Here is a 144,179-nt window from a genome sequence, read left to right on the forward strand (position 1 = left end):
AAAGGTGACCTCAATTAGACCAGCAAGGGAATAAAATTTCCCAACCCAAAGTCACACAACTCAGTCTCTGACACCTCCTCAGTCTATCTCAACCTTCTTTTTTAAAAAATATATTTTATTGATTTTTCACAGAGAGGAAGGGAGAGAGATAGAGAGTTAGAAACATCAATGAGAGAGAAACATTGATCAGCTGCCTGCTGCACATCTCCTACTGGGGATATGCCCGCAACCCAGGTACATGCCCTTGACCAGAATTGAACCTGGGACCTTTCAGTCCTCAGGCCGACGCTCTATCCACTGAGCAAAACCGGTTTCAGCTATCTCAACCTTCTTAAGAGATCTTCATGAAAGTGTACACCATGGGCCCAGGCAGCTGGCTCCTTTGTACTGTGTAGCTCCACAGGGTTGGGGACAAGGATTCAGGATGATGGGCTAGTACATCTCCCAGGCTGACGCCAGAAGGAAGGGAGGACTTGACCCAAGGGTGATGGTATCTGTGGGCATTGTGGGAGAGCGACTCAGCACAGGGAGGGCACCCAGAGGCCATAAAGCTCTCTCCCAGAGCCACATAAAGCAGTCTCTCCTCACGTGACTCCCAGTCTGCTCTGAACCACCCTTTCTTCATAGGCCCAGGGTGAGTGGTGGGAATGATACTCATGTGCTGACCCTTTAAAAGGACTCCTGGGATTCTAGGAGACTCCCACCTCTACCTGAAGGACAATCGGATGTCATGTATGCTACTCTTCTCAGCTCTTGTTCTCAGGGCTTGGACCCCAGAGTGGGGTTGAGACCACATGCTCCTCAGGGGACCATTGCACTGAGACATGCCTCTGCATTCTCAACCACCACAAGTGGATGTGGGGGCCTACCTTTAGAATCTCTGTCCTTCCTGCCAGTGTAGCTCAGGCTTCTTCTGTAGATCCTTGGTTATAAGACGAATGTTCACCTAGTGTTCATGTTGGTAGTTATGTAATTTACTTGTCATTCGAATTTGGCCCAGTGAGGAGGTGACTTAACTTTTGCCTCTTTGCCTCCATCTTGGAGCACCCCTAAAAAATTCTGAAATGCACTGCAAGGACTCAATATTCAGGATATGGTGAGGTGAAATATTTTAAGTGAGGAAGGAAGCTTTGTAATGTTAAAACTCAGCTGGTAATTTATTTTTGATAGATTTAACATCTAATGAATTATTTAACTCCAACAGCATCAAAATTAGGTTCATATTTTTATTTGTATTTAGGCCAAGGCAAGTTATTTTTTTACTTCTTAGTTTCAATCCTGTGATTTGGGAGTAGCTAATCATAGATTAAGAATCCTAACAGTTAAATTTTAATTATATTCTAACTTATCTTTGTCCATACTTGATTACTCAAGGATAAAGTTATTTCAAAAACATGTATCCTGACAGCAAAGACATCTGAAAATCAAAGCAAGCAAATTCACCTTCCACCTTTGCATCTAGAAAAAATGTCTCAGGAATCAGAAATGAATAGGGCATGTGACAAAGAAGATACATCTGTATATTCAGGACACCCTTCTGTGCAAAAGGAGGAGGAAATAGGCATCAAACAAGGCACGTTAGAGCAGAGGAAGAACTTACAACTTTCCAAAGATGAGTCAAAGCAGAAGTCACCTGAATTTTCTGTAAAATTCAAAATGACGGAGTGCCCTGAGGAAGAGCCACTACGTGATAACTCTAAAGAAGGAGCAAGCTTAAGACAAATGCCTTCTAATTTGACAGGTAAAATGCTTGATTGTGAGGGGAAAGATGCATTTGGAAAGTTTGTCTCTGCAGCATTACAAACATTTCCTGAAGGAGAAGAAACCTCTCTCAAAATTGTTTCTCCATCTCAAGCAGACCCTGGGTCCCCAGCAGACTCTCCCTCATCATCATCATCTGAGCTTCGTTTAAGAGAAAAGGAATTACACTCTGAAAATGATCACAAATCTGACGTTGAACACGTTTTAAACAAAAATGAGATTTTTTATAATGATACAGAAAATAAAAAAGAAAGACATGCAGTAGTTACATCTGAAGTGAGAGAAGACCAAGAGTTTGCTATGCAGATGACAAAAAATATGAACCCAAATACCACGGATTGGAAATTAGGCATCGGACCTACACCTCAGTCTAGTGATCCGAAAAGCCACCTTGAATTGCAGTATCCCTGCTGCAATGAAATCAGACTCATCATTGAAAGAAAAAGCCACGATATGTCTGCTGATACAAATACTTATAAGGAAATAAAGCCAGATCAAGACTTGTTCCAGAAGCCATTATGTGCAGATCATTGCCGTGCTAATTATTGTAAAAGCATGGACTCTAAATTAAAAGATGAGAGTTCCTCTGCACTGCACAATGACAGAACACCTGGAGTATATGTAAATGAAGAATTACAAAAGGTTAAAAATAAAGTAGACATCTTAAAAGCAGAACACCTGGCGTGGAAAAGAGAGAAAATTCAACTTCAAAAAGAGGTAGAACTTCATTTTCTGCTACTCTGTTTTTTCTCTTTATCAATTCTCTTATCCATTCTGAAAAAAGTTTGTGTGTAAAATTAGGTTGTCTAAATATATAATTGTAAATATAAATAGATTCAGTCAACTAAGTAATAGGATTTTAAGAAAACGTTCTCAGGTTTGTTCTTAGATCTTTCTGTCAGTCTTCCCTATGAATTGGGAAACTAATTTAGCTATGTATTATGTCATCTTCTGAACCAGTGAAAGTATAAAGGAAATTGTTTAAAAAATGTAATAAGCACTAGGGTTGTTTTATTTCTTAAGTTCATTGGCTTAAATATAATTTACATCCCGTATCCTGGCCAGTGTGGCTCAGTATTTGAGCATTGATCCATGAACCAAGAGGCTCCTGATTGAATTCAGGGTCAGGGCACATGCCTGTGTTGTGGCTGGATCTGCAGTAGAGTGTGTGCAGGAGACAGCCGATCTATGTTTCTATGTCATCGATGTTTCTCTCTCTCTCTCTCTCTCCCTCTCTCTCTAAAATTAATTTTTAAAATACCCATAAATAGCGTCCCAGAAACAATAAAAGTGAAGGAAACTATGACTGACAGAAGGGATATAAACAAATATCCCCAACCAAACTCATCTATTTTTGTGCTATAGTGTGTGCAGTCTTCTATGGCTTACTGAAAGAAAACCTTAGAATTTAGAATTCTAATATGATCACATCAAGATATTTTTATTTTATTTTACTTTTCAGTTACAGTTTACATTCAATATTATTTTGTATTAGTTTCATATGTATAGGATTGTGGTTAGATAATCATATACTGTATAACATAGTCACCCCAATATTTCAAGTACCCACCTGCATTGTATATCATCATTGGAATATTATTTAGATATTTTAATAACAAACATATGTACTTTCATATATATATTTTTATCATCACTCTCAAATGTGTTTGTTGAGTCAAACCTTCACATTATATTGTTTAATAAAGTATGATGGTGCCATAAAAAAAACAAAAACTTACCATTTGTGACAGCATGGATGGACCTAGAGGGCATTATGCTAAGTGAAATAAATCAAACAGAGAAAGATAAGTCCCAACTGATTGCACTTATATGTGGAATGTAAAGAGCAAAAAGCAAAATAAATGAACTAAGAAATTTAAAAGATATTCATAGATAACAGACAGATTTGACTGACGGACGCCAGAGGGAATGGGTTGGTAGGTTGAGTCAAAAGTAGGGTCAACAAGTACAAACTGGTAGTTATAGAAAAGTCACAGGGATGTCAAGTACAGCATAGAGAATATAGTCAACCATCTATATATATAAAAGGCTAAGTGACTGACCATACATCCATCTGAAAGTTCCACTGACCCACCTGCTGGTACATATGACACACACTGGCAACTTAAAAATAAACATTGACTCGTGCATGGGTGATACATATAAAGCTCTCTCTGGCACCAATGAAACTTCAATTTCTAGACTCGATATAAAGAGTGAAGTTGCTAAAACCATTAAAAAGGCTCATTATTGATGAATGCACCATGGCATCCAGTCATGCTAGAAACACCATAGATAGATTACTAAGAGAAATTATTAATTTGAATGTTGCATTTGGTGGAAAAGTTCTCCTTGGAGGGGATTTTCGACAATATCTCAGTGTTTTGCTGCATGCTATGCCATCGGCTATAGTACAAATGAGCTTAAAGTACTGTACTGTTTGGAGATGTTTCAGACAGTTGTCCCTTAAAACAAATATGAGATCAGAGGATTCTGCTTATAGTAAATTGTTAGTAAAACTTGGAGATGGCAAACTAGATAGCAGTTTTCATTTAGGAATGGATATTATTGAAATACCACGTGAAATGATTTGTAACGGATCTATTATTGAAGCTAGCTTTGAAAATAGTATATCTATAGGTAATACTAAAAATATAGCTAAATGTGTGATTCTTTGTCCTAAAAGTAAGCATGTTCATAAATTAAATGAAGAAATTTTGGATAGACTCAATGGAGATTTTCACACTTACTTGAGTGATGAATCTACTGATTCAATGGATGATGCCGGGAAGGCATATTTTCCCATTGCATTTCTTAATAGTACTACTCCTTTGGGAATGTCATGTCATAAATTAAAATTGAAATTAGGTGCAATTATCATGCTATTGAGGAATCTTAATAGTAAATGGGGTCTTTGTAATGGTACTAGATTTATTATCACAAGATTGCGACCTAACATAATTAAAGCTGAAGTATTAACAGATGCTGTGAAAGGAGAGGTTGCTCTGATTCTAAGAATTGATTGTCCCTGTCTGACACTGGCCTCCTATTTAAATTAATTTGAAGAGAGTTTCCCGTGATGCCAGCATTTGTGATGACTATTGATAAATCACAAGGACAAACTCTAGACAGAGTAGGAATATTCCTACCTGAACCCGTTTTCGGACATGGTCAGTTACATGTTGCTGTCTCTCGAGGTAAAAGAGCATGTGACATTAAAGTTGTAAATATTTTATCACAAGGGAAATTAGTCAAGAACTCTGAAAATGTTTTTACCTTTAATGTAGTATTCAGGGAGATATAGAATAAGTTTAATCAATTTATCAGTCATTGTTTTTATCAATGTTTTTATATCATGTCTTTGTTGTTATACCATGTTGTTATTGTTTATTTAGTAATCAATTCAAATGTTATTTTCATATGCATCTAATTTCCTTTCATCTCTGACACTTCTATAGAGAGAAAGGGTGACCAGCAATATTAAAATATTTCTTTTAGTTAATTTCCTTTCCATGTGCACAAATCCATGCATCAGCCCACTAGTATTGTAAAAAGTGTGAATGGTGTCAGATGGATATTGAAATACCAGGGGGATCACTTTGTAAAGTATCTGATTGTCTAACCACTATGCGGCACAACGGAGAGTAATACAAATAATGTTGAATGTGAACTGCAATGTAAAGATTAAAAAAATATAAAAAGAGATAGAACACCTTCCAAAACTAAAATCATGGCAATTATCATTTTGACATATATATATATATATATATATATATATATATATATATATGTATGTCACATCAATTATTTGCAATAAAATCAATATTTTTCTCTATTGAAGATTAAGTTTTGAGGTTCATTGACTTTTAAAATGGAAAAAGCTTGAGATATGATGCTCTTTTATAAGAAAATGTGGATGAGCCCTCTCATTACACTAAGGCATTAAATTACTTTTCAAAAGTCATACTTAATTTACCTGATTAATTTGACAAAATTTTCTGTTTACTTATCTGATTGAGCACTATACAATTATATCTTTTCTTTTGGTGCCATAAAATGCTAGGAATTGCATCCTTACCAAGTTTGGACAGTTCATTTAATCTTGGTTTTATTTCCATTATTAGTAACTATGGGGCTAAAGTAAGTAGATGACTACTTGTATATCCTCTAGCTATAAGATTTTATAGTGATCGTATTGCTCATTTTCCAGAATTGAACTTTAACCACCAATCCATTGGTTTCACTCTGCTCCAGTGCTGTGGTAAACTGTGGTTCATATATTTTATGAATACCACCACTTGTTTGAAGCCCTCAAAGATCTTAAAGGAAAAAGAATTGTAAAAGACAATGGGGAAAGGAATAGCTTAGTGCAGACCCAGGAAAGCTTCCTATTTGTTACTGAAGCACGATTTCACATCCTCTAAATCTGGTGGGTAATGCAAGATCCAGGTTTGAAAGACAGAAGAGGACACATTTTGCATCTTTGTCCTTTTATTTCTCTGTCTCTGCTAGATAAATGGGGTGGGGGTGGGTAAGGAGAATGTTAGGTAACAAAGTGTGGGTGTGATGTGAATAGGAGCACAAAATTAAGAAAGCCCTATTAGAAATCTTGAAAAAGTCATCTTCTTTACTGACACAAATGAAGTAGAATTGACAACAATTTCAATGACCTTTAATAATAAACTTCAACACACAAAATATTTTTATTGGTTCAAGTCATAGCAATTTCATTAATTTCATAAAATTACAGGAAACACAGCCTTTTTAATGAATAACATAATCACAATATCCTTAATATTAAACTTTCAACAAAGGTTAAAGAAAAGAAGTGGCAAAAAAGCAGCAAAAGGGAAGTGTCAAGAAACATGGATGATCGTGCTGATAAGGACAGTGGCGGTATTGGACTGAGTCAGCAGAGCAACAATGAACACACTGATAACCAGCAGCCAAGTGATAAAATTAATGAAAACACAGTCATTTTCATGAATAAGGTAATAACAAAGCCAAATAATAAAAGCCAAATGATAGAATTAATGAAAACACAGTCTTTTTAATGAGCGAGATGATAACAATATCCCTAATATCAATCTTTCATCAAAGGTTGAAGAAAAAAAGGATCAGAAAAGCAGTAAAAGGGAAGTGTCGGGAAACATGGATGAGGGTGCTGATGACACTGGCAGTGGTGGATTGAGTCAGCAGAACAACAGTGAACAAACTGATAAGCAGCAGGTTTCTACTATGGAGAATGAAGAGTCTGACAGGTAAGCCTACAGCAGTACTTAACAGTAGGTAATTATTCTTTTCGTATAAAAAAATTCCAACTTGAGCTAATATTACTGATTGATTTTATATTTTTACTAGAGAGAGTGAACCTTGATTGGTAATTAGAAAAATGCAAATCAACAAACAATGAGATACCATTTTTAGAACTCATAATGATAACTATTTTATTAAAGAAAATAAAAACCAGAATTGGCATGTGGGAGGAAAAGGCATTCTTGTGCACTATTGGGAGGTGAAATCGGTGCATCTTCTTTTGAAGGGTAATTGAGTTTCAAAATTTCAAGTATGTCATTCTTTTATCCCAATAGCTTCACTTTCAGAACTAGATCCTACAAGAAAACATGACTTGTATGAACACACATGTATACATTCTAAGGACATAAATTATATATTATTATGTATATCAAGCATATAGTTGGTCATTATATGTATTATTTATATATATATAAAAGCCTAAGCAACCAAATGACTGAATGGCCAGATGACTGATCGACAGGAGCTCTTCCTGGTGGTCAGTGAGCTCCCACAGCGGGAGCACTGTTCAGCTGTCTGACCTGTCCCAGCAGCCACCAGCTGATGGACCTGCACTGTTGGCACAATCCTGACAGTGACACTGGCCTCCTGGAAGTCGGCCTCGAGCACCACGGCCACTTCCCCTCCATGCAAGCTTGGCAAGGAAAAAAGATATACTAGTGAAAGCAGCTGTCAGGTGGCTCCCAACAACTGGTGCGAATGTCAGCAGGATGGATACGGATCCCAGGCCAGCAAGGGCACCTCACTGTCCACCCAGAGGGCTGATCACTGATGGCATCCCAGCCCCCCCTCCCCCCGCAGCAATCCCCTTGGAAGGGGCGCCAGGTGCAGGGCTCATGGCTGGCCACCACCGCTGCAGCTGTGCGAGCCTCTCCTGATTGGGACTGACTGGGCAGGTGCAGCTGGGCCTGGATGAGCAGGAGCAGCAGGCAGGAGGCAGGCAGCATTGGACTGCCAGTTTCGGCCCGATCCCAAGGCCACGCCAAGGGACCCCACCGGTGCACGATTCTGTGCACTGGGCCTCTAGTATATATATAAAATGTGACATAGATGTTAAAGATATATCATATACACATATGCATTAAGGATATTTATATAAATGTTACAAATATACATATGTATGTTAAGGATATTTATTACAACATTGCATACCAAAAAGTTGAAGATAGTATAAATAGCTCTCTATAAGGAAATACTTTGTTATACCCATAAAATAATGTAGTATGCAGCCACTGGAAAAAAAAATGAGGGTAGTTCTGGTCTACAGTGTACTGATTGTTAGACAATTGAAGTGTATTTATTTTTTTATTTTTTTTACATTTTTTCCTCTTTATTAATTAAGATATTATAAATGTGTCCTTATCCCCCCAATGTCCCCTCATCCCCCAATCCTGTCCTCACCCTCACCCTTGTTGTCCACATCCATCACTCATGCTCATATGCATGCATACAAGTCCTTTGGTTGATCTTTCACCCTCACCCCCACCCTCCCCTACCTTCCCTCTGAGTTTTGAGCATCTGATCGATGCTTCTCTGTCTCTACATCTGTGTTTGTTCATCGGTTTATGTTTTTCATTATAATCCACAAATGAGTGAGAGCATGTGATATTTATCTTTCTCTGACTGACTTATTGCACTTAGCATAATGCTCTCCAGCTCCATCCATGCTATTGCAAATGGTAAGATTTCCTTCCTCTTTACAGCAGCATAGTATTCCATTGTGTAGATGTGCCAAAGGTTTTTAATCCATTCATCTGCTGATGGGCACTTAGGCTGATTCCAAATCTTAGCTATGGTAAATTGTGCTGCTATGAACATAGAGATGCATATATCCTTTCTGATTGGTGTTTCTGGTTTCTTGGGATATATTCCTAGAAGTCGGGTCACTGGGTCAAATGGAAGTTCCATTTTTAGATTTTTGAGGAAACTCCATACTGTTCTCCACAGTGGCATCCCCACCAGCAGTGAACAAGGGTTCCTCTTTCTTCGAATCCTCGCAGCATTTGTCATTTGTTGATTTGTTGGTGATAGCCATTCTGACAGGTGTGAGGTGGTACCTCACTGTCGTTTTTATTTGCATCTCTCACATGATTAGTGACTTTAAGCATGTTTTCATATGTCTCTCAGCCTTATGTCTGTCCTCTTTCAAAAAGTATCTATTTAGGTCTGTTGCCCATTATTTTATTGGGTTGTTTATCTTCCTTTAGTTAAGTTGTATGAGTTCCCTGTAAATGTTCGAGATTAAACCTTTATCAGAGATATCATTGGCGAATATGTTCTCCCATGCAGTGGGTTTTCTTGTTGTTTTGCTGATGGTTTCTTTTGCTGTGCAGAACCTTTTTATTTTGATATATATAGTCCCATTTGTTCATTTTCTCTTTAGTTTCCATTGCCCTAGGAGCTGTGTCAGTGAAGAAATTCCTTCGGCATATATCTGAGATTTTGCTACCTGTGGATTCCTCTAATATTTTTATGGTTTCCCATCTTACATTTAAGTCCTTTATCCATTTTGAGTTTATTTTTGTGTATGGTGTAAGTTGGTGGTCTAGTTTCATTTTTTTGCATGTGTCTGACCAAATTTCCCAACACTATTTATTGAAGAGGCTGTCTTGACTCCATTGTATGTTCTTGCCTCCTTTGTCAAATAATAATTGAGCATAGTGGTTTGGGTCGATTTCTGGGATCTCTGTTCTATTTCATTGGTCTATATGTATATTCTTGTGCCAGTGCCAGGCAGTGTTGAGAACAGTGGATTTGTAATACAGCTTGATATCTGGTATTGAAATCCCTCTTACTTTGTTTTTCTTTCTCAGGATCACAGCAGCTATTCGTTTCTTTTTTCTTTTTTTATTCCAGATGAATTTTTGGAGAGTTCTGTCTAGATCTGTTAAATATGCTCTCGGTATTTTAATGGGGAGTGCATTTAATCTATAGATTGCTTTGGGTAGTATGGACATTTTGATGATGTTGATTCTAGCAATCTATGAACACGGTATGTTCTTCCATCTGTCTATGTCTTCCTCTATCTCTTTTTTCAAAGTCCTGTAGTTTTCTGAGTAGAGATCTTTTACCTCCTTAGTTAAGTTTATTCGTAGGTATCTTAATTTTTTGGTGCAATGGTAAATGAGTTTTTTTAAAATTACTTTTTCTGTAAGTTCACTATTGGCATAATAAAAATGCCATCGATTTCTTAGCATTGATTTTGTATACTGAAACATAGCCAAATTCATTTATTCATTCTAATATTTTTTTGATGGAGTCCTTAGGGTTTTCTAAGTACAGTATCATGTCATCTGGGAATTATGACAATGTTCTTCTTCTTTTCCAATTAGGATGCCTTTTATTTCTTCTCCTTGTCTGATCTCTTTGGCTAGCACTTCTAGTACTATGTAGAACAGGAGTGGTAAAAGTGGGCATCCTGTCTTGTTACTGTTCTTAAGGGAAACGGTTTTAGTTTTTGCCCATTGAGTATAATGTTAGCTGTAGGTTTGGCATATAAGGCTTTTATAATTTTGAGGTGTGATCCCTCTATTCCCACTTTGCTGAGCATTTTTAAAAATATATTTTATTGATTTTTTACAGAGAAGAAGGGAGAGGGATAGAGAGTTAGAAACATCGATGATGAGAGAGAAACATCCATCAGCTGCCTCCTGCACACCCCCTGCTGGGGATGTGCCCGCAACCAAGGTTCATGCCCTTGACTGGAATCAAACCTAGGACCTTTCAGTCTGCAGGCCGACACTCTATCCACTGAGCCAATCCGGTTAGGGCTTTGCTGAGTGTTTTTATCAGAAAAGGCTGTTGGACTTTGTCAAATACCTTTTCTGCATCCATCGATATGATTATGTGATTTTTGCTTCTCAATTTGTTTATGTGATGTATCACGTTTATTGATTTACGGATATTTACCAGCCTTGCATTCCTGGAATAAATCCCACTTGGTCATGGTGTATGATCTTTCTAATGTAATGCTGGATCCAGTTTATTAGAATTTTGTTGAGTATATGAGCATCTATGTTCATCAGGGATATTGGCCTATAATTTGCTTTCTTTGTGGTGTCCCTTTCTGGTTTTGGGATTAGGGTAATGCTGGCTTCATAGAAAGAGCTTGGAAGTGTGCCTTCCTCTTGAACTTTTTGGAATAGTCTGAGAAGGATTGGCTTTGGTTCTTCTTTGAATGTTTGGTAAAACTCCCCTGTGAAGCCATCTGGTTCAGGGCTTTTGTTTGCTGGAAGCTTTTTGATTAGTTTCAATTTCATCAGTAGTTATTGGCCTATTCAGGTTTTTTGATTCTTCCTGGTTGAGTTTTGGAAGCTTGTATTTTTCTAGGAATGTGTCCATTTCGTCGAGGTTGTCCAGTTTGTTGGAGTAGAGTTGTTCATTGTATTTTTTGACAATACTTTGTATATCAGTAGGGTCAGTTGTTACTTCACCTCTTTCATTTCTGATTTTATTTGGGTCCTCTCTCTTTGCTTCTTGGTGAGCCTGGTTAGAGGTTCATCAATCTTGTTAATCCTTTCAAAGAACCAGCTTTTGGTTTCATTGATCTTTTGTATTGTGGGTTTTTTTTTTGTTTGTTTGTTTGTTTGTTTGTTGTTGTGGTTGTTTTTTTTTTTTGTCTCTATGTTTTTTTCTTTCTCCTCTGCTCTTTATTATTTCCTTCCTTCTGGATACTGTGGGCTTTTCTTGTTGCTCTCTTTCTAACTCCTTGAGTTGTAGAATGAGATAATTTATTATCAGTTTTTCTTTGTTGTTTTTTTTTTTTTGGGGGGGGGGGTCGGCCTGTAGAGCTATGAACTTCCGTATGAGGACTGCTTTAAATGTGTCCCATAGATTTTGGATTGTTGTGTTTTCATTGTCATTTGTTTCCAGGATGCTTTTTATTTCTTCTTTGATCTCTCTGGTGACCCAGTCATTGTTTAATAGCATGCTATTTAGCCTCCAAGTGTTAGATTTCTTTTTCAATGTTTTTATTGTGGTTGATTTCTAATTTTATGTCCCCTCCACCCTGTTCCCACCTCACCCTCTGCCCTTACCCTCCCCCCACTGTCCTCATCCATAGGTGTATGATTTCTGTCCAGTCTCTTCCCACACCCCCCACACCCCTTTCCACCCGAGAATAGTCAGTCCACTCCCTTTCTATGCCCCTGATTCTGTTATATTCGCCAGTTTATTCTGTTCATCAGATTATTTATTTATGAGAAGATGCTTGTTATAATTTCTATTCTCTTGAATTTGAAGAGACTTTTCCTGTTTCCTAATATATAGTCTATCTTTGAAAATGCCCCATGTGCACTGTAGAAGAATGTAGCTTTGGGGTGAAATATTCTGAATATGTCAATTAAGTCCATCTGATCTAGTGAGTCATTTAGGATTGATTTTTCTTTGCTGATTTTTTGTTTAGAGGACTATCCAGTGGTGTCAGTGGGGTATTAAAGTCCCCTACTATGACTGTATTGCTATCGATCTCTCCCTTGATATCTTCCAGGAGTTGTTTTATGTTTTTGGGTGCTCCTATATTGGGTGCATATATGTTTACCAGAGTTATATCTTTTTGTTGAATTGCTCCCTTTAGCATTATGTAGTGGCCTTCCTTATATCTTGTTATGGCCTTTATTTTGAGGTCTGTATTGTCAGATATAAGTATCGCAACCCAGCTTTTTTCTTATTTCCATTTGCCTGAAAATTTTTTTTCCATCCCTTCACTCTCACTCTGTGTGAATCCTTTGTTCTGAGGTGGGTCTCTTGCAGACAGCAAATATATGGGTCATGTTTTCTAATCCATTCAGCTACCCTGTGTCTTTTTATTGGAGCATTTAATTCATTTACATTTAATGTTATTATTGAAAAGTACTTGTTTGTGGTCATTTTTATCCTTCTTTTTAAAAAAATTAAATCTTTATTGTTCAGATTATTACAGTTGTTCCTCTTTTTTCTCCCCATAGCTCCCCTCCACCCTGTTCCCACCTCACCCTCTGCCCTTACCCTCCCCCCACTGTCCTCATCCATAGGTGTATGATTTCTGTCCAGTCTCTTCCCACACCCCCCACACCCCTTTCCACCCGAGAATAGTCAGTCCACTCCCTTTCTATGCCCCTGATTCTGTTATATTCGCCAGTTTATTCTGTTCATCAGATTATTTATTTACTTGATTTTAAGATTCACTTGTTGATAGATGTATATTTGTTATTAATAATTTGTATCTTTACATTTTTCTTCTTCTTCCTCTTCTTAAAGGATACCTTTCAGCATTTCATATAATACTGGTTTGGTGGTGATGAACTCCTTTAGCTTTTTCTTATCTGTGAAGCTCTTTATCTGACCTTCAATTCTGAATGATAGCTTTGCTGGGTAAAGTAGTCTAGGTTGTAGGTTCTTTTTAAAAATACATATATTTTATTGATTTTTTACAGAGAGGAAGGGAGAGAGATAGAGAGTTAGAAACATCAATGAGAGAGAAACATCGATCAGCTGCCTCCTGCACATCTCCTAATGGGGATGTGCCCACAACCAAGGTACATGCCCTTGACCAGAATCGAACCTGGGACCTTTCAGTTTGCAGGCCGACACTCTATCCACTGAGCCAAACCAGTTTCAGCTAGGTTGTAGGTTCTTGCTATTCACCACTTTGAATATTTCTTGCCACTCCCTTCTGGACTGCATAGTTTCTGTTGAGAAATCAGCTGACAGTCATATGGTAACTCCCTTGTACGTAACTGAGTTTTTTCTCTTGGTGCTTTTAAGATTCTTTGTCTTTTGCTCTTGGCATTTTAATTATGATGTGTCTTGGTGTGGTCCTCGTTGGATTCCTCTTGTTTGGGGTTCTCTGCGCTTCCTGGACTTGTAAGTCTATTTCTTTCACCAGGTAGGGGAAATTTTCTGTCATGATTTTTTCTAATAGGTTTTCACTATCTTGCTCTCTCTCTTCTTCTGGTACCCCCATAATTCTGATGTTGGTACGCTTGAAGTTGTCCCAGAGGCTCCTTACACTATCTTCATATTTTTGGATTCTTTTTTCTTTTTGTTTTTCCAGTTGGGTGTTTTTGCTTCTTCGTATTTCTAAACTTTTACTTAATTCTTGCGATCCTCTAGTCTGCTGTTGGAACTCTGTATAATATTCTTTAATTCAGTCAAGTATGCTTAATTTCCAGTTGGTCCTTGTTCATATCCTCGAGAGTCTCACTAGATTTCTTGAGGGTCTCACTAAATTTATCAGCGGTTTCTAGAAAATTCTTGAAAAACCTTATAAATGTGGTTTTGAACTCTATATCCAGTAGTTTGCTTTCCTCTATTTCTGTCATTTGTGACCTGTTTCTTTGTCTCCACATTTTTTATACTTCCCTGTGTTGATAGAGTGGCTTTCTGTGCTAGGTGTCCTATGGGGCCCAGTGGCTCAGCCTCCCCAATTACCTGAGGTGGACACTCTTGGTGCACTCCTTTGTGGGCTTTGTGCACAGTCTTGTTGTAGTTAAGCCTTGATTGTTGTAGGTATCACTGGGAGGAATTGACCTCCAGGCCAATTGGCTTTGAGAATCAGCCGTGTCTGCAGTGGGAGAACTTCTGTGCTGGAGACTCCCTTCTGGGGAAGGACTTGCTTCAGTGGGGCTTTGGTGCTCACTGAGTCTGCCCCTGGAGTGTGTCCCTTATGGATCTGAGGAGTTGTAATCTGGATGGTCCCACTCTGACCACTGGGTGCAGTGGCTCTTGGATCTCTAAGGAGGTGCTAATTTAGCTTTTGCCTGAGGCTACCCAGCAGGAGCTATGGAGATAGCTGAAGATTCCTCTTCTGTGTTTGGGATTTGGAGGTGCCCAGATGAGGCCCAGCTGTGAAGCAATGCAAGCTGCTGTGGGGCCTTGGGCCTTCTTTTGGAAGTTCTGGGACTCTCTGACCCAGCTGCAGTTTGTTAGGTAATTTTCAGATTGCAAAGGGCCAGGCCTTTCATATGCAAAAGCCTCTGCTAACAGCTTGGGTGGGCCGGGGTCTCAGGGAAGCAACAAGGCAGAGCAAACAGCTATGGCTGAAACTCAGTCCTACCCAAGAGGCCCTGTGTCTCAGTGTCCCAGTAAGGTAATCGCTGCAAGCACCTCTGAGAGAAAGCTGCCCTCGAGTTCCCCCCGCTGCCAAACAGTCCAGTTTCTCCCCGTATGAGTCTGGGTCCCCAGAGACTCGCCCGGAACTGGAGTTCAGAGCAGTAGGAAGCTTGAGACTCCTTCCGGATTGAAAAAGACAACTGTGTCCTCAGTTGCCAACCCTTTCCATGTGCGCCTCTGTACCTCTGCACTTTATTTCCGCACCTCCTCTGAGTCTCAGTGTGCTTTTCTCTTTCCTTCTAGTTGTAGAGTTTCCACTCAGCCAGCCTTCTTGTGATTCTGGATGATGTCCTTTTTGTCTTTTAGTTGTATTTTTTATTTTGTTGTGGGAGGCATCAATTTCCCGTGTTTACCTATGCCGCCATCTTGGTTTCTCGTTATTTTTATTCTTAATGTTTGTGCTTCTTCTTGTCTTTTTTTCTTCTTTTTACAGCAGTCCCTTTAGGATTGGTAGTAATAAACTCTCTTAGCCTTTTTTTTTTTTTTGTCTGTGAAGCTCCTGATTCCACCTTCAATTTTGAATGATAGCCTGGCTGGGTATAGTGTTCTTGGATTCATTCCCTTGCTCTGCATCACTTTGTATATTTCATTCCATTCCCTTCTTGCCTGGTGTGTTTCTGTTGAGAAGTCAGCTGATATTCTAATAGGAGATCCCTTGTAGGTAACTTTCTGTCTTTCTCTGGCAGCCTTTAAGGTTCTTACTTTGTCGTTGGTGTTTGCGAATTTAATTGTGATGGGTCTTGATGTTGGTCTTTTGGGGTTCATCTTGTTTAGCACTCTATGTTCTTCTTGGACTTGTGTAGCTTTTTTCTTGCCAGTATCAGGGAAGTTTTCTGTCATTATTTCTTCAGACAGGTTTTCTATTCCTTGCTTCTCCTCCTCTCCTTCTGGTACCCCTACTAAGCAAATGTTGTTTCATTTTGCATTGTCCCAAAGCTCCCTTAGGCTCTCCTCTTGCTTTTTAAGTTTTTTTCCAGTTGCTCCTGTGTTTGTGTGTTTTTTCCTACCTTGTCTTCTAATTCACTGATGTGGTCCTCAGCCTCTTCTAGTCTGCTTTTTAAGCCTTCCATTGTGTTCTTTATTGCAGCTATGTCGTTCTTCATTTCCTCTTGGTTCCTTTTCATGTTGGTGACATTCTCATTCAGCTCCTTATGATTCTCATTGAGTTGTGTGTATTTGTCATCCAGCCATTTGAGCATCCTTATAACCATTATTCAGAATTCTTTCTCTCATAAGTTAGTAGCCTCAATTTCATTTAACTCATTTTCTAGTGATTCTTATTTTTCTTTCCTTTGTGGGTTGCTTTTTTGTCTTCCCATGTTTTGCTGTAATGTTTTAATTGTAGCTCAGATTGCTTTGCTACCCAGCTTCTTTTGGGTATGGTGCTACTGGTGTGACCTCTCAGGCCTCCTGGGCTTGGTAGTCTAGTGTAGCTCCCTACTTGAGCTATTTGGGTTCTCTTGATGGAGGCCTGTGAGCTGGAAATGCACAACTGAGGTGTCTAGAAGTCAGCAGCTGTGGAGGGAGTGTTCCAGTTTTTGCTGTCTTATGCCCTTGGTTGAAATCACGTGTGCCCAGCAGGGACTCACAGTGGCACCCAGGAACCACCTATTGGGGTGTTGGGGCTCAGGAGGCCTCTGTTCTGGCAAGGCATGACTATGGTGTCCAAAGTTCTGTAGTTGTGGGGTGGGCAGACTCGGCTTTTGCTGCTGCCTTCATGGTTGGGTACATGTGATCCCAGCGGCACTTCACAGAGGCACCTGTGGTGTGTTTGCCAGCAGGGTGTATTGACACACTCTGAAGGGCCCCGGCACTGAAGCCACTGGATTGCAGTGTCTGTGGGCAGGTATCCCAGAAGAGGGGATTCAGTGTTTCTACAGCCCAGCAGTGCACCCCTGTTTGTTTAAATGTGTGTCCAGCAGGGCTCACAGCGGGGCCCCAGGGCTGCCTGTGGAGCAGTGGTCTTGGGAGAACTGCACGCTGGAAAAGCATGCAACTGTAGTGTCCAGAGATCTGCATCTGTGGGGTGGGGAAACTCAATTTTTGCTGATGCTCCTGTGGTGGATAGGTGCGTGTTCCCAGTGGTGGCACACAGGAGCACCCGCCCTGAGTTTGCTAAGACAGGCACACTGAAGCACTCTGAAGGGCCCTAGCATGCTTAATCGAGGCATCTTTGGGCAGGTATCCAGGATGGTTGAATTCAGATTTCTACTGCCCCGGGGAGTGAGTCCCTATTTGTCCAAAATCGGACCCAGCGGAGGCTCACTGAGGCTTCCCAAAGTGCCCTGTGGATAGGTGGGCTCAGGGGGAATGAGCAACTGTGGCAGTGCATCTGCCAGAGGTGCTGACCTCTGATGCACTCTGAGGGGCCCTGGCACTGAGGGGCCCTGGTACTGAGAGGCCCTGGCGCTAAAGTTGGGCAGCTGGGTGTGTGGGCAGTTATTCAGGCAGAGGGAATTCAGAATTTCTATTGGGGGGCAGTGTGCCTGTGTCTGTACAAAATCACATCCAGCTGGGGCTCACAACGACTCCTAAGAGAAGTTTGTGGAGTGGTGTGCCTTGGAGACCTGCTCACTGGAGATGCATGAATGCGATGTTGGAGGTCTGCCACTGGGGAGGGGGAAGCTGCACTTACTGCTGCAGGCGCAGTGCTCCTTTAGAGGTGGAGATCCCAGGGTCTGTGAGTCTGCGGGTATGGCAGCAGGATTTTGGCTGGAGTGGCTGCAGGTCACAGGCAGTGTCCAAGGCCTATCTGGGTGGTGGTGCTGATGAGTTCCTAGAAGAGGCCACTCTCCCTTTCAAGATGGTCTCGGCTCCCAGTCCAAGTCCTGCAGTCTGGGGAGTGCCCGCAGCGGTGGTAGTCTCTCCCTGTCCCAGAGAGCCTGGTCTGCCAGCCTCGGCTTCTCCTGCCAGATTTAACTGTCCCTCCCTCACTCACACACATACCACACACATCCACACACTCTCCTTTCATACCCTCACTCACTCACTTCCTATCCCTCACCTCCATCCTGCCAGCCACCATCTTTTTCTTCACTCCTGTTATTCCTGTTTTTCTGAAGTGTACTTAAAGTATTGGGTTTAATGTCATGTCTTAGACAAATTTTGTGAGGATACTTTTAATACCTGCTCAGTTATGATAGGAAATTATATGCTACACTGTCACTCTACTTTGTTTCCATCTAAATTACTAGCTACTAGCTTTTTGTGCTTGTCCCTAATTCCTGAGTGTTCAAATATTGGACCCTCAAATTAATCTGAAAGCCCAGGGATTTCACAAGGCAATTTGTCCCATATCTTATATACAAATTTCAGAAGATTGAGTAAAAGCTATTAAGCACATCAAGGGATTAATCTGCTAGATCAGGAGTTGACAAACCTTTTTGGTAAAGGGCCAGACACTCAGTATTGTGGGCTTCATGAACCATCGGGTCTCTGAAATCTGTCATAGACACTAGATAAACCAAGGTGCTCCTAATGTCGTGAATCTTTTTGAAAGGTACCATGAGTGCATACCTTTATCCTTCTTTTTTAAAGAGAATACATTTCAGTATGTACCTCACCCAATTTTTCAACAGGGACTGCATATTACAAAATTTACAAAAATTCAGTTTATAAAGTAAGAATATTACATGCATGTTTCCCCCTTTATTTCTATTACACAATTTTAATATGATTGATTACAGTGTACTTTGTACATTTGAGTAGTATATTCTAGAGTTGGATGATTTTCATCTAGAAAGGAATCCTTCTGTCATCTTTGTAAGCATGAGAAACATGATAATAAGGTTAGTGAATATTATATATCTAGAAAAAATCATGGCATCTTTTAGGTGTATAATTTTGTGAATTTATTATCTAACACTAGACTGGCATGTTTTACACCATATAGTGCCACAGGTGCGTAATTAAAAAACTTTCAAGTATTACATATTACAAAAATACTTCATAGTCACTGTGGAAGGATTGAAAGCTACAGCTAAACATGAAGCAGATGAGATCATCCAGGGCTGTGCCATTTAGCTACAAAGTCCTGAAAAGAATGATCTATTCTCATTGATTCTAATTTCCCTTCCATGCACTCTTGAGCCCACTCTAGTAATTTTCAGTCCCACCTCATCTCCAAAATTGTTTTCTGCAAGGTTAGTACTTTTTTCCCTCTAATAAATCTAGACATAATGTTTTAGACCAGGTTTTACATAACCTATCAGCAATATTTGACCCAATGGAAAACTGTCTCTTTTTTCATTTGTCTCTTAGAACTTTGAGTTTTCAGTGGGGAGGGGGAACATAATCACCTGGATTCCTCCTTGCCTTTCCTAGTCTGTCCTTAGTCTGGTTTCTCCTCATTTCCCTCCTTTTACACATGCAAGTGTCCCAGGATTCAGGCTTTGATCTTTTTTCTCATGACTTTTACTACCTTGTATATACTAATGATCTTCAAATTTATATCTCCAGACCAAACCTCTCTCCTCAATGCCAGACCTATATACCAAATTCCCTACTTGGTATCTTTTTTTTTTTTAATAGCCATTGGGTGTTCCAGACATAAGATCTCCAAAATTGAACTATTGATCTTCTTTCTCACACTCGCCCTTCATGTGGTCTTTCTTGTTTGAGTTAATGACAGCTCTTCCAATTGCTCTGCCAAAAACTTGGGTTCAAACTCAACTCCTATCTTTCTCTTTATCTTAAACCTCACATCAAATCTGTCAGCAACTCTTGTCAGGTTATCTTCAAATTAAAGAGAGACCCCAATATCCAATGTAAGGGACTAATTCAGGCAAGGAGGTGTCCCAAAGCCAAAAGTCTGTTATATATAATAAAGTAGGTTTTCTGAATGTGTATGTGAAAAAACTGACAAATTAGTTTACCTGCTTTTACTTTTGTAGACAACGTTTGTTTAAAATTAAGTGTGTATGAAAAGTTTAGTTTCACAGAAAAATTTTCTATAGATATTATTGCTTATGTACTTACCATAGTTTAGAGACTGTGATAAGTAAGCAATCTAAATTAAAATAAACATTTTTCCAAAAATACACTTTAGTTATATTTAACTAAAAAATAAACAATATTCTTAAAAACAAAACAAAATTTAAATTTTATAAGAACAGAAGAAAGTTTTCCTATATAATCATCTTTGGATGATGATATATCCAGCCACTCCCATTGTGGTGTGACGTTAATGTTCGATGTTGAGGCCCTTGCTTTAGGTAATCCTGCCTTGAAAAACCTGTCAAGTTTAGTTTGAACTTTTGAAGTCTGCTGTTTTTTATAATTAACTCCCTAATATTTCAAAAATGGGTGTAATAGAGCTGCATTCCATTATCTGATGAATTGCCAATAAGTGTTATTAGATCGTGGAGATGAGATCCAAGCACTGATAACTTTATGTTTGGGGCATGCTGTTTCTTCTTCCTCCTTATCTTCACTCCCACCCTCATCTTCCCAGGTCATCACCTCATCTGCTATTTCACTTTCAGCCAGTGTGGTACCCAGGGTCACCTTCATCTTCTTCTAACCACTGTAATCATCTTCCTCAGCTACTTGTCCGCCAATATTCTGTGTTGTCCCACAGTAATGAGTAACCTCTACACCTTCTAAATGCAAGTCTCTCTTCATTGTCAAGCCAATTCTTCCAACCAGTTTCCAATGTTTGCACTTTCACTTCTTTTCATGCTGCATCAACATTTAAAAATTGCTGATTTTAAATGGTAACTCTTTAAAACGGTAAGTTTTGTAAGATACGCTGTCCAGTTGTATGTTCATCATTACCTTCTGTCTGCAATACAACCACTACTTCCTCTAAAAAATTTTGCGGTATATTCATTTAGTTGCCAGAATTATCCCCCAGGTCCATGGGCTGGATACGTGATGTATTTTTTTGGCAAAAACATACATCTAAATTTGCCATCCTCTGAACAGAAAGTATTTTTAGATGGATGAGCAAGAGCATTGTCTAAATGCAATGAACATTTTGCATCCTCTGGTGGTATTCCAAGCTCTTCGCCTTGAAACTTCCTGACTGCAGGTGAAAATGCTTTCAAAATCCACTCTTGCAAAATGTCTGAGTTGAGCCATGCCTTTTTAGAGTTGCCATACAAAGCAGGCAGATGACGCATTCTGTTTTTTAAAACTCCAGGTTTATGAGTTCTGCCAGTGATTGCAGGTGTCAGTTTACTAGGACATGACCTATCTGTGTGGGCACACAGCAGTGCCAAGATCCTGTCCTTGCTGGCTTTTCTTCCCGTGTCGGTTTCCGCTATTTGCAGGCTGGTGTGTTTTTAGGCACAGAAGCCGGAACAAACCACTTTTGTCAGCATTGTAAACCTGAGGCTGTAGTGACATTGAGTTATTTATATGTTCTGTTAATTTTTGCCTAAATGGTTCAGACTCTTCTGTTGGAGCACTTAAATTTTCACCGTAAATTCATTTTCTCATAATTTCGTGCCTTTTGTGAGAGCACCCAAGCCACCCATCACTTGCTTTGAATGGTGTGTTCATATGATTTGCAAACTAAACTGCTGCAGATTTCAGTTCAGCTGCCTGCACCGGGCCCACAGGAACGCTGTTGTGCGCACACTTCAACAATGCTTCCTCAACTGAAGTGTCACCAGCCCATTCATTTGCTTTCTGGTGCCAATTTCATCAGTTTCCCATGTTTTCTGTGATTGGTGTTTACCCTGTACCACATATTAACATATTTTTTATTGTGTCTTTGTTTTGTTGTTAACCCTCACTCAAGGATATTTTTTCCATTGATTTTTTAGAGAGAGTGGAAGTTAGGGAGGGAGAGACAGAAACCTCCATGTGAGAGAAGCACCTCTAGTGGACCAGGGCTGGGGATGGAACCTGCAACCCAGTTATGTGCCCTTGATCAGGAATTGAATCTGTGGTCCTTTTGGTGTGCAGGCAAATGCTCTCACCACTTAGCCACAATGTCCAGGGTCATCTTTGTTACTTTTTAATGTCAAATACAGTTTGCTTTTTTTATGCCATGTTGCTGACACGGATGAACACACCTACTCCTGACTCTTCTAATTTGCAATTTAGCGTTAAATTAAGTCCTTTCCTTTTGTTTATATTTTAAGGTGAGGGTTGGAATGATGTGTTTAATACATAATTTTAAATTTATAGTGAATAGGTCTAATAATGCATGCATTCACCAGTCACCAAGAATAAGCAAATGCACACGGCTGGGGCACAGCTCAGTGCACATGGGAATGGCGGCTGGCACATGTTAAAACTGCTGCAGACAGTCACTCTACTCACCAACAGAACCAATTACCCATGCACCACGTGGTGTGATTTTGTCCTAATCATTTGCTGAACATTGTTTAGGAACGATGATTCTTGGATTTAAATATGTAGACTATAGTTGCCGATAAGTAATACGTATTTATGTTGGTGAAATTACTACAGTGGTTTTACAACATATGGCTTTTTGAAAACATTTGTTAAAAGTAACTGTGAATTAATAAAAAAAAAAAAACACCTGTTGAGTATAAGCAAATTTTGGTTAAAAGCATTTTCAAATTAATGGGTTGTTAATTTTCACATATGACATACAGACCAGAAGTATTATCCATTAAACCTAAAGTCTGTTAATTCAAGGTCCACAAACTTAAGAGGTGACTGTATATCAAAATTCAATCATATCTTCCAGGCCCAGGTCAGCATCATCTGCTATCTCGATTAGCTTAATAGCCAATTAATTGATTTTGTTCTTTCTTTTTTCCTTCTTTCCTTCCTGTCTTCCTTCCTGCCTTCCTCCTTCCTGCCACCTTCCTTCTTCTTGCTCTCCCCCTACTCCTCTCTCCTTGCCTTTCCCCCTAATTTTCTTTTTTCCCATCAATTCTAGTCTTTTGTTCAATTCTAAATATAGTGGGCCTATTAAAATATAAGTCAGATAGTGTTGTTCCTCTGGTCAATACCTTCAAATTGCCTGATTCACTCAGAGTACATGAGTCCCACAGATGCCCCAGCCTGGGATTGAACCTGAAACCTGGGTAGGTGTCCTGATTTGAAATCAAACTTGAATTCAGGTGTATGGAACAATGCTCCAAACAACTGAGCCAACTGGCCAGGGCTAACCAAATGTGTTCTGTTTAAAAGTTGCCTTTCATCAGCTATGTTCAAAATGAAAACTGTTTCATATTCAATATTTAGAGACTTATCTTTGAAGTTTGGGTCAAGAGGCATTGTTTAATAATTGGTCTCAGGAAGCTCCTCCCCCCTTTTCTAATATGTTTTTATTAATTTTAGGAAGAGAGAAAGGGAGACGGAGAGAGGGATAGAAACATCAATGATGAGAGAGAATCACTGATCAGCTGCCTCATTCAGGCACGCCCCCTACTAAAGACTGAGCCAGCAACTTGGGCATGTGCCCTGACTTGGAGTTGATCTGGTGACCTCTTGGTTCATGGGTTGATGCTGAATCACTGACACACACTGGCCAAGGCAATTCCCGTTTTGTGTGTGTGTGTGTGTGTGTGTGTGTGTGTGTGTGTGTGTGTTTTAGATGTTTAGTGTTAACCAGGAGAGTTATTTGTATAACTTTTTCCAATTAGCTGATGTGCTTTCCAAGTACATTGAGAGTTGGGCAGGGACAGGACAAGCTGTCAAATCAGTAGTGGAGTTGGGTAGTTGGTAACACACCTATGTTATGCGTGGATTACTGAGACTCCCTTTAGATTGTTTTCCAGGAGCAGGGAAATAGAGAGCTCCTGTTCTTGGCCATTTGAGCCTGTGCTTGTTTCAGGAGTCTGTGCCTCATAGGCTGGCGATTTAAATGTTGGAGACTGGCATGGAGCCAGCAGAGGGTGATCTGGGAGTGGGATGGCTAACAAGATAATACTTTGCTCTTTGACATTTGGACATTTAACTTTCCACCATTTCAGGGAACTTTTTATATGGTTTTAGGGTAAAAGGAAGGAATGGATTCTCCTTAATAAGTGGTTTCTATGCTAAAGAAGCAAGACTACCATTTTTTTTAATATAATTTATTGATTTTTCACAGAGAGGAAGGGAGAGAGACAGAGAGAGTTAGAAACATCGATGAGAGAGAAACATCGATCAGCCGCCTCTTGCACATCCCCCACCGGGGATGTGCCCGCAACCCAGGTACATGCCCTTGACCGGAATCGAACCTGGGACCCCCTAGTCCGCAGGCTGACGCTCTATCCACTGAGCCAAACCAGTTTCGGCAAGACTACCATTTTTGACTGAAACCCAGTAGTCTTTAAACCAGGGTCAGACAAGGGGGAAGGGACAGTGTATCTTCCTATTTTGATTTAGGTCATCAGATGTGTGCCAGTTCAGGAAACAAAAGATATGCCAGCCATTAATAGGTAAAAACAAATTAGTCTCAGGCAGAGTGTGTCTTCAATTAAATAGTTTATAGATTGGGAGAGGTGGCAGCAGAAATAGATAACTAAAGCCTTTTTTTAAACAGAGCACCAGCATTAATTATATCAAGAATCTTTATTTGTGCCCTAAATGGTATGGCTCAGTGGATAGAGCATCGGCCTGCGGACTGAAGGGTCCCAGGTTCAATTCTGGTCAAGGGTGTGTACCTTGGTTGCGGGCACATCCCCAGTGAGGAATGTGCAGGAGGCAACTGAATCGATGTTTCTCTCTCATCGACGTTTCTAACTCTCTCCCTTCCTCTCTGTAAAAAATCAATAAAATATATTTTAAAAAATCTTTATTTGTTATACAGATAACAGATCTTTCACTTAAATTTTTTGTTGCTTGTTTGAAAGAAATGAACTCACTCATTTTTATTATATATTTTACTGTAAAGACTTTGCAGCAAGCCTGGCATTGGTGATTCAAGACCTACATCACACAATGAAGACTTGAAGGTAACGTGCTCCCTTGTGAAATTAATTTTCCTGCTGTCAATTTAATTTTGTGTGGAACTTACTCTTAAAATTTTATAGCGGCTTACCTGTCATTGATTTATGATTGTAATGCAAAATTAGTCTTTTTATTGTTAAATTTTCAACTGAGATATGCCTTTTTAAGAACTGATTATAGAGAGAGAGGGAGGGTTAGGGGGGAGAGAGAGATAGATAGATGATAGATAGATAGATAGATAGATAGATAGATAGATAGATAGATGATAGATAGAGAATAATTGACATGAGAGAGAAGCATGGATTGGTTTCCTTCCCCATGAGCCCCAACTGGGATTGAACTGACAGCCTGTGTATGTGCCCTGACTGAGAATTGAACCTGTGACCTTTTGGTGCTTGGGGTGACGCGCCAACCAACTCAGCCACATAGGCCAGGCCAGAACATATGTTTATTTTATTGTGTGATTCCTTTTATATGTAATTTCCACAATAAATGAGTCCATAGAGACAGAAATCAGACAAGTGCTTGCCAGAGACTGCAGTAGGGGAGATGGGGAGTCTCAATTTTGTGGGAATGAAGTTCCCTTCTGGAGTGATGAAACGTTTTGGAACTAGATAGAGGGCATCATTGCACAATATTGTAAATGTACCAAATGTTACTGAATTTTTTAGTTTAAAATGGATTATTAGATCGTGGAGATGAGATCCAAGCACTGATAACTTTATGTTTGGGGCATGTTGTTTCTTCTTCCTTCCTATCTTCACTCCCACCCTCATCTTCCCAGGTCATCAGCTCATCTGCTATTTCACTGTGGTACCCAGGGTTTATTTTATGTTTGGTGGACTATACTCACTACAAAAAGAATACTCTCATAATAATAATTATCAACAGATCTAATTAAGATCATATTACACCTTTCAAAACAATCCAATAGGCTCATTTAAAGCAGGTCTTCTGGTGAAAGGTTACATTGTTAATTTGAGATTCTTCTTGTTTCTTGAGGTAGGCCTGCATTGCTGTGAATTTTCCTCTTAGGACTGCTTTCACTGTTCCATAGATTTCGGGTTGTCATGTTCTCATTTCCTTTGTTTCAAGGTATCTTTTGATTTCTTCCTTGATCTCATTATTAACCCATTCACTGTTTAGTAACAGGTTATTTAGCCTCCATGTGTTTGTGGGTTTTCAGGTGTGGTTTGTTTTTTTGTGTGTGTGTTTGTGTGTAATTGATTTGTAGTTTGATAACACTACAAATGTGGATGGAGAAGATGTGTGAAATGATTTTAATCTTTTTAAATTCTCTAAGGCTTTTTTTATGGTCTAACATCTGGCCTATCCTGGAAAATGTTCCATGTGTACTTGAAGAAAATGTATACCCTTCTGTGTTACAGTGTAATTCTCTGAAAATATAAATGGAATTTGTCTCGTAAAATGTGTCTTTTCAGGGTGCTCTTATCTTTTTTATTTCTTTTGGAAGATCTATCCATTGATGTCAATGTGGTATTAAACTCCCAACTATGATTATATCAATATTTGCTGTATATAATTAGGTGCTCTTATGTTTACAAAGGTTATTTCTTGTTTTCGGGTTGATTCCATTATCATTATATAACTGCCTTCTTTGTCTCTTGTTATAGCCTTAGTTTTAAATTCCATTTATTTGATGTAATTATTGCTATCCTGGCTTTTTTTGGTTGTTAAAAATGAAAAAAAAAATTATTTAATTTTTTTACTTTCTGACTTAAGAGAGAGAGAGAGAAACATTGATTTGTTGTTCCTCTTAATTATGCATTCATTGGTTGCTTCTTGTATATGCCTTGACACAATCTTTCTGATCACCTCAGTTAGGTGCTCCTGGAATGTCACTGTGAGTGTTCTGTGAACCCTCCTTTTGTAAAGTCTTGATTGCTTTTGGCCTGTTTGTGGATGGGGTTGATCTTCAGGCTGGCTGACTACACACAGTGTACAAGCTGCTGTGCAAAGACTGACCCCATGTTGAGTAATTCAGGCCAGCTCGGTTTGCTGTCTGTCCAGACCTTGGGTGTTCTACTTGTGGATCTAACTGGGTCATGCTCTGAAGTCCCCCCACTCAACCCTGGGTGTGTTGGTTCTGGGGCCTGTGGAAGTGTCTCTGCTGAAAGGCAATGTCCAGTCTCTGCCTGTGATCTCCCTTGTGCTGCCTATGTGGAGCTATAAAGAGATCCAGTATGTGTGACTGCCTCTGCTGGGCCAGGGGGTGCCTGGGAGGTGCCTCTTTCCACCAGCATCAAGCCCATGGGACAGCTGAGCAAAAAGCCCAAGTCACTTGGACACTTGGGCTACTTCTACCTACCAGCTTTCTGTTGGGGTCAGTCAATGGGAACTCAAGAAGTTCCCATTGGTATGTGAGTTGCATGAGGTAAGTGAGTCATCAGGTAGGTGCAAGTGGTGTTTGCCATGTTGATACAGATTCAAATTCGGTTTCATTTCTGGGTGTGAGGCCACTCAGCACAAGTCCCAGGGAACACAAATGCCACTTATCACCCACCAGGTACCTGTGGACTGTTGTGGTTGGGTGGGGCCTCAGGGAGACATTAGAGGAAGGCCATCAAAATTCATCAGGGCTCAAAGACCAAGATTTGGCTGCATGGAGGGAGGACTCAGCAATGAAATGGTGGCTTTAGTAAGACCAGCAAGGGAATAAAGACCCACAACCCAAAGTCACACAACTCAGTCTCTGACACCCCCTGAGTCCATCCCGACCTCCTTAAGAGATCACAAAACACCACGGGCCCACACTCCTTTGCAATAAGTAGCTCCACAGGGTTTTGAACAAGGATTCAGGACGATGGGCTAGTACATTCCCCAGGCTGAGGCCGTAACGAAGGGAGGGCTTGACCCAGGGTAGATGGCATCTGTGGGCATCGTGGGAGAGGGACTCAGCACAGGGAGGGCACCCAGAGGCCATCCCCTCAGCTCTCTCCCAGAGCCACACAAAACAGTCTCCTCACAGGACTCCCAGGCCACTCTGAGCCACCCTTTCTTCATAGGCCCAGGGTAGGTGGTAGGAAGGATACTTGTGTGCTGGCCCTTTACGAGGGCTCCTGTTTTTCTAGCAGACTCCCAACTCTTCCTGGAGGACAGAATCCCTTCTGATTTTCACAACCAGCTGTCCTGTGGGCTCCTCTTCCAGGCTCTGGTTCTCAGGGCTGGGAGCCCAGCGCGGGGTTGAGACCACATGCTCCTCAGGGGACCATTGCACTGAGACATGCCTCTGCATTCTCAGCCACCACAAGTGGATGCGAGGACAGCCCTTTTTGGGTCTCTGTCCTTCCTGCCAGTGTAGCTGAGGCTTCGTCTGTAGATCCTTGGTTATAAGAATGATATTCAGATAATGTTCAGTTGGTTATTCAGGTTAGTAGTTACATAATTGAGTTGTAATCCCAATCTGGTCCACAGAGGAAGTGAGTGTAACTTTCACCTCTTTTGCCTCCACTTTGGATCACCCTAAAATTTCTGAAATGCACTACAGCGGCTCACTATTTAGGATATGGTGAGGTGAAATATTTTAAGTGAGGAAGACTTTGTAATGTTAACATTTAGCTACTAATTTATTTCTGATAGATTTAACATCTAATGAATTCTTTGATTTCAGTAGTGTTACAGTTAGGTTTGAGGGCACATGTTTTTATTTTAATTTAGACCAAGGCAAGTTTTTCTTTTCTTCTTTTTTTTTTACTTTTCAGTTACAATTCATTGATTTGGGGGAATAGGTAGTCATAGACTAGGAATTCTAACCGTTAATTTTAAATTACATTCTAATTTTTCTTTGTCCATACTTGATTACTTAAGGATAAAGTTATTTCAGAAACACATACCCCGACAGCAAAGACATCTAAAAATCAAAGCAAGCATATTTGTCTTCCACCTTTGCATCTGGAAAAAATGACTCAAGAATCACAAATAAATAGGGCATGTGACAAAGAGGATACATCGGCATATTCAGGACACCCTTCTGTGCAAAAGGAGGAGGAAATAGGCATCAAACAAGGCACATTAGAGCAGAGGAAGAACTTACAACTTTCCAAAGATGAGTCAAAGCAGAGGTCACATGAATTTTCTGTAAAATTCAAAATGACGGAGTGCCCTGAGGAAGAGCCACTACGTGATAACTCTAAAGAAGGAGCAAGCTTAAGACAAATGCCTTCTAATTTGACAGGTAAAATGCTTGATTGTGAGGGGAAAGATGCATTTGGAAAGTCTGTCTCTGCAGCATTACAAACATTTCCTGAAGGAGAAGAAACCTCTCTCAAAATTGTTTCTCCATCTCATGCAGACCCTGGGTCCCCGGAAGACTCTCCCTCATCATCATCCTCTGAGCTTTGTTTAAGAGAAAGGAAATTACACTCTGGAAATGATCACAAACCTGACGCTGAACATGTTTTGAACAAAAATGAGGAGAGTTTTTATAATGATACAGAAAATAAAAAAGAAAGACACCCAGTAGTTACGTCTGAAGTGAGAGAAGACCAAGACTTTGCTATGCAGATGACAAAAAATATGAACCCAAATACCACGGATTGGAAATTAGGCATCAGACCTACACATCAGTCCCGTGATCCGAAAAGCCACCTTGAATTGCAGTATCCCTGCTGCAATGAAATCAGACTCATCATTGAAATAAAAAGCCACGATATGTCTGCTGATACAAATGCTTATAAGGAAATAAAGCCAGATCAAGACTTGTTCCAGAAGCCATTATGTGCAGATCATTGCCGTGCTAATTATTGTAAAAGCATGGACTCTAAATTAAAAGATGAGAGTTCCTCTGCACTGCACAATGACAGAACACCTGGAGTATATGTAAATGAAAAATTACAAAGGATTATGAATGAAGTAGACATGTACAAAGCAGAGCACCTGGCGTGGAAAAGAGAGAAAATTCAACTTCAAAAAGAGGTAGAACTTCAGTTGCTGCTACTATTTGTTTTTTTCTCTTTATCAATTCTCTGATCCATTCTGATTTTCCACTTCTGAAAAATATATTGTACGTAAAATGAGGTTGTTTAAATATGTAATTGTGTGTATAATTAGAATCTGTCAACTAAGTAATAGTTTAGGAAAATATTCTTCTCTTCTTTAATTGACTTAAGTCTCTCTGTCAGCCTTCCCTCTGAATTGGGCAACTAATTTAGCTATGTACCATGTGACCTATGTACTATGAACCAGTGAAAAGTATGAAGGAAATTGTTTAAAATATGTAATAAGTACTATGCTGTTGCTTTTTAAGTCCATTGGCTTAAATTTACATCACATCCCATAGCTCAGGGAGTATGGCTCATGGTGGAGCATTGACCCATGGAGCAAGATGTCTTTGATTGGATTCAGGGTCAGGGCACAGTGTGGTGACTGGATCTATAGTAGGGAATGTGCAGGACGAATCCAATCCATGTTTCTCATCGATGTTTTTAACTCTCTATCCCAGTCCCATGCTCTCTTCCTAAAATCAAATTTAAAAAAATTGAATTTATGTTGCATCCCAGAAACAATAAAATGGAAGGAAGCTATGACTGAGAGAAGGGATATGAACAAATATCCCCAGCTAAACTCTCTATTTTGTGCTGTAGTGTGCAGTCTTCTACAGTTTACTCAAAACCTTGACACTTAGAATTCTAATATGATCGCTTCAAGATATTTTTATTTCATTTTTGTTAACAGTTTACATTCAATATTATATTCTATTAGTTTCACATGTACAGCATAATGGCTAGATAATCATATACTTTTAAAATTGGTCTCCCCAATATTTCAAGTACCCACCTGCACCGTATATCATCATTGCAATTTTATTGAGATATTTTAATAACAAACATATATACTTCCACATATATTTTTTATCACCACGCTCAGATGTGTTTGTTGAGTCAAAGCTTTACATTATGTTGTTTACTAAAGTGTGGCACTGCCATAAAAATAAATGAACCCTTGCCATTTGTGACAGCATAGATGCTAAGTGAAATATGTCAGACAGAAAAACAGAAGTCCCATATGATTTCACGAATATGTGGAATGTAAAGAGCAAAATAGGTTAACTAAGAAATTTATGAGAGACTCATAGATGACAGAAATCTGACTGATGGATGTAAGAGAAAAAGGGGTCAGTAGACTGGGCAAAAAATATAGGGATTAAGAAGCACAGAATGGTAGTTAATGAATAGTCACAAGGATGTCAAGTACAACCTGTGGGTAACGAATAATGAAAATACATCCTGCATATCAGATATTTACATTACAATTCATAACAGTAGCAAAATTACAGTAATGAAGTAGCAACGAAGATAATTTTATGGTTCGGGGTCACCACAACATGAGGAACTGTATTAAAGGGTCGCAGCATTAGGAAGGTTGAGAAAAACTGGCATAGAGAATGTAGTCAATCATCTCTCTCTCTCTCTCTCTCTCTCTCTCTCTCTATATATATATATATATATATATATATATATATGCCTAAGCGACCATCATAATAGAACAGATGACCGAACAGTCTGCGTGGGACGACCAGGCCTACAGGGGGTGCAGTAAGGGCAACAGGGCCAGCAGGAGGGTTAGTGAGGGGCAACCAAACAACCGAGCAGCAGGCTGTGTGGGGCAACCAAGCCCACAGCAGGAGCAGCTGAGGGAAACCAGGCTGGCAAGAGGGGGCAGTGAGGGGCAACCAGACTGGAAGAGGGGGATGGTGAGGGGTGACCAGGCCGGTGGGGGTCAGTAAGGGGTGACCAGGCCAGAGGGGGCAGTAAGGGGGCGACCAGGCTTGCAGGGGGGTGCAGTTGGGTGCAGCTAGGGCAGCAGGGGGGGGGCAGTTGGGAGACCAGGCCTACAGGGCAGGGAAGTTGGGGGCCATTGGGCTGGCAGGGGAGCAGTTAGGTGTCAATCAGGATGGCAGGCAGAAGTGGTTAGGGGCAATCAGACGGGCAGGCTGGCGAGCAGTTGGGAGCCAGCGGTCCCGGATTGTGAAAGGGATGTTCGACTGCCAGTTTAGGACATCCCCTGAGGGGTCCCAGATTGGAGAGGGTGCAGGCTGGGCTGAGGTTACCCACCCCCCTGTGCATGAATTTCATGCACTGGGCCTCTAGTATTGTAATAAGTATGTATGCTGCCAGGTGGGCACTTGGAATATCAGGAGGATCACTTTGTGAAGTATCTGATTGTCTAACCACTATGCGGCACAACTGAAACTAATACAAAAATGTTGAATGTGAAATGTAATTGAAAGATTAAAAATATAGAAATGTAGAATACCTTCCAAAAATAAAAGCATGGCAATTATCATTTTGACATGTATGTATCATATAGGTCACATAAGTTATTTGCCATAAACTCAATATTTGTCTCTAAAAGAGAACCTGAGCTTTGAGATGGAAAAAAAATTGAGACATTATGCTCCTTTATAAGAAAAAGTGGATGAGCCTTCTCATTACATTAAGGCATTAAATTACTTTTCAAAAGTCATACTTATTTTACCTGGTTAATTTAATAAAATTTTTTGTTTATTTATCTGATTCAGCATTATAGAATTATGAGAGGCCCCAGTGCACAAATCCGTGCACTAGTGGGTCCCTCAGCCTGGCCTGCGGGATTGGGCTGAAACCGGCTCTCCATTATACTCTGAGGGGTCCCAGATTGCGAGAGGGTGCAGGCCAGGCCGAGGGACCCCACTGGGTCATGACTGAGGCCGGGAAGGGACACAGGAGGTTGGCCAGGTAGGGAGGAACTGTGGGAGGGCTCCAGGGTATGCCCGGCCCATCTCGCTCAGTCCCAATGGCCGGACCCCAGCAGCAACCTAACCTACCGGTCAGAACATCTGCCTACTGTGGTCAGTGCATGTCATAGAGACTGGTCAACTGGTCAACTGTCTGCCCCCTGGTGGTCAATGAACGTCATAGACAGCGGTTGCATGGCCTTAGCATATCATTAGCATATTTCACTTTGATTGGTTGAATATCCAACCAGATGACCAGACACTTAGCATTAGGTTTTTATTATACAAGATATCTCTTCTTTTGGTGCCATAAAATGGTAGGTAATGCATCTTTAGAAACTTTGGACAGATCATTAAACCTTGATTTCCGTTATCAGTAAATATGGGCTAAAGTAAGTAGATAACGACTTGTATGTCCTCTAGCTATAAGATTTTATAGTGATTGTATGTAACGTTAGGGGAGCATTACTCATTTTCCAGAATTATACATTAACCAACAATCCATTGGTTTCACTCTACTCCAGTGCTGTGGTAAACTGTGGTTCATATATTTTATGAATACCACCACTTTTTTTGATGCCCTCAAAGATCTTAAAGAAAAAATAATTGTAAAAGGCAAGAGGGGAAGGAATAGCTTCCTGCAGAATGAGGATAGCTTCCTATTTGTTACTGACGCACAATGTCACATTCGTTAAGTCTGGTGGGTAATGCAAGACCCAGGTGGGAAAGACAGAGGAGGACACATTTTGCATTTTTTGTCCTTTTACTTCTCTGTCTCTCCTAGATAAATGGGGTGGGGTAGGTAAGGTAACAAAGTGTGGGTGTGATGTGAATCGGTGCACAAAATTAAGACAGCTCTTTTAAAACTTTTGGAAAATTCTGCTTCTTTACTGAAACAGAAATGAAGCAGAATTTTCAACAATTTCAATGACCTCTAATGATAAAAATAAACACACAAAATATTTTTATTGATTATTTTTATTCTTAAAATATTTTTATTATTAAAGTCATGGCAATTAAACTAAAAGCCAAACGATAAAATTAAAGAAAACACAGTATTTTTAATGAATAAGGTAGTAACAATATCCTTAATATCAAACTTTCATCAAAGGCTGAAGAAGAAAAAAAGAAGCAGAAAAGCAGTGAAAGGAAAGTGTCAGGAAACATGTATAATGCTGCTGCTGATGACAGTGATGGAAGGAGTCAGAAAAACAAAGTTGAACAAACTGATAAGCAGCAGCTTCCTGTTATGGGGAGCAAAGATTCTGATAGGTAAGCCTACAGCAGTATTTAATAATAGGTAATTACTCTTTTCCTATAAAACAAATTCCAATTTGTGCAAATATTCATGATTAACAAATTTTATATTTTTACTAGGGAGATTGATCCTTGCCTGGTAATCAGAAAAAATGTAAATCAACAAACAATAAGATACCATTTTTTAAATTTAAAATGATAAATATTTTATTTAAAAAATAACAACCAGAACTGGCACATGAGAGGAAAAGGCGCTCCCGTGCACTACTGGTACCTGACATTGGCACACCTTTTTCTAGGATAATTGAGTGAATTTTGGAATTTCAAGTATGTCATTCCTTTATCCCAATAGCTTCACTTCCAGAACTAGATCCTACAAGAAGACATGACTTGGATATACACACATGTACAAATTCTAAGGACATCAATTATATATTATTATGTATATAAAACATAAAGTAGGTCATTATAGGTAATATAGATGTATATATAATGGCAAATGTTAAGGATATATAATATACGTTTATGCATTAAGGATACTAATACAAATGTTACATATATACATATGTATAAGAATATTTATTATAGCATTGCTTACAAAAAATTGTAGGTAGTGTAAATACCTATCTATAAGGTAATACATTATTATACACATAAAATAATGTGGTATGCAGCCACTGGAAAAATGGGGGTAGTTCTGGTCTACAGTATACTAATTGTTTCACAATGTACTTGTACTTAAAGCATTGGGTTTAATGTCATGTTCTAAGCAAATTTTGTGAGAATATTTTTAATATCCATTCAGTTATAAAAGGAAGTTATATGCTACACTGTCACTCTACTTTGTTTCCACCTAAGTTGCTGGTTACTAGATATTTGTGTTTTATTCCTAATATTGGGCACTCAAATTAATCTGAAAGCTGAGGGATTTCACAAGGCAATTTATTCCATATCTTACATAAAAACTTCAGCATATTGTGAAAAACCTATTAAAACACATCAGGGGATTAATCTGCTAAGTGAGGGGCTGACAGAGCTTTTCTCTAAAGTGCCAGATAGTTAAGTTAGTGTTGTGGGCTTCGTGAACTATGGGGTCTCTGAAGTTAATCATAGACACTAGGTAAAGGAGTGGGTGTGGCTGTGTTCCAACAAATCTTTATTGACAAAAACAGGCTCTGGGCTGGATTTGGCCTGCAGGCGTTCATTTGTTGACCTTTGCAATGTAAACCAAGGTGCTCCTAATGTAGTGAATCTTCTGTTTGAAAAGTACCCTGCACACGTGCCTTTATCCTTCATTTTTAAGGAGACTACATTTCAGTATGCACCACACACAATTTTTCAACACAATTGACAAAAATTCAGTTTATAAAGTAAGAATATTACCTGCATGTTTCCCCCTTTATTTCTATTACACAATTTTAATATGACTAATTACAGTGTGCTTTGTACATTTAAGTAGTGTCACATATTCTAGGATTGGATGATTTTCATCTAGCAAGAAATCCTTCTGTCATCTTTGTAAGCATGAGAAACATCACCATCAGATTATGTAATCTTATAGAACTAGAAAAATTTCATGGGGTTTCTTAGTTGTATAATTTGTGAATTTGTTATGTAACACCTAGTCTGGCATGTTTTAAACCATGTAATATTATAGGTATGTAATGAAAAAACTCTTAAGTATTACAAAAATACTTTATGATCATTATGAAAGGATTGAAAGCTACAGGTAAACATGAAGATGAGATCATCCAAGGTCATGCCATTTAGTATAAAGTCCTTAAAAGCACTATCTATACTCACTGATTCTAATTTCCCTTCCATGCACTGTTGAGGCCACTCTAGTAATTTTTAGTCCTAACTCATCTCCAAAATGGTTTTTCTCAAGATTAGTACTTGTTTTCCCTCTAATAAATCTAGACATCATGTTTTAGACCTGGCTTTACATAACCTATCAGCAATATTTGACCCCATGGAAAACTTTGTTTTCATTTAGCTTTTAGGACTTTGAGTTTTCAGAGGGTGAGAACACACTCACCTAGTTTCCCCCTTGCCTGCCTAGCCTGTCCATCTTAGTCTGTTTGGTTTCTCCTCGTATCCCACCTTTTACACAATCAGGTGTCCCGGGATTCAGTCCTTGGTCTTTTTTTCCTACCAAAATTGACTTTTACTACCTTGTATATACGAATGATCTTCAAATGTATATTCCCAGCCAAGATCTCTCTCCTTAATGCCAGACCTATATATCAAACTGCCTGCTTAATAACTCTTTTTAAAATATATATATATATATATATATATATATATATATATATATATATTTCAGAGAGGAAAGGAGAGGTTGAGAGAGAGAGAGAGAAATATCAATGATGAGAGAGAATCACTGATAGGCTGCCTCCTGCACATACCCTATTGGGGATTGAGCTCAGAACCTGGGCATGTGCCCTTGACTGGAATTGAACTTGGGACCCTTCAGTCCGCAGGCCAACTCTCTATCCATGGAGCCAAACCAGCTAGAACTTGATCTCTCTCTCTCTCTCTCTCTCTCTCTCTCTCTCTCTCTCTCTCTCTCTCTCATATCGCTATTGGGTGTTGCAGACTTAAGATCTCCAAATTTGATCTACTGATAGTCTTTCTCACATCTACCCTTCACGTGGTCTTTCCTATTTGAGTAAATAACAGCTCTTCCAATTGCTCTGACAAAAACTTGGTGTCAGCCTGTCTTTCTCTTTGTCTTAAACCTCACATCTATTGTGTCAGCAAATCTTGTCAGATTACTTTCAAAATACAGTGGAACCTGGATATAAGGGACTCATTCAGGCAAGGGGTGTGCTTTAAAGATGAAAATCAGTTATATATAATAAAGTAGGTTTTCTGAGTGTGTATGTGAAAAAATTGACAAATTAGTTTACCTGTTTTTACATATATAGACACATTTGTATAATTAAAATTAAGTAGATATGAAAAGTTTCATTTCAAAGAAGAGTTTTCCAAACACATTATTGCTTATATATTCACCATAGTTTTGAGACTGTGTAATAAGTATGGAATCTAAATGGAAATAACCATTTCACAGAAAATACATTTTAATTATATTTAACTAAACAAATGAGCAATGTTCTAAAAACAAAACAAAATTTAAATTTTATAAGAACAGGAAAAAAGTTTTCCTATTTAATCATCTTTGGATAATGATATATACAGACACTCCTGTTGAGGTGTCACTTTAATATTTGATTCTGAGGGGCTTGCTTTAGGTAATCCTGCTTTGAAAAAAACGATCTAGCTTGAACGTTTGAAGTCTGCTATTTTTATTATTAACTCCCTAATATTTTGAAAATGGGTAAATGAAGTTGAATTTTATTATCCGATGAATTGTCAATAAATGTTATTAGATCGTGGAGATGAGATCCAAGCACTGATAACTTTATGTTTGGGGCATGTTCTTTCTTCTTCCTCCTTATCTTCACTTCTACCCTCATCTTCCCAGGTCATCAGCTCATCTGCTATTTCACTTTCAGCCAGTGTGGTACCCAGGGTCACCTTCATCTTCTTCTAACCACTGTAAAACATCTTCCTCAGCTACTTGCCCACCAATATTCTGTGTTGTCCCACAGTAATCGGTACCCTCTACACCTTCTAAATGCAAGTCTCCCTTCATTGTCAAGTAAATTCTTCCAACCAGTTTCTAATGTTTGCACTTCTTTTCATGCTGCAGCAAAATTGCTGATTTTAAACAGTAACTCTTTAAAATGGTAAGTTTTGTAAGATATACTGTCTTCTTATATGTTCATCATTACCTTCATTCTGCAATACAAGCACTACTTCCTCTAAAAATTTTTTGCAATATATTCATTTGGTTGCCAGAATTATCTTTAAAGGTTAAGGTTGGAGTGATGTGTTTTAAGGTACATACATAATTTTAACTTTATACTGAATGGATCTAGTAATGTGTGCATCCTCCAGTCACCGAGAGTAAACAAATGCACACAACTGGGGCGCGGCTCAGTGCACATGGGAATTGGCCGGCATATGTTAACACTTCTAAAGAAAGTCACTCCACTTGCCAACAGAACCAATTCCTAGGTGCCATGTGGTGTAATCATGTCCTAATCATTTGCCAAACATTGTTTAGGAACGGTGATTCTTGGATTTAAATATGCAGAGTATAGTTGTAGATAAGTGGTGAAATTACTACAGTGGTTTTACAACATATGGCCTATTTGATAAAATTTGTCAAAAATAACTGTGAGTTAATCACCAAAAAAATAAATCTGTTAATTTAACTATAAGCAAATCTTGGTTAAAAGCATTTTAATTTAATGAGGTGTTAATTTTCACATATGACATACAGACCAGAAGTTTTATCTGTTAAATCTGAAGTCTGTTAATTCAAGGTCCACAAAAATCCAGAGTTTACTGTATATCCAGAATGCAATCACATCTTCCAGGTCAGGTCACTACCGTCTGCTATCTAGATTAGCTTAGTAGTCAATTAATTGATTTCCTTCCTTCCTTCCTTCCTTTTTCCCTCCCTCCGTCCCTGCCTCTCTCCCTCCCTTTTATTTTTATTTATTTTCTTTCCATCAATTCTAGTCTTTTGTTCAATCTAAACACAGTTGGACCTATTAAAAGGTAAGTCAGATTGTATTGTTTCTCTGGCCAATACCTTCTAATTGCCTGTTTCACTCAAAGGACATGAGTCCCACAGGCCTCCCAACTGGAGATTGAACCCAAAACCTGGGTAGGTGCTCTTCCATCAGCTATGTTCAATATTTCATATTCAATAATTAGAGACTTATTTTTGAAGTTTGGGTCAAGAGGAATTGTTTAATAATTGCTCTCAAGAAGATCCTCTTAAATGTGTTTTTATTAATTTTAGAAAGAGAGGAAGGGAAAGGGAGAGAGAGATAGAAACATCGGTTATGAGAGAGAATCATCAATCAGCGGCCTCATGCATGCTCATTACCAAGGATCAAGCCAGTAACCCTGCGTGTGCCCTGACTTTGAATTGATCTGGTGACCTCTTGGTTCATGGGTTGATGCTCAACATTGATGTTTAGTGTTTAAATATTTAGTTTTAACCAGGAGAGTGATTTGTATAGCTATATATAGATTATAATTTTATTTTAATCCTCACCCAAGGATATATTCTTAATGATTTCAGATAGAGATAGAAAGAGAGAGAGAGAGAGAGAGAGAGAGAGAGAGAGAGAGAGAGAGAGAGATGAGGGAGAAACATCAATTGGTTGCCTCCTGGTATGCTTCCCATCCAGGAATTAAACCTGAAACCCAGGTATGTGCCTTGATAGGGAATCAAACTGGCAACTTTTGGTGTATAAGATGATGCTCCAATCAACTGAGCCACCCAGCCAGGCATTTTTGTACTTTGTGGATGTATATAATCATGATATTCTTATGCATGAATTGATTCCATAAAAAAGTAATTATACTTTCCTGTTGGTAAATTTAGCTTTTCATTTAAGATTAGATGAAAAAGTTACCAAATAATTTCATTTTCAAAGAAAATCATAACTAATTGGGTTATTACCATTTTCTAACTATATATATAATGACATGCAGATATTTTATTTTTTTCTAATTTTTCCCCTGTTTTATTGAGCTATAATTCACACGTAAACCTGTATATTTTGAAGGGATACAGTGTGTTTATTCCATGCACTTTTATGTTCTTAAATGATTACCTTAAGATTCTTTGTTCGCATTTCCATTACATCACATAGTTACCAATTCTTTCTTTGTGGTGAGAACATTTAGATCTACTCCCTTAGCAACTTTCAAATATATAATACAGTATTGTTCACTATAATCACCATGCTGTACATCAGACAGGGTTGAATCCTATATGAACATACATGACATTTACTTAAATAATGCTGGCAATATGAAAGAGCAGCAGGTTATCCAAGAAAATCTATTTTGCACCCCCACACCATACGCCAGCTGCTTATATGGGGTAGAAAGACAAAGATTACATGGGGAAGTAGGCAGAAGAAATAAGAATGGGTATGATCCAAATGCAACAGAAATGGGTATTACAGGCATGGGGAAATAGGCAAAAGGAATAAAAATGGGTATAATGGTAAAGATTACACCAATGAAGGCTGGGACTCCATTGTTTCATCAATAAGGTTGTTAATCTTTCCATGATACAGGTAGTTAAGGAGGATGGCCCACATTTCCAGGTTAACTTCCAAGTGCAAAGGGACTGGGGGGAACTCCCAGCCAGATGAGGGTATGATTTCTTTAATCAGAACAAAACAATCATGGTTAACAGAGCATGATTAATATTTGTTATAACTATAGCTAGTCTCTACTATTCTATTTTTTCCCCTACCAGTAAGATTTCCTTCGTTCTCTTTTCCCTGGCAAAATTCCTGTGTGTGTGTGTGTACATATATATGTGTGTCTGTACACACATCATATATAATAAAGTAGTAATATGCAAATTAAACCTCATACCCTCACAAGATGGCTGTCTACGGCCAGGCTGGCAGGGGGGTTAGTGAGGAATGACCAAATGACTGAACAGCAGGCTGTGTGGGGTAACCAGGCTGGTGGAGGGGCCATAAGGGGTGACCAGGCTGGCAAGGGGGCCAGTTAGGAGTGACCAGGCCAGCAGTGGGGGCAGTTGGGGGTGACAAGGCCAGCAGGAGTTTGCAGTTGGGGGCAATCAGGCCGGCAGGCGGGTCAGTGAGGGGCAACTATGCCAGTGACGGGGGGCAGTTGGGGGTGACCAGGCTGGCAGGAAGGTGGTAAGTCGGGGGGTGACATGGTCAGCAGCAGGGGCAGTTAGCGGTGACCAGGCCAGCAGGAGGGAAAGTTAGGGGTGATCAGGCAAGCACACAGAGGCAGTGAGGGGCAATCAGTCCAGTGCGGGGGCAGCAGTTAGGTGCAACCAGGCAAGCAGTCAGGCAAGTGGTTAGAAGCCAGAGGTCCAGGATTGTGAGAGGGATGTCCAACTGCTGGTTTAGGCCCAATCTCAGGGAGGGATTTTTCCCCAAGGGGTCCCGGATTGGAGAGGGTGCAGGCTGGGCTGAGGGGAATCCCACCTACCCCCATGCATGAATTTTGTGCACCAGGCCTCTAGTTTACTATATAAACATACACATACAAGTGCAGTCACATACTTAATACACACACATATACATACAAACAGACATACATACATACCACATCCTCTTATCCGTTCATTTATTGGTGAACACTTAGTTTATATATCTTGGCTATTGTGAATAATGCTGCAGTGAACATGGGAATGCAGCTATCTCTTACAAGCGGTGATAAAAAGATGTATGACTGTTCTCTAAATATTTGTTATATCCATTGGTCTAATGTTTGGTTCAAGTTTAACATTTCCATCTCTTCACACTGAGCTTTTAAGTGTCTTAAGAATGAATTGAGCCCTGGCCTGTGTGGCTCAGTTGATTGGAGCACCATCCCTTATACTAAAAGTTTATTAGTTTGATTCCCAGTCAAGGCATATACCTAGGTTGTGGGTTTGATCTCTGGTTTGGGTATGAATGGAAGGCAACCAATCGATGTTCTCTCTCACATTGATGTTTCCCTGTCTGTCTGCCTGTTTGTCTGTCTCTCTTTCCATTCCCCTCTTTCTAAGACCAATGAGCATATCCTCAGGTGAGGGTTTAAAAAATTAAGAAAATGCATGAATTGCGTCTCCTGTAGCCACCATATAGTTAGGTCTTATTATAATCCATCAAGACATTCTCTACTTTTTTTTTCATTTTATTGAATTTATTGAGGTGCCTCTGGTTAACAAAATTATACAGGTTTCAGGTGCAAATTCTACAAACACATCATCTATACACTGCATTGTGTGTTCACTGCCCCAAGTCATCCTATGCCTTTGATTGGAGAATTCAATCCATTTACAAAGTAACTTTTGGCAAGTAAGGACTTACTAATGCTATTTAGTTGTTTTCTGGCTGTTTTGTAGTTGCATTGTTCCATTCTTCCTCTCTTGCTGCCTTCCTTTGTGAACTGAAGATTTTCCATAGTGTGCTTTGATTCCTGCTCTTTATCTTTTGTGAATCTGCTGGAGGTTTTTGCTTTGTGATTACCATGAGGTTTACATAAGACATCTTACAATATAACGGTTTGTCTTATGTTGATTACATCTTTGCTTATATTTAACTGCAGATCTACCTTAAGAGAAGAAAAAGAGAAGAGACGAAAAGCTGATCTGTTATGTGAAAAAAATAGGGTGCAGTTAAGAAAGAAAGAAGAGCACTCTATTAAAGAAGTTGAAAAGAACCCACAACTTGAAACCAACATTAGAACACAAGCCATCACACTGGAGATTATAGGAGAGAATGAGGTAAATTTATCTTTGGGAAAAATCTCTTATTTCTAACAGTACTTCATCAATATTTATATCCCTGTCATTCCATGTATATTATTACATTTATAACAAACCAAAAGATGTTCTCATTCTAAATGGGAACTGTGACATTTATGAGTTAAATTATTCTTAATTTATTACTATCTTTGGCATCTAAGAGATGCTTGTGAATGTTTTCTAAATGAAGAAATGGAAAATAAATTGAGCCTACCCATTAAAATAAGTGTTATTTCTGGCTCTTGAAAAATGTTAACATATGGGCTAAATTGCCTTTATACTGTGATGGAACGAGTCAAATATTCATAAATAAATTTTATTTCAGAATACTGTATTTTTGCTCTATGACAAATGTAGCAATCACTTACAATTTTAGTTTTTCACGGAAAGGAACGATCCTTGTGCTTAAACAGGCTACTTCCTTTTCACAGCTTGTTTAAGGTACTGCTCTTAAGCTTTGGACTTTTTTTTTTTTTAATGGAATGAGACCAAAAACTAAATGAAATGTGTCTCTAGGTTGTCGAAGAGCAAAATTACACTCAGAGGCAACCTTCTCCAGAACAGAATGCCAGAATATTACAAGATGGAATTCTGACTGAACACTTTTGCAAACCAAAAGTGATAGAAATAGCTCATAAGAAAATGAATTCTGAGGTAGTTTATTTAGTCATTTTCAAATATACCAGTATGTGAGTATGTGTGAGTTTGTATATATTTTAAAAAAACAACAATACTCTACATATAGAAACTATAGAGGATTTAAACAGCGAGAGAGAGAGAGAGAGAGAGAGAGAGAGAGAGAGAGAGAGAGAGAGAGAGAGAGCTTTTGGGGTCCATTGGATAAAATTATATTGTTAATTCAAAACCATTTGTCTCAAGTAGTGACATTCACAATGGCTTCATCCAAAGAAAAGGCTTTTAATATTTTCCATAAGAATTGATGTGTTTTCCATTATCCCAAAGATATTGCTACTAACAACAGATGTTCCAGATTTTGGCAGTAATTTCATTTCCTTGACATATTAATATAGAGGTTAGTTTTCACTCCCAGTGATGTTATGGAGGAAAGTATAGCAGGTTCAGAGATCACATTTTAGATGTCATTCTTCTGCTTTTGAGAAAAGTAACAATTTGTGCTAAACTCAGAGCCCCATTTTAATACAAGGGACTTTTGAAGAGAATGCAAGCTATAATATACTATATTTAGTGGTAATTTATTGATTAAGTATTTTAGTGTATTCCCCCCCCCATTTCATATTTAATACTACTTCAAACATCATGAACAAGAAATAAAAGTTATTGAAGTGACAAATGTTCTCGTGTTTTTCTAAAAAGAGCTCTGTAAATTTTACTTAGTCACCATTTGTTTTTTGAAACATAGGCTTCATTTGTGTTTCTGTATCCACACTGGAGAGGAACTATGGACTGGTGCAAGAGCATGAATTGTGGAGTCTGAAAACCTGGGGAAAATCCTGAACTTCCTTATCTTTTTAACCCCTCCATTCCAGATTGTGATAACTGAATGATGGACGTAGAAGTGCTTAGGAAAATGCTTGATTATCAGTTATTAGTATAGGTAGTTTTTATAAATGACTATGAAAGTATTAGAAAAGTAGAATATCTATGGGATAATATTGGGGGAAAAGGAATTTTAGGAAATTTAGTTTGTCCTATTATATGCGTGGTTTATACTTTTACTATGGTGTAGCTATATGTTCAGGCTATAATATCAACTTGTAAGTGTACAGTTATTAGTATTTTATTTAAATGCATTCTGGGCTTGTGATGATTTAGAAAAACCCTTTCTAATTCTGAGACTCTGAAAATCTATTGTGATTTTTTTTCACTTAAAAAATTCATCATATTATATTGCATTTTTTAACTTTGGAGAATTTATGTTTGTAAAAGTTAGAGGTTTGGATCCAACTCTATTTATTTTTTTTCAGTGGGATATCCACATATCGCAACTTTTTATTATAAACATAGGTTATTCTTTAATTTCAGAGCCTATCATGACATGTCATTTCAATGTTTTAGCTAAAAGTCTTCTTTGTGTTACATAGGTTTCTGAGAGTTCTGACGAAGAAAAAAGTCGATTGCATGAAAATCGCATGTTGTGGGATGCAATTGCCAAGCTAAGACGGGAAATGAACACAGTAAAAAATCAGGTCCAGGAAATGGGAAAAAACTGTTTTGAGGAAATTGCAATTGTCCAAGAAAAGATTGACCGTCTTGAAAAGGCATTAAGAAAAACAGTATTTCAACACAATGTGGAGCTTGAAGTTCTGAGAGTTGAGAATACTGTGCTAAACAGTAAACTGCAGGATGAACAACAAAACAGAGGAAGACTGGAAGCAGAAGTTGAATCAAACCGGTCTAGACTGGCTACTGCTGTACAGGATCATGAGCATTGTCAGACAGCAAAAGGAGACCTACAATTTACTTTCCAGAGAGCAAGATATGAATGGTTTTGTTTATGTGACAAAATGAATTCTGATATGTCTAACCTAAAACATAACAATGAGATTCTTTCTCAACAACTTTCTAAAATGGAAACTAAAATTAATAGCTTAGAAATTGAGCTTCATCACACAAGAGATGCTCTCAATGAAAGGACATTGGTTTTAGAAAGAGACCTCATTAAAAAGCAGTGTCAAAAGGAGGAAACTGAACATGTGTATCAAAAGGAACAAGGTAAAGTCGATAAAGACATTGGAAAGCAGGAATCCTTACAGGAGAGGCTATTTCACCTACAGAGTGAAAATATGTTGCTTCGACAGCAACTGGATCAGGCTCACAACAAAGTTGACAGAGAAGAAAAGACAGTAATTAACATCCAAGATCAGATTCTAGATATCATAAAAATATTTGATGATGAAACTGAAAATTATTATCTTATGCTGAATAAAATAATTAAGAAGTTAATCAATGAATGGCATCATTTTAAAGAAAGAATACATCAGTGTGAAAATGATCATGTAGAAAGAGATGTAAGTATCCAGACAGATAAGTATTTTTCAAACTTCCTAAGAGAAAATTCAGAGTAATATTTGATGATGGATAAGTGTTGAATCTAGTTGAATATTAAAAATGTAGAGATCATGGCCCTAGCTGGTTTGGCTCAGTGGATAGAGAGCATTGGTCTGAGGACTGCATGGTCCCAGGTTCAATTCTGGTCTAGGGCACATGCCCGGTTGCAGCCTCAGTCCCCAGTAGAAGTGTGCAGGAGACAGTCAACCAATAGTTCTTTCTCATCATTGATGCTTCTATCTCTCTCTCCCTCTCCCTTCTTCTCTGAAATCAATCTTATGTGTGTATATATATAATATTCCATCTATAAATGTGTTTGCTCTGTCAGCTTTAAAGCAGACGCTGTACCAGAGAGATGAACATTAAACCTAAAAAGTGCTTTGTTTTGAGTAAAGACGTTGTGCTGCCCATGAAATTTTAAGAGGTTACGTTATAGATTATTAGTAGATATAGGTTTATATCAATAATTTAGTCTTATATTAATAGAATAATAATTTTAATCTTTCTGTCACCCAATTTAAAACCATTAGGAAGCAAGTAAATGGAAATGCTCTACCAAAAATGAGTATTTTGAAATTAAGATTCAATTAAGTGGATTAATTTCACCGCTAAGTTCAGATTTCCCAGATGAACTGAAATGTAGATGCTGTATCATATACTACCTTCCCTTCAATAGCTTCTTATACATTTTAGTTGGTGTAATGTTATTTTTATTTATGCTAAATTGAATTAAATTTGGAAATATTTCAGTCTCGAGTAATATATTCATATGACCTCTCAACTCTTTTAAAGGCATCTACTTTTCATTAAATCATAATTTGGGACTAATGTGATGACTTTTAGCAAACCCACACTTGATTTAATCTTTCCACTACTATTTAAAAATTTCTTTGAATACTTTTACAAATAAAGTGCTCATGTTTCTCATTTTGAGGCCTAGTTACTATCATTTGGAAATAAGTTTGTCCACGAAAAAGAGAATTGTAGCTCTCTGTGATTTAGTAACTTGGCATTGGATCTCCATTTCAGATTAGTGAGGTGTGGCAAGGTTTATGTGTAGCAGGGAGGGAAGGCAAAGGCCTCGTTAGCTAGGGCCTTGAAAGCCATTGGAATGACTTCACTTTTCTTCTAAGTCAGGAACCTATTGGGAGGACTTGAACAGGGAATTGAATGTGTGAGGAACTCTGAAGTTAATTTAAGCCTCTGATTAAAAAAATAAATAAAAAGAGAAAATTTTCCATAATATTGAATTTACTACCACTTGATCCACCTACGTGCCCATTTCTCTTTGAGATGTCAGTAGATTGCATAGCTTTGAGACTTATAGGAGAGGGGGATGAGAGTGGGGCTGAATCAGCTGTCTGATTTGGCAGAAGTGTTACATTTTCTGTGACTTTAACCTGATTAAGCAAACAGAAACATGTCCATATGAGGAAAAGAAGGTGAATTGATGTAACTGGTGATATTTTTCCAGTCATAGATTATCATAATAAAATTATGATAATAATATATGACTCTAACAAGGTACATCCAGGGTTGGGCCAAAGTAGGTTTATACTTTTTATAGTTGTTTGTGTGGAGAATAATACAAGAATTAGTCAATAACTGTACAAGAGTAAACTCTGTGTTTCATGTACTCACAACTGTAAATCTTTTGCCCCATCCTTTATGTGAAGTTATGTGTTATTAACATAATTTCATAATAATGTGATTTATAAAATGAGTAACAGAAATATCTTACTAGGCCATTGTGAAACAACTTCAACAAGTACTGGCTGGTACCAAAACAAAACTATCTACAATAAAGTTTTTTCTGGAGATTGAATCACGTCATCATATGCATTTAGAAGATAAGAAACAAGATTTCAAGAACAAACTGGATCAAAGCAGAAGTCAAGTATGTATGAAATTTAACCTGTAATCAGTTAAACTATAGCTGGTTAAATAATATAATGTGTTTTAGGATACTACTTTTCATGGCAGCTTTCTTATGTATTTCATTGTGATTAATTGTATTATCTTCATAGTGCACTTATATCTTAAACCCTGGCTTTTATTCTGCCATTTGTATATTTTTTTAAGTATTTACCCTTAGGAACGTTGAGAATTATGCATCATTCTTCATAGAAGTCAAGAGGATTGTTTTCTATTAACTAACATTGCAGTTCATGCCATTCGAAAAGCAACCTCAGAAATTGTTTTCATATAAACACCTCACAAATTGTTCTTCACTTTGGGCTCCCTGGAGGTGTTGTAGGACAGTGCCTTTAAAACTCATACATTCTGAAAATCCTTTGAGGCACCACATAAATGTTTCTGAGGTCTTAAGGGTTTTATAAGTCTTGGCTTCATCCTTAAACCATGTCTTCCTGGACACCCTGGATTTGATGTTAGCCCAGAGCCCTTTCTTTATTTTAGCACTAGGGGCCTGGTGCATGAAATAGTGCATGGATGCAGTTCCTAGGCCTGACCAGCAATCGAAGAGCAAGTGTCTGGTGTGGAAGGGCAGGTCCCAGCTGACCTCTGAGCCCTGGGCAGCACCTGGGCTCCCAGGCCCCTATGCGCGCCCCCCTCTGCCTAATTCACAGTGCCTGAGTGCCCACACGTAGATTTAGTGAGTACAGCCAGATGCCACAGGCCCGGGCTCAGTGTGGGCCTCTGGGCTGCCCAGCAGCACCACACAGAAACCGGGAGGCAGTGTGAGCTCTTCTGGCTGGCTCACAGACCGGCTGCTGTGCAAACCCATGGGGAGCCTGACCGGCCCCTGTGGTCACAGTGGCTGCGGCCCAGTGGCTGTGTCTCGGATCACCCAGAACATACCACGTGTGTGAGTCCTGGTGTCCTGGGAGAGGGTAGCAGGAGGAGTGAGAGCGAGCTTGGCAGAACCCACATTCTCGCTGCACCTCTGTCCCCATCACCCCCACCCTCAGGTAGTCAGTGAGAGGTCACAGACCCATGTCATAGTGAGCAGTCAAACTCCTGGTCTCCCCAGTCGAACTCTTGGTCAAATGACCACCCAAGGGGACAATTTGCATATTACCCTTTTATTATATAGGAATAGAGGCTCAGTGGACAAAATTTGTGCAGGCGGTGGCGGGGGGGGGGGGGGGGGGATCCCTCAGCCTGGCCTGTACCCTCTCACATTCTAGAACCTCTAGAGGAATGTCGCCTGCTGGCTTAGGAAACATCATTTTCATAATCCGGGATCCCTTGCTCCTTACCTCCCACCTGTTCGCTCCTTACTGCTTGGCTTGTTGTTCCTTAGTACTGCCACAGAGGCAGGAGAGACCCCCGCCACTTCCTTTGTGCTTGCCAGCCATGAGCCCGCTTCTGGCTGAGTGGCACTCCCCCTGTGGGAGCACACTGACCACCAGAGGGCAGCTCCTGCATTGAGCGTCTGCCCCCTGGTGGTCAGTGTACATCATAGCGACCGGTCATTCTGATCATTCTGCCATAAGGGTCACTTAGACTTTTATTATATTGACTAGAGGCCTGGTGCACAAAAATTTGTGCACTCGTGGGGCGGGGGGGGGGGGTCCCCTCAGCCCGGCCTGTGCCCTCTCGCAGTCTGGGACCCCTCGGGAGATAACGACCTGCTGCCTTAGGCCCGCTCCCGGGTGGCAGAGGGCAGGCCCAATCCCTAGGCGCAGCCCCTGGTCTGGCTCAGAGCAGGGCCGATTGAGGAGTTGGGGCGCCGCCCCCTGTCATGCACAGAGCAGGGCGGATCGGGAGGTTGTGATGCCACCCTCAGTTACGCTCAGGGTAGGGCTGATTGGGGGGTTGGGGCACCGCCGCCTGTCACACTCAAGGCAGGGTCGATGGGGAGGTTGTAGTGCCACCCCTTGTCACGCACAGAGCAGGGCCAATCAGGGGGTTGGGGCGCCACCCTCTATCACCCACAGAGCAGGACCGATCAGGGGGTTGGGGCGCTGCCACTGTCACACACAGGGAGGGCCGAAGGGAAGGTTATGGCTCTACCACCGCCGTGGGCAAACTACGGCCCATTTGAAATGAATAAAACTAAAAAAAAAAAAAAAGACCGTACCCTTTTATGTAATGATGTTTACTTTGAATTTATATTAGTTCACGCAAACACTCCATCCATGCTTTTGTTCCGGCCATCCGGTCCAGTTGAAGAACCCATTGTGGCCCTCGAGTCAAAAAGTTTGCCCACCCTGCTCTACCCCAATACACACAGAGCAGGGTCCGTGGAGGGGGGGTTGGGGCGCTGCCCTCTATCACCCACAGAGCAGGGCCGATCAGGGGGTTGGAGCACCGCCACTCTCACCCTCAGGGCAGGGACGATGGGGAGGTTATGGCTCTACCCCGTCACACACAGAGCAGGGCCGATCAGGGGGTTGGGTTGCCACACCCTGTCACACACAGAGCCACAGGGCGATCAGGGGGTTTGGGACCTCCCCCCTATCAGTCACAGAGCAGGGCTGATCAGGGGGTTGGGCGCCTTCCCCTGTCATGAACAGAGCAGGGTGGATAGGGAGGTTGTGGCCCCGCCCCCTGTCACACACAGAACTGCAGGGCGATCAGGGGATTGGGGCGCTGCCCCCTGTCATGCTGATCCCGGTGCCAGGAGGCCTCTCAGCTCCGCAGATCCCGGTCCTGGGAGGCATATTACCCTTTTACTATATAGGATAGAGGCCTGGTGCATGGGTCGGTGCCGGCTGGTTTGCCCTGAAGGGTGTCCTGGATCAGGGTGGGGGTCTCCACTGGGGTGCCTGCCAGCCTGGGTGAGGGGCTGATGGCTGTTTACAGCTGGTCACACACCCTTCAGGGTGGGGGTCCCCACTGGAGTGCCTGGCCAGCCTGGGTGAGGGGATGATGGCTGTTTGCAGCTGGTCACACACCCTTCAGGGTGGGGCCCCCACTGGGGTGCCTGGCCAGTCTGGGTGAGGGGCTGAGGGCTGTTTTCAGGCTGGTGGGTGACTAAAGCTCCCAACTGCTCCTTTTTTTCTTTCCTTTTTTATTCTGGGCCAGCTTTAGCTCTGGCTCCAGCTCTGAGGCCTCTGCTGCTGAAAGCAGGTATCTGGTTTGTTTGGGTTCTATAATCGAAACACTGTATCAACTCCAGCTCTGAGATCCCGGCGGGCTGAAAGCAGGTTTCTGGGGTTTTGTTTAGCTTCTATATTTGTAACAATGTTTCAAACTGCAAGCTCAGAGGCCAGCAAGGCAGGCGGGGAACATTGGTTTCCTCCATCACTGAAACAAGCAAGCCTCATGTTAGCTTCAAGTTGCCTGGCTGCTGGCCACCATCTTGGCTGGAAGTTAATTTGCATATCTCGCTGATTAGCCAATGGGAAGGGTAGCGGACGTACGCTAATCACCATGTTTCTCTTTTATTAGATAGGATTATATAACAATTGGACCTGTGGGAGAAGCAATAATTGGGAAATGGATAATTAAAATCCTTAAGTCCTGTTTCTTGTATATTTAACTAGAGGCCCTGTGCACACAAATTCATGCACTTGGGGCAGGAGGAGGGTCCTTTAGCCCAGCCTGTACCACAGTCTGGGATCCCTCAGGAGCCTAAGCTGCATTCTGGCCCCTCTCTGTGGAAGGTGACCGGCAGGATGATCAGGGAACAGCACCCACAGGCGAGCAGCCAGCCCTGTCCCCAAATTACCCCTCCTCTGCCGCTGAATGCCACTTATGCCCCCCCCGCCCCCCCCCATCTCCATCCCCTCCCTCTGCCTGCTGGCACCCACCTTGGCTGACCTGCTTGCTGGCCCCACCCCTCACTGACCATTCTGCAGTTCGGTCATTTTGCATATAAGGCTATTATATAGGATTGTCTTTCTTTAGCTTATCTTTCTCATCAGTTTCACTTTCACCAGCTTCCTAGAAAGAATCCCTGTCATCCTTGTTTCAGTGTCATTTTGTTCATTTGTCCAGAAGCCCTTGCTGTCAGCCTCCTCAGGGGCCATCAGGCCTCCACTCATCATTTCTTGGAGGCACTTTTGGTTTTTATTCTCACTCTTCTCTACATTATGTCAGGTTCCATCCACCTGCAGTTTAAAGGCACTCCCAACTTGTGTGTGTTTCTTTTTTAGTGTCAGCAGTCTGTTTTTATTTTATTTTATTTTATTTTATTTTATTTTATTTTATTTAGTGCTTAAAGTATTACATATGTCTCTTTTTTCTTCCATTGACCCCTCACCGTCCACTCCCACCTCCCAGGACAAGCCCCCACTACCCCAGTGTCTGTTTCCATTGGTTAGGCTAATATACATGCATTCAAGTCCTTTGGTTGATCTCTTGCCCCCCGCTCCCCATCCTCCTTGCCTTTCCTCTGAGGTTTCATGGTCTGTTTGGTATTTCTCTGTCTCTGGATCTATTTTGTTCATCAGTTTATGTTGTTCATTATATTCCACATATGAGTGAGATCATGTGATATTTATCTTTCTTTGACTGGGTTATTTAGCTTAGCATAATGCTCTCCAGGTCCATCATTGCTGTTGCAAATGGTAAAAGTCCATTCTTTTTCCTAGCAGCATAGTATTCCATTGTGTATATGTACCACAGGTTTTCAATACACTCATCTGCTGATGGGCACTTAGGGTGTTTCCAAATCTTAGCTATTATAAATTATACGGCTATGAACATAGGAGTGTATGTCTTTTCTGATTGGTGTTTCTGATTTCTTGGGATAGACTCTTAGAAGTGGGATTACTGGGTCAAGTGGAAGTTCCATTTTTAACTTTTGAGGAAACTCCATACTATTTTCCACAGTGGCATTCCCACCAAAAGTGCACGAGGGTTCCTTTTTCTCCACATCTTTGCCAACACTTGTTGTTTGTGGATTTGTTGATGACAACCATTCTGACAGGTGTGAGATGGTACCTCGTTGTTTTGATTTGTATCTCTCAAATTATTAGAGACTTTGAGCATGTTTTCATATGTCTCTTGGCTTTCTGAATGGCCTCTTTTGAAGAGTGTTTATATAGGTCCTTTGACCACTTTTTTATTGAATTGTTTATCTTCTTTTTGTTAAGTTGTATGAGTTCCCTGTAAATTTTGGAGATTAGGCCCTTATCAGAGAACAGTGGCTTTGTAATACAGCTTGATATCTGGTATTGAGATCCCTCCTACTTTGTTTTCTTTCTCAGGATTGCTGCAGCTATTTGGGGACTTTATTTTACTAGTATTCCAGATAAATTTTTAGAGAGTTTGTTCTAGGTCTGTAAAATATATCAATGGTATTTTAATGGGGAGGCATTGAATCTATAGATTGCTTTGGGTAGTATGGACATTTTAATGATGTTGATTCTACCAATCCATGAACATGGTATGTTCTTCCATCTGTTTATGTCTTCTTCTATTTTTTTCAGTGTCCTGTAGTTTTCTGAGTATAGGTCTTTTACCTCCGTAGTTAAGTTTATTCCTAAGTATCATAATTTTCTTGGTGCAATGGTAAATAGAACTTTTTTGTAATCTCTCTTTCTGTAAGTTCACTATTGGTGTATAAAAATACCATAGATTCCTTGGCTTAATTTTGTATCCTGCTACATTGCCAAATTCATTAATTAAGCCTAATAATTTTTGATGGACTCTTTAGGGTTTTCTATGTACAATATCATGTCATCTGCAAATGACAGTTTTACGTTTTCTTTTCCAATTTTGATATCTTGTATTTCTTTTTCTTGTCTGATGGCTATGGATAGCAAACAGGAGTGGTGAAAGTGGGTATCCCCGTCTCATTCCTATTCTTAGGTGAAATGGTTTTAGTTTTTGCCCATTGAGTATGATGTTGGCTGTAGGTTTGTCATATAAGGCTTTTATTATGTTGAGGTATGATCCCTCTATTCCCATTTTGCTGAGGGTTTTTATCAAGAAAGGGTGTTGGATTTTGTCAAATGCTTTTTCTGCATCAATTGATATGACTATGTGATTTTTATCTCTCAATTTGTTTATTATGTATCACATTTATTGATTTGTGGATACTGTACCATCTTTGCATCCCTGGGATAGATCCTACTTGGTCATGGTGTATGATCTTTCTGATGTAATGCTGGATCCAATTTGCTAGAATTTTGTTGAGGATTTTGGCATCTATGTTCATGAGGGATATTGGCCTGTAATTATCTTTCATCATGTTCTCTTTTTATCTGGTTTTGGTATTAGGGTAATGTTGGCTTCATAGAATGTGCTTGGAAGTGTTCCTTCCTCTTGAGTTTTTTGGAATAGTCTGAGCAGGATAGGTTTTAGTTCTTCCTTGAATGTTTAGTAAAACTCCCCTGTGAAGCCATCTGGCCCCAGTTTTGTTTTGTTTTTTTGCTGGAAGCTTTTTGATGACTGCTTCAATTTCTTCCATAGTTGTTGGCCTATTGAGGTTTTTAGATTCTTCCTGATTGAGTTTTGGAAGGTTGTATTTTTCTAGGAATATGTCCATTTCCTCCAGGTTGTCCAGTTTGTTGGAATAGAGTTGTTCATAGTATTTTTTTTTAACAATCCTTTGTATTTCTGTGAAGTCTGTTGTTATTTCGTCTCTTTCATTTCTGATTTCATTCATTTGGATCCTCTCTCCTCATTGCTTCTTGATGAGCCTGGCTAGAGGTTCATCAATCTTGTTTATCCTTTCAAAGAACCAGCTCTTGGTTTCATTGATCATTTTTTGTTTTGTTTTGTTTTGTTTTTGTCTTTATGTCATTTATTTTCCTCTGGTCTTGATTATCTTCTTCCTTCTGCTCACATTGGGATTTTCTTGTTGCTCTTTTCTAATTCTTTAAGTTATAGAGTTAGACGATTTATTGCAATTTTTTTGTTGTTTTTTGAGGTAGGCTGGTAGAGCTATAAACTTACCTCTCAGGACTGCCTTCGTTGTGTCCCATAGACTTTGGATTGTTGTGTTTTCATTGTCATTCGTTTCCAGGGTGTTTTCAGTTTCTTCTTTGATCTCTTTTGTAACCTACCCATTGTTTAATAGCATGCTATTCAGCTTCCAAGTGTTTGAATTTTTTTATTACTTTTGTTGTAGTTTATTTCTGATATTATGCCATTTTGGTCTGAGAAGATGCTTGATATGATTTCAATCTTCTTGAATTTGGAGAGACTTTGCCTGTGAGTCAATATGTGGTCTCTCTTTGAAAATGTCCCATGTGCACTTGAGAAGAACATATATTCCATGGTTTTGGGGTGAAATGTTCTGAAGATGTCAATTAAGTCCATCTGATCTAGTGAGTCATTTAGGATTGCTGTTTCTTTACTGATTATTTGTTTAGAGGATTTCGCCAGTGAGGTCAGTGGGGTATTAAAGTCCCCTACTATGATTTTATAGTTTTTGATCTCTGCCTTGATATCTTCCAGGAGGTGTTTTTGTTTGTTTGTTTGTTTGTTTTTGTTTGTTGTTGTCGTTTTTATTTGGGTACTTCTGCATTGGGTGCATGTATGTCTACCAGTGTTATTTCTTCTTTTTGTATCAATCCCTTTAGTATTATGTAGTGGCCTTCCTTATCTCCTGTTGTGGCCTTCATTTTGCGGTCTATTTTGTCAAGCATAAGTATTGCTACCACAGCTTCTTTTCATTTCCATTTGCCTGGAAGTTATTTTTCCATCCCTTCAGTTGTGTAAATCCCTTGTTTTGAGGTGGGTCTCTTGTAGACAGCATATACATGGGTCATGATATTTTATCCATTTAGCCACTGATTGTCTATTGATTGGAGCATTTAGTCCATTTATGTTTAAAGTTATTATTTATAGGTATTTGTTTGTAGCCATTTTTATTTTTTATTCCTGTTTTCCTTCTTCCCTTCCTATTTTCTCCTTTTACAGCAGTCAATTTAGCATTTCTTACACTGCCAGCTTGATGGTAATAAACTCCTTTATTCCTTTTCTGTCTCTAAAGCTCCTGATTTCCCTTTCAATTTTGAATGACAGCCTTGCTGGATTCAGTCCCTTGCTTTCCGTCACTTTGTATATTTCATTCCATTATCTTCAGGCCTGATGTGTTTCTGTTGAGAAATCAGTTGATAATCTAATGGAAGATCCCTTATAGGTAACTTTCTGTCTCTCTTGGTCAGCCTTTAAGATTCTTACTCTGTCGTTGGTGTTTGCTAATTAATTATGATGTATCTTGGTGTCAGGGTTTTTGTGGTTTTTTTTTTTTTTTGGTTCATCTTGTTTGGGACTCTGTGTGCATTTTGGACTTTTGTGAATTTTTTCTTCTCAATATCAGGGAAGTATTCTGTCATTATTTCTTCAAACAGATTTTTTATTCCTTGCTCAGTCTCCTCTCTTTTGGCACCACTACCATGCAGGTGGTCATTTCCTGTTGTCCCATAGCTGCCTTACGTTCTCCTCCTGCTTTTAAGGTTTGTTTTTCCCAGTTGCTGCTCTGCTTGGGTATTTTTTTTAACCTTGTCTTCTAGTTTGCTGATGCAGTCTCAGCTTCCTCTACTCAGCTGTTGATACTTTCCATTGTGTTCTTTATTGCAGATATGTCATTCTTCATTTCCACTTGGTTCTTCTTCATTTCCCCTTGATTCTTACACATGTTGAATTTGTCTCCCATCCTTTTCAGTGTCCTTATAACTATTGTTCTGAATTGTTTCTCTTACAAATTGCTTGCCTCCATTTTGTTTACTTCCTTTTCTGGTGATTCCTCCTTTTCTTTTGTATGTGGGGTGTTTCTCTTCCTCCCCAATTTTTGCTGCTCCTTTGTGGGTTTTTACTATGTATTAGATCAAAATTCTATGTCACCCATATTTTTTTGAGTTTTTCTTGTATAGTAGATGTTTTGTGGGATCCAGTGTTGCAACTCTCAGGTATTATGGTTGGGTATTTTATGATGTTCCCTACTTGGGATATTTGGGTTCTCCTGGTGTAGTTGTGTCTTGAGTGTTATTGTCCCATTCATGGATGGAGTGTCCTCTCTGTGTTTCTGGTTATGTGGCTCACTCTCTACCACATTGACAGAACAACACAAAATACAACTCGACAAGATACGACACAAAGGGAACAAAACACAAATGTACTCACGATACTGATAACCCCAATAAAAGTGACCACCAGAGGAAATAGAATTAGGAGAGATAAAAGAAAGCAAAAATGGTACTGAGAAAAAGGAAAAAGGTAAGAGTGCAAAGAAAAAGAAGCAAAATGAAGGAGAAAAAATATGCATGTATGGGGAGAAAACTTCACAGGACAAAAAAATAAACAAAAAAATTCAAACAACAAGCACCCAGAAAAAAAAGGGGTAGGGGGGACAGAATCTGTAGAGGCAGAGCTTATTTCCAGAGTAAGGTAGAGAAATTGAATGAATAGGGCAATGGTCATGGTTCAGTATAGAGGTGGTAGAAAGAGAATGAGTGGATAAGAAGAAAAATAAAAAACAAAATAATCAATAAATTAAAAATAAAAAGATAAAAAAATAACCAAAAACTTTTTTTAAAAAAATTTATCTATCTATATATTCTTCTATTTTTGGAAAAGGAGAATAGAGGAGAGAGCAGATAGGCTTGAGTTTAGTGAGTAGAACTAATTAAGCCATTAGGAGAAGAAGAGAGCAAGATAGGAGAGGAAAAGCAACAGCATAAAAAATTGACTAGTAAAGAAAGAAAAAAGAGAAGGGTGCATTGATTTGAAGCAGGGGAGAGGAAATTAGATACATGAGTAAGCCAACAGAGACTATAATAATAATAACATGTCAATAAAGCAGATAAGGAAGGCCAATTTTTAACAAGGTGTAGAGAGAAAAAATATAGCAGGGATAGGAGAAGAAAAACAGGATGAAAAAGGGAGAAGTGAGGAAGAAAAGGGTGGAAAAAAGAAATAATAAGATAAAATAATGTTAAAATAATAAAAATGGAATGAAGAAAAAATAATACAAAAAATAAAAAGTTAAAGAATAATAAAGAAAAAAAATTTAAGGTAAAGATAAAAAATAAAAAACTGAAGTGTCATTCATTTCAGCCCAGTTTTAATGTCCCGGGGGAGGGGGGGGGGCTGGTTTAAGACTCCTCTCTACTGTCCTGTCTGCCACTTCTCAGTTTCCTGGTAGGTAGTCAGCATGTGTAGAAATTCCCAGTGATCCACCACTCCTCTGTGTCTGTCTCCACAGTCTTGGTTGCAGGCTGGCAGGACCAGTCTGCCTACTTTCACTGTCGGCTTTCATTCTTATTTACACAAGCATTTATTTCTGACATGTGCTTTAGGTGGGGGTGTTGCTGTATTGGTTTCAGGACAAAACAGCACCTCAACCCAATTCCCAAGGGCTCCCTGGTTCTATTCAGAGTCTGTTTCCTCTGCAAAGCTCGAGGTTGGGTGAGGCTGCACCAGTTGCCTTGCGGGTGCTGCCAGGGGCTGGCTCTTCAGGAGAAAATGGCTGCTTAGGGTTGGAGGCTCGGGAGGTGCCAGTGCCGGATTCCTGGTCACCTTTCCCTATCCTGCTCCTCTCCACAGCCTTTCCCCAGCCTCCACAAAACTGCACCTTCACCTGCACCACAGCCTCGGTGAGTGTTTGTAATGGAAAGGTCCTATGAACTGGGTTTAGTGAGTAAAAGCAAGGAAAATGTAAAGGCAAAACAACCGCGCCACTAGGAGCTTCTCTCCCCCTGGTAGGCGCTGCTCCACAGTTCTTCAGGCTGCCTTCCTGGTGGCGGCCTCTCATGGCTGTGGACTCAGATCTAGATGCCCGGCTGCCAGCCATCCTGCGGACCCTCCACCGTCCAGTGTTACCGTGTCCCCAAGGGCCGGACTTGGTGCCGCGCAAGTTCTTTCTGACCCTCTGTCCCAGTGGTCGCGAGTCTTTCTCTCCAGCCCAGATCCCGGATCCTACGATTCTCCAGGTGTCCCCTGTCATTTCCAGCCATGGATTTTCTCACCAGCTGTTAATTCCTCAATTCTGGGTGGATGCTGTTCGATTTAGTTGTTCCTTCTATCTGCTCCATGAGAAGGCACATGGCACATCTGCCTATTTGGCCACCATTTTGAAAACCAGCGCTCTAATCTTTTTTTTTTTTTAATTAAATCTTTACTGTTCAGATTATTACAGTTGTTCCTCTTTGTTTCCCCCATAGCTCCCCTCCACCCGGTTCCCACCCCACCCTCCGCCTTCACCCCCTAAACCCCCCCCCCTCCTCATCCATAGGTGCACAATTTTTGTCCTGTCTCTTCCCGAACCCCTCACACCCCTTACCCCCCCGAAGAATAGTCAGTCGACTCCCTTTCTATGCCCCTGATTCTATTATAATCATCAGTTTATTCTGTTCATCAGATTATTTATTCACTTGATTTTTAGATTCACGTGTTGATAGATGTGTATTTGTTGTTCATAATTTGTATCTTTACCTTTTTCTTCTTCTTCCTCTTCTTAAAGGATACCTTTCAGCATTTCATATAATACTGGTTTAGTGGTGATGAACCCCTTTAGCTTTACCTTATCTGTGAAGCTCTTTATCTGACCTTCAATTCTGAATGATAGCTTTGCTGGATAAAGTAATCTGGGTTGTAGGTTTTTGGCATTCATCACTTTGAATATTTCTTGCCACTCCCTTCTGGCCTGCAAAGTTTCTGTTGAGAAATCAGCTGACATTCATATGGTATTCCCTTGTAGGTAACTGAGTTTCTTTCTCTTGCTGCTTTTAAGATTCTCTCTTTGCCAAAACTGGTTTGGCTTAGTGGATAGAGCGTCGGCCTGCGGACTGAAGGGTCCCAGGTTCGATTCCAGTCAGGGGCATGTACCTGGGTTGCGGGCACATCCCCAGTGGGAAATGTGCAGGAGGCAGCTGATCGATGTTTCTCTCTCATCGTTGTTTCTAACTCTCTATCTCTCTCCCTTCCTCTCTGTGAAAAATCAATAAAATATATTAAAAAAAAAAAAGATTCTCTCTTTGTCTTTTGCTCTTGGCATTTTAATTATGATGTGTCTTGGTGTGGTCCTCTTTGGATTCCTTTTGTTTGGGGTTCTCTGCGCTTCCTGGACTTGTAAGTCTATTTCTTTTACCAGGTAGGGGAAGTTTTCTGTCATTATTTCTTCAAATAGGTTTTCAATATCTTGCTCTCTCTCTTATTCTGGCACCCCTATAATTCAGATGTTGGTATGCTTGAAGCTGTCCCAGAGGCTCCTTACACTCTCTTCGTATTTTTGGATTCTTTTTTCATTTTGCTTTTCTGGTTGGGTGTTTTTTGCTTCTTCATATTTCAAATCTTTGACTTGATTCTTGAGATCCTCTAGTCTGCTGTTGGAATTCTGCATAATATCCTTTATTTCAGTCAGTGTATGCTTAATTTCCAGTTGGTCCTTTTTCATAACCTCAAGGGTCTCACTAGATTTCTTGAGGATCTCACTACATTTATCAGCGGTCTCACCAGACTTTTTGAGGGTCTTACTAAATTTATTGGCGGTTTCTAGAAAGTTCTTGAAAAACCCTAGAAGTGTGGTTTTGAATTCTATATCCAGTCATTTACTTTCCTCCATTTCTGTCATTTGTGACCTGTTTCTTTGTCTCCGCATTTTTTATGCTTCCCTATGTTGGTAGAGTGGCTTTCTGTGCTAGGTGTCCTATAGGGCCCAGTGGCTCAGCCTCCCCAATTACCTGAGATGGACACTCTTGGTGCACCCCTTTGTGGACTTTGTGCACAGTATTGTTGTAGTTAAGCCTCGATTGTTGTAGGTATCACTGGGAGGAATTGACCTCCAGGCCAATTGGCTGTGAGAGTCAGCTGTGTCTACGGTGGGAGAACTTCTGTGCTGAAGAGACCCTTATGAGGCAAAACTTGCTTCAGTGGGGCTTTGGTGCTCACTGAGTCTGCCCCCTGAGTGTGTCCCTTATGGATCTGAGGAGTTGTAAACTGGATGGTCCCAATCTGACCACTGGGTACACTGGCTCTTGGATCTAAGGAGGTGCTAATTTAGCCTCTGTCTAAGGCTACCCAGCAGGAGCTATGAAGAGATCTGCAGATTCCCCTTCCTTGTGTGGGGTTTGAAGGTACCCAATTGAGGCCCAGCTGTGAAGCAAAGCAAGCTGCTGTGGGGCCGTGGGCCTTCTCTTGGAAGTTCTGGGTCTGTCTGGCCCAGCTGCAGTTTGTTAGGTAATTTTCAGTTTTCAAAGGGCCAGGCCATTCATATACAAAAGCCTCTGTAGCAGCTTGGGTGGGGCGGGGTCTCAGGGAATCAACAGAGCTGAGCAAGCATCTATGGCTGATCCTCAGCCCTGCCCTAAGGGTCTCCACGTCTCAGTGTCCCGGTAATCACTGCAAGCACCTTTGAGAGAAAGCCGCCCTCGAGTTCCAAGTTCTTCCCGCTGTCAGACAGTCCAGTTTCTCCCTGTATGAGTCTGGGTCCCCAGAGACTCACCCAGAACTGGAGTTCAGAGCAGTCGGGGGCATGTGACTCCCGCCCAATTCAAAAAGACGGCACCGTCCTCAGTTGCCAGCCCTTGCCGTGTGTGCCTCCGTACCTCTGCACTTCCACACCTCCTCTGAGTCTCAGTGTGCTTTACTCTTTACTTCTAGTTGTAGACTTTCCACTCAGCCAGCCTTCCTGTGGTTCTGGATGATGTCTTTTAGTTGTATTTTTGAATTTGTTGTGGGAGGCAGCAATTTCCGGTGTTTATGTATGCCGCCATCTTGGTTTCTCCAAAACCAGCGCTCTATTCTTATTGTCAGTATCTGTTCCAGTTACTTATTGCTGCTTAATAACCACCTCCAAACCTCATGTCTTAAAGCAGCATTTACTTGTTCACAAATCGGCAGAGGCCAGCTCATTGCTTTTCCACTTGCCATCAGCTGGGATGTTTTGAAGCTGGGAAGTAGAATCATGTAGAGCAGTGGTTCTCAACCTTGGCTGCACATTAGAATCACCTGGGAATTTTTTTAAAATCCTGATTTCTGGGCCTCATCCTCCGGAAATTCTGTTTCTTTGTTATGGGGTGGGGTCACAACATTAGTAACAAAGAAACAGAATTTCCGAAGGATGAGGCCAAGCAATCAGTATTGTAAAAAGATTCCCAGGTGATTCTAATGTGCAGCCAAGGTTGATAACGACTGTTCTAAAGGCTTGTTCATTCACGGGTTTGTCAGGTGCAGTGGGCTTTTGACTGGGACGCTTGCTGGGGCAGTCTCAGCTGGACACCTGTATGAGGACTGACCATGTGGCCTGGGCTGCTTGGTTCTTCACAACACGGTGGTGAGTTCTCAGGCTGAGCTCCCTAGGGAGAGAGTCAGATGGCACCAGACATAGCAGTCACACAGCAGTCACCATTATGACTGACATTCCAGCAAGTCTTTTATTGTTAACTAGAGGCCCGCTGCATGAAATTCATGCCCTGGGAGGTAGGGTTCCCTCAGCCCAGCCTGTCCCTCAGTCAGGGAGCCCTCAGTGGATGTCCTACTGACAGCCACAGTCTGGTAGCAGAGGTGCAGAGCAGGCGTCCCGTGTGTGTGTGTGTGTGTGTGTGTGTGTGTGTGTGTGTGTATGTGTCTGCTGGGGGTCTGCCCCCAGCCACATTGGAGGCTCAGAGTAGGCTCTGTGTGTGTGTGTGTGTGTGCATGCGTGTGTGTGTCTGCTGGGGGCCTACCCCTAGCCACACCATGGAGGCTTGGAGCAGGTGCCCCTCTCTGTTGATCTGTCAGGCTCCTGGCCTCCACTCATGTTGTACTCTCCCTTGAGCTGTGGCCAGGGTGGGGTGCTGCCTGCAGTCCACCCATTCCTTCTCTGGGATCACCATGGTGACCCAGGAGCAGGCCTTACTGGGTGCTGCCTACAGGCCACACTTTCCTGCTCACCGATCACTGGATTGCCAGGGCACCTGGGGTCAGGCCCTGCTGGGTGCTCCCGGTGGACGGGCATTTTCCTGCTCTCAAATCGCCATGGTGTCCAGGCTGGGGGCGGGGCTTAGGCAGCGCAGGGCTTAGGAAGCACACGGGGGTCCCAGCTGGGGGCGGGGCTTAGGCAGCACGGGTATTAGGTGGCACCCAGGGTCCTGGCTGGGGGTGGGGCACCGCTGAAGCCCCGTGCCCAGGGCTGCACACAGGGACAGGATGGTGGCTTGCGCTGCCCCGCCCTGCCTGCAGTATGCAAATTAGCCACCATCTTTGTTGGTGGCTAATTTGCATATCATGCTGATTAGCCAATGGGAGGCGTAACGAAGGTATGGTCAATTACCATCTTTGTCTATTATTAGATAGGATGATGATGTTGTTTTGTTTAGTATCTTCCCTTATTTTGTGAAAAGTAACAAAGAATTTAAAGATAGCATTATTGAATTCAGCCTCCCACCCCCACTTTTTTGGTTCTAAAAAATGTAGGGCTTATGTCGCTAAACTTTAACAGTAAAAGTTTTAATTTCTCTGTAATCCAGGGAATCATGTCTTCTTGGAATGCAACTTAAATTAGCATCAAATGTTTCTGGTTCAGTAAAAGACCGATGGCATTAGAATCCATGCTCATAAGATGAATTAGTTTTATTTTGAAAGTGTTATCTTGGGAAGCATTTGGTGACAGTCCTGAGTACCACAATAAGATATCTCTAAAACTTTTTTAAAGATTATGAAGAGTTAAAATGGGGCAAGAGGTAAGAAACTTCTCACTAAGGGGCAACGTGTAGTCATTTTGTGGAGGAAAGACATGAAACAGTCATAGGAAAAGGAGTATAAAGTCAAGTGCAGACGTTGTGTGCAAAGACGACAACAGTAAATATATTTTTGTGACTCCTGGTCGTTTTAACTTTGGTCTTGATTCTGAGTAATTCAAGGTTCCACATTCGAAGACTCTACCACTGTACAGATAACATTTTATTGCAACTGAACTCATTTCAAAATTTCATACTGGTGTCCACACCTTCATAACCAAACTATATTCTTTTATTCATGCAGAATGATGAGCTTATAGCAAAACTGCAACCGTCATCTTCAAAATGCATACGTCTGGATGAGGAAAAGACACCTCAACAGGAGTTATCAATGGAAGCACTTCTAAAGAGATGTGAAGAATTAAAGTCTGAAAAAGAGAAGTGGAAAGATAGAGCAGAAAACCTCGTAACACAAATGAATATGCATATGGAAGAAGACTGTGTAGGAGAAAAGTATAATTTAAAGTTTGAAGAAATTACAAGGATGTAGGGGGAAAAGTGACACAACTCTATTTTTACAGGTTAATTTATTGATTTAATGTGCTTTAATTTACTTCACTGCAAATTTCATTTTGGATAAATACAGTGTTTTCCCTTTTCCTCTACTTCCTTTAATGGAAATTTATTTTGTAGATTTCTAGAAGGAAGGTTGCATCTGTTTTTCCTTTGCAGTATTTTAGTTTCCAACATTACTATCACTAAATTGATCTTTTTCAAATGATTCTTAGTAGAGGATCATTTTATTTTTAAGACCAGTTGATGTTAAACAGAACTATTTGAAAGAAAAGGGGAAAAGGAGATTTAAAAATTGTCCCATACTCTTGAATTTATATCCTTCTACTTTAAATTTTTTAAACTGAAGCTATTATTCTTTGAATTCTCAGATTACATGAGTACTAATAGAAGAATGATTAACTCTATAACTCAGATTTAATTCAGTGTACATTGATGATAAATATTTTAAGTGTCAGCTTTTTTTCACAATTAAATGATGATCTCTGAGTCGTTGACTCAAAACTAAAGAAAACAATTATAACTGTTCAGGTTATACTTACTTTAAAAATGTATCCTTTGTATTTGCTTTAGACACAAAGAGCATCTCAAGAAACCCCAGAGTAGTTAATATGTATTCATAATGCTTCAATAAGAAGTCAACTGGAACTTAGAACTCCTCTTTTTGAAAACTTCTCCAGATGACAGCAAGAAGAGAATCGGAAATATATGTGTGACTCTACCAAGAAGAATTGGAACACAGAAAATTATTGGAAAAGCAATGAACTTTATACGTCAAATGCAGACTCAGAGAAAATAAATTTAACTCATTAATTAGCCTCTAAACTTAAAACATAATTACTATTGTGCCAGGGTCATGAGATTAGTAGGGCATGAAAGCTAACTAAATACTATAACTTTGGCAAATGATGTTAGTAAATAAACTTACCTTTCAAATGTTCCTTCAAGACAGTTTAATCTCTCCTCCTTTTTTGGTTTTACGTGCCTTTGGTGTTTTCCCCCTTAATATTTTTATGTATTAACTTGATCTACTAGTCTTTAAGCTGAAGCTCTAAGATTTAGCAATCCTATCTACTAAAAGAGAAACATGGTAATTGGCATACGACCGCTACCCTACCCATGGGCTAATCAGCAAGATATGCAAATTAACTGCCAGCCAAGATGGCGGCCGGAAGCCAGGCAGCTTGAAACTAACATGAGGCTTGCTTGCTTCAGTGACGGAGGACTCCAACGTTCCCCGCCTGCCTTGCTGGCCTCTGAGCTTGCAGTTTGAAACATTGTTACAAATATAGAAGCTAAACAAAACCCCAGAAACCTGCTTTAGTCCACTGGGCTTCAGCCAGCAGGATTGCAACATTGTAAGCAAAGGCCAGAAACCTACTTTCAGTAGTGGAGGCCTAAGAGCTGGAGCCAGGCCTCAAAGCTAAAGCTGGCCCAGAATAAAAGAAAGAAAGAAAGGAAGGAAGGAAGGAAGGAAGGAAGGAAGGAAGGAAGGAAGGAAGGAAGGAAGGAAGAAAGAAGCGGTGGGGAGCTTCAGTCACCCCCAGCCAGAAAACAGCCCGCAGCCCCTCACCCAGGCTGGCCAGGCACCCCAGTGGGGACCCCCACCCTGAAGGGTGTGTGACCAGCTACAAACAGCCATCATCCCCTCACCCAGGCTGGCCAGGCACTCCAGTGGGGACCCCCACCCTGATCCAGGACACCCTTCAGGGCAAACCAGCTGGCACCCACCTGTGCACCACGCCTCTACCCTATATAGTAAAAGGGTAATATGCCTCCCAGCACCGGGATCAGCAGAGCCACGAGGCCTCCCGGCCCCGGGGATCAGCATGACAGGGGGCAGTGCCCAAACTCCCTGATCGCCCTGCGGCTCTGTGTGTGCCAGGGGGCGGGGCCACAACCTCCCTATCCACCCTGCTCTGTTCGTGACAGGGGAAGGCGCCCAACCCCCTGATCAGCCCTGCTCTGTGCCTGATAGGGGGGAGCTCCCCAACCCCCTGATCGCCCTGTGGCTCTGTGTGTGACAGGGTGCGGCACCCCAACCCCCCAGCCCCCGTACCCCATGGGCCCTGCTCTGTGTGTGATGGGGTAGAGCCATAATCACCCCATCGGCCCTGCCCTGAGTGTGAGAGTGGCAGCGCCCCAACCCCTGATTGGCCCTGCTCTGTGGGTGATAGAGGGCAGCACCCCAACCCCCTGAGGGGTCCTGCTCTGTGTGTGACAAGGGGCAGCACCCCAACCCCCTGAGGGGTCCTGCTCTGTGCGTGACAGGGGGCAGTGCCACAACCCCCTGATTGGCCCTACCCTGAGCGTGACTGAGTGTGGCATCACAACCTCCCTATCGCCCTGCTCTGTGCATGACAGGGGGTGGCGCCCCAACTCCCCAATCAGCCCTGCTCTGAGCCCGACCAGCGGCTGCACCTAAGGATTGGGCCTGCCCTCTGCCACCCAGGAGCAGGCCTAAGCCAGCAGGTTGTTATCTCCCGAGGGGTCCCAGACTGCGAGAGCGCACAGACCGGGCTGAGGGACCCTGCTCCCCCCGCGAGTGCACAAATTTTTGTGCACCGGGCCTTTAGTGTAATCTAATAATAGACAAACATGGTAATTGACTGTATCTTCACTATTCCTCCCATTGGCTAATCAGCGTGATATGCAAATTTACCGCCAATGAAGATGGTGGCTAATTTGCATACTGCAGGCAGGGCAGGACAGAACGAGCTGGTGTGAGCCGCCATCCAGGCCCTCTTGTGCAGCCACAGAAGACCCTAACTGCGGCCTGAGAAGCGGGTGCCAGGCCGCAGGCCAGCGCCCGTGTGCAGCCACAGAAGCCGCCTGCCTGCCGCATCCCACCATGATCCACTGAGTTATGAGGCCAGACAGCAAGGAGAACTTCTGCCCCTCAGTCAAAGTGGGGAGCAGAGGACATGGCCTCCCCTTGTAAAGTTGCCAAAGGACAGTACCTATCCTAAGCCACATCCTCTGAGACAGCCCAGCAGGCACCGCTGACCCTCCCTGCAGGCCAGGTCCCCCTGCCCCTTCTGCTGTCCCTGCACAGCTCCCATATCCCCCTGCAGGCTATGTCAGGCACAACAGGTTTGCAGCCACAGGGGTGATTTAGCAGCTAATGAAAAATGAAAAATGCAAGAACGAACAGATGAAGCAGCCACAGCAGTGGGGAAAAGACGTTCATCAAATTCTTTGTTTCTGAGAAACTGAGGCAGCCAGCACAGGCCCCTGCACAAGACGAGGCTTCTGCTTCTAAAGAAACATCCTGGGGCTAGAGGTGAGGGGGTGCTTGCTGCCTTTCCCCTCTCGGAGTTCTCGGAGGAGTCTGTGCTCCCCCTCCTGGTATTCTTAACACCCAGAGACCCCACCCCAATCCAGGGCAGGATTGTTCCACGCTGACTGCCTCCAGAAAGCAGAGAACAAAGAGGCACTTCTTGACTTCAAGCCTCTAAACCAGTGGTTCTCAACATTGACTGCACATTAGAATCACCTGGGAATCTTTTTAAAATCCTGATTTCTGGGACTCATCCTCCTGAAATTCTGTTTCTTTGTTATGGGGTGGGGCCACAACATCAGTAACAAAGAAACAGAATTTCCAGAGGAGGAGGCCCAGAATTCAGGATTTTTAAAAGATTCCCAGGTGATTCTAATGTGCAGCCAAGGTTGAGAACCACTGATCTAAACAGACTTGAGCACTGCAGGCAAAGACCTGCAGCTGAGAGGAGACAGGCTCTGGGTGTCAAGGTCTAGAGCATGGAAGGCCTCCTGGGGGAGCAGTGGATCTGGAAGCCTGTGTGCTGGGTCAGAGACACGCCTGCCTCCCACCCTCCCCTGCCCTGCACATAGACGTGCCTGGACTGGGTGAGGAGGAGAAGGAGAACTAGAGGGAAGGAACGCTGAGTGTTTGTTGGCGGCCATGTAAAAAGGACTGTGACGCTCCCCTCCCGCTGAGTCACTCCCTAAGGCAGCAGGAGACGGAGGGTCTGAGAGCAGCCACACAGCTTTGTGGCCGTGACCAAGGCACCAAGATGGTGCCCCTGCAACGGGGCTGAGAAGGTGTCAGAGGACCTCACCCCGGAAAACACAGTAGCTCTTTGTGTGAGAGAGAGAAGGTGGCAGGGAGGGAGGGAGAGAGCACATTGGACTCAAGAGGCCTCCAGGCCCAGATGAGGAGAATATACCCGGGATCAGCATGGACTGAGCTCTGAGGTGAGGGCCAAGGGCAGCTGGTGGGGGCCGCCCAGACAGAAGACTCAGGCCCAGATGTCCTGACCTGCTCGGTTCTCTGGCACCTCCGCCTGAGACACACACTGTCTGACATGGAAGCACAACTCCAGAGAAGGGGGTGGGGAACCTAAGTTAAATAATATTTTGTTTTTGTTTTTTCACCTGGCAGAATGGGGGCTGAAGCTGTAGTTAGGTTTGGTTACTAAACAATAAAGAAAGCAACATTTCTCGCACACCTGACTGTGTGGTCTGAGTTTTCTGCTGCCTATAAACTGAGAAAAAGTTGTAAAATGAAGTACTAATCTCTAGGGTTTAGGTCAGACCGAGGAGTAGTGCCACTCAGCCAGAAGCTGGCTCATGGCTGGCCAGTGCAGAGGTGGTGGCAGGAGCCTCTCCCACCTCCGTGGCAGCACTAAGAATGTCCAACTAACAGTTTAGGCCTGACCCTTGGGGGCCTAAGCCTTTAGTCGGACATCCCCTGAGGGCTCCCTGGCTGCCAGAAGGATGTCTGACTGCAAGCTTAGGCCTGATCCCCTGGGGAGTGGGCCTAAGTCAACAGGTGGACATCCCCCAAGGGGTCCTGGACTGCAAATGGGCACAGGCCAGGCTGAGAATTTCACCCCACCCCACCCCCCCCAGTGCAGAAATTTTTGTGCACCAGGTCTCTAGTATTATTATAAAACTAGAAGCTGGTTTCTTGAAGGTTTGCGCAATAGGCCTTCCTTCCCCTGGCTGCTGGCACTGGTTTTCCTCCGGCACCCGGGACCCAGGTCTTTTGTCCGGCCTCAGCAGAGAAGCCAAGCCTCTTCAGTCCAGTCTTCACTCAGGCCGGAACCTTCAGTCTTCGCTCTGTGCCTGCGTATGCAGATTAACCGCCATCTTTGTTGGGTTAATTTGCATAGTCAATCTGATTGGCTGGTGGACATAGCGGAGGAACACCAATTTGCATGTTTCTCTTTTATTAGTGTAGGTAGCTTGTCAGAATTCCCCTAAATAGAAACATTTAAGATAACAACTTAAACACAATGGGTTAAGTTAGTCCAACACAATCTGGTTCTTGTAAATTTACTTTCTTGATTGTGATCTTTGTTATTATCACTAGAGGGTGCCTTTAGACAAACTATCTTTAGTTTTTCTACTCTACATAGAGCCATACATGTTAAATAGGCAAAGATTAACATAGGGGTGTAAATAATATTTACAGTATAATTGACAAAGTGGCTAAAAATAATGTGATCTGCGGGAGGAGGGTGTGGGGAAGACAGAAAGGCAGATGCCACCTCCAACACTTTGGTAACAATGTGATAAGCAATGGCCTCTGGAGATGTGTTTGGTCATTTGATCACCAGCCAGGCTATCTTGTTCTCCCTTAGAGGTTGTAGCTCTAAATTATGCCTTGATGTCAAATGATTAATATCTCCAAGGTAGTGAGTGTATTGCACAGCGTGGTAATGGCAAATGCTTGGCGATGTCTTTGAGGGACTTATTTTTTTAAATCTCTAAGGTGGCTGCTAAATATGTCCAAGGGCATCTTCAGAGGGAGAGAAGATGGCGGCGATATAGGCAGATGCGTCCCAGGTCATGTCCCGGAGCAAATGGAGTGAGCAGCTGAAACTAATAACACCCACCCCGAATTGGCGAAATTGCTCAGCTGGTGAGACGGTTTGCAGCCGGGAAGGGCAGAACTCTCCTGGAAATGTAAAAAACAAACAAACAAAAAAAAACAACAACAACACAAAAAACCCAGGGATTTGGGCAGGAAAGTTTGCCAGACCTCTGAGCCCAGAGGGTCAGACAGCCGCGTGGCAGACAGCCGCGTCCCTCGGGACAGGCACAGCCCCTGACTGGGGAAAGGAGATCTGCGGGATTCCTGGCGCCGCCGGGGGATTTGAGAGCTGGGTTCTGTGATCACGGAGGACTGAGCCTAAAGGGGGCAGCCTGAAGAGCTGACCAGACCATGCAGTGCCAGTAAGAGAAGAGCTTACAGGAACCAAGCCTTCCCCGTCTCCACGGCCGGCGTTTGTTTGTTTGTTCTCACTGAATCCTGTTCATGGGACATTTCGGATATAGACACTCACCTGTGCTGAAGAGAGGGAGAGGGTGTGGAGGAGTGGAATCTGGGGAGAGACTGAGGAGAGAAGGGGGGCCGGGAGAGGTGGCAGCGAATTGAGTGCTGAGACACCCCTGAGCCCAGGACTGGGGCAGCCATTCTCTCTGGAGAGTGAGACTCCTCCCCCCAGCCCCCAGGCAAGGAGCACAGGCACACCCAGATTCCACCCTGAACGAGATCAAGGATTAAAATAATCTGATCAGTCCCTGGGAGTTAACAGGGTCTGGCCTACAGAGGGATTTTCAATCCCAGCAACAACACAGAGCGGGTAACTATTAAGGAACCAGCTCTGGATAGTTGACATCTCCAAATCACTTTTAAGTGCAATAGAGATGTCGTGTAGCCTCAGAGGCCAACCCCAGAACACTGCCACCCAGAGGCGGAGCCACAAACTGACTCTTTGCTAAACACAAAAGAAGGCAGTCTGGGAAACAAATACGGCCTGCTATAAAATAAGGACTGTGGTTTACAACACCTAGGAACAGTGTATCGCAGGGAAACTCAACACTCTCCTGAATACCTGGCAGGACTAAAGGCGAGCCAGACTGAAGAATAGAAGATCGGAAGGACCTTCACTACTGCATTTTTTTTTCTTTTTTTTTTTTCTTCTTTTTTTTTCTTTCTTTTTTCTTTTATTTTTCTTTCTTTCTTCTTCTTTTTCCATCACCTGATTTTACCCTTTTAATTACTACCTTATTACTTTTAACCAGTATTATTACTGCTACCATTTTACCATTTTTTAAAGTGCCATTTTATTTTCTCTTTATTTTATTTTGGGATTAGTGTTCTCCATTCTATTTTCATTGTTATCTTATTGGTTGTTTCTAGTTTGCATCCATCTCCAGGGAGCTGTTGCTGGAATTTGTTGGGATTAGTGGCGGTTCTATAGGAGTATTCTCCTCATATAAAAAGTCTCTTCCCCTCTTCCACTTCATTCTCTCTTTTCGCTCTTTTTTTTCTTTTCATTTCTCGCTTTTATTTTCCCCCCTCCTTTTTCCCAATTTCATTTTTGCACTCCTTTTTTTGGTCCCTACTTTTCTTTTTTCTCTTTTCTCGTCCTTCTTCCTTATCCACTAATTCTCTTAATTCAGGCGATCACCTTTATTTGGGGTTATTAATATCGTGAATATATTTGTGTATACTGCCTAGTACGTGGTGCCTTGTTGTGTTGTATTTTGTGCCTTTGAATCAACGCAGCAGATCCAAGCTACAGCAGCCTCCTGAGCACCACACCCCCTGTTGAGGAACAGCAGCTGTACGTGAAACCTCCCCCCACCAGGCAGAAGAGCCACCACAGCTGTGAACAGCACCCACCAGAGGAGCTGCTGCCAACTGAGGAGCAGCTGCTACCGCAACCGCCCGAAGAACAACCACAGACCAAGGAGCCACTGCCACCCAGGGAGCAGCCACTGAATGACTCAATGTCTAGATATGTCAGTGAGATCAAACATGGGTAGACAAAGAAACCCCCAAAGGAAAGAGAAGGAGGACTCTCCAGAAAAGCAGCTAAGTAATACAGAGGCATGCAACATGACAGAAAAAGAATTCAGAATAAAGGTCCTAGAGTGCTTAAACTGGATGAAGGAAAAAATAGACAACCTCTGCAAGAAGCAAGAAGAAACAGATGAAAAAATCAATAATATATGGAAGAAGCTAGAAGAAACAGATGAAAAAATCAACAACTTAAGTAAGACCCAAGAAGAAATGAAGAGTGATATAGCTGCAATGAAAAACTCCATTGAATGTATCAACAGTAGACTAGGAGAAGTGGAGGACCGATTTAGTGAATTAGAAGACAAGGAAGCAAAACACACCCAAAATGCACTGCAATTGGAGAAAAAAATTAAAAGACAGGAGGAGAGCCTAAGGGAGCTTTGGGACAACATGAAATGAAACAACATACGAATAATAGGGGTACCAGAACAACAGTAAGATGAACAAGGATTAGAAAACCTACTAGAAGAAATAATATCAGAAAACTTCCCTGAGGTGGGGAAGAAAAAAGTCACACAAGCCCAAAGAGTCCCAAACAAGGTGAACCCAAAAAGACCCACACCAAGACACATCATAATTACCATGGCAAATGTTCAGGACAAAGAGAGAATCTTACAGACTGCAAGAGAGAGACGGTAAGTTACATACAAGGGATCTCCCATTAGATTGTCAAATGATTTCTCAACAGAAACACATCAGGCCAGAAAAGAATGGACAGAAATTTACAAAGTGATGCAAAGCAAAGGACTGAATCCAAGAATACTCTATCCAGCAAGGCTATCATTCAAACTTGAAGGGGAAATAAGAAGCTTCACAGACAAAAAAAGGCTAAGGGAGTTTATCACCACCAAGCCAGCAATGCAAGGAATGCTGAAGGGACTGGTATAAAAATAAGAAATAAAAAGCTCAGAAAGAAAACAGCAACACAAAAAATAAATGGCTACAAACAAGTACCTTTCAATAATAACTTTAAACGTAAACGGACTAAATGCTCCAAACAAAAGACATCGAGTGGCTGAATGGATAAAAAAACATGACCCATACATCTGCTGTCTACAAGAAACCCACCTCATTAGAAGGGACTCACACAGACTGAAAGTGAAAGGATGGAAAAATATCTTTAAGGCTAATGGAAAGGAAAAGAAAGCTGGGGTAGCAATACTTATATCGGACAAAATAGACCTCAAAGTGAAGGCCATAACAAGAGATAAGGAAGGCCACTTCATAATACTAAAGGGATCAATACACCAAGAAGATATAACCCTGGCAAACATATATGCACCCAATGCAGGAGCACCCAAATTCATAAAAAAACTCCTGGAAGATATCAAAGAAGAGATCGACAACAATACAATCATAGTAGGGGACTTTAATACACCACTGACAGCACTGGATAAGCCCTCTAGACAAACAATCAGCAAAGATACAGCAATCCTAAATGACTCACTAGATCAGATGGACTTAATAGACATCTTCAGAACACTTCACCCCAAAGCCAGGGAATATACATTCTACTGAAGTGCTCATAAGACATATTCAAAAATAGACCATATATTGGGTCACAAGCAAAGTATCCCCAAATTCAAGAAGATTGAAATCATAAAAAGCATCTTCGCAGACCACGATGGCATAATATTAGAAATAAACTACAATAAAAACAACCCAAAATACTCAAACACCTGGAAGCTGAATAGCATGCTATTAAATATTGATTAGGTTACCAATGAGATCAAAGAAGAAATTCAAAACATCCATGAAACTAATGACAATGAAAACACAACAATCCAAAACCTATGCGACACAATGGAAGCAGTCCTGAGAGGGAAGTTTATAGCTCTACAGGCCTATCTCAAAAAACAAGAAAAACTGGTAGTAAATCATCTAACTCTACAACTCAAAGAATTAGAAAGAGAGCAACAAGAAAACCCCAGAGTGAACAGAAGGAAGGAGATCATAAAGATTAGAGCAGAAATAAATGACATAGAGACCAAAAAAACAATACAGAAAATCAATGAAACCAAGAGCTGGTTCTTTGAAAGGATAAACAATATTGACAAACCTCTAGCCAGACTCACCAAGAAGCTAAGAGAGAGGACCCAAATAAACAAAATCAGAAACGATAGAGGCGAAATAACAACAGACCCCACAGAAATACAAATGATTGTTAAAAAATACTATGGACAGCTCTACTCCAACAAACTAGACAACCTGGAGGAAATGGACAAATTCCTAGAAAAATACAACATTCCAAAACTCAATCAGGAAGAATCTAAAAATCTCAACAGGCCAATAAATATGGAAGAAATTGACGCAGTCATCAAAAAGCTTCCATCAAACAAAAGCCCAGGACCAGACGGCTTCACAGGGGAGTTTTACCAAACATTCAAGGAAGAACTAAAACCTATCCTCCTCAGACTACTACAAAAAATTCAAGAGGAAGGAACACTTCCAAGCTCATTCTATGAAGCCAGAATCACCCTAATACCAAAACCAGGGAAAGACAACACAATGAAAGAGAATTACAGGCCAATATCCCTCATGAACATGGATGCCAAAATCCTCAACAAAATCTTAGCAATCGGATCCAGCAGTACATCAGAAAGATCATACACCATGACCAAGTAGGATTTATCCCAGGGATGCAAGGATGGTACAATATCCGCAAATCAATAAACGTGCTATATCACATAAACAGATTGAAAGAAAAAAACCACATGGTCATATCAATTGATGCAGAAAAAGCATTTGACAAAATTCAACACCCATTTTTGATAAAAACTCTCAGCAAGGTGGGAGTAGAAGGCTCATACCTCAACATAATAAAAGCCATATATGACAGGCCCACAGCCAACATCATACTCAATGGACAAAAACTAACACCATTTCCCCTAAGAACAAGAACAAGACAGGGATGCCCCCTCTCACCACTCCTGTTCAACATAGTACTGGAAGTGTTAGCCATTGCAATTCGGCAAGAAGAAGAAATAAAAGGCATCCAAATTGGAAAAGAGGAAGTAAAACTGTCCTTATTTGCAGATGACATGATATTATATATACAAAACCCTAGAGACTCCATCAAAAAGCTACTAGACTTAATACATGAATTTGGCAATGTAGCAGGATACAAAATTAACCCCAAGAAATCTGAGGCATTTCTATACACCAATAGTGAACTTTCAGAAAGAGAGATTATAAAAACAATCCCGTTTACCATCGCACCAAAAAATTAAGCTACCTGGGAATAAACTTAACTAAAGAGGTAAAAGACCTCTACTCAGAAAACTACAGGACGGTGAAAAAAGATATAGAGGAAGAAATAAACAGATGGAAGAACATACCGTGTTCATGGATTGGTAGAATCAACATCATTAAAATGTCCATACTACCCAAAGCAATCTATACAGTCAACACACTTCCCATTAAAATACCAACGGCATACTTCAGAGATCTAGAACGAACTCTCCAAAAATTCATCTGGAATAAAAAAAGACCCCGAATAGCTGCAGCAATCCTGAAAAAGAACAAAGTAGGTGGGATCTCAATACCAGATATCAAGTTGTATTACAAAGCCACTGTTCTCAAAACTGCCTGGTACTGGCACAAGAATAGGCATATAGATCAATGGAATAGAATAGAGAGCCCAGAAATCGGCCCGAATCAATATGCTCAATTAATATTTGACAAAGGAGGCAAGAACATACAATGGAGCCAAGATAGTCTCTTCAATAAATGGTGTTGGGAAAATTGGACAGATATATGCAAGAAAATGAAACTAGACCACCAACTTACACCATACACAAAAATAAACTCAAAATGGAAAAAGGACTTAAATGTACGACAGAAAACCATAAAAATTCTAGAAGAATCCAAAGGCAACAAAATCTCAGACATATGCTGAAGCAATTTCTTCACTGATACAGCTCCTAGGGCACTTGAAACTAAAGAGAAAATGAACAAATGGGACTACATCAAAATAAAAAGCTTCTGCACAGCAAAAGAAACCATCAACAAAATAACGAGAAAACCCACTGTGTGGGAAAACATATTTGCCAATGTCATATCTGATAAGGGCCTAATCTCCAAAATTTATAGGGAACTCATACAACTTAACAAAAGGAAGATAAACAATCCAATCAAAAAATGGGCAAAGGACCTAAATAGACACCTTTCAATAGAGGACATTCAGAAAGCCAAGAGACATATGAAAACATGTTCAAAGTCACTAATCATCGGACAGATGCAAATCCAAACAACAATGAGGTACCATCTCACACCTGTCAGACTGGCTATCATCAACAAATCAGCAAACGACAAGTGCTGGAGAGGATGTGGAGAAAAAGGAACACTTGTGCACTGCTGGTGGGAATGCAGACTGGTGCAGCCACTATGGAAGACAGTATGGAGTTTCCTAAAAAAACTTCAAATGGAACTCCCATTTGACCCTGTGATCACACTTCTAGGAATATATCCCAAGAAACCAGAAACACCAATCTGAAAGGATATATGCACCCCTATGTTCATAGCAGCACAATTCACCATAACTAAGATCTGGAAACAGCCTAAGTGCCCATCAGTAGATGACTGGATTAGAAAACTGTGGTACATCTACACGATGGAATACTATGCTGCTCTAAAAAGGAAGGAACTCTTACCATTTGCAACGTCATGGATGGAACTGGAGAGCATTACGCTAAGTGAAATAAGGCAGTCAATGAAGGAAAAATACCACATGATCTCACTCATTCAAGGATAATAGAGACCACTATAAACTTTTGAACAATAATAGATACAGAGGCAGAGCTGCCTCAAACAGATTGTCAAACTGCAGCGGGAAGGCCGGGGAGGGTTGGGGGGCAGGAGGTAAGGGGGTAAGAGATCAACTAAAGGACTTGTATGCATGCATATAAGCATAACCAATGGACATAAGACACTGGGGGATAGGGGAGGCTAGGGGACTGTCTAGGGCGGGGGGATAAAATGGACACATATGTAATACCCTTTGTAATACTTTAAGCAATAAAAAAAAATAATTAAAAAAATAAAATAAAATAAAAGGTTTAAAACAAAAAATTTAGTTGACTCATCAGTTCATTTCTAGAAATTGCTTTTAAGAAGAAAAAGACTTCTTTTTCTTGGAGGTAGATCTCTTGTATTTTGAATAAGTTTTATTTGTTATTATCTTTCCTGGTGAGAATAAAAATAAAAAAATAAGAGTAGCATTTATTTTTATTGCTATGGAGCAATCATTTTATATACAATACATTTTTATTTCCACAGCAGCCCTTTGAAGTCAGTACTATTATCGTCATTCATGCTTAATTGATGGTGCTGCATTAACATTTAGCGTATTTGTAACTGTGACTCACGAATATCCATTTAGCTAAGATCATAGAACCCATCAATGGTAAAGCTAAGGTTTGAAACCATGTCTGACTTTCTCCCCAACAAAACCCTTGGTCTTCAGTACAGCACAAGCATATCTAAAACTTTACCAGTGCATGAAATCCTTTTGCAGGAAAAATATCTACTCGATTACTTTATTCAGATTTGTACTATTTGTGTTATAATATTATTTAGTCATACATGCACAATGAACCTGGCATAAACTCTCTTTCAAATGGCTCTTATCCAACTACAGAAGGAAATGTGAGCACAATATAAATGCAAAGAGAATTACAAAATTGATCAAATTTAACTAAACATTTTGACTACAGGAGGGAGAGAAAGATACTATAAAGCAATTGAATGCTTGAAATGGAATGTAAGTTCTTTCATGGTGCACTTTATTTTTAAGATTCTGGTAGGCACCGAAGAGGCCTTTTCAGAACAATAGCAATTATCTGCAAAGCACACCACATCTCCCCCAGGAAATTGCATTTGTTTAGTCAGTGAATGACTGCAAATAAAGAGGCTCACCTTAGTGGAACTTCTGTGGAAAGGAAAAGTCCAGAAGCAGAATCTGGGCTGAGCAGTGTCTTCTGCAACAGTGACCTTGTGGTTTCAGTGTGAATGATGTCCATCATTTCATTGATCTGGTCTGTTTACCATTAGCCAGAACCACCTTGAAGCTCCTTGACAAGGTGGGCAACAGTATTCAAAACAAAACTTCTCATCCAAAAAGGCACAATGTTATTCTATGGAGGATGTCTGCATTGCTCTGTTTGAAATGTTATTTGGAAAATATCTTGTTTTGAGCCTTTTAATCAAAACATAAGTAAAAATCATGTAAGTACAACTTTTTTTTTTTTCACCAAGTGAAAGAGTGAAACAACAAAATATTTTTTTCCTTATTTGGTTACCTTTTAATGCTTTTTTACTCATGTGCATTTAACTTATTAGATAAAGAGTTTAGTAATTCAAGCATCCTTGACCTTCTAAGATATCTCCTTTTTTTCCAGGAGTCTCAGTCCTAGTTCCTAATAGAATTCTGGCTAGGGAAGGCAATGCATTTGGTGCTTCCAAACCCTATGTGTGGATTAAGCATAAAATTAGACCTGCTGTTAAGGGTTGGAGGCCTATTATAGTCTGTATTTACAGAGTTCTTCAGCCAGCCATAGGTTCCAAATTTATCATTTTTGGCCAAATCAATATTACTTTTTATCTGCCTCAATTTTCAGGGATTTAGAGAAGCAGAAAAAATAATTATCAAGCACTTACAATTTTCCAAAGACTGAGCTAAGGGATTTTTATACAGGGATTGATTTAAGACTTAAATAATTATATAAGGTGTTATAATCTATTAGAATTCCACTGAAGCAAATTGAATTCCAAGCAAATAGAGAATAAGGAGAGAAAATGGATTAGCTATCCCAGATCAGGTTGAGTCCAATAAAAAAAGATCTTCTCAAATTCTAAATGAATCCTACCATGAATACTTGTAATCCTGATATCTTGGACATGTCTACTGGATGGAGACAAGCTATAACATAAACAAATTTACCAGATCCACAATGTGGTTCTTCATCAGAGCTTGACCACAACCAGTAAACATACACATGTTCAATACACAAACAATTCTTCTTCATTGCCCATCTCAGTCAAGACTGGATTTGCCACATTCCCATATGAAGCTTATTACATTGATGATTAACCCATCAAAAATCATTTTTGTTGTTATTGTTGATTGGGATTTTTCTCCTTAAGCCTTGGGCACAGAGTCTAGCTTCCTGTCTTGTCTTACTGGTCACAACTGATTATCAAATGACCTGGTAGGTTTGCTTCCTGGTAAAGCCCAGAATGTCTTACACATCCCTTATTGCATCATGAATAGGCATTGAATTTCTTATACTCTATGTAATTAGAGACGTTTCATAAATCTTAAATTCCTCAATTAACATTTCTTGATTTATGCTAAAGTTTTTGTTTTCAGTGATCTTACCTTAGTTATGTATGTAATTATTCATGATGTCAGTATTTCTTAATTGGCTACTGCACAGGTTTTTATTTTTCATCTTTAAGCTTTTAAAATAAAAATTGGTGAATCCAAGGAATGAGTGACGGAGGTACCCAGGCTTTCATTATTAGGTTGACAAAACAAGCCATTTTTTTTTAAAAAAAAATACATTTTATTGATTTTTTACAGAAAGGAAGGGAGAGAGATAGTTAGAAACATTAGTGAGAGAGAAACTGATCAGCTGCCTCCTGCACACTTCCTACTGGGGATGTGCCCGCAACCAAGGTACATGCCCTTGACCGGAATCAAACCTGGGACCCTTCAGTCCGCAGGCCGGCACTCTATCCACTGAGCCAAACCGGTTTTGGCAAACAAGCCATTTTATATGCTGGGAAATCTGATTCTACACTAGGATAAAAGAGAGAATTTTTTGAGATGTTTCTCCTAAGGACTCAAAAGAGAATGATTTTAAGTTATTTAGTTTACATATGCATCAATCTTGATGGCGGTGTGAAAATTTTAATTGCATTAGGAGATACAATGCAATTATGACCTCCTAGGAGGAAAATGGAAGCGGTGGTAGTGCCTCTCAATGCTGAATTGCTTCCTATGAAACATTTGCTGATGTTTTTGGTTGTATTCATTCGGGGAGAAGCTGTGATGAAGACTACCACAGTGTAGCTCTGTCATTCTTTTTAAAGACCTCTCTGAAGGTTGGACTTTTAAAGTGCTTCAGGAGCAAGAATGGAAAAGCACCCAACATATACAGGGAAAGAGAAATGGTTGCTACTGAAAAGGCCAAACAACATCTACCCGAATATAAATCCTCTTTCTTCATTTATTTGCTTATAATGATTTTCTTGCTTGAAGTGACTTCTCTGTCTTGGTAGACTATTAACCTTCAAGACCCTGCTGAGATATAACTCTTTTCTAAAGCCTTCTCCGATTAACCTCTTCCTTCAAATTGCCATACATTTATTCCATTTATTCAATTCACTCATTCATTCAACAAACGTTTCTATATTATTTACCAGGAATTGGGTCTATAAATACAGATAAAACTTGATCTCTATTCTTCAGAAGTTTTAAATCGATTTGGAGGAGATTCACATAGTGAGAAAAATAAGTGTGATAGTTGTCAAAGCTTCCATTAGAGACATCTTTATGAAGCATAAAGAGTCCATGAAGCAAGAACTGTTAACCACTATTGGGAACTAACAAAGGTGTAATAGAGAACATGGCATTTGTGATTATCTTGAAGTATGTGTACATTTGACCGGTGTAACGGGAGCTGTTGGTAGCCTGCCTATATTTCTTTGTCTTTACAACAGCAGTGTACACTGGCTCAAATGTTATTGGAGTTGGCTCTTTGGCCACAATCATGAGAGGCTGGACATTCTGGAAATTACCCACTCCCTCACAAGCAGCCGTCCATCATAGGTAAATGGTCTAGGCTCAAAAGAAAGGTCTGGGATGGAGTGTTAAGTATAGCGGTTGTTGGATAAATAGCTCACCTTCCTTACCCAGGGCTGAGATAACTCTGAGGAATGTGTGCCATACTGACTGGGAGTGCCCCCGGCAGAGTTACCTGCAGTTACCCACAGTAGTAACTGGCTTCATAATGTGTATTTATAAGCTGGCTTCCCTACCTTGTCTCACTTCCTTATTTCCCTGCTACCCAAATAAACTACTTGTAAGCTGTTATGAGATGATTTTTAAAAGTAAAATCAAGACTTTCATACAATTGTAAAATATATACATACCAATGGTTTTATTTAACTTATTATTTAATGAGAAAAATGAAGAATGTCACAACTGAAAGAAAGGTAGAATTACCAGATAAAATGTAGGATGTTAAATTTGAGTTTTAGATATATTTTTAAAGTGTAAATATATCTACATTTTTGAACAGGACCATACTTATGCTAAAAAATAACTATTTATTTGAAATTCAAATGTAACTGGGTATCTTGTTAGTTTGATTTGCTAAATATAACAACCCTATTCAAAGGAGCATTCAAACTACTATATATAGATGTCAGATAAGGAATGTTGTGAAATAAATTTACAAGTAGGTGTAAAACTGGAAGAACTGGTCAATATCTATAGGACAACAATCAATTACATTCCACTGGGCATAATTTATGTGTGTGTGGAAAGTATTTTCATGGGTAATAGTTTTCTACAACTTAGAGTTGTGAAATAGCTCAAAGACAATGAAAAAGTAGAGATAACTGGGAGGGTGAGATAGGGTACTCAGTAGTCTTTTTGTTTGTTTTCCATTTCATAGACTTTTATAATTGTTTCCAACAATAAGAACTCTTGTCTGAGAGTCTGCTTCTGAGAGAACACAAACTAAGAAACTGTTCTGGGGACAGGTGAGGTGATCAATCTAGAAAATGGGACAGAATGATGGTGCACTATAAGAACTGTACAGGATATATGGAGAGTCATGTTGGGTGGTAGGAGTGTAGTGATAGGTTGAGAGTGAGATAATTAAGAACCTTGTGTACCATGCTGAGTAGCTTGGGCTGAATCATGTGACAAACCTGGAGCTACTGAAGAAGTAGCAAGATCAGATTTGCATTTATAGAGATCAACCAGCCAATAGAATGATGAATGGATTTTAGGGCTATAAAACTGGAGGTGAAAAACAGAGGTAAAAGTGGCAAGTAGGTACAGATATAGAAGATAAAGGAAAGGAGAACTCAGAAAACAGTTAAGGAGATAGAATAGGCAGGAAGATATATTTATTAAAATGTGTGGGTTGAATTAGAAGTAACTGTGTAGGGATGACTATTATAGTTGTGCTTTATTAGTGACTAGAGGACCAGTGCATGAAATTCGTGCACTGAGAGGAGGGTCCCTCCACCCAGCCTGCACCCACTCCCAGTCCGAGAGCCCACAGGGGATGTCTAACCCATGGGGAGTGGGGCCTAAGCTGGCAGTCAGACATCCTTAGTGCTGCTGTGGAGGCGGGAGAGGCTCCCACCACCACCGCTGTGCTTGCCAGCTGTGAGCCTGGCTTCTGGCTGAGTGGCGCTCCCCCTGTGGGAGCGCACTGACCACCAGATGGCAGCTCTGGCATTAAGCGTCTGCCCCCTGGTGGTCAATGCACATGAAAGCGACTGGTTGACCAGTCGACTGTCTACCCCCTGGTGGTCAGTGTATGTCATAGCGAGTGGCTGAGCGGCCTTAGCATATCACTAGCATATTACGTTTTAATTGGTTGAACGGACAACCAAAGGACCAGACACTTAGCATATTAGGATTTTATTACATAGGATATTAACAGAGATAGACACGTCCTTGGCCAAAAATATTGAGTTTATCTTTGAATGCATGAACATCTATCAGCAGTCAGCTAGATATATGGTTTAGGATCAGGAGAAAAGTCTGGTCTAGAAATATGGATGTGGGAGGCTTAATACAGGTTAGAACTCTGGGAGTGAATGAAATCATTGAGGAAAAGATGGGCAAGGGAAAGACTTTGAAGGGTGCACAGAGGTAGAAAACTCATCAAAGAAACTTGAGAAGCAATGTTGGACATTCGAAGAATCATGAGGGCATGCTCTAACACAGTGGTTCTCAACCTTTCTGACGCTGCGACCCTTTAATACAGTTCTTCATGTTGTGGTGACCCCCAACCATAAAATTATTTTTATTGCTACTTCATAACTGTAATTTTGCTACTGTTATGAATCATAATGTAAATATCTGATATGCAGGATGTGTTTTCATTGTGACAAACTGAACATAATTAAAGATAGTGATTAATCACAAAAACAATATGTAATTATATATGTGTTTTCTGATGGTCTTAGGCGACCCCTGTGAAAGGGTCGTTCGACCCCCATAGGGGTCGCAACCCACAGGTTGAGAACCGCTGCTCTAACAGGACCTAGGCAAAGAGAAGAGAGCTTCGGGAAACAAGAAACAAGAAACTGTCAAATGCCAAGGGGAGGAATGCCGGAAAGATCAGTACACCACTATTAAAGTGACAAGTATTGTCCATGAACTATTAGGACAGCTTTTCCCAAAGTATGTTTTGAGATACTCAGGTTTAGAGTTCCATGTCCAAATAAGTTTGGGAACATTTGTTATTATAGTCTCCTTTTGCTGCTTTAACATAAACATCATTTAGATAATGGAGAAATTCTGATGTATTTCTCCTCAAACCAAAAGCACAGAGAAGGGTATGATTGAACATTATTTAGTCCAGAAATTTCCATTCTGACTTGACCATGAAGCACTTTCAGTCTCTTATTCGTAAGTTAAGAAACAAATGCTTCTGGGAAGGATGCACTAGAATTAGTAAAGGAATAATAATAAAAAAGAAGTTGGCAAGGAAAGAAATGTAGAATGTTTAACATCTGTATTAGCAATATTCCAGGGACTCTACCAACATTATTACATTTAAACTTCACAATGATCCTATAAGATGGGTACTATTATTATCCTCACTTTACTGATGAAGAAACTGAAGATATTAGAGAAGGTCACTACTTTTCCATCGATCACATGGCTAATTAATAGCGGACTCAGCCTTTGAATTGAGGTAGCCTGACTCCAGGCACTTGCTCTTATCCACAATACGATGTTGCCACCTAAATATTTTTTAAAGTTATTTCAAAATGGTTAGAAGAATACAAAAGAACAGCTTGTACAGTTGCAATTAGAAGGAGGTAAAAATTGATCATAATAATCTTCTATTGCATGTTCTATAGATCACAGAGATTGGCAAGCTATAGCCCATAACTCAAGTCCAAACCGCCACTTGTTTTTGTAAGGCCTGTGAGGTAAAAACTTTTTATACATTTTTAAGTGGTTGAAAGTAAATGAAGAATAATGTTTTATGACACATGAACATTATCTGAAATTAAATTTCAATGGCCATAAATAAAGTTTTATTGGAACACAATCAATTCCATTTGTTTACACGTTATTTATAGATGCTTTCATGCTACAATAGCAGAACTGAGTTGGAACCGACAGAATAGTCTGCAAAGTCTTAATTAAAAATTATACTATCTGGCCATTTACAGACAGAGTTTGCTGACTCCTATAAGAAAGGGCAGGTTTTCTAGAGAAAAATGAGGGTACAGGCTTAAAGATTAGGTGCCACAGATGACATTATAATAAGATTATTATGCAGAGCTTGGGGAAACTGAAGCCTTCCATCTAGTAACATACGCTGCTATAAATGCTGGTGTGCAGAGCCACCACACAAGCAAGTGTATGTCAGTTACAAAGAACAAAAACCATTCAAGACAGCAAAAATAAAGGGGTGAAACAGCATCATTGTTCCCTCAGGATATGGGAATCCTAAGATTCAGAGAACTGAATTGTAGTCCTTCTGTAAGATGGATAGTCATCAAGCCTTTATTTTCCTCCTCCTTCTTCCTTCAGAGTCTCTTATCTCTAATTTGCTTCTGCCTCTTTTATTTTCCTCCACAGAGAATCTCTCTGCTCATTCATTTGCTTACACAAAGCTGCATCCAAATGGTAGTCTACACAACTAAAAGTCCACATGACCTCCCAGCTTGGCTCCACGTTGCAAATGGTTGTCTCTCCTAAGAGAGAAATCCGATTGCTCTGGCTCAGGGAGGTGCATGACTCAATCCAATTACAGTGGGGCCTTGACTTACGAGTTTAATTTGTTCCGTGACGGAGCTCGTAACTCAACTTACTCGTATGTCCAATCAAGAAGTGAACGAGTGAGACACGTGATGCTGGGCTGATGTTGTGGCATTCACTGTGACGTTTGCTGTGCCAACTAGTGGTGGGGTATCTGAAGCTGGCTCGTAACCCGAATTTTAGCTTGCAACTCAAAGCAAAATATCGGCCAAGAAACCGCTCATAACTCGAAAAACTCGTTAGTCGGGACATTCGTAAGTCAAGGCCCCACTGTAGTTGTAACCAAGGGGCTGGTTCAGATGCTCCACATCCCTTCTTCTGACCTGAAGGGAAAGAGTTTAAGGCAGTCATGTGTTCCAAAACAGTTTTGGTAGAGTTCCTACAATGGGCCAGGCCTTGATTTGCAAATGGTAAAGAAGTAGGGGCCGCCATCCGACTCTGTGGTCGGAAACTATGAAACGGAAATAGTCACAATGTGAGGATTGCTGGAGTAGGGAGGTCCTCGGGGCAGATCTGGGTTTCTGTTAGAACAAGAGATGAAGAAAACATTTATAGATGAAGCAGATTTTCTTGATGATGGACCATAGATTTGAGAGGGTGCTTTGGAAGGGAGTGAGGGAGTCAAAGGGGACATAGAGTCAGAGCATGAAATGGCTTTTGTACATATAGGTCCTATTAGAGATTCCTGCTATCTTCCCACCATGATGTAAGAAACAAAGTTATGTTAGAGAAACAAAGTTCCCCCAAACCTATCATGAGCTGAAACATGTTCCGCTACTGTGTGCATTCTGAAGGCATGCGCGGACCTCACCAAGACTGCCTTTTCTCCTATCGCCTTTATATGTCTATACTTGATCTTAGTCAAAAGGCCAAGAAGCAATCCTTTATATTTCTTCACGGTATTTAGCACTATCAGTCTTGTTATATATTTATTTATTTTGTTTTATTTTGTTTTGGCTATATTTCTAGTAGAGTTTCAGATACATTCCCATACTACTCTAGGTCCTCTCATTTTGATTTCTATCAGTGCAGGCAGGGTCCCTGATTCTAAGTGTGCACACGAGGCCACATTGAGTGCTGGTAACGCTGATTCTGAGTGAGCCTGGTTCCCACCAACCCACCACAACCACACATCTTAGTGTCAGAACTCTTCAGTGACACTAGGGTGGTGCGAAGCTCCCACTGCACACGGCCCAGGCCCACGCAACTTGACGTTTGAACCATCTGGAGATAGTCAGAATGGGGAGAAGACACAACCCACAGAGGAAAGAAAAGGAGGAGTCGCCAAGAAAGGAAATTAATGAAATTGAAGCATGTAACATGACAGAAAAAGAATTCAGAGTAATGGTTGTGCAATTCATTCATCGGATGGATGAGAAAATCAACAACCTATGCAAGAATCAGGAGGAAATGAAAAGTGATATAGCTACAATCAAAAACACCATGGAAGGTTTCAATAGTAGACCAGAAGAAGCAGAGGACCGAATTAGTGAGTTAGAAGATAAGGTAGAGAAACAAGCTCAATCTGAACAAAAACTGGATAAAAAAATTAAAAAGCAGGAGGAGAGCCTAAGGGAGCTTTGGGACAACATGAAACGAAGTAACATACGCATAATAGGGCTGCAAGAAGGACAAGAAGAGCAGCAAGGATTAGAAAATCTATTTGAAGAAATAATTACAGAAAACTTCCCTGATATGGGGAAGAAAAAAGTTACACAAGTACAGAGAGTCCCAAGCAAGATGAATCTCCAAAAAACCCACACCAAGACACGTCATAATAATGATGGCAAATGTTAACGACAGAGAATCGTAAAGGCTGCAAGAGAGAGGCAGAGTTACCTACAAAGGATCTCCCATTAGATTATCAAATGATTTCTCAACAGAAACACATCAAGCTAGAATGGAATGGAAGGATGTATACAAAGTGATGCAAAGCAAAGGACTGAATCCAAGAATACTCTATCCAGCAAGACTATCAATCAAAATTGAAGGGGAAATCAGCAGCTTCGTAGACAAAAAAAAAAAAAAAAGTCTAAGGTAGTTTATCACTACCAAGCCAGCAATGCAAGAAATACTAAAGGGAATGCTGTAAAAAGAAGAAATAGAAAGGGAGGAAGGAACACAGGCATAAAGTACAGAAATGGCCACAAACAAGTACCTATCGATAATAACATTAAACTTAAATAGATTAAATGCTCCAATCAAAAGACATCGAGTGAGTGAATGGATAAGAAAACATGACCCGCCCTAACCGGTTTGGCTCAGTGGATAGAGCGTTGGCCTGCGGACTCAAGGGTCCCAGGTTCGATTCCGGTCAAGGACATGTACCTTGGTTGCGGGCACGTCCCCAGTGGGGGGTGTGCAGGAGGCAGCTGGTCGATGTTTCTCTCTCATTGATGTTTCTAACTCTCTTTCCCTCTCCCTTCCTCTCTAAAAAATCAATAAAATCTATTTAAAAAAGAAAAGAAAAGAAAACATGACCCATATATAAAGGGTGTCTCAAAATTCACACAAGAAGTTATTTTGATACAAAACAGAGGTTTATAATTAAAAATTGTAAATTTTTTATTGATTCACAAAGTATAAAGTATAGGGTTATGTATGGAATAGCACATCGGGTAAATAGCCTCCACGGCTTTGCTGGCACATACGCAAATCCCTGGTCTTCATTGGTCTTCACTGTCCCTGCTCCTGGGCCATAATTGGTACTTGGTAATGCTTATCAAATTGAAGGGGTTGAAATCAAAGGACAAGAGATATTAGAATCTGATTCAATAAACCAAGTAAAATTAGGCTTTTATTTTTTGTTGTTGTTGTTGTTAATGCTCATGCAAAATTCAAATCTTGCGTGAATTTTGGGACACCCTTTAGAAGGATCATACCTCAACATAATAAAAGCCATATATGACAAACTCTCAGCCAACATCATACTCAATGGGCAAAAACTAAAACCACTTACCCTGAGAAAGAAACAAGGCAGGGATGCCCACTCTCACCACTCCTGTTTGACATAGTACTAGAAGTACTAGCCATTGCAATTAGACAAGAAGAAATAAAAGGCATCCAAATTGGAAAAGAAGTAAAACTGTCCTTATTCGCAGATGACATGATATTGTACATAGAAAACCCCCAAGACTCTATAAAAAAAAACGACTAGACTTAATAAATGAATTAGGCAATGTAGCCGGATACAAAATTAACACCCAAAAGTCTATGGCTTTTCTATATACCAATAATGAACTCACAGAAAGAGAAATTAAAAAAGCAATCCCATTTACCATTGCAACAAAAAAATTAAGATACCTAGGAATAAACTTAACTGAGGAGACAAAGGACTTGTACTCAGAACACTTCAGGACACTAAGAAAAGAGATAGAGGAAGACATGAACAAATGGAAGAGTATACCATGTTCATGGATTGGTAGAATCAACATAATTAAAATGTCCATACTACCCAAAGCAATCTATAAATTCAACGCAATCCCCATTAAAATATCAACGGCATACTTCAAAGACCTAGAACAAATTCTCCAAAAATTCATCTGGAATAAAAAAGACCCCAAATAGCTGCAGCAATCTTGAGAAAGAAGAACAATGTTGGAGGGATCACAATACCAGTTATCAAGCTATACTACAAAGCCACTGTTCTCAAAACTGCCTGGTAATTGCACAAGAACAGACATACAGACCAATGGAACAGGACAGAGAACTGAAAAATCAACACAAGCCAGTATATTCAATTAATATTTGACAAAGGAGGCAAGAGCATGCAATGGAGACAAGACAGTCTCTTCAATAAATGGTGTTGGGGAAACTGGACAGATACATGCAAAAAAAATGAAACTAGACCACCAACTTACACCATACACAAAAATAAACTCAAAATATAAGATGGGAAACCATAAAAATCTTGAGAAAGCCATAGGCAGCAAAATAGCAGACATTTGTCATAGCAATATCTTTACGAATACAGCTCCTGGGGCAGTGATGGCAAACCTATGACACGCGAACTAACTTTTTGGTTGACTTTTCTTTGTTAAATGTCATTTAAATATATAAAATAAATATCAAAATTATAAATCTTTGTTTTACTATGGTTGTAAATATCAAAACACTTCTATATGTGACACGGCACCAGAGTTAAGTTAGGGTTTTTTAAAATGCTGACACACCGAGCTCAAAAGGTTCGCCATCACTTTCCTAGGGTAATGGAGACTAAGGAGAAAATAAACAAGTGGGGACTACATCAAAATAAAAAGCTTCTGCACAGCAAAAGAAACCATCAACAAAACAACAAGAAAGCCCACTGCATGAGAGAACATATTTGCCAGTGCTATCTCAGATAAGGGTTTAATCTCCAACATTTACAGGGAACTCATACAACTTAACAAAAGGAAGATAAACAATCCAATCAAAAAATGGGCAAAAGACCTAAATAGACACTTTTCTAAAGAGGACATTCAGAAAACCAAGAGACATATGAAAACATGCTCAAAGTCACTAATTATCCGAGAAATGCAAATCAAAACAACAATGAGGTATCACCTCACACCTGTCAGAATGGCTACCATCAACAAATGGCAAGTGCTGGCGAGGATGCAGAGAAAAAGGAACCCTCATACACTGCTGGTGGGAATGTAGACTGGTGCAGCCACTGGAAAACAGTATGGTATTTCCTCAATATATTAAAAGTGGAACTCCCATTTGACCCAGTGATCCCACTTCTAGGAATATATCCCAAGAAACCAGAAACACTAATCAGAAAGGATATATGCACCCCTATGTTCATAGCAGCATAATTTATAATAGCTAAGATTTGGAAACAGCCTAAGTGCCCATCAGCAGATAAATGGATTAGAAAACAGTGGTACACCTACACAATGGAATACTACGCTGCTGTAAAAAAGAAGGAATTCTTACCATTTGCAACAGCATGGATGGAACTGGAGAGCATTATGCTAAGTGAAATAAGCCAGTCCGTGAAAGATAAATACCACATGATCTCACTCATTTATGGAATATAAAGAACATTATAAACTGATGAACAAAAATACATAGAGGCAAAGCATCATTGAACAGACTGTTAAACTACAGGGGAAGGTAGGGGAGGTGGGGTGGGCGGGTAAGAGATCAACCGAAGGACTTGTATGCTTGTATATAAACACAACCAACAGACGTAAGACACATGTGGGGTAGGGGGGAGGGCAAGTGCTGGGGGTTAGGGGAGGCCGGAGGGAGATCCATGAGGAAAAAAAAGGAGACATATGTACTACTATTTGTAATACCTTAAACAATAAAATAAAATTTAAAAAAGAAAAATGTGAGTTGCATGCACAGATTTGAGCGCTATAAACATGCAGCTGATAGTTGAAACTAGAGATTATAAATTCCCTTCCATAAAATCATGTCTACTGCTATGATTTTATCCTTTTTTATGGGATCTGTGCCATCATGTGGAGTCTGTTTTAGATAGTTGCTGTGATCTGAATGACCAGGAGTCCCTTATGAAAGAAGCCCAAGTGGGCTCCTCACCCCTTGCACCTGAGGACACAGCAGGAAATCTGCTCCAGGAAGAAGGCCCTCTCCCAATCATGCTGGCAACCTGATCTTGAAGCCCAGCCTCCAGAATTTCTGTTGTTTATAAGCCACTTATTTGGTCTTTTGTTCTAGCAGCCCAAATGAACTAAGGGTATTGGCTATGTTTGTCAAACACAAATCTTAACTTCCACAGCTGAGTCCTTTTTATTATTTTTTATTGATTTAACAGAGGAGAGGGAGAGAGAAACATCCATCAGCTGCCTCTCACACATGCTCAGTCTGATCAGGGATCGAACTCACAACCTGGTATGTGCCCTGACCTGGAATTGAACCTCCTACCCTCAGTGCATGGGATGATGCTCCAGCCACCTGAGTCATACCGCCCAGGGCTGAAAGTCTTTTTAAATGAGTTGAGCCATGTGCTAGCAAGAAAAAAAGGACCATGTCCTGGGGCATGAAGTCTAAGCCACCAGCAGCAGCACTGCGTGCAAAGGCAACATGCTGCCCGTTCTGGAGGTGAGGGCTCTCTATAAGTACACATACCAGGGAGAAAGTTCTAGTTTGTCTTGAGAGAATTTACATCGGCTGCAGATAAGGGGGTGGGGAACGGTGAAGCAGGGCAGCACCGTCTGAAGGAACAGTTACTGCCTCTACTTGGTTACAGACAAGCTTCAGTAAGTTCGTACGCGTGTGGGACACACTGTCCTTGAATGGTGTTGATCCAAAGCCCTAAGACACACACAGGAAGGTGCCCACTGTGAGTGTGACCTGGTCCACTGTCCCTGTCTCTCTCTCACTATCCAGCTGCTGTAATTTAGTTTAGACCAAGCATGTCAAACTCACAACGAATATTTTTGCGGCCCAACCAATATAACGGTATATATGAACGTTTTAATAAAAAATTTATAACTTAATGTTTACAATATCCTGTTACACATAATTATTAAAATGAATGACATTCGCTAATGACTACTATAATGGTGTTGCATTCATTTCTCTTATGTGCCTTACTAATACTAGCAGTGAATATTTTAGCAGTTGATTGGCACATCATTAATGTTGTTTGGTGTGCGCCACAGGAAATATTTTGCTTCCGGAGAACAAGAAAAATAGGTTTATTTGCGTTATGCTTATTAATTTGTGCAGTTATTCAGTGTCTGGTAAGTTACTGTTCAAGAAAAAATATTTTTATTAAAATGTTCTATTATTTTATGTTAATGATTACTCGTTTATCTCAGTCCTCTGTATTCAGCATGTCTCTATCGAAATCAAGTGGTAGTAAAAATAAACGAAAAGTTGCTGACGAACATCAGAATTTCCAAGAAAAGTGGGAATTGAAGTATTTCTGCTGTGAAATAAAAAACTAAAGTAATCTACTTGATGTGTAAAAATGCTATTAGTGTACCAAAGTTACACAACATTAATCGTCACTATGAACAACACAAATCAAAATATAATTACGAGGGATTAATGAGACAAGAAAAGTTGAAAGAGCTCAAGTTAGGACTGAAAAAACAACAGTTCACATTTACTAAAGTATCACAAGAAGCGGGGGGTGCATGCAAGCTACATCTTCTCGGAGTTGATAGCTAAAACACTCACCTTTTACTGAAGGTGATTTCATCAAGGAATGTCTAATTAAAGCTGCAGAAATTGTTAGTCCTGGAAATGTGAAGTCTTTCAAATAATCTCTTTGTCTCAAAATACAGTTGCAGACAGAGTTACTGATTTGGCTGACAGTTTAAGCATTCAGATCAAAGCAAAATCACCTAGTTTCAAAGCTTTTCCATTGCCTGTAACGAGAGTATGGACATTAGAGGCGTAGCTCAGTTAGCTGTGTTTTTTCGTGCTTGTGACACGGATTTCAATATTTTTGAGGAATTACTGGAACTAGTACCGATGCATAAAACTACAGGACAAGATATATTTGTTTCTAAACTTCTGCAAAAATACAATCTACCTCTCTCACAATTAACTTCTGTGGCTACAGATAGAGCTCCTTTGATGACTGGAAAAAACAATGGTTTCGTGGCATTACTGCAAAAAGAAAAAGTGAAATTTATGATGAGTCCAAAGATTCATCATATGCATTGCATTATACATCAAGATTTATTATGGGTGAGATTCTGTCCCCACCCTCTTTACTGGGTGTTTGGTGTTTGGTTTATCTATTGGTTCTGTGGTGTTTTCTCTCTCTCTCTCTCTCTCTCTCTCTCTCTCTCTCTCTCTCTATATATATATATATATATATATATATATATATAATCTAATAAAAGAGAAACATGGTAATTGGTGTACGACCGCTACCCTTCCCATTGGCTAATCAGCGAGATATGCAAATTAACTGTCAGCCAAGATGGCGGCCGGCAGCCAGGCAGCTTGAAACTAACATGAGGCTTGCTTGCTTCAGTGACGGAGTAAACCAACGTTCCCCGCCTGCTGCTGCAGGCCTCTGAGCCTGCAGTTTCAAACATTGTAACAAATATAGACACTAAACAAAACCCCAGAAACCAGCTTTCAGCTAGCCGGGATCTCAGGCCTGGAGTTGATACAGAGTTTCAATTGTAGAACCAAAACCAACCTGATACCTGCTTTCAGGAGCAGAGGCCTAAGAGCTAAAGCTGGCCCAGAATAAAAAAAAAAAAAAAAAAGAAAAAAAGGAGCAGTCGGGAGCTTCAGTCCCAGCCTGAAAACAGCCATCAGCCCCTCACCCATCCTGGCCAGGCACCCCAGTGGGGACCCCCACCCTGAAGGGGGTGTGACCAGCTGCAAACAGCCATCATCCCCTCATCCAGGCTGGCCAGGAACCCCAGTGGGAACCCCCACCCTGATCCAGGACACCCTTTAGGACAAACCAGCCAGCCCCCACCCATGTACCAGGCCTCTATTCTATATAGTAAAAGGGTAATATGCCTCCCAGCACCGGGATCAGTGGAGCTGAGAGGCCTCCTAGCACCGGGATCAGCGTGACAGGGGGCAGCTCCCAAACCCCCTGATCTCCCTGTGGCTCTGTGTGTGACAGGGGGCGGGGCCACAACCTCCCTATCAGCCCTGCTCTGTTCATGACAGGTGAAGGCGCCTCAACCCCCTGATCAGCCCTGCTCTGTGCCTGATAGGGGGGAGCTCCCCAAAACCCTGATCACCCTGCAGCTCTGTGTGTGACAGGGTGCGGCACCCCAACCCCCTCACCCCACGGGCCCTACTCTGTGTGTGACGGGGTACAGCCATAACCTCCCCATCGGCCCTGCCCTGAGTGTGAGAGTGGAGGCGCCCCAACCCCCCCCCCACCCCTCGCAAGGGCCCTGCTCTGTTTGTGATGGGGTAGAGCCATAACCTCCCCATCGGCCCTGCCCTGAGTGTGACAGTGGCAGCGCCCCAATCCCCTGATCGTCCCTACTCTGTGGGTGATAGAGGGGGGCGCCCCAACCCCCCTGATCTGCCTTGCTCTGTGTGTGACAGGGGGCGGTGCGCCAACTCCCCTATCGGCCCTACTCTGTGAATGACGGGGGGAGCTCCCCAACCCCCTGATGGGCCCTGCTCTGTGAGGGACAGGGGGGAGCTCCCCAACCCACTGATGGCCCTGCTCCTTGCGTGACAGGGGGCAGCGCCCCAACCCCTGGATTGGCCCTGCTCTGTGCTTGACAGCGGGTGGCACCACAACCTCCCCATCGACCCTGCCTTGAGTGTGACAGGGGGCGGTGCCTCAACCCCCCAATCGGCCCTACCCTGAGCGTGACTGAGGGTGGCATCACAACCTCCCAATCCGCCCTGCTCTGTGCATGACAGGGGGCAGCGCCCCAACTACCAAATCGGCCCTGCTCTGAGCCCAACCAGGGTCTGCACCTAGGGATTGGGCCTGCCCTCTGCCACCCTGGAGCAGGCCTAAGCCAGCAGGTCGTTATCTCCCAAGGGGTTCCAGACTACGAGAGGGCACAGGCCGGGCTGAGGGACACCCCCTCCCCGCCGAGTGCACAAATTTTTGTGCACCGGGCCTCTAGTATATATATATACATATAGATAGATGGCCTGGTGAACAAAATTCGTGCACTGGGGGGGGGGGGTGTCCCTCAGTCCAGCCTGCCCCCTCTCACATACTGGGAGCCCTCAGGGGATGTCCTAGTGATGGCTTATGCCCGCTCCCTGCTCCCCTTGGGGATAGGGCCTAAACCGCAGTCTGGCCTCCCTTTGTGGGAGGTGACTGGGCTGATCAGGGGAAGGCACCAGCCCCACCACTGTGCTGCTGCAGCCACTGCCAGTCACCGCAGCCACCAAGGTTTTCCCATCAACACGGACTCCAGTCCTGTCACCATGAAAAAATAACAACTTTCTTTAGGCATTTTCAAGATGTGTCTTTCAAATAATAATAATTTCTTTATTATTTTTTTTATCCTCACCTGAGGATATGTTTCCATTGATTTTTAGAGAATGTGGAAGAGAAAGGGAAAGACAGAGAGAAACATCAAAGTGAGAAAAACACTTTGATTGGTTGCCTCCTGCATGAGCCCTGCCCTGGGCCCCGGCCAGGGAGGAGCCTACAACCTAGGTACATGCCCTTGGTCAGAATTGAACCCAGACCCTTCCATCGGCAGGCCAAGGCATTTTCCACTGAGCCAAACCGGCTAGGGCAGGATATGACATTTCTTAGCCCTCCAGCAGCGGACCTTCATTTTTTTCGCCAGGAGTGTGGTGAAAAACCCTAGATCACCTTTTTGGATTCTTATTACCCAAGTTACTAAGAATAGTACCAGTGGCATACAGGGAGCTTAGCCAATGACAGGTCAGAAAAGGTGTTTCCTCTGTAGTTCACACCGATCCTGGCTTGGTCCCCCTGGCCCAGGCCTGACAACTCTGGACCAGGCTTTAGGCCTGGGCAGGGGACCCCAATCTCCTCCCGATCACCAGCTCCACCCCCCGCCCAGGCCTGACACCTCGGCCAGAGGCATCGATCCCCATCACCCTCCAATCACTGGCTCGGCCCCTTGCCCAGGCCTGACGCCTCCGCCAGAGGTGTCAGGCCTGGGCAGGGGACCCCCATCTCCCCCTCGCCCAGGCCTGACGCTTCGGCTAGAGGCGTCGACCCCCATCACCCTCCAATCGCCGAATCGGCCCCTTGCCCAGGCCTGACGCCGCCGCCAAAGGTGTCAGGCCTGGGTAGGGGACACCAATCTCCCTCTGATCACTGGCTTCTGGGTGGCTTCTGGGGCTTCTGGGGCCGGCCTGCGGCCAAGGATCAGATTCGATCACAGGCGGCAGGCAGGCGGGTACTGGGGTCGCACACGGGGGCCTGGATGGCGTCTCTTGCGCTGGTGGCTGCACTGTCCGGCCCTGCCTGCAGTATGCAAATTAGCCGCCATCTTTGTTGGTGGTTAATTTGCATATCGTGCTGATTAGCCCATGGGAGGTGTAGCAAAGGTATGGTCAATTACCATGTTTGTCTATTATTAGATAGGATATATTCTTCCTCTTTCTTTTCTCTCCTATATATTTTTTCTTTCTCTCTTACATATCATTTGTGCTCTCTTTTCTCTCCCCTAATTCTCTTTTCTCAGGTGGTTACTTATATTGGGGTTATTGGTGTCGTGAGTACATTTATGTTTTGTTCCCTTTGGGTTATGTCTTGCTAAGGTGAATTTTATCCAGTCTGGCTAAAGTGCTAGAGAGCAAGCCACATAACCAGACACCTGGAAAGGAAACTTCATTAACAAATGGGTCAATTACACCCTAGACCAGCCGTGGGCAAACTACGGCCCGCGGGCTGGATACCGCCCGTTCGGCTGTTCTATCCGGAACGTGGAGCTGAAAGAGCGGAGGGTTCTCTTGCTCTCCCCTCCGCTCCTTAACAAGCAGCAGTGTTAACATGGCAACGTCGGGAAACACGGCCACAGCTCCTTCTTATGAGTCCAGTTTAAGAACCCATTGTGGCCCTCGAGTCAAAAAGTTTGCCCACCCCTGCCCTAGACCCAGCTACAGAGGCAGGAAGAAAGCGGCAGCGAGGAAGCAAAAGAGGAGTGTGTGGTTGTGTGGTGTGTGTGTGTGTGTGTGTGTGTGTGACTGAGACACAGTTAAACCCCGCAGGACCTTCAGGGACAGGGCTAACTGGGCAGCCTAACTAAGCAGCTGCAGCTACCATTGCAAACAGTACTGTGAGGCCAGCTCCTCTTCAGAGGCCTCACCTTTTCAAAGGGAAGAGCTGATGTAACTGAGGGCCCAGCCTCACCTCCACCCAGGGTGCCCTCAGGTAACACCTGGGATTCTACAGCCACCCCTGCCAGGGGCCTGCTACCTTGGCTGTGGTCCCACAGTCACCGAATCTCCAGTCACCCCGGGTGCAGGTACCTGTGAGTTCTGAAGCACGCTCCCCGCTGACCAGCCCAACGCTTTAGTCCAGGGTACTGCAACCACATGAGCAGCAGACACGTGAGCAGCACGCTCCTGTCCAAGGAGCATCAGCCCCATGAGCAGCCTGCCCCAGGCCTAAGAACAGCAGGCTCATGTGGCCTGCCCCTGTCCAAGGAGCAGCAGCTGTGTGAGCGGCCCAGTCCCACATCCGAGGAGCAGCAGCCACATGAGCAGCCAGACCCGTCCAAGGAGAAGCAGCCACATGAGCAGTCTGCCTACGTCTGAGGAGCGGCAGCCCTGCACAGCCCGCCCCCATCCGAGGAGCAGCAGCTGTGCACAGCCCTCACCCTGCACCAGTTCAAGGAACAGCAGCTACGCAAGCATCTTGCCCTTGTCCAAGCAGCAGCAGCTGCACGAACAGTCTTCCCAATCTGAAAAGCAGCATCTGTGTGAGCAGCCCACTCCCTTCTGAGGAGCAGCAGTTCTGTGAGCAGCCTGTCCCCATTCAAGGAGCAGCAGCAGCCCACCCTGGTCCGAGGAGCAGCAGCCACAAAAGCAGACTGCCCACGTCCGAGGAACGGCAGCCCTGCTCAGCACACACCAGTCCGAGGAGCAGAGCCACATACAGCCTGCAGCTGTCCGACAAGCAGCAGCCAGGTGAATGGCCCATCCCTGTCTGAGCAGGAGCAGCCACGTGTACAGCTCACTCCGCTCCAAAGAGCAGCAGTCGCGCGAGCAGCCCACCCCCATCTGAGAAGCAGCAGCCTTGCAATCAACCTGCACATGTGCAAGGAGCAGTTGCCCCACAAAGAGCCCACCACATCAGAGGAACAACAGCAGTGTGAAGCCAGCCCCCATCCAAGCAACAGCAGCCTCCTGATCAGCACACCCTCTCTCTGGGGAACAGCAGCTGTGTGAGAAGCCTCCCCCCACCAGCCAGAGGAGCCACCATGGCAGCGAACAGCACCCACCAGAGGAGCTGCTGCCAACTGAGGAGTAGCTGCTACCACAACTGCCCGAGGAGCAACCGCAGCCCGAGGAGCCACAGCCACCCACGGAGCTACCGCTGAACGACTCAACATCTACATCTGTATGTGAGATCAAACATGGGTAGACAAAGAAACCCCCAAAGGAAAGAAAAGGAGGACGCGCCAGAAAAGCAGCTAAGTGAAACAGAGGCATGCAACATGTCAGAAAAAGAATGCAGAATAAGGGTCCCAGAGTGCATTAAACAGACGGAGGAAAAAATCAACAACTTATGCAAGAATCAAGAAGAAATGGATGAAAAAAATCATCAACTTATGTAAGAATCAAGAACAAACGAAGAGTGATATAGCTGCAATAAAAATCACCATGGAAAGTTTCAACAGTAGACTAGGAGAAGCGGAGGACTGAATTAGCAAATTAGAAGACAGGGAAACAAAACACACCCAAACTGAACTGCAATTGGAGAAAAAAATTAAAAGACAGAAGGAGAGCCAAAGGGAGCTATGGGACAACATGAAATGAAGAAACATACAAATAATAGGGGTGCCAGAACAACAGGAAGAGGAACAAGGGTTAGAAAACCTATTTGAAGAAATAATGTCAGAAAACTTCCCTCAGGTGGGGAAGAAAAAAGTCACACAAGCACAGAGAGTCCCAAACAAGATGAACCAGAAAAGACCCACACCAAGACACATCATAATTACCATGGCAAGTGTTCAGAACAAAGAGAGAATCTTAAAGGCTGCAAGAGAGGAGGGAAAGGTACATACAAGGGATTTCCCATTAGATTATCAAATGATTTCTCAACAGAAACACATCAGGCCAGAAAAGAATGGACTGAAATTTACAAAGTGATGCAAAGCAAGGGACTGAATCAAAGAATACTCTATCCAGCAAGGCTATCATTCAAAAAGTGAAGGGGAAATAAAAAGCTTCACAGAAAAAAAAAAGGTTAAGGGAGTTTATCACCACCAAGCCAGCAATGCAAGGAACGCTAAAGGGACTGGTATAAAAATAATAAAAAGCTCAGAAAGAACACAGGCACAAAAATAGAAATGGCTACAAACAAGTACTTTTCAATAATAACTTTAAATGTGAATGGACTAAATGCTCCAATAAAAAGACACTGAGTGGCTGAATGGATAAAAAAACATGACCCATATATTTGCTGTCTACAAGAGACCCACCTCAGAATAAGGGACTCACACAGACTGAAAGTGAAGGGATGGAAAAATATCTTTCAGGCAAATGGAAATGAAAAAAAAGCTGGGATAGCAATACTTATATCGGACAAAATAGACCTCAAACTGAAGGCCATAACAAGAGATAAGGAAGGCCACTTCCTAATACTAAAGGGATCAATACAACAAGAGGATATAACCTTGATAAACATATATGCACCCAATGCAAGAGCACCCAAATACATAAAAAAAACTCCTGGACAATATAATGGGAGAGATCGACAACAATACAGTCATAGTAGGGGACTTTAATACACCACTGACATCACTGGATAAATCCTCTAGACAAAAAATCAGCAAAGAAACAGCAATCCTAAATGACTCACTAGATCAGATGGACTTAACTAACATCTTCAGAACATTTCACCCCAAAGCCACAGAATATACGTTCATCTCAAGTGCACATGGGACATTTTCAAAAATAGACCACATATTGGGTCACAAGCAAAGTCTCCCCAAATTCAAGAAGATTGAAATCATACCAAGCATTATCTCAGACCACGATATCATAATATTAGAAATAAACTACAATAAAAACAACACAAAATACTCAAACACTTGGAAGCTGAATAGCATGTTATTAAATATTGACTGGGTTACAATAAGATCAAAGAAGAAATTAAAAACATCCTGGAAACTAATGACAATGAAAACACAACAATCCAAAACCTATGCGACACAATGAAAGCAGTCCTGAGAGGGAAGTTTATAGCTCTACAGGTCTACCTCAAAAAACAAGAAAAAATGGTAGTAAATCATCTAAATCTACATCTCAAAGAATTAGAAAGAGAGCAACAAGAAAATCCCAGAGTGAGCAGAGGAAGGAGATAATAAAGATTAGAGCAGAAATAAATAACATAGAGATTAAAAAAAAACAATACAGAAAATCAATGAAACCAAGAGCTGGTTCTATGAAAGGATAAACAATATTGACAAACCTCTAGCCAGGCTCACCAAGAAGCAAAGAGAGTGGACCCAAATAAACAAAATGAGAAATGATAGAGGTGAAATAAAAACAGACCCCACAGAAATACAAATGATTGTTAAAAAATTCTATGAACAACTATACTCCAAGAAACTAGACGACCTGGAGGAAATGGACACATTCCTAGAAAAATACAACCTTTCAAAACTCACTCAGGAAGAATCTAAAAATCTCAATAGGCCAATAACTATGGAAGAAATTGAAGCAGTCATCAAAAAGCTTCCCGCAAAAAAAAGCTCAGGGCCAGACGGCTTCACTGGGGAGTTTTACCAAACATTCAAGGAAGAACTAAAACCTATCCTCCTCAGACTACTACAAAAAATTCAAGAGGAAGGAACACTTCCAAGCTTATTCTATGAAGCCAGAATCACCCTAATACCAAAACCAGGGAAAGACAACACAATGAAAGAGACTTACAGGCCAATATCCCTCATGAACATAGATGCCAAAATCCTCAACAAAATGTTAGCTAATCGAATCCAGCAGTACATCAGAAAGGTCATACACCATGACCAAGTAGGATTTATCCCAGGGATGCAAGGATGGTACAATATCCGCAAATCAATAAATGTGATACATCACATAAACAAATTGAAAGAAAAAAAAACACATAGTCATATCAATTGATGCAGAAAAAACATTTGACAAAATCCAACAACCATTTCTGATAAAAACTCTCAGCAAGATGGGAATAGAAGGATCATACCTCAACATAATAAAAGCCATATATGACAAACCCACAACCAACATCATACTCAATGGACAAAAACTAACACCATTTCCCCTAAGAACAGGAACAAGACAGGGATGCCCACTCTCACCACTCCTGTTTAACATGGTACTAGAAGTATTAGCCATTGCGATTAGACAAGAAGAAGAAATAAAAGGCATCCAAATTGGAAAAGAAGTAGTAAAACTGTCCTTATTCATAGATGACATGATATTATACATAAAAAACCCCAAAGACTCCATCAAAAAACTAGTAGACTTAATAAATGAATAGGCAATTTAGCAGGATACAAAATTAACCCCAAGAAATCTATGGCATTTCTATACACCAATAGTGAACTTATAGAAAGAGAGACTAAAAAAGCAATTCCATTTACCATCGCACCAAAAAAATTAAGATACCTAGGAATAAACTTAACTAAAGAGGTAAAAGAACTCTACTCAGAAAACTACAGGACGTTGAAAAAAGAGATAGAGGAAGACATAAACAGATGGAAGAACATACCGTGTTCATGGATTGGTAGAATCAACATCATTAAAATGTCCATACTACCCAAAGCAATCTATAAATTCCATGCACTTCCCATTAAAATACCAATGGCATATTTCACAGACCTAGAATGAACTCTCCAAAAATTCATCTGGAATAAAAAAAGACCCTGAATAGCTGCAGCGATCCTGAGAAAGAACAAAGTAGGTGGGATCTCAATACCAGATATCAAGCTGTATTACAAAGCCACTTTTCTCAAAACTGCCTCGTATTGGCACAAGAACAGACATATAGATCAATGGAATAGAATAGACAGCCCAGAAATCGGCCTGAACCAATATGCTCAATTAATATTTGACAAAGGAGTCAAGACAGTCTCTTCAATAAATAGTGTTTGGAAGATAGACAGATACATGCAAAAAAATGAAACTAGACCACCAACTTACACCATACACAAAAATAAACTCAAAATGGATAAAGACGGGAAAACATAAAAGTATTATAGGGCAACAAAATCTCAGACATATGCCGAAGCAATTTCTTCACCGATACATCTCCTAGGACATTGGAAACTAAAGAAAAATAAACAAATGGGGCTACATCAAAATAAAAGCTTCTGCACAGCAAAAGAGACCATCAACAAAACAACAAGAAAGCCCACTGCATGAGAGAACATATTTGCCAATGTTATCACCGATAAGGGTTTAATCTCCAACATTTACAGGGAACTCATACAACTTAACAAAAGGAAGATAAACAATCCAATCAAAAAATGGGCAAAAGACGTAAATAGACACTTTTCTAAAGAGGACATTCAGAAAGCCAAGAGACATATGAAAACATGCTCAAAGTCACTAATCATCCGAGAGATGCAAATCAAAACAATAATGAGGTACCATCTCACACCTGTCAGACTGGCTATCATCAACAAATCAACAAACAACAAATGCTGGAGAGGATGTGGAGAAAAAGGAACACTCGTGCACTGCTGGTGGGAATGCAGACTGGTGCAGCCACTGTGGAAGACAGTATGGAGTTTCCTCAAAAAGTTAAAAATGGAACTCCCATTTGACCCAGTGATCCCACTTCTAGGAACATATCCCAAGAAACTAGAAACACCAACCAGAAAGGATATATGCACCCCTATGTTCATAGCAGCACAATTCACCATAGCTAAGATCTGGAAACAGCCTAAGTGCCCATCAGCAGATGAATGGATTAGAAAACTGTGGTACATCTACACGATGGAATACTATGCTGTTGTAAAAAAGAAGGAATTCTTACCATTTGCAACAGCATGGATGGAACTGGAGAGCATTATTGCCAAGAGCATTATGTGAAGTAAGCCAGTCAATGAAGGATAAATACTACATGATCTCACTCATTTATGGATAATAAAGACCATTATAAACTTATGAACAAAAATAGATACAGAGGCAGAGCAGCCTCGAACAGACTGTCAAACTACAGTGGGAAGGCCGGGGAGGGTTGGGGGCAGGTGGGGTGGGTAAGAGATCAACGGAAGGACTTGTATGCATGCATATAAGCATCACCAATGGACATACGACACTGGGGGGTAGGGGAGGCCAGGGGATTGTCAAGGGCGGGAAAAACAAAGGGGACATATATAATACTCTCCGTAATACTTTAAGCAATAAAACAATTTAAAAAAATAAAAAATAAAATAACCGTAAAAGATTTATTATGGATGAAGATAATAAACATGGAAAATGTGATGACACCTATCAAAAAATTATCAATTTCATAAGATCTCGAAGTTTAAATCAGGGACAGTTCTCCACTTTCCTAAGTGAATTAGTGAATATTCGGCTTGTCCTACTATGCTGAGGTAGGGTGGCTATCCTGCTCCAAGGTTCTTACGCAATTCTGGGACTTGAAAGAAGGAACATATCAGTCCTTAATAACTAAAAATCAAGACACAAGCCTGTTTTTTGACACTATATGGTCGCAAGATTTATCCTTCATGGATGATATAAAACACACAAATCAAACTTAAAACTGCAAGGAAAAGATCAGATTATTACAAATATGTGTGACCAAGTCAAAGCATTCAGATGTAAGCTAGTTCTTTGGGGAAAGCAGTTGAAAAAGGAAGATTTAACACACTTTCTGACCTGCAACCTGAACAAATTAAGTTTAGGTGAAACCACATCGTATCAAAAATACGCAGAAAAAAAGTTTTGTCCTAGAACTGAATTTTAAACAAGATTTGCAAATTTCAAATGTTTGGAAGACAAGTTTTCTTCGATTTTTTCAATATAGAATCAGTACCTAATCAAATGCAAATGGAGATCATTGAAATCCAGTGTGATTCAGATTTGAAGGCAAAATTCAGTGAAGTTGGTATGCCTGAATTTTACAAATATTTACCTGCCAGGTGTGAAAATACTCTAAAATTCGCATATGAAATTATTTCCATGTTTGGAACTACTTATCGGTGTGAGCAGTTATTGCAATTATGAAAAGAAATACGTCTCCTGTCAGATCCAGAATTACTGACGCTCACCTGGGGTCAGTTTTGAAAGTGATCACTGCGAACAAGATTTCCCCGAAGTAGGAAAGAGAGTAGCAGAGAAGAGATGCCAAGCGTCAGGAAAAAAACATTAATTTTATCATTGCTCTTGTTCTTTTCGTTTGTACAGCATACTTTTCGAATTAAACCTATGTTTCTATGAAAAATGAAGCTTTTGTTTTTTTGCAGCCCACATAAACTTAAACCTTATTTGGCCAGTTAGCCTTTGAGTTTTACATGCTGGGTTTTTAGATTGTCTTGGGATTTTTATCTTGTCACATAACTACAGGAGTGCAGTGTAATAAACCACACGAAAACCTAGTTCCCTGAAAGAAAAAATAAAGGTCAATGTCATAGGTTTCAGAACGGTTATGCGCAATCATTAACAAAATTTAAAGGCACAGTTTTAATTGCGAACAGCAAAGAGGACAGCTTTGGCTCAGGGTGAATAAGACCCTCTCTGGCCACCAGGAGGCGCAGCGCTGGGCGCCGCCAGGCTGGCTGAGGTGCCGCGATCCCGCGGAGGGAATGTCCCCTCCAGGGGAAAACGCTGGGAGAGGGCACCTCGCAAACTGGCCTTTTATTATGAAGGAATATTATATAGGACCCCATGCTGTACTTTACATCCCGGTGACTATTCCATAGCTGCACGCCAAGGCGCCTGAGGAGGCAGGTGGAGGACACTGAATGACAACTAACCAGCGGCTCTCAAAGCAGCAGCAGTGAAACCCACCATGGTCACCCAGGGACTGGCTTCATCCGATGGACAAAAGCGGCGACCTCCCCGCGGACGCTCCTAACTGGACGCGGGGAGACTGGAACACACACCCTGCAGCCGCCAGCGAGGACAGGCCCGCCTATCGCGAGAGCAACCTCAGCCTTTTCCCACACCGCACGCAGTGGGGCACGAACTCTCGCGAAAGCGGCCTCTAACGTGGAATGCGGTGGCGGAGAGAACTCTCGCGAGAACGAGTGCCACCCCCGAGGGTACTTGGCACCGGGGAGCCGAGAAACTGGGCGCGGCCAGAGCCCTCCTGGTGCAGGCTCAACCCGCAGCTGGAGCGCGACGTGCGGGAGCTCGTGCGCCACGTGGCGGGCCTCCGGGACCACGTGGACCCCAACTTCCAGCTCTGCCTGCGCTTCTCCTGGTCCCACTTCAGGTGTGGGGCGCGGGCCGGGGAAGGAGGGCGGGCGGCTTTGTCCGCGTCCTATCCCAGCACCCGGAAAGGTTCCCGCGCACAGGAGCGGCGCCGCCTCCCGGGCTTCCCATACCGGTTCAGATGCGCCCCCTTTACACTCCTCCTCAGCGCTCCTATCTCCTTTAAGGAAGATGTACATTAGACAGTCCTGCTGGGATTATTATCTGTAACGGAATTTTATTACTAAAAGAATGTTAGTCGGTATTAATATTATACCGGTTTAATTTCAGTAGAAATCTTGAATACTGAACAGTTTTTCAAAATCAGTGATCTTGAGTTTCAACCTTAATGATCATACATGAAGTTCCTACTTAGTTTACAATGAGAATAGACAGCGAGGTCAAAGCCCGCCAAGTTTCTAAAATAATAAACTCAGTTCTTAGATGTAACTTAACAGAATGTTTTTCTTACAGATTGAATGAATTATTTTTTGCTTTTCTTTTTTTTATTTTTATTGAGCTTATTGGGGTGACATTCGTTAGTAAAATAATGTAGGTTTCAGGTGTACAATTCTATAACACACCACCTCAAGTCAAGTCTCCTTCCGTCACCATTTATTCCCTCTTCTTCCTCCCCCCACTTATTTTTATTTTTCAATTACCGGTGACATTCAATATTGTTAGTTTCAAGTGTACAGCATACTAGAAGTGGTTAGGTATTTGTGTAATTTCCAAAGTGATCTCCCCGTCAGTTTAGTGCCCACCTGGCAGCATGCATAGTTATTACAATGGTGTTGACTAGACTAGAGGCCGACTCCCGGGTCCGCAGCCGACCTCCGCCCTCTCGCAGCCCGGGGGCCTCAGGGGATGCGGGGAGGCAGAGAGGCTCCCGCCACCATCACTAAGCCTGAAGCCATGAGCCCGGCTCCTGCATTGAGCATCTGCCCCTGGTGGACAGTGCACGTAATAGCAACCGGTCATTCGGTTGATTTGCTTATTACCCTTTTATTATATAGGATTCCTATGCTGTACTTTACATCCCTGTGACTATTTCATAGCTGCCAATTTGTGCTTCTTAATCCCTTTCACCTTTTTCACCCAATCCCCCTCTGGCAAACATCAGTTTGTTTTCTGTCTGAGTTTGTTTCTATTTTATTTGTTCATTTTGCTCTTTAGATTCCGAAGATAAGTGAAATCTTATGGTATTTGTCTTTCTCTGTCTGACTTTTTCACTTTGCATAATACATTCTAAGTCCATTGCTATTGTTACAAGTGGTAAGATTTCATTATTTTATTTTATTGATTTCTTTTTAAGAGAGAGAGAGAAACATTGATTTGTTGACCCACGTGTTTATGCATTTGCTGGTTGCTTCTTATATGTGATCAGAGATTGAACTCACTACCTTACTCTAACTAACCAAGCTACCTGGACAGGGCAAGATTTCATTCTTTTTTACTGCCGAGTAATATTCCATTGTATATATGTGCTACATCTTTCTCTAATCATCTACCCATGGGCACTTGGGTTGCTTCCATATCTTTGCTACTGTAAATAACACTGCAAGGACAGAAACTAAAATGTGTATTTAAAATAATTTTTCTATTAATCTTTCTAAATGGCAGTAAGTAGATGGATGACATCATTTTAGAGTTGGGAAAGGACTAAGAAGTTACTACCTCCTTTTATACAGTAAGCAACTAAATTATAATAGGTGAATTAGTGTTCGAGTCAGCCATTTAGGGGATAGAATTAATGTTATTTAGTAGTGCAATTAACTTCAAAGTTCAGATTGTTGGCTTTGATACTAAAAAAGTGGAAAACAAGAGCCAGTGAGCTACACTGTCTGTATATATAAAAGGCTAAGCAACCGGCCAACTAGCTGGCAGGTATGATGCACACTGACCACCAGGGAGCAGATGCTCAACGCAGGAGCTGCCAAGCGACAGCAACTTTGCAGAGTGCCATCTTACACTCCAGGACCCCTCGGGGGATGTCTGACTGCCAGTTCTGGCTCAATCCCCACAGGCCAGGCCAAGGGACCCCACCTGCCGAAGGGACCCTGCTCACTCTGCAGACGCTCTTTGAGCCATGGCCCCAGGTGTGGCCAGCCGGAAAGGGACCACGGGAGATTGGCTCCAGGGCGTGTCCAACCCTTCTCACCCCTCCGGTCACCTTCTAATTTATTTCCTTTCAAAGTGCATGAATCTGTGCACTGGGCCTCTAGTCATTTTATGATGCTTTAATCCATCAGAAATATGACCAATTTGCATTTGCTTTTTTAAAATTGTGGCCATGTTGTAGGCCCTAGAACTTCAGAGAGAGGTGAAATGTAGTGCCTGTCCTTAAGGAAGAAAGAAATGAAAGCTCATTATATATGATGAGGATAGGGGTTCTTAACATGAGGGCCTGAGGATAGAATTCAGGTTCTAAATTTGGACAAGAAAAAGTTCACACTAACCTTTAACTAAAAAGTAGCATTTCTTTCAATTATGAATGAAAGCAACAAACAATATTAGCTTACCTATGAGTGTGTCACTATTAGAAATCACATTTCACATCCTATTATAGTTGCAGATATTTCTAATATTATTTATGTCTCACTTTAATGGTAGTTATGGACCCACTGCTAGATCTTACTTAATGCTTTAAAAAGGAATGTTTCTTACTTATCACAAACTTTTAAAAATACTTCACAACTGTATTTCAGTATACTTGGTTTCCTTTGTATTTCATTTTATGAATTAAGAGAGGGGATCCCGACTCTTCCCTGGGCTTCATTATAGCATAAAAAAATTCGGAACAGTATAGGCTGTGCTATGCTGGGCTTAAATACAGGGCATCATGGGAAGACAGAGGATCCAGAGGACAGGGTGGGGGTGGCTTGGGATGGCCTGCATTCTGAAAGGCTACTTGAGCACTCTCGGAGATGTGTGGCTGTTTGCTCGGATGGCGGAGGTGAAAAAGCGAGAGAGGTGCACTGCTGAGTGCAGCTGAGTGCAGGGTGTTCGGAGTCATGAAGGGCAGTGATACCGGTCTGCTTAGCTGGATGACAGGATTGATGTAAGAATTGCATTTTGTCTTCTAGATTTCATCGTTTCTTGGATGTCAACAGTCACAAAGTAGAAAAGACAATAGAAGGGTAAGTCAGTTTTATATGTATGAGTCTATGTACATATTCAAAATATATGTATTTTTGGAGATCTTTTTATTTAACTTTCTAACTATCAGTACATTTTTTAAAATATGTTTTAGAATTTATGAAAAGTTCATCATTCATTCTGATCTTGGTAAAGCTGCCAGTTGGAAGAGATTAACTGAGGAACTTCTGAATGCATCACTTCCGAACATAAAGGAAGTAAAGGTGGGCATGATATTGTGAGATCTCCGTTGTGTTTGTTGCCATTTCCAGTCTGATTGCTGTCAGCTATTGTCTGTTAAATAGACCTTCATTCACTTAGTCTCATTCACTGGCTAGAGCAGAACACGCTGGGAACTGACGCAAGCATTGCCATGAAGCCCAGTGTGCTTCAGGCTCAAGGTGAAAGAACAAGCATGCGCTTGTTTATCATCTCAGCCCCAACCTGCTGTGAAAATTGAGATAAGAGCCCTGGCCAGTTTGGCTCAGTGGATAGAGCATCAGCCTGAGGACTAATGGGTCCCAGGTTCGATTCCAGCCAGGGGCACATGCCTGGATTGCAGGCTTGATCCCCCCTCCCCCTCCCATAGGGGATGTGCAGGAGGCAGCCAATGATTCTCTGTCATCATTGATGTTTCTATCTCTCCATCTCTCTTCCTTCCTCTCTGAAATCAATAAAAAATATATGTTTTAGAAAATGAAAAGAAAATTGAGATAAGAGATTGACACAAATAATAGCACTGTCTAGCTATCTCAGGTCTTTTAAATGGCTTCTCTGCACTTGGCAATAAGAACTCCCTGTAGAATGCTCATTAGATGCCAGGTGCTGTTGTGAGCACTTTCCCTCATGGGTCCCCCAAGATCACCTTCAGGCTTGATGATGCCCTAGAGATATTCACAAAACTTTAAAAAAGCTGCTCTCGTCACGGTTACGGTGAGGATACAGTCAAGGATGAGCAAAGGGAAAGATGCCTAAGGTGAGGCCCAGGAGAAACCAGCCACAAACTTTAACATATTCCTTTCCAGTTGAGTTGCATGGGAATGCCCTTAATTCACCCAGTGACAGTGTGTGGCCACACATGCAAAGTGTTGCAAACCATGGAAGCTCACCTGAGCCTTGGTGTCCAGGGTTTCTATTGGGGTGTCTTATTGCATGGATGTGCAGTGCCCATGAGGCTGACCTCAGCAACTCAAACTCCAGCCCCACAGCGATCAAACCGAGACCTCTGGCCTAGGAAAACAGGCATGCTCCACAACTCACATTGCTGGCGTGCATGGTCTGGTGCATGGCCCAGAGCCTCTATCAGACAAATCCCTCTTCTCCGCAGGATAGTCCAAGGGCTCAGGTTCTCGCTGAGGTTCTCTCTCAGGAGTCGGTCGAAAGCCAGTCCTGCAGACCTTTGAGGTGTTCACAGTTTGGGCAGTCTGTGCCTTCTGAGTTAACTTGTTTAATCTTCATGGAAACCCCTGTTATTATTGTTTTTAATATATTTTTATTGACTTCAGAGAGGAAGGGAAAGAGATAGAAACGTCAATGATGAGAGAGAATCATGGATCGGCTGCCTCCTGCATGCCCCCTACTGGGGATTGAGCCCGCAACCCAGACATGTGCCCTTGACTGGAATCAAACCTGGGACCCTACAGTCCCCAGGCTGACGCTCTATGTACTGAGCCAAACCAGCCAGGGCAGTCCCCCCTTTGTCTGCACTGTGAAATTGGTGTCCTAAGGAAGAGAGCTTTAGACAGTTCAAGGAAGGGCTATAAAGGTATTACTGGAAAAGAGAGAGCTGCAGTGTCTGAGTCCATGCCGTGAGGGTGAGCAACGCACCCCATGTATTGTTCCTGCAAAAGAAGAAGGCACATCTTTTTTATATCTCTTGATTCATTGTGGATGGATAGCTTTCTGGGTAGTCTGTAAAATTTAATAAACAGACCCTATGACACCGTCATAGTAATAAAAAAAATAATGGCAAATGTTTTTACAGCACTTAGTACGTGCCAGGCACTGTGACTCCCATAACCACCACAATCAGTAGATACTGTTACAGGACTCATTTGGGGAAGGCAAATGCTTTCTATAACCTCAGTTTCATCTATACCAATGAAAATACCTATGTCTTACAAATAATTAAATGAAACAGTGAATGTCACTTATGATTTTTCACCTTGACCTTTTCATGGCTATCCCCGGTCATCCTTCTGTGTACCCCCAGCAGTCGGGCTCCCTGAACACTGGGACCACACCCCTAGTCCTGCGATGGCACATCCTGGGTGCTGCGCGTCAGTGCCCTTCCCTCCTCTCCTGGTGAACCACTCCATGCTTTAATATTAATTTTAGGCACCTAGAACAAAGTAGACAATAAATATTTGCTAAAGAAATAAATCTGTGTGATCCTTTCTGCCTCACTGTCCCTCTCTGCCCCAGTTACACAGGCAGAATTGATTCCCTTTTTCCCTTACTCTGGCACCTTTGACACGTCTGTGGTAGTATAGCAATAACTTACAGTACCTGCCATAAATCCACCCACTGTGAATATACAGGTTACCAATTCTCAATAAATAAGTCATTTCACAGCAGCAGTCCAGTTTTAGAACGTTTTCTATTACCCAAAAGTTTCCCTCACACCCATGTGAAGTCAGTGCGTGCTTCCATGGAAACACCAGACAACTACTGATGTGCTTGCTGTGTTTATGAATTTGCCTTTCTGGACATTTCATAAAAGAGATCATATAATATGCAGTTTTTGTGTCTGCTTTGTCCATGATGTTTTTGAGGTTCATCCATATTCTATTTCTTTTAAAAGCTGAATAGTGTGGCATTTTATGAATATGCCACATTTTTCTTATTCACCTGTGGATGATATTTGGATTGTTGCCAGGTTTTGGTTAGTGTGACAAATGAACTTGCTCATCCAAGCAAACTTGTGTGGACATAAGTTTTCACTCTTCTTGGATAGGTTTCTTATATGGTCAGCTTATGTTTAACCTTTAAAACATAGCCAACTTATTTCCTAAAGTGACTGTATCATTTTATATTCCCATTAGCAATGTATAAGGATTCTAATTTCTCCACATTCTTGCCAACACATGTATTGTTACATGTCTTTGTTATTATAGACATCCTAGAGAGTATCTCATTATGGTTTTGATTTATATTTCCCTAATGACTGATGATGTTGGGTGTTTCTTTCATGGGTTTTTTTTTCTGTTTTATTATTATTTTTTTAAATTATATCTTTATTGTTCAGATTATTACATTTGTTCCTCTTTTTCCCCCCCGTAACTCCCCTCCTCCCAGTTCCGGCCCCACCCTCCGCCCTCACTCCCCACCCACTGTCCTCATCCATAGGTGCACAATTTTTGTCCAATCTCTTCCTGCATCTCCCACACCCCTTCCCGCCCCCCGCCCCCAAGAATAGTCAGTCCATTCCCTTTCTATGTCCCTGATTCTATTATAATCACCAGTTCATTCTGTTCATCAGATTATTTGTTCACTTGATTCTTAGATTCACCTGTTGATAGATGCATATTTGTTGTTCATAATTTGTATCTTTACCTTTTTCTTCTTCTTCCTCTTCTTAAAGGATACCTTTCAGCATTTCATATAATACTGGTTTGGTGGTGATGAACTCCTTTAGCTTTTCCTTATCTGTGAAGCTCTGTATCTGACCTTCAATTCTGAATGATAGCTTTGCTGGATAAAGTAATCTTGGTTGTAGGTTCTTGCTATTCATCACTTTGAATATTTCTTGCCACTCCCTTCTGGCCTGCAAAGTTTCTGTTGAGAAATCAGCTGACAGTCGTATGGGTATTCCCTTGTAGGTAATTGAGTTTCTTTCTCTTGCTGCTTTTAAGATTTTCTCTTTGTCTTTTGCTCTTGGCATTTTAATTATGATGTGTCTTGGTGTGGTCCTCTTTGGATTCCTTTTGTTTGGGGTTCTCTGCGCTTCCTGGACCTGCAAGTCTATTTCTTTCACCAGGTGGGGGAAGTTTTCTGTCATTATTTCTTCAAATAGGTTTTCAATATCTTACTCTCTCTCATCTTCTGGCAGCCCTATAATTCTGACGTTGGTACGCTTGAAGCTGTCCCAGAGGCTCCTTACACTATCTTCGTATTTTCGGATTCTTCTTTCATTTTGCTTTTCCGGTTGGGTGTTTTTTGCTTCGCATTTCAAATCATTGACTTGATTCTTGCGCTCCTCTGGTCTGCTGTTGGGTGTCTGTATAATATTCTTTATTTCAGTCAGTGTATGCTTAATTTCTAGTTGGTTCTTTATCACAACATCGAGGGTCTCATTTGATTTCTTGTAGATCTCATTAAGTTTATCGGCAGTTTCTAGAAAATTATTGAAAGACCTTAAAAGTGCAGTTTTGAACTCTGTATCCTCCATTTCTGTCATGTTTTTTGTCTCCGCATTTTTTTATGCTTTCTTGGTGCACCCCCTTGTGGTCTTTGTGTGCAGTCTTGTTGTAGTTAAGCCTTGATTGTTGTCAGTAATACTGGGGGTGATTTGACCTCCAGGCCAACTGGCTATGAGAATCAGCTGTGTCTGCAGTGGGCGAACTTCTGTGCTGGATCTCTAGGGCCATGCTAATCTAACTTTTGCCTGAGGCTATCCGGCAAATGCCTCTGTGCAGGGCTTGGGCGGGGCGGGTTCCAGCGGATCAAGAGGGTGGGCGGAGCGAGCAGTTATGGCTGCTCTCAGTCCCGTCCGCAGGGGCTCTGCCTCTCAGAGTCCCAGCAACCACTGCAAACCTCGGAGAGAAAGCTGCCTTCGAGTTCCAACCGAAGCCAGACAGTCCCGCTTCTCCCGTTTGAGTCTGGGTCCCTAGAGACTCGCCCGGATCTGGAGCTCAGAATCTGAGACTCACTCCCAATTGAAACAGACAACCGCGCCCTCAGCTGTGCCAGCCCGCTCCGCATGCACTCCGCACCTTAGTATTTTACTTCAGCCCTGCGCCTCCTCTGAGTCTCGGTATGCTATTCTCTTTCCTCCTAGTTGTAGAACTTCCACTCAGCCAGCCTTCCTGTGGTTCGGGATGATGTCCATTCCGTCTTTTAGTTGTATTTTTGAAGTGGTTGTTCGAGGCACCAAACTCCGGCTTTAACCTATGCCGCCATCTTGGTTTCCCGTCTTTCATGTGTTTTTTAGCCACTGGTATGTCTTTTATGATGTCCATTCAAGTCTTTCATCTAGGGATTTCTTTTTTTTTGTTTTTTTAAGTACAGACTATGTTTTTAATTCATATACTTAAATACCAATCTGGGCAACAGCAAAATGAGAAGTGTCCCTACTCTGAAAATATTTTTTTAGACAACCTAGACATTTTTAATACACGAATGAAAAGCTAGTCATCATATCCTTAGCTGCTAGACCTTGGATTTAAAAACTCTTCATTGTTTCCTGTTTTCTCTGTTCATGACTTTCCTTTATCATAATGTTTTCTTCTTTTTGGCCAGTCTACAGCTGAATTAAAATTGACAGTCAGATTTACTGAGCCTGTCAGTCTAAGAAAATTTAGCTGTCCCCCACCCACACTATATACACATCACAGAGATTTTCCATTGTGATTCAAAATAACTGAATATTCTAAAGTTTCTTTATTCTAAAAATATGAATTATATAGCTCTTTTAGGCATAGGTATTTTCAGTACAAAATGGTAACATCACCCGTCCTGTCCACCATAGGACTGCTCTGAAGAGGAAATAAAATGAGAGAGCAACCTGAAGGGGGCACCCACGTTCTCTGTGCACCCGTGTGGACACCAACACACACGTGCACACACACCTCTCATGATATTTCCAAGATTTGGGGGAAGTTGTGAGGGGCGTTCTAGAAAGTTCAATGACCCTACATTAAAATGAGCTCAGAAAAGGAAAGGAAAGGGAAGGAAAGGGGGAGGAAAGGAAGAGAAAAGGAAAGAAAAGAAAAGAGGAGAGAAAAGGAAAGAAAAGAAGAAAAGAAAAGAAAAGAAAAGAAAAGGGAGGGATGAGAAACTAAGATGGCGGCATAGATAAACACCGGGAAATAGTCGCCTTCCACAACAATTGAAAATTAGCCCAAAGGACGGAGCAAACATCGTCCAAAACAACAGGAAGGCTGGCTGAGTGTAATTTCTACAACTAGAAGAAAAGAAAAGCACGCTGAGAGCCAGAGGAGCTGCGGAGGCTGAGTGCAGAGGTACGCGGCGGCTCGCGCGCGCAGAAAGGGGGTGGCACCTGAGGACGCGGCTGTCTTTTTGAATCACAAGCTCCCGACTGCTCTGATCTCCGGTTCTGGGAAGTCTCTGGGGACCCAGGACTCATACGGGCAGAGGCTGCTCTCTCAGGCGGCAGCGGGCGAACTTGGGGGGCCGCTTTCCCTCAGAGGTGCTTGCAGCCGTTGCCGGGACACTGAGACGCGCGACTCTGGGCGCGGAGAATCAGCCATAGCTTCTTTCTAGCCTTTTGACTCCCTGAGGCCCCGCCCCACCCGGGCTGCGGCAGAGGCTTTTGCATGTGAATGCCCCAGAACTTTGCAACCTGATAATTACCTAACTGCAGCCGGGCCAGCCAGACCCGGAACTTCCAAGAGAAGGCCCAAGGCCCCGCAGCGGCTTGCATTGCTTCACAGCTGAGCCTCTTCGTAGTTCCTGCTGTGTGGCCTCAGGCAGGGGCTGAATTAGCACCTCCTTAGATCCAGGAGCCACTGTACCCAGTGGCCAGAGGGGGTCCATTCTCCCACTTCAGACACAGCTGCTTCCCACAGCCAATTGGCCTGGAGGTCAATTCCTCCCAGTGATCCTACAACAATCGAGGCACCAAGAGTGCACCAAGAGTGTCCACCCCGGGTAACTGGGGAGGCTGAGCCACTGGGCCCTACAGGACACCTGGCGCGCAGGGCCACTCTATCAACACAGGGAAGCAGCCAAAATGCGGAGACAAAGAAACAGGTCACAATTGGCAGAAACGGAGGAGGCCAGACGACTGGATATAGAGTTCAAGGCCACGTTTATAAGGTTTGTCAAGAATTTTATGGAAACCGCCGATAAATTTAATGAATCCCTCAAGGAGTATGGTGAGACCATGGAGGTCATGAAAAAGGACCAATTAGAAATTATGCATACACTGACTGAAATAAAGAATACTTTACAGAGATCCAACAGCAGACAAGAGGATCCCAAGAATCAAGTCAAAGATTTGAAATGCAAAGAAACAAAAAATACCCAACCGAAAAAGAAAAAAGAAAAGAGATTCAAAAAATATGAAGATAGTGTAAGGAACCTCTGGGACAACTTCAAGCGTACCAACATCAGAATTATAGGGGTACCAGAAGATGAGAGAGGGCAAGATATTGAAAACCTTTTTGAAGAAATAATGACAGAAAACTTCCCCCACCTGGTGAAAGAAATGGACTTACAAGTCCAGGAAGCGCAGAGAACCCCAAACAAAAGGAATCCAAAGAGGACCACACCAAGACACATCATAATTAAAATGCCAAGAGCAAAAGATAAAGAGAGAATCTTAAAAGCAGCAAGAGAAAGACAGTCAGTTACCTACAAGGGAGTACCCATCCGACTGTCAGCTGATTTCTCAACAGAAACCATGCAGGCCAGAAGAGAGTGGCAAGAAATATTCAAAGAGATGAATAGCAAGAACCTGCAACCAAGACTACTTTATCCAGCAAAGTTATCATTCAGAATGGAAGGTCAGATAAAGAGCTTCACAGATAAGAAAAAGCTAAAGGAGTTCATCACCACCAAACCAGCATTATATGAAATGCTGAAAGGTATTCTTTAAGAAGAGGAAAAAGAAAAAGGAACTCTTACCATTTGCCACAGCATGGATGGAACTGGAGAGTGGATAAATACCACAAGATCTCACTTATTTGTGGAATATAATGAACAACATAAACTGATGAACAAGGACTGATCCAGAGACGGAGAGGCATTGATTGGACTGTCGGGCCTTGGAGGGAAGGTAGGGGAGGGTGGGGGCAAGGGGGAAAGATCAACCAAAGGACTTATATGTAAGCATATAGGCCTAACCAATGGACACGGACAATGGGGGCGTGAGGGGGTGAGTGGGGAGAGGGGGGGTAGAGGGTACACATATGTAATATCTTAATCAATAAAAAATATTAAAAAAAAAAAAAAAAAAAAAGAAAAGGGAGGGAAGGGGAGGGGAGGGGAGGGGAGGGGAAGGGAAGGGAAGGGCCAAACACGCAGATCATTAAGAACTTTAGTTGAAATTGCAAAGTATATACATGATCGAAAATGTGAAGACTGACCAACCTATACATTCCTGGGTTTAATCAAATAAGTTCTGCATTAAAAAACCAAACGCACAGAATCCAGATCAGTGATATTTCCACTTCTGAGAAAGATTCATTCCAATTTAAGAATTTCATTATTTCTAGCAGTACGCTGTACAATCCAGCTTAGGACTTCACTCAGTACAGATGAGAATATACCTGCATTCTAGGCTTTTCCTACAGGCCACATGGAAGGAGATACTTCTGGCTAAGTTGCCAAAGGATTCTTCTTGCAGTGTCTCAAATTTGTATTTTTATCTATAAGAAACATGTCCTATTAGTTAGCACCTTAGGCTCAAGTGAAGTTTTTTGGCACAGAATTCTAGAGTCTTACTATATAATCTGAGTAGAGGCCTGATGCACAAAATTTGTGCAAGGGGCTTGGCCCTCGCAGTCCGGCGCGTCCGGATGGTTGTCCAGATGGTCGTCTGGATGGTCGTTCTGCTGTTTGGTCTAATTAGCATATTAGCTTTTTCTTATATAGAACTCGAGGCCTGGTGCACAAAAATTTGTGCACTCAGCAGGTGGGGGTGGCCTGGTGACATGTGCCCTCTCGCAGTCTGGGACCCCTTGGGGATGACCCCCTGCTGCTTTAGGCCCACTCCCTGGGGAATTGGGCCTAAGCTGGCAGTCAGACATCACTCTGGCAGCCTGGGAGCCCTCGGGAGATGTCCACTGGCCAGCGGGGAGTAAGCCTATGCTGCAGTCGGACATCCTTAGCGCTGCTGAGGAGGCGGGAGAGGCTCCTACCACCACCGCTGTATTGGCAGCCATCAGCCTGGCTTGTGGCTGAGCAGAGCTCCCCCTGTGGGAGCGCACTGACCACCAGGGAGCAGCTCATGCATTGAGCATCTGCCCCCTGGTGGTCAGTGTGTGTCATGGTGACCAGTCATTCCCAGTCTTTCTGCTATTAGGATCAATTTGCATATTACCCTTTTATTATATAGTATAGAGGCCTGGTGCACGGGTGGGGGCAGGCTGGTTGGCCCTGAAGGGTGTCCCAGATCAGGGTGGGGGTCCCCACTTGGGTGCCTGACCAGCATGGGTGAGGGGCTGAGGGCCGTTTTCAGGCTGGCCAAGCGCTCTGGCAATGGAAGCTCCCAGCCTCTCATTTTTTTCTTTTTCTTTTTAATTCTGGGATTTATTTACCTTCTATAATTGAAACTTCGTTGCCTTCAGTGGAGCTCAGAGTCAGCGGGAAGCTTGGCCTGCTCCATCACTGGAGCCACCAAGCCTCCTGCTCGCTTCAGCTCCGTGGCTGCCAGCCGCCATCTTGGTTGGGTTTATTTGCATATAGTCGCCCTGATAGGCTGGTGGGTGTGGCTTAAGGTGTAGGGAAGGTACGGTCAATTTGCATGTTTGTCTTTTATTAGATTAGACTAGACACACGGTGCACAAAAATTTGTGCTCTCGAGGGGAGGTGGGGTCCCTCAGCCCGGCCTGTGCCCTCTCGCAGTCTGGGACCCCTCGGGATATAACGACCTGGGGATCCGTACCCTGTCACGCACAGAGAAGGGTTGATCAGGGGGTTAGGGAGCTCTCCGCTTTCATCCACAGAGCAGGGCCCATCAGGGGGTTGGGGCGCTGCCCTCTGTCACGCACAGAGCACGGCCCATCAGGTAGGTTGAGGAGCTCCCCCCTGTCACGCACAGAGCAGGGCAGATCAGGGGGTTGGGGCGCCGCCCCCCGTCATGCACAGAGCAGGGCCCATTGGGGGGGTTGGGGCTCTGTATCCTGTCACGCACAGAGCAGGGCCCATCAGGGGGTTGGGGAGCTCCCCCCTGTCACGCACAGAGCATGGCGGATCAGGGGGTTGGGGCCCCGCACCCTGTCACACACAGAGCCGCAGGCCGATTAGGGGGTTTGGGCACTGCCCCCTGTCACACTGATCCCGGTGCTGGGAGGCCTCGCGGCTCTGCTGATCCCGGTGCTGTGAGGCATATTACACTTTTACTATATAGTATAGAGGCCTGGTGCATGGGTGGGGGCCAGCTGGTTTGCCCTGAAGGGTATCCTGGATCAGGGTGGGGTTCCCCACTGGGGTGCCTGGCCAGTCTGGGTGAGGGGATGATGGCTGTTTGCAGTTGGTCACACACCCTTCAGGGTGGCGGTCCCCACTGGGGTGCCTGCCCAGTCTGGATGAGGGGCTGAGTGCTGTTTTCAGTCTGGTGGGTGACTGAAGCTCCCAACTGCTCCTTTTTTTCTTTTTTTTTTATTCTGGGCCAGCTTTAGCTCTGGCTCCAGCTCTGAGGCCTCTGCTGCTGAAAGCAGGTATCTGGTTTGTTTGGGTTCTATAATCGAAACACTGTATCAACTCCAGCTCTGAGATCCCGGCGGGCTGAAAGCAGGTTTCTGGGGTTTTGTTTAGCTTCTATATTTGTAACAATGTTTCAAACTGCAAGCTCAGAGGCCAGCAAGGCAGGTGGGGAACGTTGGTTTCCTGCGTCACTGAAGCAAGCAAGCCTCATGTTAGCTTCAAGCTGCCTGGCTGCCGGCCGCCATCTTGGCTGTCAGGCAATTTGCATATCTCGCTGATTACCCAATGGGAAGGGTAGCAGATGTACACTAATTACCATGTTTCTCTTTTATTAGATAGGATAATTCTGGTGTCCTTGCCAGAAAATTATGCATTGAAGTACATTTTAAAAATCCTGGCATCATTTACATCTTTGAACAAGTCCATTATTTGGAATGGTATTTTTCTTATTGAGCCATCAGCTATTTATATATTCCTCATACAAGTTCTTCATTAGAATAATGATTGGCAAATATATTCCTCCAGTTTCTATTTTATCTTCTCAGTAAAAATGTCTTTTAATATTTAATGTGGATAATGTTACAGATGTCCCCCATTCCCCTCTTTAGCATCCTCCACCCAGCCCCTGACACACCCCAGGCCTTCCCCACACTATTGTCTATGTCCATGGGCTATGCATATTTGTGTATACTAATATGTTCTTTGGTTAATCTCTTCCCTTCTACCTCCCACTCCTCTGAGTCATTCTGTTCCATGTTTCCATGCCGCTGGATATATATGATTCATCAGTTTACTTTGTTCATTAAATTCCATATATTAGTGAGATTGTATGGTATTTGTCTTTTTAGCATAATATTCTCCAGGTCCATCCATTATGTCATTAAGGCTAAGAGCTCCTTTTGTACATTTGCATAGTATTCCATTGTGTAAATGTACCACAGCTTTCGTACCCACTTATCTACTGACTAGAGGCCTGGTGCATGAAATTCATGCATGGGTAAGGTCCCTAGGCCTGGCCGGTGATCAGGGCCAATCAGGGCCTTCCGGCTGCCGGCCGGGACCTTCCTTCCCCAGCTGCCGGCTGCCGGCAGGGGTCTTCCTTCATTCTGCACCACACCCTGGTGGTCAGCGAATGTCATAGCAAGCGATCAAACTCCCGGTCTCTCAGCTGAACTCCTGAGGGGACACTTTGCATATTAGCCTTTTATCTATATAGATATAGATGGGCACTTGGGCTGTTTCTAGATCTTAGCTATTTTAATTAATGCTGCTGTGAACATAAGGTTGCATTTGTCTTGAACATATTCTTTCTGATTGGTGTTTTGGGATTTTTAGGATATATTCATAGAAGTGGGATGGGATTGCTTTGTCAACAGGCAGTTCCATTTTTAATTTTTTGAGTAAACTTCATACTTTTTTCCATAGTAGCTGCACCAGTCTGCATTCCCATCAGCAGTACACTAAGGCTCCCTTTTCTCCACATCCTCACCAACACTTGTGGCTTGTTAATTTATTGATGATAGCCATTTTGGCAGGTGTGAGGTGATATATTATTATGGTTTTAATATACATCTCTCTGATGATTAATGACATTGAACATCTTTTCATAATTCTATTGGCCATCTGTATGTTGTCTTTGGAAAAGTGTCTATTCAGGTCTTTTGCCCATTTTTAAATTGGATTGTTTGTCTTCCTGGTGTTGAGTTGTGTGAGTTCTTTGTCTATTTTGGAAATTAACCCCTTGTCATATGTATCATTGGCAAATATGTTCTCCCATACATTAAGTTCCCTTTTAATTTTGTTGCTGGTTTGTTTTGCTGTGTAGAAGCTTTTTAGTTTGATGTGGTTCCGTTTGCTTATTTTTTCCTTTGTTTCTCTAGACGTAGGAGATGTATCATGAAAATACCTCTACGTGAGATGTCTTAGATTTTTAAGGTTTTGTGACACATTTAAGTCTTTTATTCATTTTGAGTTTATTCTTGTGTGTGGTGTAAGTTGGTGATCTAGTTTCATTTTTTTTTGCATGTGTCTGTCCAATTTTCCTAACACCATTTATTGAAAAGACTATCTTTACTCCATTGTATTCTCTTGACTCCATTGTCAAATGCTAATTGATATTCGTCTGGGTTGATTTCTGGGGTCTCTTTTCTGTTCCAATGGTCTATGTGTCAGTTCCTGTGCCAGTACTGTTTTAATTACAATGGATTTGTAATATAGTTTGATATCCAGTATTGTGACCCTCCAACTTTGTTCTTCTTTCTCAAAATTGCTGTGACTATTTGGGGTCTTTTTTGGTTTCATATAAATTTTTGGAATATTTGTTCTAGATCTGTGAAACATGCCATTGGTATTTTAATAGAGATTGCATTGAATCTGTAAGATTGATTTGGTAGTATGGATATTTTAATGATACTAATTCTTCCAATCCATGAACATAGTATTTGCTTCTACTTGTTTATATCTCCCTCTATTTACTTTTTTCAACGTCCTATTGTTTTCCAAGTACAGGTCCTTTACCACCTTGTTTATTCCCATGTATCTTATTTTTTTGTTGCAGTGGTGTATGTGTGTGTGTGTGTATATATATATATATATATATATTTATATATATATATATGATTGTCTTAGTTTCTCTGAGAGTTCATTATGGTGTATAAAAGTGCCATGGATTTTTGGGTGTTAATTTTGTATTCATAGATTCTGAATTCATTTATTAAATCTGGTAGGTTTTATGGAGTCTTTTTTTTTCTTAATTTTTTTTAAAATAATTTTTATTTCTTGAAGTATTACAAAGAGTATTACATATGTCTCCTTATTCCCCACCTTGACATTCCCCTGGCCTCCCCTACACCCTAGTGTCTTGTGTCCATTGGTTATTCTTATATGCATGCATATAAATCCTTCAGTTGATCTCTTAACACCCCCCCAAACCCTCCCCAGGCTTCCCACTGTAGTTTGACAGTCTGTTCAATGCTGCTATGCCTCTGCATCTAGCCCTGTTCATCAGTCTATACTGGTCCCCATTATCTGTCCCAACCTCACCGGGGCCATTTCATCCTCACCGGAGCCATCTCAACCTCCCCAGGGCCATTCTGCCTTCACAGGGGCCATTTCAGCCTCACCGGGGCAGTCTCGACCTCACTGGGGCCGTCTCAACCTCCCCAGGGCCATTCTGCCTTCACAGGGGCCATTTCAGCCTCACCAGGGCCATCCTGACCTCACTGGGGCCGTCTCGACCTCCCCAGGGCCATTCTGACTTCACAGGTGCCATTTTAGCCTCACCGGGGCAGTCTCGACCTCGCCGGGGCTGTTTCAACTTCACTGGGGCCGTCCCGACCTCACCGGGGTCATCTCGACCTCACTGGTGCCGTCTTGACCTCACCGGGGCCATTCCAGCCCCAGATGCCGTCCTAACCTCACTGGGGCTGTCCCGAGCTCACCAGGGCCGTTTCAACCTCACTGGGGCCGTCTCGACCTCACTGGTGCCATCTCGACCTCGCATGGCCCCGGATGCCATCCCAACCTCACTGGGGCCGTCCCGACCTCACCAGGGCTGTTTCAACCTCACCGGGGCCGTCCCAACCTTACCGGGGCCATCCCGACCTCACCAGGGCAGTCTTGACCTCACCGGAGCCGTCCCGACCTTACCGGGGCTATCCTGACCTCACTGGGGCAGTCTCAACCTCACCGGGGCAGTCTCGACCTCACCGGGGCAGTCTCGACCTCACCGGGGCCGTCTCGACCTTTCCAGGGGCATCCTGACCTCACCAGGGCCGTCCCAGCCTCACAGGGGAAACACGAGTTTGGCACTCTGTCTCCTGCCAGGTGGCTCCCCACCAGACAAAATCTTCAGGCGTTCCTGGTGGCTCAACATCCAGCACTCCTGCTCGGACTTCGCCCTCCACCAAGTGCACAGACTGCCTGTCTGCCATCCCCCAGCGTCCCACGCGAGACTGGAACCGGTGGGCATGCTTGTGCGCCTGCTGGTACAGCGGTTCCACATTGCCTGCCCAGCCGGGCCCGGCCCCAGCCGGCCCGAACCCGACTCCTCCCCCCGAGTGCATCCCTCCTGGATGCGAGGAGCTGAAATCTGCAGCCTGCTGGGTTGGACTCTGTACTTGGTGCCTCTGCACATGCTACTCAGTCTCAATGCTCTTTTTTCTATGAAAGGAGTTGAAATCTGCAGTTTGTTGTGTTGGGCTCTGTACTTGGTGTCTCTGCACATCCTACTCAGTCTCAATGCTTTTCTTTCTTTCCTTCCAGTTATAGAGCTTCCACTGGGCCAGCTTTCCCATGGTTCCGTATGATAGCTGTTTGTCCTTAGTTGGTAGTTTCGATGTTGTTGTGGGAGGCAGCATGCACAGGTCTCTTCCTTACGCCGCCATCTCGGTTCTCCTGGGTCTGCTTCTTGAGTGTGTCTCCCATGGGTGCGAGGAGTTGAAGTCTGCAATTTATTGGGTTAGGCTGCAAAAGCGCAGGTGGGTCTTTTTGTGCCCTTGGCATAGCTTGGATGGGGATGTAAATTGATTAGGGCTGGGTCTCAGGGAGTCGCCAGGGCTGGGCAAATAGCAATGGCGGCGTCTCTGTGGCTCCTCGCCTCTCCGGGACACCGGGACTTCGCGTCTCCCAGTGCGGGTGAGCAGCTGTGCAACAGAGCCTCCCTCGCTTTCTGAGGGCTAGGGCGTGCTGCCTCTCCCTGTAGGGTCTGGTGCCTCATGATCCCGCCCAAACCAGCTGAGTGGATTCGAGAGTTTGTAAAAGCACAGGCATTTCCTCTTGTGCCTCTGGCACAGCCTGGATGGGAATGTAAATTGAGTAGGGCGGGGTCTCAGGGAGTCAAATAGCAATGGCAGCATCTCCACTGCTCCTCGCCTCTTAGGGACTCTGGGACTTGGGACTTGGGGTCCCCCAGTGCGCGCCAGAGCCTCCCTCGCTTTCCGACTGCTGCAAGGCCGTGCTGCCTCTTCCCGTGGGGTCTCGGGCCTCAGAGACCTGCCCTGAGCAATCCAATTGAAAAAAAACCGCGCATCCAGTTGCAGCCCGCCTGGAGCGTGGCTGTGTACCTCTGTCTTTGGCGCCTCTGTAGCTCCTACTCAGTCTCAGTGCGCTTCTTTCTTTCCTTCCAGTTGTAGAACTTCCACTGGGCCAACTTCCCCATGGTTCTGAATGGTGGTTGTTTGTCTTATAGTTGGTAGTTTCAATGATGTTGTGGGAGGCAGCACACACAGGTCTACTCCCTATGCCGCCATCTTGGTTCTCTGTAGTTGTGTCTTGAATGTTATTGTCCCATTCGTGGATGGAGTCTCCTTTCAGGGTGTCTGATTATGTGTCTCACTTCCTACCATGTCGTGCCAGCCATTGAGGAGGTGCTGTCAGCACAAAATACAACAAAACAAGACACAACACAGAAGGTAGAGAACAAGAATGTATGCAAGACACCTATAGCCCCATGACCACCAGAGAAAAGAGAATTAAGGAAGAGAAAAGAGAGCAAGAATGATGGAACAAAAAGAAAAAATATGTGGAGGAACACAACAAAACAAAAACAAATAAAGCAAAAAGCACAAACAAAACCACCCAGAAAAGGTGGGTGGGGGGCACAATTTGTAGATACAGAGCTTAAATAAAGAAAATAAGGTTAAAGAATTAGAGGAATAGGGAAAGGACCATGGTTTTATAGGGGTCCTCAAACTTTTTAAACAGCGGGCCAGTTCACTGTCCCTCAGACCATTGGAGGGCCAGACTATAGTTTAAAAAAAAAACAACTATGAACAAATTCCTGTGCACACTGCACATATCTTATTTTGAAGTAAAAAAACAAAATGGAAACAAATACAATATTTGTATTTGCATGTGGTCCGCGGGCTGTAGTTTGAGGACGCCTGGTTTAGAATAAAGGGGTGCGGGGCAGGAATGAGAAGACAAGGAAAAAAAATTGGATAGGAGAATAGAGCAGATAGACCTAAATTTATGAAATGAAACAAGTTAAGAAATTAGAAGAAGTAAAGAAAAAGAAGAGAGAAAAATTTTAAAATTGAGTAGTGAAATAAAAAGAAAAGAGAAAGGGAAATTGAGTAGGAACAGGGAAGAGGAAATTAGATACATGAGCACAACAGAGATTAGAATAATAGCAAATCAATATAGCAGATAGGTAAAGATCAATTTTAAAAAGAGGAAGAAAGAAAGAGAAGAAGAAAAAAATGGGAGGAAAACAGAAGAAGGGGGTGCAAAAAATAAGATAAATAAAGTGAAGTCCCATTCACTTCAGCCAAGCTTAGTGCCCCAAGGGAGCTGGCGTAGGACCCCACTCTTCTGTCTGCCTATTCTGTGAGGACTTAACCACTGTTGGGCACCGTCTTCTGGCCTTTAGCACCTGCTTGAAGCTCCAAGCAATCCACCGCTCCACTGCTTGTGTCTGTTTCCACAGGCCTTGGCTGCAAGCAGGAGGGGCCAGTCTGCTCTGTCTACCAGCTGTCAGTCTTAATCTCTCAAGAGTCTGTTTCTGACAGGGCTTTAGACAGGGGAAGTGCTGTTTCGCTTTCAGGGAAAATGAAGGGTGTGTTTCCTGTGTCAGAGCTACTCCTCCATGAGTGGCCCAAAACGTTACTCTGTCCTCGACTGGACAGGTCTCCTTGTGTGGAGACCAATGAGGTCAGCTACGACCCTGGAGGTTTAATCAGTCTGGTTCTCAGAATAGTCGAGTGGACGGCTCCTCTTCCAGTCCGATCCCTGGGGGCTCCTTGAGACTGCTCAGGCCCCTGAGCTTGGCCTCTGCCTTTGTTTCTCAGTAACCCTCAAAGTGCAGGTGTGGCAGGCTGGATGGGGGGCCCTTTACCTGCTCTCTGGGTGTTGGGAGCAGGGAGCTCCTCCCAGGGAAAATGGCCGTTTTGTTTTGGAAGCCTATGAACTACCCATTGCAGTACTCCTGGCTCCTGCTTTTCCAGGTCCCCCTGCCCTGCTTCCCTCCCACCTCTCCTCAGTCACCTCATGTCCACACCTCCCTCCTGAGCCACTGCCTGGGTGTGTAGCTGCAAATGAAGACTCCTGTGCTCTGTGTTTAGAGAAAAAAAGGGCAATCGAAACTGCTGCTCTCTCCCTCACTGGCTCTGGTCTGCTGGGTCTAGACGGCTGCTGCCAGCAGTCCTGCTACCTCTCCTAGCTGCTTGGATGGTACGGGTGCTTCGGGTCACACTGCCACAGGTTGGGAAGCCCTGCCGGTCAGGTCAGCAGCACTGCCACCGCAGGTGGTGTGTGGAGCCCTGCCTGTGCCCCCAAACAGTTCTCCCCGTAGCTCAGCACCCTCCTCTCTGGGCTCCCCACCCCTCTAGATCTTGCCCTTTCTACAGATCTCCAAGTGCCTTCTTTCTTCCGTGTTATAAGTCACTCTTCAGCTGGACCACAGTTGGAAATTCCAGGTGTATGTTCTCCAATTTAGTGGTATTTCCAGCCTGGCCCTGTGATGAGGTGTCCGACAGGTCTGCCTGTTCAGCTGCCATTTTCTCCTGCCATTATTTCTTGGAACAGGTTCTCTATTCCTTTCTCACATTCTGCTCCTTCTGGTACACTATAATGCTAATGTGACATTTCATGTTGTTCCAAAGCTTAGACTCTCCTGCTTTCCACTTTTTTCTCCATGCGCTGCTCTGAATGGCTGTTTTTTTCTACGTTATCTTGTAATTCACTGATACGGTCCTCAGCCTCTTCTAGTCCACTGTTAAATCCTTCCAGGGTATTCTTTATTTCAGCTGTCATTCCTCACTTCCAATCTATTCTCATTAGTTGTTTCAACCTTTGTTTTCATGTTGGTGTAGCTCTCATTAAGACCTGGATAATACTCATTAAGTTGCTTGTAATTCTCACTGAATTGTTTGACACCCTTGTTACCATTACTCTGAATTCTTTATCTGACAAATTGTTTACTTCCATTTCATTTAGTTCATTTTCTGGTGATTTCTCCTTTACTTTCATTTGGGGGTTGTTTTTTTATTTCCTTATTTTTGCTGTCCCTTTGTTTTTGTTTCTGTATGTTAGATGAGACTGCTGTGCCTCCCAGATTTTGTGGGGTGGCCTTATGTAGCAGGTGTTTTGTGGAATCCAGTGGTGCAGTCTCAATTGTCCTGAATTGGGTGCTTTGGAAAGCTCCCCTACTTGAGTTATTTGGGTTCTCCTGTTGTAGTGGGGTCTTGAATGTTGTTGGCCTGTCATGGATAGAGTCTCCTCTCAGGCTAGCTGACTATGTGCTCACCCACAACCACATTGTGAGAGCTGTTGTGAAAGTGCTGCCCAAACAACAAAATACAACATGACAAAATATGAATCAGAAGAAACAAAACAAAAAAATACACAAGACCCCTATAGCACCAACAAAAGCAACCACCAGAGAAGAGAGAATTAGGACAGAGGAAAGAGAGTAAGAATACTAGAAAAAAAGATGGAAAAAGCACGAGGAGAAAACAAAACAAACAACAAACAAAAGCACAAACACAAAACCACAAGAAAAGGAGGGGACAGAATATGTAGGTGCAGAGCTGAAATAAAGAAAATAAGAATAAAGAATTAAAGGATATGGGGGAAGGAAAATGGTTTAAAATAAAGGAAGGAGAAAAGAAAAGAAAAAAATTTGAAAGGGAAAATAGTGTAAAAAGCAGATATCCCCAAAATAAGAAAAAGAAAAAAGATGAGAAAGCAGTAGAATGCCCTGACCGGTTTGGCTCAGTGGATAGAGTGTCGGCCTGCGGACTGAAGGGTCCCAGGTTTGATTCTGGTCAAGGGCCTGTACCTTGGTTGTGGGCACATCCCCAGTAGGGGTTGTGCAGGAGGCAGCTGATTGATGTTTCTCTCTCATCAGTGTTTCTAACTCTCTATCCCTCTCCCTTCCTCTCTGTAAAAAAAAAAAAAAATCAAATATATATATATATTTTTTAAAAAAGCAGAAAATGAAAAGAGAGAAAAACATTGAGTAATGAAAAATGGGGGGGGTAGGAAAAGGGAAGTGTAACATTAGATATATAAGTGAAACAACAGAGTAGAATAGAATACTCATAAAAGCGTAATATGCTAATTAGACTGGACGTCTTTCAGATGTCCATAGGACAAAGCCACAGTGGCTGCGAGCTGGTGCCAGTGGCTGCCACTGCGGGAGAGGAGGCACCGCCGCCCCTTTCGCAGAGGCGGAGTAGGAGAGGCCTCAGAACAGGCCGATCAGCACCATGGCCCCTTCCACAGAGGCAGCCACAGAGGCATTGGGCCCATGCCACCGCCTCTGCAGAGGCTGGACGGGGTGTGACCTGCTGTGCCTCAACCTCCCACAGCCTCTCCCCCAGCTGGCCTGGCCCTAGATTGCCCCCCACCCACTGGTGGGTGAGGGGCGGAGCCAGCACTAAGAAGTGAGGACCAATGACTGGCAGCAGTGGCAGCAGCAGCAGCTGGGGTGATGGGGGCAGCGCCTTCCCATAATCGAATGGTTGCCTCCTGCAGAGGGAGGCCAGTCTGAGGCTTAGGCCTGCTTCCCTCAGGGCTCCCAGACTGTGAGAGGGGGCAGGCTGGGCTGAGGGGGGGATCCCCCCCCTTGCAGGGCACAAATTTTCATGCACTGGGCCTCTAGTAAATCAATAAAGCCGTTAGATAAAGATAGGAAAGAGAAAAGGAAAAAAAGGGAGAGGAAAAAAGTAAAAGTGAAAAAAGTGAAGTGGCATTTGTTTTAGCCGAGTTTAGTGCCCCATGGGAGCTTGCTTTGGACCCCACTCTTCTGTCTGCTGATTCTGGGCTTCCTCTTAGTGCTTAGGTGCTGGCCACTGCCAAATGCTGACCTTTGGCTTTCAGCTCCTGCTTGAGGCTCCCAGCGATCCACTGATCCACTGTTTGTGTCTGTCTCCACAGGACGTGGCTGCCAGCAGGAGGGCCAATCTGCCCTCTGAACCAGGTGGGTGGTCAGCACACTTCCCCTGGTTCCTCAGGTCCCGCCTCTGCCTGTCAGCCAGCTGTCAATCTTCACCACTCAGAAGTCTGTTTTTGAAGGGGCTTTAGGCAGGGAAGGTGCTGTTCAGCTTTCATGGAATGTGGTGGGTGTGTTTCCGTGTCCCAGAGCTGCTCCTCTGTGAGTGGCCCAAAGTATTACTCTGCCCTTGGCTGGACAGAGGTCCCTGTGTGGAGACCAGCGGGGTCGGCTGGGAGCCTGGAGTTTAGGTAAATTACCATCTGGTTCCCGGGATAGTGTGGTGGACGGCCCCTCCCCCAAGCCAGTCACTGATGCCCTGGAGACTGCTCAGCCAGTAGGCTTGGCCTCTGCCTTTGTCTCCTCTGAAAAGCTCACTATGCAGGGGTGGCAGGTGCAGGGGTGGCAGCAGGGCTCCCGACGGGGGGCGGCTGTGTCCTCAGAGCAGGGGTTTCCCTTTCCCTGCCCTGTGGCTGCTGTGAGTGGCCAGCTCCTCTCGGGAAAAATGGCTGTTTCAGTTTGGGGGCCTACTGGGCCGCGCCAGCACAGCCAAGGGTGATCCTGAGGGGGGGTGATGAAAGGATTGCGAAAAGAGACAGAATGAAAGCTGGGTCTCGGTGGGACACTGCCTCCCTGATGAGGAGACAGCGACAGCGCCCACAAGCCGTGTCTTTATTTTATAGTAGATGCTACGAGGCCAAGTAGGGGTGTGATCAAGATGTTTACAGCATTCTCGTTGGTTTCAATCCTACTCAACTACTTGCACCTGAACTGTATCACACAGGCACGTGGGGCCACATGTTCGGACCACAGGTTCAAGCTTACAACTATAGCTGTTGGCTATAATTGTGCTGGGAAGGCTCTGCCCTCCAGCTGCGACTTGCATGTGGCCACGAGAGGACTGTGCCCTCTCATTAGTCCGAGGCTTGAACCTGTCCAAAACACTGGAGCCGTACCCCATAGCCTACGACCAAATGCTCCCAGCTTCTGCTTTTCCAAGCCCCCCCCCCCCCCCCAGTGCTTCCCACCCCAGCGCCTCCTTAGGCTCCTCCAGTCCATGTCTCCCAAAGCTCTGGTGAGTAGCTGCAAATGAAAACTCCTGTGCTCTGGGTTAAAAAACCAAACAATGAAACCACGGCTTTCTTTCTAACCCGCTCCAGCAGCCCCGCTGCCTATCAGGCTGGGTGTTGCCCGGGCTGCCGGTCTTGGCCCTGCTGCTCACAGCTTGCAGCCCATCCCAGGCTCAGGGCCTCTATCATCTGAGGGAACAGCCCCTCCCGCAGCCCAGCGTTCCATCCTCTCTCGGCCTGCCAGCCTGCCGCCCCTGGGAGCTGGCTCCGCTCCTCTCGAGACCTTGCCCTTCCTACTGGTCTCCAGGTGTTCTCTGTCCTTCATTGATCTATCTCCTCCTCAGGTGGGAATCCCAGGTGAATGTTCTCCAATTTAGTTGTATTTCCAATCTGGCCCTGGGACGAGGTGCACGACAGGTCTTCCTATTCGGCTGCCATTTTCACACCCACACTGTCTTTATTACTATAGCTTTATAGTAAGTTTTGGAATCAGATAATATAAGTTCTTTAACTTTTTCAAAATTGTTTTTTCTATTCTGAACCCTTTGAATTTCCAGACACATTTTAGGATCAGCTAAATTTCTGTAAAAAGCCTCCTGGTGTTTTGGCAGGCTTTGTGCTGAATCTGTAGATATTTGGTGGAGGGGGGATATTGCCATTAGTTGGCTTGAACTTGGTCCCCCCAAAAAATATGTTCAAGTTCTTTCTCCTGATACTTGTGAATGTGACCTTACCAGGTCCTTTACAATGTGAGCAAGTTAGCATCAAGTCATGCTGGTGCGGGACAATTGCCTGGTGCCCTTATCAGAAAATAAACATTTGAACTGGCGCAGAGAACACTGTGTGATGCTGAGTCAGATACTGGAGTGGTGCTGCTATGGGAGGAATGGTGCGGCTGCTGGAGGACCACCACGATTGCCAGCATCAGCGGGAGCTGGGAGGGATGGCATCCTCTCCCCTCAGCTTCAGAAGGGCCTGATACTGCCATCCTTACCCGAGGACATGTTCATTACTTGTTAGAGAGAGAGGGGGAGGGAGAGAGAGAGAGAGAGATCAGTTGCGTCCCACATGCATCCCGACCACAGCCAGGGATTGAACCTGCAACCCAAGTATGTGCTCTGACCAGGAATCAAATCTGCTACCTTTCAGTGTATGGGATGACATGCCAACTAACTGAGCCACACCAGCCAGGGCTGAGATGCCAACTCTTGATCTTAGACTTCAGACTCCCATATGTGAGAGAGTAAATGTATTTTAAGCCATAAAAATTTATTTTAAGTTTGTCGTATTTTGTTCTGGCAATCCAGGGAAACTAATACACAATCTTGTCAATATTAAGTCTAATCCGTGAATGTGAGTCTACCTCCTTTTAATTTGATAAATCATCTCTAATTGTGCTTAGCAATTTTATTTTTCCAGGTATATATCTTGCCTTTTTTTTATGTTTATTCCTAAATATTTTATTCTGTTTGGTGCTATTATGAAGGGAATTGTCTTCTTAATTTCATTTGCAGATTGCTTATTGCTAGCATATAAAAATGTAATTCATTTTTATATTGATTTTTATATACTGGATTGCTTAGTATCCTATATAACAAAAGGCTAATATGCAAATAGACCGAGCAGCAGAACAAACAAACAACCGAACAACTGGTCACTGTGACGTGCTATGACCACCAGGGGGCGTGTGTGGAAAGTAGTGGGCCTTGGCCGTGGCTGGCTGGTTGAACAGGTGAGCAGGGGCGCCAGACCAAGGCGGGGCACCGGTCGCTGTCATTGGGGTGACCTTTTGTGGTTACTGAAAATTCTGTGCTCCCAGGTGCCACGGTCCCACTCGCCATTCACATCTGCTGCTGGCGCCAGCCCCACTCACACCCGCTGCTGGCACTGGAGCCACCACTTGCACCCACTTCTGGCACTGGCCCCACTCGCAGCCAGTGCCGAAGCCACCTCTCACACCCACTGCCAGTGCCCGGCGCCAGTCCCAATCACTCAGTGCCATGAGCAAGTGCCAGTGGCAGCTGCTGGCCCTGATCACTCCTAAGGGCTTCTCCACTTTCCCCTGCTCCTGAGGGCTGATCAGGGCAGTGGCAACCACTCGCACCCACTGCAGGCACCGGCTCCAATTGCTCCATGCCATCAGCGGGTATGAGCGGGGCGGCACCATCAGTGCTAGGAGCAGTGGTGGGAGCAGGGCTGCCAGTCGACGGAACCGGGGGCCGCAGCAGGAGGGGCTGGGCGAGGGTGCAGATGATGAGCTGAGACTCACCCTTGTGCCTGCTGCAACCTCGCAGCCCACAGTTATTTTCAAGGTGCACAAATTTGTGCACTGGGTCCCTAGTCTATCCTATCTAATAAAATAGTGATATGCAAATTGACCATCATTCCAACACACAAGATGGCTGCCCCCACATGGACATAAGATGGCCAGCAGGGGAGGGCAGTTGGGGGGGACCAGGCTGGCAGAGGAGGGCAGTTGGGGGCAACCAGGCCTGCAGGGGAGGACAGTTGGGGAATCCAGGCCTGCAGGGGGAGGGCAGTTGGGGGCAACCAGGCCTACAGGGAAGGGTAGTTAGGGGCAATCAGGCCATCAGGGGAGCAGTTAGGTGTCAATCAGGCTGGCAGGGTAGTGGTTAGGGGCGATCACACAGGCAGGAAGGCATGCGGTTGGGAGCCAGCAGTCCTGGATTGTGAGAGGGATCCCAGGCTGGAGAGGATATAGTCTGGGCTGAGGGACACACCCACCCCCCCAACCCCATGCACGAATTTCGTGCACCGGGTCTCTAGTCCTATCTAATAATAGAGAAACATGGTAATTAACCATGACTTCGCTACCCTTCCCATTGGCTAATCAGCGAGATATGCAAATTAACTGCCAACCAAGATGGTGGCTGGCAGCCAGGCACCTGAAGCGAACAGAAGGCTTGCTTGCTCCAGTGAAGGAAGAAGCCAACGTTCCCCGCCTGCCACTGCCGGCCTCTGAGCTTGCACTCTAAGAAACAATGTTGCAATTAGAGAAGCTAAACAAGCTCCAGAAACCTGCTTTCAGCCGTCAGAGCTGGAGTTGCAACAGAGTTTCCATTATAGAACCCAAACAAACCCAGATACCTGCTTTCAGCAGTGGAGGTCTCAGAGCTGGAGCTGAGCCTCGGAGCTAAAGCTGGCTCTCAGCTCCAGTGACAGCCATAGAAGGTAAATAAATCCCAGAACTAAAAAAAGAAAAAAAAAAAAGGGAGAGGTTGGGAGCTGCAGTCACCTGCCAGCCTGAAAACGGCCCTCAGCCCCTAACCCAGGCTGGCCAGGCACCCAAGTGGGACCCCCACCCTGATCCAGGACACCCTTCGGGGCAAACCAGCCAGCCCCCACCCGTGCACCAGGCCTCTATCCTATATAGTGAAAGGGTAATATGCAAACTGACCCTAACAGCCGAAGGACTGGTAATGACTGGTCACTATGACACACACTGACCACCAGTGGGAAGACGCTGAATGCATGAGCTTCCCCCTGGTGGTCAGGGCGCTCTCATAGGGGGAGCTCTGCTTAACCACAAGCCAGGCTGATGGCTGCCAGTACAGCGATGGTGGTGGGAGCCTCTCCTGCCTCCTTAGCAGCACTAAGGATGTCCGACTACAGTTTAGGCCTGCTCCCCACTGGCAAGTGGACATCCCCCGAGGGCTGCCGGGCTGCCAGAGGGATGTCTGATTGCCATCTCAGGCCTAATCCCCTGGGGACCGGGCCTAAAACAGCAGGTGCTCATCCCCTGAGGGGTCCCAGACTGCGAGAGGGCACAGGCCGGGCTGAGGGACCCCGCCCCCACCAAGTGCACAAATTTTTGTGCACCAGGCCTCTAGTCTGCACTAATAAAAGAGAAAAATGGTAATTGGCGTACGGCGCTACCGTTTTCATTGGCTAATCAGGGCTATATGCAAATTAACTGCCAACTAAGATTGGCAGTTAACTGCCAACAAGATGGCTGTTAATTTGCATATGTAGGCACAATGCAGGGAGGCGAAAGGGAAAGCAGGAAGAAACCCCCTGCCACTGACAGTGATCGAAACCCAGGGGGGAGCTAAGAGCTGGGGGGCAGGGCAAAGGCGGCCTTGGGGCCGCCTTTGCCCTGCTCCCCAGCCATGATGGGAGAATCAGGCGCCTTTGCCGCCCTGGCCAGTGATAGCAGGAAGTAGGGGTGGAACCAGCGATGGGAGCTGGGCAAGGTCGAAGCTGGCAGTCCCAGGAGCTAGGGGTCCCTTGCCTGGGCCTAAAGCAGAGCCCACGATTGCGGGGCGCTGCAGCTGGGGGTTCCCGCTGCCCGAGCCGGACACAAAGGCCAGAGGCGTTAGGCCTGGGCAGGGGCGGAGCCTGCAACCGCGGGGAACTGGCGGGGCGGAGCCGGGGATTGGGTTGATATGATGGTCCCCTTGCCCAGGCCTGAAGCCTGGGTCAGAGGCGTCAGGCTTGGGCGGGGGGTGTAGCAAGCGATCAGAGGGAGATGGGGGTCCCCTGCCCAGGCATGATTCCTGGGCCAGAGGCCTCAGGCCTGGGCGGGGGGCAGAGCCAGTCATCAGGAGGAGATGGGGGTCCCCTGTCGAAGCCTGACACCTCTGGCGGAGTTGTCAGGCCTGGGCAAGGGGCTGATCAGGCGATCAGAGGGTGATGGGGGTCTACGCCTCTGGCCGAGGCATCAGGCCTGGGCAAGGGGCAGAGCCAGCAATCAGAGGGGCCTGGGGGTCCCCTGCCCAAGCCTGACGCCTGGGCCAGAGACATCAGGCCTGGGCTGGGGGCAGAACCAGTGATGGGGGGAAATTGCCGGGGTCCAACCCCCGCAGGTCCAGGGGTTCCCAAAGGCGTAGACGGAGTCGGCGAAGAAGGAATGACATGGAGACAGCATTCAGTTGATCAGCAGCCTAGCCAGGATCTCCAGCCAAGTTCTGGTCTTGATCTCCGGAGAGGTTCTGCTGTTTATTGTCTTGTTACATCCGTATTTATCCCAGTTGATTTTAATCCTGTCAATTTCTATTACAAAGGTTAGGGCGTTTCTTATCTGCATTCCAGGGAGTAAAGATTATGTAGCTTAAGCATGATTGTTTGTAGTGATTAACTACCCGCCTGGCACTTAGTTAAAGAGTTTCATCCCCTCCCTGACTTCAGGGAAAAATTCCTACCTGGAGAAACAACCTTTCTCGGAGGGAGAGGTGACCTTGGTTAAAACACACAGTGCTAAGGGGAGCAAACATATTAAGAACAGTATGCTATATATGCCAGGTCCCTTGAAACATATGCTGTGCAGATGTTTCTTTCCTGCAGCGACTGTGTCAAGCAGCAAGGATGGACCGGCTTCCGGCAATTTTACATCAATCCTACCAAATAAAAGAGAAACATGGTAATTAGTGTATGACCACTACCCTTCCCATTGGCTAATCACGGTGATATGCAAATTCTCTGCCAGCCAAGATGGCGGCAGGCAGCCAGGCAGATGGAAGCTAACATGAGGCTTGCTTGCTTCAGTGATGGAGGACTCCAACGTTCACTGCCTGCCTTGCTGGCCTCTGAGCTTACAGTTTAAGAAACATTGTAACAAATATAGAAGCTAAACAAAACCCCAGAAACCAGCTTTCAGCCAGCCGGGATCTCAGAGCTGGAGTTGATACATTGTCTCGATTATAGAACCTAAACAAACCAGATAACTGCTTTCAGCAGCGGAGGCCTAAGAGCTGGAGCCAGAGCAAAAGCTGGCCAAGAATTAAAAAAAAGAAAAGAAAAAAAGGAGCGGTTGGGAGCTTCAGTCACCCGCCAGGCTGAAAATAGCCCTCAGCCCCTCACCCAGACTGGCCAGGCACCCCAGGGTGGACCCCCACCCTGAAGGGTGTGTGATCAGATGCAAACAGCCATCATCCCCTCAACCAGACTGGCCAGGCACCCAAGCGGGACCCCCCACCCTGATCCAGGATACCCTTCAGGGAAAACCAGCTGGCCCCACCCATGCACGAGGCCAATATTTTATATAGTAAAAGGGTAATATGCCTCCCAGCACAGGGATCAGCAGAGCTGAGAGGCCTCCCGGAACCAGGATCAGTGTGACAGGGGGCAGCGGCCCAACCCCCTGATTGGCCCTGCACTGTGTGTGACAGGGTGCAGCGCCCCCACCACCCATGGGCGCTGCTCTGTGTGTGACGGGGTAGAGCCATAACCTCCCCATCGGCCCTGCCCTGAGTGTGACAGTGGCAGCGCCCCAACCCCCTTAGCGGCCCTGCTCTGTGGGTGACAGGGGACAGCACCCCAACCCCCTGATTGGCCCTGCTTTGTGCTTGACAGGGGGCGGCGCTCCAACTCCCCAATCAGCCCTGCTCTGAGCCCAACCAGGGGCTGCACCTAGGGATTGGGCCTGTCCTCTGCCACCTGGAAGCAAGCCTAAGCCAGCAGGTCCTTATCTCCCAAGGGGTCCGAGACTGCGAGAGGGCACAGGCAGGGCTGAGGGACCCCACCTCCCCCCCGAGTGCACAAATTTTTGTGCAGCGGGCCTCTAGTTAAGAATAAGAAAAAAATTAAAAAGTGACTTTATTGCCCTAGTTAGTTTGGTTAGAGCATCTGCCTGCGGACTCAAGTGTCCTGATTTCATTCTGGTCAAGGCCACTTACCTCAGTTATAGGCTCAATCTCTGGCCACACAAGGGTGTGTTCTGGAGGCAAATAATTGATGTATCTCTCTCACATTGATGTTTCTCTCTCTCTCTCTCTCTCTCTCTCTCTCTCCTCTGTCTCTCCCCCTCTCTTCCACTCTCCATAAAAAACTCAATAGAAAAAAATATCCTTGGGTGAGGATTGACAAAAACAAACAAACAAAAAAAATTACCTTCATCTATTCCTTCCCTGACATCCTTCCTTTCTTTATGTAGGTCTGAGTTTCTGATCTATATAATTTTCCTTCCCCTGAAGAAATTATTTTAACACAACTTGCAAGATCTACTTTATATGGTGAGTTTTCTCACTTTTTGTTTGAGAAAGTTTTTATTTGTCCTTCAATCTTCAAGGATAATTTCACTGGATATAGAATTTTAGAAGAATGGTTTTATTCTTTCAGCACTTTAACTTTTTTATTCAATTCTCTTCTTGCTTGCATAGTTTCTGATAAATCAAATGAAATTTTTATCCTTATTCCTGTATTGTTATGGTGTTTCACCCATCGCTGACTTTTTTTAAGGTTTCCTCTTTGCCTTTAATTTTTCTTTTTTCACTTTGAAATATGTCTTGGTATAGACTTTTTGGTATTTATCTTGTCTGATGTTCTCTGAGCCTCTGGTCCTGTGGTTTGGTGTCTGTCATTACAAAAATTGTTGGGGATTATTAATCCAAATATTTCTTCTGCTCTGTTATTTATTTCTTCTTCTTCTGGTATTCCAAAATGTATTATACCTTTTAAAATTGTTCACAGTTCTTGAATGATCTGTTCTTTTCCATTTTTTTCTACTATTTTTGAAGGTTTTTAGTGACCTATGCTAATTTCACAGATTTTATTTTTTCTTGGCCATATCCAGTCTACCCAAGGGCCCATCAAAGCATTCTTCATTTCTATTACAGTGTTGTTGTTTTTTCTATCATTTTCTCTTGCTTCTTTCTCAGAGTCCCTATATCTCTGTTTAAATTGCCCATCACTTTTAAAAAATATACATTTTTATTGATTTCAGAGAGAAAGGGAGGGGGAGAGAGAGATAGAAACATCAATGATGAGAAAGAATCATTGATTGGCTCCTTCCTGAATGCCCCGCACTGGAGGTTGAGCCCACTACAGGTATGTGCCCTGATCAGGAATCTAATCATGACCTCCTGGTTCATAGGTCAATGCTCAAACACTGAGCCATGCCAGCCAGGCCATTCTTTCATACTGTCTACTCTTTCTCAGAATCCTTCTTTAGTTATAGTTATTTTAAGTTTACTGTGTTGTGATTTAAAAATCTATGTCATCTTATTCTGGTTTTATGCTTGCTCTGTTTCTTCAGGTTGTGATTTTTCTTGCATTTCAGTAGGCTTTATTATTTTCTGTTGAAAGTCAGACATATTTAATTTCATAATAGGAACTGAGATAAATAGACGTGTTGTATGAGATTTTGTGAATATGTCTAAAAGTTGGGCTGTGTTTCATGTTTGGTGTAGGTGGGTGCCAGAGAGTTCAAATTTCTTCAGTGCCCTTGTTTTTGTCTGTCCTCTTGACTTCTAGCGGCCCTAAGAACTCTCTTAGATGGAACCTGCATCTTGTACCTTGTTTGGCAGTAATCCACATTACTATCCTAGAGCCATTAGTGTGGTGCTAAGGTGTGGGAGAGGAGAAACATTATGTAATCTTATGCTTAAATCTCAATGTTTTAGTGAGCCTATATTCCTGGGCTGTGACCTTCCTGTGTGTTTCTGGTTCCCCACTCCTTAGGTGAGACAGGAAGACGAGAGGGTAATGGCTACATGCCCTTCCTTTTAGATGGGGTGATGTGCTGTAAAGACTTTTTCCATGGAGAATAGGCCTCTGTGTGGAGAATCCTCTTAAATCTAATAATCCTCTTAATCCTAATAAATCTGGCATTGTGGGAACATACAAATGTGTGAGTGACTCCTTTTGGGGATGCACCTTTGCTCATGACAAAAAAATTACCTACATTATACACGCACGTATATACATACAAACATATTCAGATAGATGCATGCATACATACATACATGCATGCACATACATATGTGGGAGTACATGTATTCTGTGTATGAAAGGCACAGTGTATATGTCCTGTGCATGAAAGACACACTGCAGAGGATAAAGAGCAAACATATTATAAGCCTTGATTTTAGGAAGGCAATGATCAATTAAGGGGCACATGCAACTAACCTAAAATTACAATAAAATGCCTAATAGAAGACCTGCAAACTAGGTTCAAGAGTAGCACTGAATGATGAAATTTTGAATAAGGTTAAGGAGCGTATCATTAAAAGAAGAGAAATACTTTGGGTAGAATATGAATACAAGTTTTTAAAGGGGGTGTATAGTGGAACAGTCGTGTTGTGGGAACAGAGTTCTGTGAATCATTCTGGTAAATCGTCAAACCTGAGGGGTATCATGGAAACCCTGGTAATGTTTCTCTCTCTCCCTCTCCCTTCATCTCTCTCTAAAATCAATTGAAAATCATATTTAAATCAAATTTAACCCGTTTAACAAAAACACACTGACAGCCTTGAACAATGATCCCATCTGATTCTAATGTGTGTCCCCAAGTAGTAGCGTCACCAGCACAGTCCTCGGAGTTATTACTTTGGAAAGTAATAGTAGCACAGTTACTACATGGAACCAATGTTTTCCAGATGAAAACATTTATTAATGTGAACATTAAAAACGGGTCCCCATTTACGTCCTGTCTGGCACTTCTCAGCGGGCCCCTGTGCAGGTCTCTGTGGCACTGCTGGTGGGCGGGGTCGCCATGCGGGTTCCATCCATCAGCTGTGGCTGGCTGTGCATCAGGCAGGGCTGCTCAGCTCTCCTCAAAGGTGTGAGAAAGCAGCACTTTGCCTGTGCGGACACCTCTCTGCTCCTGCACACACAGTGGCGACTCCCCCAACATGGCATCCTTCCCTTCCCTTAAGAGGCCTGTAAGGTAAACAGGAGGGAACAGGGCTTGTCCAAGGTTGCTCAAGGGACCTCGGACCCCAAGTTCTTCTCATCACTGTGTGCCCAGCCTCGTGGGAGCAGGAGCTCAGGTAGCCTGAGCACGTCCCACCACGGTTCTGTGTGTAAGACCTGGCCTGATTTTCGGTTGTTGCTGTTTATTTTTTGAATATTTTTATCACAGTAAAATATTCACAATAAAATTTACCATTTTAACTATTTTTGATGCACAATTCAGTGCTGTTGACCTCAGAGTGTTGTGCGGTTGTCACCACCATCATCTCCATCACTGCTCTCATCTTCTCCAACTGAAACTCTGTCCCCACTAAATAATGCCCCATCCTCCTCCCCCACCCCTGGTGCCCTCCATCTTACCTCTGTCTCTATGACTGACAGCTCCAGAGGCCTCATGTGAGTGGGATCACACAGTATTTGTCTTTCTGTGACTTGCTTGTTTCACTGAGCATCATGTCTTCAGGTTGCAGCATGTATCACATGTCCTTCCTTTTTTTTAAAATTGAATTTATTGGAGTGAGATTGGTTAATAAAATTATATAGCTTCCAGGTACACAATTCTATAATACATCATCTGTATATTGTACTGTATTCACCACCCCAAGTCATGTCTCCTTCCATCACCATTATCTTTTCTATACCCTCTTCTACCAACACCTTTCCCTGTGGTAATCTCCATACTACTGTCTGTGTCTATGACATTTTTTTAAAATATATTTTATTGATTTTTTTCAGAGAGGAAGGCAGAGGGAAAGAGAGTTAGAAACATTGATGAGAGAGAAACATCGATCAGCTGCCTCCTGCACACCCCTGACTTAGGATGTGCCCGCAACCAAGGTATATGCCCTTGACCAGAATTGAACCTGGGATCCTTCAGTCCCCAGGCCGATGCTCTATCCTCTGAGCCAAACCAGTTAGGGCTCTATGAGATTTTTTTTTTCTTAGAATAATCCCTTTACTTTTCACCCAGTTCCCAGCCCCCTTCTCCTCTGACACCTGTCAGTCTGTTGTCTGTATCTATGAGTCTGTTTTTATTTTTTTTGTTATTTTATTTTTGTGCATTAGATTCCACATATAAGTGAAATCTTAAGTTACTTGTGTTTGTCTAACTGACTAATTTCACTTCACATAGCATAATACTCACCAGGTCCATCCATGCTGTTGCAAAGAGTAAGATTTCCTTCATTTCCTTCCTTATTACGGCTCAGTAGTATTCCATTGTGTTCATGTACCACAGCTTTTTCAGCCACTCCTCTACTGATGGGCATATATCCTATTGAATCAGTGTTTCAGGTTTCTTCAGATATATTCTCAGAAGGGAAACTGAAGGGTCATAAGGCAGTTCCATTTTTAATTTTTTGAAGTAACTCCATCCTGCTTTCCACAGTGGCTACACCAATCTGCCTTCCCACCAACAGTGCACAAGGGTTCCCGCTTCTCCACTTCCCACCAGCACTGGTTGATTTATTGATGGTCGCCATTCTGACAGGTACAAGGTGATACCTCATTGCTGTTGTCCTTTCCATTTCTGTAATGATTAGCGATGCTGAGCATCTCTTTATATGTCTGTGGGTCACCTATGTGTCCCTCTTGGAGAAGTGTCTACTCACATCCTTTGCTCATTTTTAAATTAGATTGTTTGTTTTGTGTGAGTTTTGTCAGTTCTTTATAAATTTTGGGTATTAACCCTTTATCAGATATATCATTAGTGAACATGTTTTCTCATTCAGTGCGTTGTCTTTTCATTTTGTTGATGGTTTCCTTTGCTGTGTAAAAAAAAATTAGTTTGATGTAGTCCCATTTGTTTATTATTTTTTGTTGTTTCCTTTGCCTGAGGATATATATCAGAAAAAATATATATTGCTATAAGAAATGTCCAAGATCTTACTGCTTATGTTTTCTTCAAAGATTTTTATGGTTTTAAATCTTACATTTAAGTATTTAATCCATTTTTTGTTTATTATTTGTGTGGTGTTAGAAAGTGGTCCAATTTCTTTCTTTTCTTCTTCTCTTTTTTTTTTTTGCATAGATCTGTCAAATTTCCCCATCATTTATTGAATAGACTATATTTACTCCATTGTATGTGCTTGTGTCCTTTGTCAAATAGTAACCAAAAAGACATCGGTTTATTTGGGGCTTCCTATTCTTTTCCATTGATCTATATGTCTATTGTTATGGCAGTACCAGGCTGTTTTGATTATTATGGCCTGTAGTTAATTTGATATCATGTAGCTTGATTCCTCCAAGTCTGTTCTTCTTTTTCCAGATTGCTGTGGCTATTCAGGATCTTTTGTGGTTCCATATCAATTTTTGGAATATTTGTTATAGTTCTGTGAAATATGCCGTTGGAATCTTGGTAGGGATTGGATTGAGACTGTAGATTCCTTTAGGTAGGATGAACATTTTAATGATGTTGTATCTTCATCAATTTATTTATTCAGTGTCTTATAATTTTCTGAGTACAGTTATTTTTTTTTTTTGAATATAGATCTTTTGAGTCCTGGCTTACAGTTATTCCTAGGTGTTTTGCTTTATTTCATTTTTATAGGAGAGACAATGTCTCTCTTCTTCTTTTTTTAAATCCTCACTTGAGGATATGCTTTTATTTATTTGAGAGAGAGAGAGGAGAGAGAGAGAGAGAGAGAGAGAGAGAGAGAGAGAGAGAGAGAGATGTGTCAATCGGTTGCCTTCCAAACACCCTGACAAGGGATGGAACCCACAACCTAGGTATGCATCCTGACCAGGAACTGATCCTGTGACCATTATGCATACAGGATGATGCTCCAGTCAATTGAGCCACACAATCAGGGCCTTAGGTGTTTGTTTTGTTTTGTTTTGTTTTGTTTTTGAGGCAGTTTTAACTGGGATTGCCCTCTGAGTTTCCCTTGAAAGAAATAGTTTATTATTGGTGTATAGAACTGCAACTGCTTTCTCAATATTTACCTTGCATCCTCCTACTTTACTGAATTCATTGAACAATTCTAGTAGTTTTTTGGTGGAATCTTTAGGATTCTTTATATACAGTAAAATGTCATCCACAAATAATGAGTTTTTCTTCCTCCTTTCTGTTTGGGTTGTTTTTTCTTTCTTCTTCTTGTCTGATTGCTGTGGCTAGGACTTCCAGTACTATGTTGAAAAAGAGTGGTAAAAACAGACATCCCTACATTTTTTTTGATCAGAAGAGAAATGCTTTTATTTTTTCCGGTTGAGAATGATGCTGGCTGTGGGTTTGTTATATTTGGCTTTTATTATGTTGAGGTATGTTCGCTCTATTCCTACTTTGCTGAGAGCGTTTATCATAAATGGGTGCTGGATTTTATCAAATGCTTTTTCTGCATCTGTTGATAGGTTCAGGTGGTTTTTATCCTTCATTTTGTGTATATGGTGCATCATGTTTATTGATCTGTGGATATTGTACCAATGTTGCATCTCTGGAATAAAGCCCACTTGATCATAGTGTATGGATTTTTTAACGTACTGCTGGATTCAGTTTGCTAATATTTTTGATGATTTTAGCATCTATGTTCATCAAGATATTGGCATGAACTTTTTTTTTGAACTTTGTTTTTAATGTCTTTATTCTGTTTTGGAATGACAATAATGCTGACCTTATACATGAGTTTGAGAGTCTTGTCTAGTAATGAATTTTTTGGAATAATTTGAGAAAGTTTGGTAAAATTCACCTGTAATTCCTTCTGGTCCAGCACTTTTGTTTGTTGGGAGTTTTTGTATTACTGCTTCGGTTTCATGAGTTGTAATAGGTCTATTCAGATCTCCTTCTTCCTGATTGAGTTTTGAAAGATTGTATATTTCTGGGAATTCATCCATTTTGTTCAGATTGTCCAATGTGTTGGCATATAGTTGTTTGTAATGTTTTCTTACAATCATTGTATTTCTGTCGAGTCAGTTGTTATTTTTCCTCTTTGATTTCTGATGATATTAACAGGGTTACTCACTTTTTGTTTTTGTTTTTTTTTGATGAGTCTGGATAAAGGTTTGTCAATCATGTATTTTTGTTTTTTGATTTTTTTTTTCATTGCTGTTAATCATCACCAGAGGATATCGTTTCCCATTTGAATTTTTTAGAGTGAATGGAAGGGAGAAGAGAGAGGAGGAGGAAGAGGAGAAGAGATAAACAGAGAGAGATATTAATTGGTGTCCTCCCTCCTGTGAGAGAGACTCTTCATTTGGTTCCTGCCTGCACATGCCCAACTAGGGTCAGGGATTGAACCTGCAAGCCAGGTGCGTGCCCTTGGCCAGGAATTGAACCCATAACCATTTGGTGTGTGGACGCACTAACCACTGTGAACAACTCTAGCTTCATTGATCTTTTGTATTTTTTTAGACTCTTTTTTATTTCTGCTCTCCTCTTAATGATTTCCTTTGTTCTCATTTTGAGCTGTTTGTTTTTCTCTTTTCTAGTTCCTCTAAGTGTAAAGTTCCATGATTTATCTGAGATTTTTCTTGTTTTTGAGGTAGGCCTGTAATGTTTTGAAATTTCCTTCTTAGAACTACTTTTGCTGTGTCCAGTAGATTTTGGATCATTTGGTTCCCATTTTCATTTGTTTCAAGTTATCTTTTGATTTCTTTTTGGATCTAATTTTTAATCCATTCATCAGTTACATGTTATTTAGTCTTTATGTCTTTGTGTGCTTTATATTTTCTTCTTTTTTTAACTTATAAATAATAACTTTTATTATGGCAAAATGCATATAATGTAAGATTTACAATTTTAACCACATTTAAATATATAATTCAGCTGTATTAAATACATTGATGTTGTGGAAAGATCACCACTATCCATCTCCGGAATTGTTTGTTTGTTTTGCTTCTCATTGTTATTTACTTCTTTGTTGAATTTCTTTGGGATGACAAGTTTTAGGTGTGTACAATTCTATAATATATCACTTGTATACCAGTTTTTTTTCTTCTGATTGATTTCTAGTTTTATGTCATTATGGTTAGAGAACATTTATGATATAATTTCAATCTTCTTAAATTTATTGAGACATGTTTTGTGTTCTAACATGTGGTCTATCCTAGAAAATATTCCATGTGCATTTGAAAAGAATGTATATTCGGCTGCTTTGCAGTGAAATGCTCTGCAGATACCAATTAAATCTACCTGATCTAGTATGTCATTTCAGGTCACTATATCTTTTTAGATTTTCTGTCTGGCATATATAGGTCCATTGATGTCAGTGGGGTGTTATGATCCCCTACTATGCCCGTATTGTTGTCAATCACTCCCTTTACATCCATCAAGATTTTCTTTATATATTTAGATGCTCCGATGTCGGGGACATAAATGTTTAAAGGGGTATACCCTCTTCTTGGATTGCTCCCTTTATCATTATGTAGGGTCCTTCTTTGTCTCTTAAGACAGTCTTTGTTTTAAGTCTGTTTTGTCACATATAGGTATTGCTACCCCAGTATTTTTTTTTTATTCTCATTTGCATGAA

General features: G+C 42.4%; 1 protein-coding gene across 1 annotated transcript; it reads left to right on the forward strand.

Moving 5' to 3' along the window:
* Positions 1 to 1,467: 1,467 nt before the first annotated feature.
* On the forward strand, positions 1,468 to 64,471 carry LOC308529338 (coiled-coil domain-containing protein 144A-like; the record flags this gene model as incomplete). Its single annotated transcript, XM_081105388.1, has 11 exons — positions 1,468 to 2,478; positions 6,576 to 6,752; positions 6,862 to 7,022; positions 24,974 to 25,034; positions 28,858 to 29,964; positions 33,876 to 34,036; positions 42,203 to 42,380; positions 44,465 to 45,391; positions 47,176 to 47,328; positions 63,258 to 63,455; positions 64,100 to 64,471. 11 exons carry the CDS (start codon positions 1,468 to 1,470, stop codon positions 64,130 to 64,132), a joined length of 4,167 nt encoding a protein of 1,388 aa, XP_080961514.1. The 3' UTR covers positions 64,133 to 64,471.
* Positions 64,472 to 144,179: the final 79,708 nt, after the last annotated feature.

Source organism: Myotis nattereri (genome assembly GCF_964212035.1).
Source record: "Myotis nattereri genome assembly, chromosome: 1".
NCBI lineage: Eukaryota > Metazoa > Chordata > Mammalia > Chiroptera > Vespertilionidae > Myotis > Myotis nattereri.